Below are 127,853 nucleotides of genomic sequence, written 5' to 3' on the forward strand. Positions count from 1 at the left end.
TACTTTGTTTTAACTCAGTGAATGACCCAAGTGAAACTCTTTGAGAAAGTCAGCCATCAGCACGCACCTTTTGGTTATCCTGAGGCTGCTGTCACCATGCTGATCTTTAGTACATAGCGTATTTCAAACTGCTAGGCAGCCAAGCCTGGGTACTAAAGGCCGTTGCATGGGTAAATGCTGCATGATTTTAATCAAATATGCTTACATAATAACTTCAAATAGCTAGCTATGGGTGAAACCAGCAGCTGCTTCTAGTCTAACATTGCTACACCAAAACCCCTTGAGGGATTTGACTCTTCCTCTCCACCATGCACTGCTCTGCTTCCCCCCTCTACCTCTCACCCTGTTCCATGGGAAAATTCCCAAAGACCTCTGTTCCCCTGTTCATGATTTTCTCCAGAGGGCACCTGCCAGTTGTTAGCAGCAAACAAGGATTCATTTGCCAACCAGTGAACCTTTCTTTCACCAGCCACGATGCACGGCTTGTTCCGGAACACAAGTGGCAACTGAAGTGATTCAGCAGGTGAACAAAAATATAAAAAAATAGGCACAAGTACCTCCATGTGAAAGGCTGACACCTTGCAAATGGAGCCACCAGAAGAAACAGCCACCTTCTCCACTTCCCTAACTGGCCATGCCGGACCTGCCAACTGGGCTGTACAAAGCCCTGCACCCAAGGCACAGGAAATCTCTACAGTGCTGTACTTGGTTAAGGAAAGGGACCTCCCGTGTGATTATTACTCCAACTCTGCTCTGCAAACTTTGCTGAGTGGGAGTAGTGAGACAGAGCAGAAAGCTGGCTTAGCTCCTGAAAGTGCCAGATGGGCACTGGAGAGAAGGCTAGCCATAAGCTGGAAGCCACAGAGAACCAACTTTCCAGCAAGGGAAAGTCCCAGAAACTACCAGCAGGAAAAAAGCCTGTGGGAAAAACAAGACACAGTCTTCTCCAACTAAAGTTGGCCTCACTTGAGTTATCATTGAACATTAATTCTCTCGTTCCCCTGAAACATTGAAGGGAATGACCAAGTGCCAGACACAGAAGGAGGAAGCTAAGCAGCTTACTGTTGTCCAAAACCTGTGTCATCTCTGGATGAAGTGCCTCTCCTTCATGTTCATGCCAAACATCTTCTAAAGGAATTCTCTTAGCACTCTAGGGTGTACACAAACCATCTGCTATTGGTACAAGACATCAGTCTCTCTATTTGTTGTAGCAGGGCTGCAGTGATTTTCAAGCCCTTTCAGACAAGAAAACACACCTGATGATGACAGCTATTTAAAGGAACACCACACAGCTTTTACACAGTAACCAGCACAAGCAGATTCCTCGTGGTGCACGGAGACAAAAGAAAACCTACCACAGCAAGGCCACTTCCATTTTCTTTGCTGCCAAGTCAGTATCATACTTGCCTTTTGACTGACCCCTGAGAAACTTCTATTTGCAACACCACATTTTGCTGTTTTCCCATTACTTCCCCCTCGACACCTGGAGGGTAGCACAGAATGGTGCAAGGAATGGTCCAGGCCGTGGCTGCACTTGCAAGATACCTGAAGGGATTCAGTTTCTCTTGTGCTACAGACTCCCCCTGAACAGTACTGGGCAGCTTGGCTCAGCTCTGCGCTCAGTCCAATACAAGGCCAATTTATTTTTCACAGGAGCACAGTAAGGTAATTCTATCAAGCCCTGTGCTGTCAGAGTCATTCAGGTGCCATCAAACAACCGTAACATTTTGTGTGCAACCTTTTGCATGCTCTTCAAGAAGACAGGCTGGGTGGGGGGCAGAGGGGTTCTCCAGGGTCGGAGACCGAGCGGTAACATTTAGTTTTCGATAATTACTAACCTCGCCTTGACCTGTGAGTTTCAGAGAATGCATGCGGCGCCTTTATCATCCTTGTTACCTATTGCCTCTCACTTGCAGAGGATGTGGGTACTGTGGGCTACCAGAAAGTGTTAGTAGAGTATGTTCCTCTTGCTTGAGAGCACATATCACTGTGAAACTAACCGTTCATGAATAATTCCATACAACAGCCTCGGACCTTGTTCGTATCCGGACGGGAGGGATTGAGCGAGCCAAAATGCGGGCGCAACGTAGGGACCTGCACGGGAGCACTCCTGTCTCTGAGTCACCCTCCTCTCAGGGACCATGTGCTGAAAACACTGTCCTACTGCCCCGTGAAGGAGAGAGAGCATGTCAGGGATCTTCAGTCAGTTTTGGTAAATGTAGGCTGTAAAGGTCAGCACGGTGGTCAAATTCAAAGTGTGGGTTATGGATTCCTGACAGTACAGATTCTAACTGCATCCAATTCTAGTTGAAATCAACTTGTAACAAAACTTAAATTGCATTTCAATTTCATTCATAACTTTCTTCTCTAGCTGGTTGGATCCCATTGTTGAGTACAGTAAATATAATTTGTCGTTCTCCTGTATATTTTCCCAAACTTTAGATCCCTTTCAAATGTGCTAGGCAGCTCCTAAATTTATACAATTAATTTACCTTCCTGCATATTTGCAATATTGTGAAAACCAGTGAAAACTGGGTTATCGAGTGTCCCAAGTTGTCTCCATCAAATTAACTTTTCTAATAATGGAAGATAAGAAAAGGAATGGTTTAGAAAGGGAACTGTATGAGCCCTACAAATAAAAAAACAAAGATCTACAGTTCTTAGTGGAGGGAAAAACCTCTCTGTGAAAACCATGTGGGATTATACCAAACAGCCAGGAAAGATCCATGGTCAGACAACCAGTAGAGATGCACTGATTTCAGTTCAAGGGGTTTTTATGTTTTATATCCCATCGATGTATGGAGCTTTTGGGCTTCTCACAAAGGAAATAAGTATTATATAAGTGAAGGGCAAAATGGCTACCTCCCCTTTGCTGAGTTAGTTATAAGTATTTAGCAACTAATTCTACTTTGGAACAAAATAAGAATGCTGTGCTTTACTGCAGGCCTTATATTCGAGCCTTTTATCACTCTGTGAATACATGCTTTTCATATCAGCACATGCATACATACATGGATTCAGTGACTGAAAGAAAAAGGTCGGAGAAACCGAAGGCCAATGTGACTGGAGATGTACTGGTTTTACTCTTCCATACTAGCTAATCAGAGACTTAGATCTGAATAAGCTGTGCCTTGCACACCACTGAAGCCATGAGGAGAGCAAAGGTGCCTTCTGTAACATCTGTACCATACCCAGTCCCTTAATTACTTGGGGGGAGAGGGGGAGGGGAATGGGTGGGATAACGACAGCATGTAATGGTTTTCCTGGAGCTGATACACCAGAGGGGATTTTTTTTTCACATGCTTCTAAAGAAAAGGTTTTCAAGGGTCTAGTGGAGACTTCCCTTGATGGGGAAAATCCATCGCTTCTCTTTCATAGCAACTTTCCATCCAGGTCGGAAAGGGACTGCAGTAGCCCCTACCTATGAGACCCCTGTCTTTAAGTTGAACAAACTACATGAAGTTCAAGGAAAAGCTCTCTTAGCACGCTGCATCTGTGCAAAAAACCCCACCTAAAAAAAAAAACCAACAAAAAACCCACAAATGGCAGCACACCAGTACCCTGGTATTCAATGTCTGATGTGGCTCTGAAGTCAAGGCTCAATTTCTTATGGCAAGTACAGAAGTGATTGGCAGAAATCCAGTTTGTCTAAGATGTGAAGCATCCGTGATAAGCTCTAACTTCATGCAAAACATCCTCGGCAGACTTTGTCCTAGTAACAGTCACAAGTAAGTTGAACTGAAGAAATGTCAAAAAGAGAGGAAATCATACTGGTTTCATTTTTTTTTAAATGACCATTAGCAGATTTGCTATAAGATAGGGCTGGTTCTTAATAAATGGACATCTTGGCTTTTTGGTACAATTTTTTTAAAATTTGGTTTCAAAATAAATACTAGAATTTTATTTTAGGCTTCATCCCATGCTTTATCCCCACAAACACTTCTAGATTTCCTCCAATCATGAACTAATTTCTCAACAGATGGGCTTTTTTAGCTTTTCCCCTCTCAGAAGCAGTGGGACAAGAAGGTGGTGGTCACTTCATTTCAGACAGCACAATGTAGCAGTTCACATTTCTGAGGTAAAATTACGGTTCTCAGCATTTTCTTAGAAAGTCAACAATACAAGTTGACAAAACTAGGACACAAGGCTAGCTACTGATGAAGAGACCACCTCAGAGGGGAGGCAACCAGCAGGGCAACAGCAGTAGTTGCTTCCACCACCCTTATGTTGCCCGAAAAGCATATGAAATCTCTCCTAAGCTCTACCATATCTCACCTCCCAGTTATTCCACCTTTATCTACCTCTACCTGGCTATGGCATCTTTGAGAAAGTACTGGCACTGGACTGTCTAACGTGCTGCCTCAGTAATTCACAGTAGTGAACACTGTGACACTACCCACATGTGAGAAGTTCTGAACCACCACCAAGGGAAGAGTTTTCTGAACAGGCATGGAAATGAAACAACATCCAGTTGCAGAACACAAGGAAATGAAGGCTTAAAGAGCTCCTGGAGAAAGGGAGGCCCACAGGCTAGATGGTACTTTCATTACTCATACTGTAGTTTCACTATGCATGTGGTCCCTTTGCTTTTTCTCTCACAACTTCCTCTTCAAAAGCTTGTGCAATACACATACATGCTAAGATGCCACACTACTACTGCACTGGGAACAGTCTCCACGTAGCTGCCAGGCTCCTCTGGACCTGCCCCTTTCTAACCCCGTCACAAGGAATCCAGTATTCTTGTTGTGCGTTCTAAGTGAGCTCCAAGTCTCATCTCTCCTGAACCTTTCAGCCTAACTCTCACCAAGGCAAATATAAAGAAAGTCAAGCAAACTCCAAAGTATGCAGAAGGACTTAAACGCTGCTACAGCAGCCCAACAGAGGAAAAAAAAAGAAGCATGGGACTTTCAAACAACTTCTCCTTTTTCACAAGGCCTTCCTGTGAGGGCTTTTACAGGCCAGCACAGTACAGCAAGTAGCTGCAGTCTCAGGCTGCCATCTGAGACAATTAACTACACAGGATTTTCAGACTCGTGGGGCTCAGTATTAAGCTGGGTACTTCCAAAGGCTTGGTGCAGTAGGCATTTTTTCCCCCCAGTATTTATGGGGAAGAGACACTATACATCCCTGCTGAGCTCAACTCCTTTGCAACTCCTTCTCCATAAAAGCAATGTATGACAGAGGTTCAAAATATCTTGGGTTTATTTGTTTTGTAATGGAGACTACTACCAGGAGTCCTGATATTATTTACTGGGAATATTAAACTAGCATGTCCAATGGATCAAATCTCGCAGCATCAGGTACCGAAGAGGTGTGTCCGCTGAAGCTCTGTCACTAGGTTCACGTTAGATTTACTGACCATGGAGGTTCAAATCCCAACAAAATCAGCTTCAATTAGAAAGACGAGATACAGATGTGAGGTGCTCTCTGGCCTAATTTCCAAGAAAGAGTTTTGGAATACAGACACTGAAATATAACTTCATTAAAAACTGGGATAAAAATGTTTTGGCTTCCCTTCTACGGGGGAAGCGTCTATGATTGCAGCTGTGCTTAGACTGTCCGCAGTAATTATGTACACTGTTGCAGAGCTATTTTAATTAATGCTGTATGATGACTTCCGATATTGAATAAACTGCCAGTAAAACTGAATATTTCCATGTCTGTAACAAAAACAGTACCTGAACTATGTACATTGCCTGAGTAAACACACGCCATTAAACAGTAAAAGCTGACAAGTGCTTAAACCTTGTACCCCACCCATGTTAAGGGGAAGCTAAGATTCATGCTCAGGTCAGGGTGAGCCCTTCTGTTGACAAAACAACGATTTCATTTCTTATCAATAGTACAGATTTACATCTCACTCACGGTCTTAGTTTCATTCAAGTTACTTGGCTTAGATTCTGGGTCTTAATGAAGTCTTCTTCTTGGTTTTCATGCCTACGTTTCAGCTGTTTTCCTGTCAGTCCTGCATTGTCTCTGAAGGCAGCGAAGGTTGCTTTATCCAGAGTTTTGGGTGGATGGGGAAATAAAGGCTCGCTTTCTCTCTTCTTTCATGGCTGCATGAAATGGCCTGCTTACAATCATTATTCTCCACACACTCATGGTGTAAGAACCCAAATTATTAGTAAGATTGGCATGTAATATTGTATGATCTTGGGATCCAAGGACAAACAGAATTAGTCTTTAAAGCCCAAAGCCCAAACTCTCATGTGCTGCAGTTTAACCCGTGGCTCTATACACCTCTAACCCCAGGAGAAGCCAGAGGAAACCTTCCCAAGTAGTGTCCCTCACACATGGCAGCATCACTATGACTGTTGTGATTTCTGCTGGATGTTACTGTCTCTCAGCCATCTTCTCCTCTATGTAGCAGGCCTGTCTGTACCCCAGAGTGGAGGGGTTATATATATATTGTGTAATACACTTTTCAAGCTAAACACAGCCATCCCCAGTGAGTTCTGCTGTGGGCAAGGAAAAAGTTATGTGTGTCCGACATCTGACTAGACCACTGCCATTTCTTTCTCATTAGATATTCCCCAAGCCTCTCAGCAGGGTTTTAGGGGAGGGTGAACAGTAGGTGACACTACGTGATGATAATGATATGGATGGAGAGAATTTGTCAGCAAGGTGCTAGCAGAGTCAGATCCTGGAGACAGGCATGCAGTCCCACATTTGTTACGAACAATATAAATGGTGTTTTCATCTTTTATATGAATTCTCATGTGTAATTGTAAGCAGGCAGTTTTCCAAGACACAAGTTTATTGTGGAACTGGGAAAGTGAAAAATCTATGCTATAGGATACACAAAGGACTATTAAGAGGCAGTTCTTCTCCAGAGACCTTTCAACACAGTGAAAGAACGATTTTAGGTTTTATACTGCTCCAGGGTGGTATGTCAAGCAAGGAGGGGTGGGATATGGTAATCAAAGTGAAATAGAAATTTGTCTTAAAGAACAATACTTTCCAAAAGCAATGTCACGAAGAGAGGACAGTAGCATTAGCAACTCAAGTATCAACTCATGTCAGAAAACATAAGAGGAGCTTGCGGGTTGTTACCTGCCAAGTGCAGGCACACAAAGAAACGAGTCACTACATCACAAGGGATGGAACCTAGCGAAGGCTGCGGGCCTTGCGTTCACACCGCCTTCCCTCAAGGCATGCCCCAGCACACGTAAGGCTCAGCAAGACCCTGGCGCGCGTCCAGCAGGCCTGAAAACAGTGCTGTGCTTCAGAGCCTACTGCCTGAGAGCATGGTTTGACTACACGTCCCTGCAGCGTAACCACCGACACCTAGAAGGTTACACGAGCAGTTCAGTGTTTGTCCTATCCTCTTTATTAGAGCAACAGGCAGAGGAAACCCAGTGTGATCTGTATCCCGTTGTACTGGGTACTTGACATTATGCAGGTCTGCCTGTGCTGATAGAGCTAAAGTAAGAAGTCCTGCCATGGAATGTAGGTGTTTGAAGGACAGCAGTGTAGACATGTTTGGTCTACTGCCAATGGGTTTCTGACAAATCCACTAGGGCTGTGTGGCCCCTTGGCACCCCTCGCCTTTTTCAAGATAGACATCCAAAACCAAGACAAATGACCCCATATTAAATGAATATTATCTCCTTCTCGGGAGATACTCAAAACCCATCTGGATGCAATCCCACGCAACCTGCTGTAAGTGATCCTGGTTTAGCAGAGGTGTTGGACTAGATGATCTCCAGAGGTCCCTTCCAACCCTTACCCTCCTGTGGTTCTGTGAATCTGTGAATGAACACTCAAAATAAGAGTCTACACAACCTTCCCCTGGCCAAAAAGATTGCCAGTGGCAGAGATTAAGTTTTCTTGCTTCCCAATCCAGCACATATTTCCCTGACTGTTCTGTCTCTAAACCAAAATAATTTTCTGTAATTGTATTTACTACCACAAACTTTAATGCACAATTTTCTGGGTAAAATTCTGCACCCATAGCTGTAGCTAGAGAGGTAGGAAAAAAAAAAAGAAAAAGAAATACATCTTACTACACTATCTTCCCAGAAAGGGAAACTGGGGGGGGGAGGGGCTCTGTTACCGATCAGAGCAATTACAAGAGGGAAAACAAAAACAATAAAAGCACCATGAGGTCTCCTTATCCAAAAAATGTATGGAGATTCCTTTAGGTTGAGTGTTTGAATTCACAGGGAGAGGAGAGGGACAGGGAAAAAGAGAAGGAAAAGCTCATCTCTTTACATTTTCCCCTTGGGGTTTTGTTGTCAGCTTTGGCTGCTGTGGAGCAACCACTACATTGCTCTTCAGGTTGAGCCCCTGAACCACAGCAATTTATTCCAGAACAAATTATTTGGGCTTGCGAGGTGGTGTGACGCAGGATGGTAAATGACAACAGGCCACAGAAAAGGTCATAAGAAACAAGGGGGGGGAAGCAATGCACATGTTGAGCGCTGCGAGAGCTGTGCTGAGTCGCTGCACGGATAACTGAGTTTGGGGGATTTCTCAGCTCTGCTCATTGCTCTTGGGGTTTGTACTACTGCAGGTAGCAAAGAAAAAAGGGGGGAGGGGAAGGGGCCGGGCAGCACAGATGTACAGTAAGGAAGTAATTCTGAAATGTGACAGCGCTGCTGCAGCGGCGGTGGATCTGCACGACCAGTTACAGCGCTTCAGGGAAGAAAGTTTGTGCTCTGCCCGTGCTTTTTGTGTGGGAGGTCTGGGTGCAAACGGGGATACCCCACAGCAGCCTGAAGAGAAAAAAAAAGCAAAAAAGCTAAAAGTATGCCTGTAGCTATCTGATTAATACCACTTCGTCCATGGGACAGATCTCTCTGAACCACACACTACGTCTTTGCCAGCTATGTCATGGAGATCATGCGTAGAAGCAGGCTGAAGTAACAGGGCAGGCTGAGGTGACTTTAGTGCATGTTACTGCTACAAACGTAATCAATAGTTCTCAAACCAGAACTCTCAAGGAGTGAACGGCACATGCAAATCACTGACCTAACAACAACCTGCATGAATGTGTGGTTTTACATCACCGTTCGGTGCCTCCGCTCTGCCGTTCGCCAGGACCTGGGACTGCTGGGCCTGTAAGACCGCCACATCCCGCCCTGCAAGGCCGGTCGCCGAGCCAGGCCCTGCAGACAGGCTGCAATGGCACCCCGCTCTGTGGGCATCCCCTTCTCCTTTCCACACACAGGTGGGAGGCAGATACAGGCTGCAGTCACGTTTCAGCCACAATTACCTGTTCACACCTCTGAGGACTGCAGTCCTGAGAGGTAGGTAGATAATGGTAACTCTCCTGTCCTGCAAAGCTTAAAATATATTTATTATTATTAAAGCTTGTATTTATCTGAGTGCATCAAAACAGTGAGCATTACAGGACTCCTTCAGGTGGGAGCAGCCCACAACAGCACCTGGGCCCTAACCGGGCTGAGGCTGGGAAACAAGCAGCCATTTTCGGGAGGGGGGGGAGGGGAGGTGATAACTGAACTCTGGCTGCCCATCAGGAAAGCCCCTTTGCTGGCTTCAGCCTGCATGGGGGCAGTTACCAGAGAGGAGCTGACATGGACATAGATCCAGGCACAGACTCATCTTGTGGGGTTCGGGAGGCAGAGGGCCATGGAAAAACAGATTACCTGCAGCTAGGCAGCAGCAGGATAAGAAGAGTATTATCAGGAATATGTCGTGATATGAACACAAGAGCAAGTAATATCAGGAATATGCCTCGAAGCAAGACTGCAGCCTGGTGGCTGGCTGCGTTAGTGCAGAGAGAAGTTTAGACCCCAGCTCTGGCTCCAGGGACCATCCCTGCATTTTACACTACACAATTATTACCTAAAACATTCCCAGGCAACTCCTAAATTAGAAAGTTTGCTCAAGGTGAATTTTAAGCATAACAGATTGCCCAGGGGAGCTGTTTAGATAGCTGAAATTGTGCACAGTGGCAGATGTAGCTATAACTTTTGCTGAGGCTCTCCCTTAGCCTCTAAGCCTCAGTTTGCCTGTCCATCAAATCGAAATTATTCCTCTTTCTTTGTACCAAGCACTGTGACCACAGCATCCGTCCTCTGAGTGAACTGTTAAATGTACAGGCACTGTAAACTCCAGATACCTACACTCTTTGCCTGACATCCCAAGCAGGGACGGAGGAGGTGGCAGGGCAGACACTCAGCAGAATCCCGCAGAAATGAAGCAGTGGAAAAGGAGGCACGAAATAAATTCGAGAGACGGGACGCACACCCACGCACATAGAGCACCCGGCAAACACAGGTGCGACTTGGACTAATTCCCTATTTGTTTCGCAGCTCCACGGAGACCCGAGGAAAGACGCCGGTGTGCGGATGGATCGGCAGCCCGGCCTGCATCACGGATATGAAGGCGTTTCACGGGGCCGTTCTCGGCTCTCCAGCACCCTCCTCTGGGCTTTGGCCAGGCAAGCGCCGTCCTCCCTTGCCTACTGCTCTCCACTGCCTGAATTGTTTTCGTTTCAGCGCGCTAAAGGCAATGAAAGGTTTCTTTGCTCCTGCTGAAGCCTCGGAGAGCCTTTGCGTTGCAGAAATTCAGAGGAGCTTCCCCCCAGAACGATGTCCCCGGCAGCACTGTTCCTCTGAGCACAGGCTAAGTACCGGGACCGGTTTTGCAGCTGATCGCCACTGACTTGCTCGTTATTTCCAACGTCAGGTTGTTCATCCTGAGCCTGGGGTAGGCGACTGTGTGTTAAAACTGGTTTTATTTAGATGGCTTTTTTTGACCTCGATGGTTAGCTTGCAGACCATGGGACGGCGAGTTCATGTACAGGACTGGATCCCTTATTATAGCTTGATCCCAAGTCAGTGGAAGACTCAACATCCCACAGCAAACCTTGCCAGAGTGAGCTCGTGGCACGCTCGTTTTGCTGGCTTTCTCCCCAGGTGGATGGATTGCAGCCACGTGGAGGGGCTTTGTCAGCAGATGTTTCAGACAGGGACTCTGGCATGTAAGGGAAACTGGCAAAAATCCCTTTGGAATGAATGTCTAAGATTAGTTGCCTCTGAAATATGTTATGACATGTATCACTGAGCTCACCAGAAGCAGCACCTTATGGACCTGCTAATGTCTAATGAGACTTTAGCAACTTTAGGGAATTATGTTCATCCCCCACCACAACAGACTTCAGCCAACAGCTGGGCTCCTTTCCAGCCTCACTTTTCAAATCTATAGAAGCTTCAATCTGAATACAAAAACAGAGCATCAACTTGATGTACGACCTTTTCTCCGTAGTAGAAAAATGTAGATCTTACATCTGGGACAGAAAGGAACATTGAAGTGCAATGACTATAGAAACAGGCCTCCCAAGTTTTTCTTTCATCTAAGGGAGAAATTGTTGGCATAGAAAATTTACTTTCTCCCTCCTTCACCTCTCCTCAGAAAAAATAACAAACAACCCACAACCAAACAACCTTTGAAACTCTGTTTGGATCTAGTGTTCAGAATCAAACAGGTAGCGATGTAGAATAACAGCAGATTTTAAAGAACCTTCTCAGAAACCTATGCTCAAATATATTCATGGTTTTTTAATATCACAGCTAAAGCACTGCCACACTCAGTTCAAATGCCCCATAAAGTACTTTCTCCAGGAAATCAAACTCTCTATTAATGACCCCTTTACTCTCTATCAATTACCAGGCAATATTGATTCAACTCTATATTTACATGAGCAATACCACAAGAAGTTGAGGGAGAGTGCAGGCACACCCCACCCCCCCACCTCCCCCCCCCCCCCCCCCCCATTGCCTTTTGCAGTCACAAATGGGGCAAAGAATGACAATTATGCTTGGCAAAGATTCATATTACTCAGATGCAAGGGCGAATGCTAGATCTGCTGTGCTTTATGTGTGACAACTAAGTGTCTAGTCAGATTTCAAATTCCAGCCTGTGTTTGAAGGCAAGACTTACCAATTAAAAGGTGCAGAAGAGATTGCTAATTTACGATCAACAAACTCATGTGTCCCAGAGTTTATACCTGAACAACTAGTGCCCTTACTTCCCCTTGCCTCTGGCAAAAATCTGCTAGCAGAAGCTGCAATTAATTTTTGGAAAGATAAAAGCCTTGAATACATATTTAATGTCTTCTTTTAGCAGTACTAAAAACTCACCATCAGAAGGTTTAAAAACAAGCTAAACAACTGATAAGAATGGTTTCCTATGACACCATCCCTGTTGATGGTTTGGTTTTCATTGTGGTGTATAGAAACATCCCAGAATTGGTAATACCAGAAGTTGCCCTTTTCCATTTCTGTTACTCGCTACCAGACGGAGCAAACGAGAAGAAAAACAGGTCACAGTGAGGGGCTGTTAGTCACACAGTCCTCCTGCTTCCTTCCTTCCTGTTGCATTAGCCCACAGATTCTTCTGCTTGAGGAGGCCGATATGAGGATGCCTGTTATCTTTACGACCTAACAAAAGAAGCCTTGGGAAAACTACAGTGTTGTTGTGACACCTCTAGGGGTAGAGCCTGATGCAAAGATGCTTTCTGTCAGATACAGCTTCCCAAATTCTCTTTGCCCTTCCTTTCCCGTGCAGAGCCTCAGTACTGGCTGGTTAGAACTGGTCTCCCATGGGCCATGCTCTCTGCCATCCTCACTGAAAACTACTATCAAATAGGATTTCTTTTATGACACTGAGCGATTCATGTTGGTTTTATTTACCGCCTATTATCAAGGTGACAAAGGCTCCTGAAACACTTCCTCTAGGACAGACCATGCATTTAAGATTAAAAAACTCCTCACATAATGAACTCTTGTGCTAGAGGGCACAGCAGGTATCCTTATTTTAAAACCTTAATATCCCACTCCAGAGACTGAACACTGTGTACAAGAAACTTGGTATTAACCCTAGGAAAAGGCATGAAGAAAGCTCAACTGGTTCCTGCACAGTTATGGCCTAATTAATTTCTTTTCTAAGATAGACGACTGTCCCTTGCACCTTAACCCACACTTTGTATGAGGAAAATGTGCACTCTCACACACAAATACAATACCAGCATTTCCACATTAATATATACAACAGGTATTAAGGATCACAAAATTGTGTGCAGCGTCATCTGAAAAAGTGGGGGGGACACAAAACCAAAATGCTAACCTAGTTCAGTTGCTGAAGGAACCAATGACCTTAAGTGCTGCCTGTGTTTGTACTATACACCAGCATCTAGAATGCTTTTGATTGTGTGGATGATGGATGCAACCCATTGATGGTTTGGAGCAACAAACCCCATTACTGCAGAGTAGTTTAGTTCTTGAACGTGAGTCGTATTGTAACATCCAACAATGTATTCTCAGGATGCTGATTTTAAAGTTAGTTCAAGAATGGACGTAACTAGAAGGCAATAAAATGTGTTAGCTACTTCCTCTCTCTCAGATGTATTTGAAATGCAAGACAATATTTGAAATGCAATAACAATTTTTGAAATGCAATAACAATTTTTCTCCTATGAGCAACTCAAAAATTTTATTCCACTGCTTGCAAGATATTAGAAGGGAATGTAAATGAAAGTACTTAGCTGGTTTTAGGTATGCAGATACTCTGGGTTTTACTCTTTTTACAAGTTGTTTTTTTTTTTCCCTAATGGGATGCTAGTATAAGAAGTGTTATTCAGACATGTCTCGGGAATTAAGGTCGTCTTCTGCTCACAAAGTAGTATGATGCATGAAGTAGCACTGCAGGTGTCTCTGCATCACTGGACCAGCATATCCCAGCTTTGACCCAGAATACCTATTTAATTTCAAAGAGTGATTTGAAATGAGCCCGCTCATGGCTCTACCTCATTCTGTAATCCCTTATGTCATTACACTTGCACCACCACATGATCTTCCAAAAGCAATGGCAGTGCTTCCATGTCATGTCACTGATCAAAGGGACCACTATGGGCTCAGGAAGTCTAGCTCTTTGAAAGCACAGCCACTGAGAAGTATTTCAGGTCACTGAGCTGGTTCTCTCTGGTTCCTGCCTGAGTTAAAGACACCTTGTGATCATGGACATTTTTTGTTACTAAACTCAGTAACTTCAGAGCAATAGTAAGAGTAGATATTTGTTACTGAAAATAAAATCTGAAGGCTTCTTGGCAAAACAGAGAGGCTTTTAAAAGTACTTCGAAGAAAATGGAGCTTTGTTTGCATGGAGAATGTGACCGAGTGGCTAAAAATCTGTGATTCCTCAGGAGACTTCACCGGTAACAGTTCAAGAAAGTATTAATGGGATCATTAAGGATAACAGGTGGTTTCAAAGATGCATAAAATACTTCAGAACAATATAAGCTGCAGATAGAAATGTGCTTGGCTTCTGGAATACCATTTGGCAGTCCAAAGCTCTCCAAACAGACATCCTAGCTGGCAACTAGTGAAGGAAGAAGAGGGAAAGAGCTTGCAGACAGCGTGACCCTACATCTCAGCATAGGAAAGGAAAGGCAGAAGTTAGTGGAATTTGCCTCCATCCTGGGGTACTGAGGAAGAGAGTCAGGAACCAACTTCTGATGAGAAGGTTTATATGAATGACTCTCTCCCTTTTGTAGTTATATGTCCTTTCAAATTTTGCAAGATACTTAATTTCACTGGGGTATAGAACCAAGCCATCAAACGTGCCCTCTTGCTAGCTAGATTTTCTTGGTCGGTACTTGGCAAGGTTTTGCCTTGGAAAATCGCCTCAGGCCACATTAAGCTCTTGATTTCCATTTTGCTACTCATCTCCCTGTAATTGATCATCATTCTGCTAGAGGTACTTTGCTGCCTTCCTCATACTTCCCATTTTCTTGCGTGCTTTGTTTTCCTTTATTTTTCATATCTTAGTCTTGCTTTTTCACATAAGGGTTATTCATCTGACTGAACTCCAAGCCTACAGAAGACATCCAATATTCCACAGGAAGCATAGCAATAGAATAATCTGGCCTGGGAGCTAAAACAGATCTCAAAAAGAAAGGGGAAAAGGTAAGGCTAATATCCAATGAAAATTCCTAAATTTCCCTTGCTTGAGATTTCCAGGTGCAGTCTCTTAGGTTTCAGTTTAAATGTTTACCTTGACATGAACTGCCGTTTCCTACTTAGGAGAATTTCTCTTTTGCTTTCCCTTAATGCTGACTGTGCTTCCTTGCAGTAGGAATGAACGAGTCCTCAGGGGGAATTGTGACAAAACAACTAATCAACTAATTCTCCTTCTAGTCCACACATTTAATTAAAAAAAGATTTTAAAAAAAGGAAAAAAAAAAAAACCCAACACATAAAAATCACATAAATGTCAGTTAGGCAAAAATGAGCTCCTGCTGCCTTTAAAACTATCACCTGGTTGATGCCTACCCTTGGGTAAAGAGAGCGTGTGTTTTTCTTTCACAGTGGAGTAGGAGCTGTGCACGCACCTAACTGCTGCTGCATGCTAAAGTGGGTTTTTTTAATGCTTGACACAAGGACTGGAGTCTTCATTGTTCCAGGGTCATCCCAGTGCCATGGCAACAAAATCATACCCAAATTTTCTTTTCCTTTACCAAAACCCAGAATACTTTTCTACAGTGGAAAACCTTCATCAGGAACTGCTGATGTGCCCACTCAAGAATAGCCCCCGGTTTGATGCGGGGGTCACAGTCTTTAAGGAGTGTTTGGTTTCCCTCAGGCTGAAGACGGAATTAAATCCAGCTTTTGGACTTCCTGAGTCAGCAAATACTGCAACTATATGAAATTAAAAAAGTAATTTAAAAAAAGTTGTCTCTGCCATCCTCAACTATGTGCCCAACCTTCCAACACAGTAAAATCAACAGGAAAATTTAATTCTTGATTAATTTTTCAGAGGAAAAAAAAAAAAGCTTAAGATAAGTATCTTCACTGGAGGGTTTGGAGCTGTAAGTCAAGAGTAAAGGTATTTTAGATAATGGTAGAGAAGTGTATCTAGAATATATCTAAAGGACAGTATTCAAGCTACCAACTTGTGCCAGATTCCTCCTACAGGCAAGTAATTCACTGCACACGAGGGTTGTTTCTAACCTACATAGGAACAAAGCACAGTGTTCTGGGGGCTGCTCGGGAGGCCAAGCAATTAAAAGTTATTTTTAGTCTCTTTGAATCTTAAGAGATGCTTCTGGGAGAGAAACCAACCAACCTGGCCTCGCATTTATAATAAAAGTCTCTGAGCTGACTGCCACCACACAGGAGTAACGTGTCGTTCTGACGGGTAATTCCACACAGGCATCAGCTCAACACTGAGTAGCACTCAAAAAAAAGCAAGTTTCACAGTGGGAGCTATTAGGACCACAGAGCAGAAAATCATTATACCACTGGGTAAATCCAGGGTGCATCCCTACTGTGAGTACTACATGTAGATCAGGCTCCTTCGCATCAAGAAATGGTACAGCAGAACTGGAGAAGGGCAGAGAGGGGCACTAGGAAGGACTGGAAGTACAGAGAAGTTTCTGAACAAAGAAACCCCTGAAGAAGACTCTTCAGTCCAGAAAAAGAGGTGAATCAAGAGGCACACATGGCAGGCCCACAAAATCACCAACAGAGAGAAGGGGTGAGCAGGGACGGATTCTTCACTGTCACCCCCAGTACAGGAACTAAGGGGCATCAAATGAAGCTGTTAGGAACCAGATGAAAAGCCAAATAAGAAAAGAAGTGTTTGTTACTCAAGCAGCAGGAGCTGAGTCTCTAGAAGTCCTTGCCAAGGACACTGCACATTAAGGGACTGGCACGGATTCACTGGGAGACTAAGAAAGAACCAGAGAGGTAAATTGGAGGTTACTACATAAGCAAACCACAAGATGCCCGGGCCTGAGCTGAAGGCAGCTGCAGGCTGAGAGCAGGGGGGTCAGTATCATACTCTTTGATCTGCTCTTACTCTTCCCTAAGCACCTACTTGGGAGCAGGGTTGGTGGACAGGGTACTGGGTTGAACGCCTCCTTGGTCTGAATCACTACCATGATTTTCATTTCCTTAGGTCTTGTGTTGTAGAGATAAGCAGTCCATGTCAATCAAAAGCAAGAGAAACCTCCTATTAAGTATGGCTCACTCTGTCAGTGCTCATGAATGGCTGACAGCAACAGAAGAATCTTCTCCCAGTTTAGCCACAGCTACATTTTTTCATTAATTAACAATTAAGTCCTTTGGCAGAAAAAATACTAATGGGAAATAAAAGCAAAACCAAATGCTTTTTTGTTGCAAAGGATGACTAGAGAGAGAGATACCAAATGCAGTAGGGGGGAGGGGAGGAACCAAAGAAAAACCCACAAACCAAACCCAGAGAATAAGAAACATTCCCAACCTGCAAAATTAACATCTCAGAGCATGTTTGAGCTACTGCAACGCTTCCTTGAGTGATAATTAACTTTGAAGGATGCAGGGGAAGCAGGAGATGGAGAAGGAGGCTACAAGGGACTTCACTTGGTCCCATACAGCTGTCCAAACAGCAAAAACTTCCTAAAACTATGAAATTAGAGTTTCACAAAGAAGTCTTTGAAGAGCTCTGAAAAACTGCTATGAATGTGGCTGATGAAATCCTTATAGTGGGCCTTGGCCAAAGACAAACATCAAAGGGTTTTTTTTTTTAATTTTATAAAATTATTAGACATCATTCCAACAATATTTAAGAGAAAGGTACTCTAGGATATATTAGGAATTAACACAGAAACTAATCCTGTAAACTTTTACAACCTTACTCGAAATGGGAGGCGGGAAGGAGGGCTGCCACATCTACAGTGAAATCACTGCTGCTAGTCTTACAGGGAGAAATTTTAATCATTTTATGCTCTTCAAATTCATAAACTCCTCAAGGCTGAGACTACAGCCTTCATCTGTCTAGAATTACAACACACACCTACAGCGCTGTTGTTTCCAATTTTAAAAAAATTATTGTTTACCTGTAGTAAAATAAAACAGGAATAAAAATAGGAATATATTGAGTATATTATAAAATCTACAATATTTAAACATAGGTGCCTACCTGTCTGAGGCATCATTCATGTGTCCTATGAAGCCCTTCCTCTGCAAAATACACTCTCTTTCCTATGCTGTTTTTATACACAGGTAGACCTTTTCAAATGTTGTTAACATTGATAATAGATGCACATTGGGGAGGCCAAAAATATTTTGCGTTCAAGGAGAAAAATCAGCCTTTTACTTTATAGGCATTATCCTCACCCTTTACATTAAACCTCCAAAGGAGACAAAGATAATTCTGAGTCCAGGAACTACATGAGAACCCAGGTGGGAATCCAGGTGTGCTCCTGATACCCCATGTCAGGATAAGATGGAGCATGCGTTGGCTGCCACCCAGCCCAGAGAAAGCTTTAGACACACAGGCAAGGCAACAGCCACTGTTTGCTCTGACCAGGCTCCAGCTAACAGGAGATAAGAGTAGGAGGGGAAACAGGACCCCAGAGGAGGGCACAGGCCAGCAGAGACCCCAGCAATGCCCAGGTGATGCCCAGGCAGAAACAATTTCCAGTGCAGGTTGCATGCTGAGGAAGAAAGCAGGAACAGGGAAACAAAACCCCCACAAAAACAACAACAACAAAAACCAACCAACCAACCAACAAATTACCCACCACAAAAAATTAAGACCCACCCCTTGGATATATTCTAATACTCATCAAGCTTTGAACAGGAATGGTGTCATTGTTAGTTTCTGAGAGGTATCATATCAGATAGTGCCAGATAATACTATCTCAGTACAGTACATACACCAGCATTTTCCCTTTAGGTTCCTGTGTCGTACCTGATAGACCTGATAGACCTGATGCATGAAGGAAAAAAACCTGAAGGAAAACACATACTTTGGCTTAGTCATTCAAGATGCTAGAAGAAACAACTCTAATAAAACCACAATAAAAATCTTCGGTCTATGTCCATTTCAGTTTCATTCCTAGTTTTGGCCAGTCGCCAGGAAAGTGAACTCTACCTGCTAGCAGTGTACAAATACCTACAGCCCTTCATCATGTAAACCCTGAGAGTTTTACCAGAAGGTCTTATTGTTTCTGTCACCAAAATGGATGAAAAGAAAAAAAGGAAAGGGCATCCTACCTGAGGGGAAGTAAACTTTAACTCGCATCCAGGTTTCTTGGTGTCCCAGCCCATTTCTTTACCATGCTGTTTCACATATAACCAGGAGAGTGTGGCCAAGCAGAATTTGAACTTGTGTTTTATACTCAACATATGTTGGTGAGGGACAGCTGTAGCTTTGGTTTCTGACGCTGTTGCTGCTCATTTCCAACCAGGGTGCTATGGCAAAGTCTCACAGAATCACAGAACATTAGGAGTTGGAAGGGACCTGGAAAGATCATCTAGTCCAACTGCCCTGCCAGAGCAGGATCACCTAGACTAAATCACACAGAAACACATCCAGGATGGTTTTGAATGTCTCCAGAGAAGGAGACTCTACAACCTCTCTGGGCAGCCTGTGCCAGTGCTCTGTCACCCTTGCAGTGAAAAAGTTTTTCCTTATATTCACATGGAACTACCTATGCTCCAGCTTGCACCCATTGCCCCTTGTCCTATCGCTGGCCAGCACTGAGAAGAGCCTGGCTCCATCCTCCCAACTTTCACCATTTACATATTTATAAACATTATAAGGTCACCCCTCAGTCTCCTCGTCTCCAAGCTAAACAGGCCCAGCTCCCTCAGCCTTTCCTCATAAGGAAGGTGTTCTACTGCCTTAATCATCTTGGTGGCCCTGCACTGGACTCTTTCAAGGAGTTTGATGTCCTCTTGAACTGAGGGGCCTAGAATCAGATGCAGCACGTAATTTAAACTAAGACAATTGCTGCTGAAGATGTCCATTGTGTAGCCCTAGTACTTTAGCGCTAATGCTTATCTAAGCAACACATGTGATTGTCAAAAAAGAAGAAGCGGAACTGAAATATTGTTAGTTTGACCAACAAACCTTGAAGAACCACTGAAGGCTGCCGAAGAAGAAGGAAGCTAGGGGAGAGGTTATTCCAACAGGGGCAGATCACGACCACCCACCCACGGACCACCCACCCGAATTTAAAAGAAAGAACAATTAGGCATGTGCACTAATTTATGTAAGAGGTTTTTAACCAATCACGTAATGATAAATAATACATACATAGTAGACACATGAATACGTTGTGTATAAACAACCACTGATTTGCAGCCTCAGTGCACTGCCTTGGGACAGGAGCCCCGTCTCCATAAATAAGCAGTAAAACGCCTCTGCTCTGCATGTACACTGGCATATTGCACAGGGCATAAATGAACCCCCAGATCTGGGACAACAAGGGCCATCCCAGTGCCCACAGTACTATGTGTGTCACCATCTCTCTGGGAAGCTGGTGAGATAGCTATGGGGTGGGCATCTCTCCTGACAGCACAGAATCACAGAGTGTTGGGGGTTGGAAGGGACCTGGAAAGTTCACCTAGTCCCACCCCCCTGCCAGAGCAGGATCACCTAGATTAGGTCACACAGGAACACATCCAGGATGGTTTTGAATGTCTCCAGAGCAGGAGAGTACACCGCCTCGCTGGGCAGCCTGTGCCAGTGCTCTGCCACCCTCACAGTGAAAATGTTTCTCCGTGTATTCACATGGAGCTTCCTATGCTCCAGCTTGCACCCACTGCCCCTTGTCCTGTCATCGGCCACCCCTGGGATGAGCCTGGCTCCATCCTCCCGACACAGAAGCAGCGCAGATGATGCAATGTTTGCAGAGACGCAGCCTGGTCACCCCACTGCAAGAGGAGGCAGCTCTACCGTTCGTTGCCCAGAGCTCTGACCCGGTCGCTTCATTCCTGCCTCGGATTCTCCACGTGAAACCCACGGCTGACGGTACCTGGCCCCTGGTAGACGGGTGAGGGCTCACCGGACGCTTCAAAGGCACGGAGGGGTGAGCACCCCTCAATAAGCCGCCCCGGTTCCCCCCTGGCGGCACCCCGAGAGGAGCAGCGCCGTTACAAAGAAAGGCTGGGGTGTGACACCGTAAGCGTTAATAACAGTTACCGCCTTTAGCAGCAGCAGCAGGTGACGCGCACCCAACGGGAGCGGCGCCTCTAACGGAGCCGCAGCAGCGAGCGGCTCCAAGCCCGCCCCCGCCCCGCCCCGGCGCAGCCCCCGGGGCCGGGCCGGGCCGGGCGGACGGCGGGGCCGCCGGGAGGGCCGCTCCAGGCCCCGCTGCAGGGCTACGACGGGCCTCGGTCAGCAGGTAAAAGCCCCCCGGGCCGCAACGGGTCCACGGCGAGCGTTGGGCTACGGGGCGGCGCCGGGATCCCCGAACGGGGGTGGGAGGAGGCGGGAGGCGTTTCGAAGCCGGTGTGAGGAGGGCAGCAGGAACAACAGGAGCATCGCCCCGCGCTTTCTCGGGGGAGGCTGCGGCGGTGCATCGGCTTCGGCCCCTGGGCGAAGCAGGGGAAGGGAGCCGGCGGCGCGGAGGCTCGGTACGAAGCTCGGCTCGGTACGGCCGGCCCAGAGCGAGAAGGAAGCCGGGCGTGAGGCGGCGTGCGGGGCTCAGCCTCTCCCGCCGGCCCCGGGGCGTGCAGCTGTAGCGGGGATGTATATACACGCGTCCGTATGCGCAGGCGGGCGTGCGGGCACGTATGCTGGCTCGTCGGCACTCACCCAGTGTTTCCCCCTCGCTTCCCCGCAGTAAGGCAGCGCTCCGGAGCAGCGGCAGCAGAGCGGGGGTTTTCCTTTTCCACCTTTTCCCGATGTTTCTCACGTAAGCGAATTTGTCATTTGAGTTCACAGCCCGTATCGGAGTCTCTCTCTCTCCTGAGAGAAGCTACTCGGTGCTTCCAGAAAATGGCAGGTAAGGATAAATACTGGTAAAGCCGCTGTTCGCTTCAGGCTGGCGTGTGGCACATCTGTCACGTTTAGTTGGGATACTGAGGTGATTCTTCCTCGAATGGCCGAAATGAACAAAGCCTTTGAGAACGAACTTCAGTCTCTCCAAGGACTGTGTCCAAGTGCCCTCAGCTCCACCAAAAAGGAAGCAAACCTGTGGCTTGCGAAGTTAATCACATCACCCCGGTGAGCTCGTGCCATCTCCAGCCGCCGAAATACCTGTTGGCTGGGAGTTATCAGGGACAGCAGAGCGGTACCTGCTGTTTGAAGTGCCAGAACAAGTTACAGAGCAGGGGTTTATCTAGCTTATACACGTGATAAATTCACAATAGCATCTGACTTCTACATGCTGTCTTTTGGCAAAGCTGTTGTTTTGCGGACACTGTGCACCCTGGAGAAATAATCACCCCTTATAATTTAAGTTAAAAATGAGGTATTGTTTCTTCAAGCCTTTGGCTCTGGTTCTATTAATTATCTCTGACACCTTAAACTCAGCCATCACCCAGGTGGGGCTCTGGGCTATACAGCTTCTGTGTCCCCTGCAGAAACTGAACTCAGGAGACACCAGAGCTTTTGTGTTGACATCTGGGAGCCAAAAGCTGTGTGTTTCGCAGATCCAGTCATTTTCAGTAATTCCTGGAAATTTCCTTTTCAGCAGTGTTTATGTATAAATAACTACTACCCATAAAAATATATCACCTTTCTCTTGTGTTCAGTGATGCATGATTTTTTTTAGAGAATGATTATAATTGAATGGCCTATGTGCAATAACATTTTGAATGAGTATGCTCTGATATACCTTGTTACATCAGTTTAAGAAGCTCCATCCCAACATACCTATCTTGACACTCAGCTTACCTTGAATCCACCCTGTCAGCAGTTTGAGATACACTCTGGCATCTAAGGAAAAAAAAATCACATTGCTTTCTATTGAAGTAGCTGCAATGATGCTGAAGTGGGATAGTGGCACCTTAAGCATCTACTCAGATGAGATCACCTGTGCAGCACTGAACTGGAAGGTGAGGGGATCCCACATTGCAGTAGGAAAATGGTTCGAGCTTGCAGGACTTGATTCCAGAACAGTTTGAGGGCATCTCAGCTGGCACTGATTTGATCCCAGCCCACCCCTCACAGTTGGGCTGTAGCTTGTCTGACCCAGCTCACAGAACTAAACCACCAGACAGCATTTTTCCCCACCCCTACTGTTGTTGGGTGAGGGTTTTTTTTGGGGGGTAGGAGGAATCAGGTGAACACAGGTGTTGATTCAGGATGGGAGGCTGGATTGTGCTGACATAGGGTGGTGTGACCCACTGTGGAAACACACCACCCACTGTCCTCCCAAGTTCCACCTAGGAAAGCCCAGTGTAGCACAAAATTTCTGGGTGAGGGGTGTTTACTGATTACTTCCTCATGAGTCACTTGCTGCTGCTGCTCTTGAGTCAAACGGTACCGCTGTATTCTGTTGCCACTAGTTTTGTGCTGCTTGGAAAACACGCTACAGAAGAATAAAAGGCCCAGGCCCCACAAACAGGTTTGTATCTGCCTCCTATACTCGAAGGTATATTCTGGTTTTCTTTCTGCCTCCAGGGAGAAAAGTCTTGATAGTCTACGCACACCAAGAGCCCAAGTCCTTGAATGGATCTCTGAAGAGAGTTGCTGTGGAAGAACTGAGCAAGCAGGGCTGCAGTGTCACAGTGTCTGATTTGTACGCAATGCGGTTCGAGCCCAGAGCAACACGGAATGACATTGTCGGTGAGATTAGCCAAAATATCCTCTTTTTAATGATAACCAGGAGATGAACTTTTGCTGGTTTTAACCCTGCTGCATTAACAATCCAGAACCACGCTGTTAGGTGCACTCTGAAAAATAGTTGTTACATTCTTGTACAAATATCCCTCAACTACTAAGAACCAGCTGCTTCTTTTCTAGTAGTGCTCACTAAGAAATGTCAGTGTAGGAACCCAACACATCTCATCTCTATTTAAATGAATCTGATCACTAGAAATGGCTGCTCTGTCAGAAAAATGAACTATCTGCATAGTGCAGATTTGTAGAACAGTATTTGCCTTCAGACTACTGTAAAAAGAGTATTTTCCCTCACTCACCTTATTTGCAATCAACTGCAGAGACATTCTAAGAGCAACCTTCTCTTAATGAAGAAGATGACAAATGCTTTCTGTAAGTTAGCTCCAGCCACTTAAGTGCTTGGGCTTTTGAGTTGTCTTGGCACCTCCTGACTCCCTGAATTATAGAATCACAGAATCTCCTGAGCTGGAAGGGACCAATAAGGATCATCAAGTCCAACTCCTGTCTCCACACAGGGCCAGCCAAGTCAGAGCACGTGACTGAGTGCAGTGTCTAGTAGTTTCTGGAACTCAGCCAAGCTCAGTGCTGTGACCACTTCCCTGGGGAGCTGGTTCCAGCGCCCAACCACCCTCTCAGTAAAGAACCTCTTCCTAACATCCAACCTAAACCTCTCCTGTCGCAGCTTCATGCTGTTCCCTCAGGTTCCAGCACTCATCACCAAAGATTGGAGATCGGCACCTGCCTCTTTGCTCCCCCTCATCAGGAAGCCACATAGTACAAGGAGGTCTCCCCTCAGCCTCCTTTCGTCCAGGCTGAACAAACTAAAGCACTTCAGCCTCCCCTCATATGACTTCCCCTCCAGACCTTTCACCATCCTCGCTGCCCTCCTCTGGACACTCTTCAATAGTTTTGTGTCCCTCTTGTACTGTGGCACCCAAACCTGCATGCAGGACTTGAGGTGAGGCCACACCAGTGCAGTGTAGAGCGGGAGTAGTATATGATTACTAAAGATCACTAGATTATATGGTTAAGGCTTGAGAAAAGCAGTGATGCTCTTATTAGGCATATGGAATATTTTCAGTGTGCTCTTAATAGCATTTAGCCCCCATATTTTTCTAGGAAACACAAAGCCATAGCAATCTGCAAAACAGCTGAAACACTCTCTTTACAACAAGGGTCAGAAAGAAATAGCACAAACAGGTCCAGTATTAGCACTAGCAAAAGCAAGAAGAAACTTACGAATGACCAGACAAGTGTTTCTAAAAGTGCACTCCTGAACATGAACCTTGGCTCACAGTGACACTGCTGAGAGGGAAAGATGCATTAGTGTGTGTACACAGTCAGTCTCTGATGGCCGCTTCTTTCAGGTGAGAAATGCCTTCAGATGCTGATCTGTGACTCACTGAAGTTTAGTCCTCTCCTCTGCTAGACACTGATGATCTACTAGTTGGATCGACAAAAGGAATGTGTATGTCTGATTTGGACATAGTTGAACCAGCTCACCCAGCTGCAGTGGATTCAGCAGAGGAGGCTGGTACAGCTTCCACAGCCCCTGCGGAGTTTCCCAGTTACGGAGGCTGAAAAGCAGCCGCACAGTGCTTGTGACTGCCTGGTGGTTCAGAGATCCCTAATGCAGAGGCAGAACAGTTAGCAAAATTCTCTGAACTCCTCTTAAATCATCTACTTGCGTCCCCAGAGTCTAGAAGTAAGCTTAGGTCCACTTACTGCACTTTGTATGTTGCTACAGAAAGGTGAAAGCTTTAGCACTCTCTCCAGTTTAAAACCAAATCACCATCAGTTCGCATAGTGCTGAATATCCACAACCAAAAAAAAAAAAAAAGAGCAGGGAAAAATGGAAGGCAGTCATTGAATTTGGAATTTACAACTGTAGATTGCACCATGTATTTAATTCCTACTTGGCTACAGTGCTAGAGAGAGGGCAAGGAATGACTGTTCCCTTCTACCCACAGGTTGCTTGATCAACTCAGAAGAGTTCAATTACGGTATGGAGACACGGGAAGCTTACAAGAGAGGAGATTTGTCCAGTGATCTGGTTGAAGAGCAGAAGAAGGTGCAGGAAGCAGACTTACTGATTTTTCAGGTAATTCATTTTAAATTGATTTAAAATTACTTCAGTTGTACGAAATTGAACAAAAGAAAAGCAATAGTGAGGAGACTATAGATTTCATTAGCAAGATTGAGTCTAGCCAGAGTAAAAAGTAGCAGCAGCTCTGCCATTAACATAAAACAGTCTGTATCCAGCATAGCAATTTCAAGGTGTCTGTTTTTTCTGATGTGATGTGGATTTTAGAAAATACCAAGCACACCAGGTCACGCATGAGCATTACTCAGTATGAGTTTTCCACACCAGTAATGGCTGTGTCTATACCGGTGTATTTGAAGAATAGGAAGGCTTCTGAAGTTGGAACCTTAAAATACATTCATGGAAATGCTTCACTTAATGTTCAAATGAGTGCATAGATTTTGTGAAAACTGGTCCTCATACTACCTGCACTCCAGATGGACTGCATTGAGCCACTCAGACCAGGAAGTATTGGCTGCAAAGTAATCCAATAATTCTCAACACAAGAACCGTGCCATGTTATCAGGCAGCCCAATTCTATTTGTTTAGCTTGGAGCTCACACAAAGCAAACACAAATCTACACAGAGAAACGTGTGTGAGGGCTTAAGGCAGCCCTGACGAGTTAGGGATTTGAGATACGGTAACAGACACCAGACCAACAGCTGTAGGAATAAACACTCTAAGCAATGGTACAGTAACAAACACAAATCAGTAGTACTGTTGTCTGGATCATTACAACAGCGAATCTAGTAATTTGCCCACAGTTGGCCAAACTTAATACCTGGTCACACAGAGACAATGTGACTACAGATGGCAGGCAGGCTGGCAGAAAGCAGGGCAAGGCTCGCTTTCTGGGCAAGCAGCTGGGAGCAGCCAGCAGGCTTGAGGAATTCGGACCTGACTGTCCCAGACCTGACTGTCCTCATTCATTGCCAAGTTGCAGAAGCACTATCTGGACTTGCCAATGGTTCACTACACCTTGTCTCCTTTTCCCACTGTGCCTGCAAGTCCCAGAAGTAGTGTGCAGCAATATTAGCCTTTGCATTTATTGGTGTCACTGTTGACCTTAGGTGTAGCCTGCATATATTCCACTGTCCAATTCTAGATGTAATTTAGGCTGTAATGGTATCTCAGGGATTTCTCTGTAAGTCTTCATCATTTTTACATTATTGCTCCTGTGATGAGTATAGGAAAACTTCCCCTGAAAGGAAGTGGTTGCCTTCTACTTTCTGTCTGCAGAATGCTATGAAGAGTTGAGTATGTTCTGCTGAGGGTGGGGGGAATTTAAAAAAAAGAAAGAAGAAAAAAAGCCTCTGAAAGACACCATAAAGTAATTTAAAGTTTACTACAAACTACACTCACCACTTCTAGAGTGACTGCCCAGTGTTTGCATTGTTTCCATCTGGAATTAAGCCACACACAAATAAGCTTGTACAGAATTTCTTCTTCTGTACCACCATGTGTACAGAGGTTTAGGGACAGTGGTGCATCCCAGAATAAGAGTCCACAAAGCATTCAAGATAATGCAATAATGAGACATCATAGCTTCAGGCTGTAGTCCCATGGGCTGACTAGAAGCAGAGGGTCTTGCTGTTAAAAGAAGTTTTCTCCTCAGTAAAGTGATTCAGGGTCACCGTGTTAGCAGGCTGTGAAAATAAATCTTTGTTAAGATCCCATAGCATTTATCAGCAGACTGTCAGATCAGAACTGATCACCAGACCTGGCAGTAAGGCTCTCTGTCTGCATTTTTGCCACATTCTCCATTAGATCGTATGTTTCTTTTGCATTTTAGCAACCAGAGACACGATTCTCTACAGTCTTAAGTTTGAATTAAGTGGCATCCCCTTTCTTCATCACATCCCAACTTTAATTTGTGTGGAACCCTTACGTTCACCGTGGTGTTAAGCCTGCTGTAGAGGCTCAGATATACATATATGAGACTACTACAGACAGAAAGCGCTTCAGGTACTTTTACCAAGCGTGGTTACTGCCTCTCCTGACAGAGAGCTGGAAGAAGGGACATACAAGATCCAAAGAGATTAAGAGAATAGAATTGGGCCTGTAAACCAGGCCTACGGGCAGCCCGGACTCTCTGTGCTAACAAGGTAATTTCCTTTTTGCCTAGTTCCCCTTGTATTGGTTCAGCATGCCAGCAATTATGAAGGGCTGGATGGACAGAGTCCTGGTCCAAGGATTTGCTCATGAATTTCCGAACTGTTACGATTCTGGTTTGCTCAAGGTATGTTTTTGGGATCGGTGTAGTAAGATCAAGATCTGTGCAATGCCCTCGAGGGTATGGCTCGCTCTTTTCCATCATGTCTAAAGCTCTCACTTCATGTTCTCAGGGAAGAACGCTTTGGTAACACACTGAGTAACTGTCTGGCTTGCTAGAACTGTCTGAAAGGTGGTACTGTAAGGAGAACGCAGTGGTTCCTAAAGACTTAAGCAATCTCCTAGGGATATTTAATTGGCCTACAAAATGGGCTTAATAATTCGGTAGGTGTGTCAGCGTGCACAGGGGTGGGCATACAGCTTGCAAACAGCATAAATTAGTCTGTTCCCTAAAACTGTAGTCTGTCATTCTTCCCGCCTTCGGAGGACTGCACAGATCTGTAATGAGTGGCACCCTGGAACAGGTGACAAGATCCTGGTCCAGGATTACATGTCAAAGATTGGAATTAAACTATAAAACTTAATCAGAAGCCTGAAATACCCAGCACATGAGCCTCTGTCCCAATGATCTCCATTCAATCTTTAAACCCAATAAATTAGGCAAGATCAGTATCTCTAGATGACAATTCATAATCTTTTAGTTTTCTGCAGAACTGGGAACATCCCTGCAAAGTTTTGGCCCACTGTCTGATGAATTTTACTTGGCAAAAACTGCAGCATCCAGAAACAATCAGTGTTAGTTTCACATGTGTGTTTGCTGCACATTAATCTCTACAATTTCTGGTCTTCTGAACAATTCCAAACATTTCAGTTTGCTTAAATTTCAGAAGTAGCTGCCTCACTGAGATGAACAGGAACAATCCCCAAAGCAGGCTCGAGGCAGTTTAGATATGGCACTGGAAACATGTTATTTCAATTACAGAAGTGAGAAGCGAGAGGGTAGAAGCTGAGCACAAGCCCGTGGCTAATAGTTGCAGAAACAGAAGAAACACAGGGGTTTCGAACACCCAAGGAATAAATTATTCTCCAATTATTCCTTGGCAAGTGGCAAGCAAGCCAAGGGGTACAGTAACATTCAATTTCTGCATTCAGGATGGAGGGGAATAAAGATACTCTCAGTAAGAGTGCTTTCCAGCCACAGCTTTCCAAACACTGCATAGGTGAGAGCAAGGCTCTCCCCTGCTTCACACAAGGGTGTCAGATGTGTAATTCCTTTTCTTTTTAGCCTGTCCCTGCCCAAAGCCCTGACACAAAACCTGCTGTCTAGTTGTATGTCATTAATCTTTGACTCAGAGCTGCCATGGTACACAAGGTCTGGAAAAGAAGAGGACATCACCTCCTCTAGAAATTAATGCTGTCCAGGTTTCCCCAAATATCTCTTGAACTATTCATCCACTCTTCTCTGAACATGCCTAACTCGGGTGCTGCTTTCTTAATTCTAGAACAAACTAGCCCTGTTTTCTTTCACCACTGGAGGAAGCAAAGAGATGTATGAAAAAGGAGCTGTCAGTGGTGATATTCGCTATCTCCTGTGGCCCATGCAGGTACAGTATGTGAATATTTGGCTGTTGTTTGCCTTTATTATTCAATTTTTTTAACAGGTATATTATAAGAAAAGAATTTCTATAAGAAAGAATTAAGTTGTCAGTGACAAGCATCTGCAGGTTATAAATTGGGCCCTAAAATCCTGAGACTAAAGTCCATAGAGTTTTAAAGTTGGTTTGCACCACTTCCTCCAGGTTGGAACCAGGAGAAGGCTCATACTGTCACCACTTCTAGTTTCTCTGGTGTCACAGGATTTCCTTTAGCCCTATGGTGCAAGATTTCTTTTCCCTGTAGCTACCCAATTCACGCAGGATGCGGGGTGGGAGTCCCTCATTATCCTGGTGTTTTCTTGCTGCTACCCTTTTATCGGGAGTGGCAACGTGCTTTGAGAAATGTAGGTGGTGAGGCAAATTGTGCTAGCTACTTCTTGATGAAATACAATGATTGTGCTAAAATTCTTTGGTCTCCTACCCATTGCAATTACTGTCTGCCCACCCTGTGAGGCTACCCAGCTTGTAGAGCTGGCAAGTCAACCCAACAAAGGGCCTGAAGCGCAACCATGAGTTCAGAAATACATGGAGGGAAAACGGCGAGTTGAGCCAATTTGGAAGGTGTCAGCCTCTGTTTGGGATCACATGTCTAAGCCAGAGGCAAAAGGTTGAAAAGATACCTTGAAGTAGATGAGAACTACACTGTAGTTTGGGAACAGTCTGTGGAGATTCAAACAGTACCACGGGCTTTAGGCTGTCTCTGATCCTTGCAAATCAAATAATGTACAGCAGCTAAAGAGAACAGTTCTGTGGGCTTAATAGCACTTGAAAATAAATTTCACTGAGCAGAATGAAGTTGACCTTAATTTTAAGCATATCATACGTCATTCTGCTTAATACTTAGCCTTTGATAATGACTGCTAGGACAGGTAAGGAGTTTTTGCAGTTTATTTCCCTTCTCCTGCGAAATGCACAGGTTTAGAAAACCTGCCTTATGTCAGGTCTGAGAAACAGTTTCAGTTTTGAATCTTCCCCGTTCTTGAATTGAAAGTGAAAGACTAGCTGTCTCCTGAGGGATTTATTTCTTTGCTTTGGGCCCAGCATGGAATCATGCACTTTTGTGGTGTCAGAGTCCTTGAACCTCACATCTGCTTTGCTCCGGAGTATGTCTCAGAAGAGAAGAGGAAGGAGATGCTGATTGCCTGGGCCCAGCGCCTGAAGACTCTTTGGAACGAAGAGCCCATCAATTGCTCTCCTGAGTGGTATTTCAAGTAGAGTTCAAGTACAAGACTACAGAGAGAATATATATTTTTTTTTTACCTCCCTTCTTTTTGATGCTTTATCTTGGTACCTGAATGTTAATTTCCTTATTCAGATGTATTATAAGTATCTTAAGTTGTACAGCAAGCGGCTTAACTGACAGTATAGCATTTGTCTTCGCTGATTCCTGAGGGATTCTCTGCAATGATGGGAGCCGAACTTTGCGAGGAATTATCCTTACTCATACAAACAGTGACATCCTGCCTACAAGTGATTGATAACACAAGCAGTATTTAATTGCAGGTTATACCAGTGCTACTAATGAAACAGTGAAGTATGTTTCCAAGTCTATTTTAACACATTTTGCACTAGCTGACACTTATTTTTCCCCCACTTTTTTTTTATTTGCCAAGGAACATGCTGCCCATACTCAACCTTGTTACAGCCAATCCCATTTTTCTAAATGAGAACTCTACACTTGTGCCTTTGAGCTATGAAGCCAGATCATAAAAATGCAAAAGGATGTGCAGCTGCACAGGGTCTTAGCGGGAAAGCCTTGGGCTGTTCCATGTATTTACAAAGCAACGTTATAGCTGTAACAGATACCAGACCGGGGGAAAAAAATAAAATACAGATGATATACAGCAGTATATGCATGTATTGGCTTACTTTATAGAATGTAGCTTTCATTTGTAAAGTATGTAGTTCCCCAAAATCTAAGGGAGGCTCTCTTTTTGTTACCCTGAGAGAGACAAAAAGGAATCCTATCTGTTCTGTGCCCCTTCCCACCTTTGGGTCAGGAGGGCTGGGTGCACCCCCTCCAGCTCAGTGTATGTGGGCTTCCTTGAAGATCTCCAGCACCAGGAGATCTCTTTACCCTTTAGGGTGGGTTTCTCGCATAGCTACACAATTCCTTGTTTTGATCAGCTTACTTTACAGTTGGCTTTACACACTGATATTAAAAGAATGTGGCCTCAATAAGAAAGAGTCTTCTGAGTCACTGTCAAATGACCCTCAGGCCTCTGCAAACAGCATGCATCTGCTAAATGTTCTTTGTGGCAGTCTTGTTGTGCCCCACCCTGATGTTTTTTAAGGGGCTGTTCGGATAATAAACGTGCTGAGCCCAGATTCTCGAGTGGCAAGGTAAGCCCATACACCAGGCTGGGAACTGCTGCCACAGGGAAAGAGTTGTATGTTCTTGTTTTCACGATATGAGAGCCACCTCTAGCAGACCCAGACCCCTGGAAACAGTGCTGCCCTAAGCTGTTGCAAATATCTGCTTCAGTCTGTATGAGTCAAAGCCTTCAGGTTACACAAGCAAGAAGTTTGCTTTGGCTCAACGACTCTTGCATATGAAAAAGAAAGTGAAAGGGAATAAAAAGGAAAACACTATACAGTAAGCTGTGGGAGAAGCCCATTCCTCCCTGAAAGACTTGAGGAAAATAACCTGAATTTGCCTGAAGGGAAACTGAAGGACAAATGCAGGTATTAAAATTGTATAGAAGAGGAGGTAATCCTTATGGTTCACTGTGCTCGGTTACCAGAGCATTCAAGAAAGAAAGAAATGGATATGAAACCAGAAGCTGCAACTGCCAGACCAACCCTTACTGTATCAGATCGGTCCCAGCGCTCAGCAGGTTTAACCCTTTAGATGAGGAATCTCAGGCTGACCTAATGTGATGAAGCTACACTTCTCAGCACTATTTGGAGATGTGTGCCAGCTCCCACACACGGTAGCATTAAGTGTCTGTATTAGACCGGTTATCTATAATGAAAGCAAACAAGAGTAGCTGTGCTAGGTCAGAACAAGGAGGGTTTTTTTCCTCCACAGTGGCTATAGGCCAGGAAGAACAAGCACTTCCCCTGAATACTGCCCTGGACTCCAACTATATTTAGTTTGAGGGGGGTTTCTGAGCTATATATGTTTGCTCTATATTTACCGAGCCACATGGCAAAGCCTCTGCTCTGAATTTTGTCCAGTCTTCTCCCAAGTTCAGGCTAACTCGAAGCAGCAAATACTTTGTTGGCAAAATTCAGGCCATAGGCTTTTTCTTTGTGTCCTGGTTTCACCTGGTGTAGAGTTAATTTTCCCCCTAGTAGTGGATATAATGCTGTGTTTTGGATTTAGGATGAGAATGCTACTGACATTTTGGTGGTGGTTGCTAGGCCATATTTACTTTAAATCAGTGACTTCTCAGCTTCTCATACTGGCTTACTAGCAAGGAGGTTGAGGGCGCACAAGAAACGTAGGGAACACAGCCAGAACCAGCTGCCCCAGACTGGCCAAAGGAATATCCCATACCATATGATGTCATGCTTGGTATGTAAATTGGGGTTGGAACTGCAGCTCAGGAACTAGCTGGGGATCGATCATCTGCAGCTATTGAGAAAATGTGCTGTGCACCACTTGTTAGGTATATTCTTTTATTATTATTCTCTTCCTTTTCTGTCATTTTAAGCTCTCTTTATCTCAAACTTTACCTTCCCCCCATCCCATGTGTCCCCCTCCCATCCCATGGGGCGGGTGTGGGCAAACAAACAGCTGTGTGGTTGTTTTAGCTGCCTGAGGTGTTAAGCCACAATACTTTGCATGAAACATTGGCATGGGGAGAGATCCCAAGGAAGGTGAAGCACCTAGTTCCCAGTAGCTTTGTTTGATTCCTTCCAGTCAAAAGCAAGTTATCGCTCCCATCTATTCTATTACACAGCACCCAGAGTTTAGTAGATGTGCATCACCTCCCCTCCTGAATAATCTCATTCCCAGGCCATGGAGTCCTGTCCTGCTCAGTTGTTCTTCCAAGAGAGAAGGCATTGGCCTTTGGTCTGCCTTGTTGCTCTTCTCTCAACTCCTGCAGCTTCACTATCACCTTATTACTGAGGAGAGGGGACCAGAAGAACATGCGGAGTCAACTCTGCAACTCTTGGATTCCTGCTTTCTCTGCTCCTTCCTAATAATTCACTTGCTGTCACTGCTCGTGCTTGGGAAGCCAATCAGCTGCGCAGCGACCGCAGGTGCTGAGCCAAGCGGGAGCTCGTGTCCTTGTCCAGACACGCTTTCGGGGCCTGCTGCACGGCACACGGTGCAGGGGCACATACGTGTTCTGGCACATGCCTTCCAGAAGCTTAAGGGAGAACGCCTGGAGCATTTCCCCTGTGAGGAAAGGCTGAATGAACTGGGGCTGTTCAGCCTTGAGAAAAGGCAACTCAGAGGGGATCTGATCAATGTTTATAAATATCTGAAGTGTGGGACACAAGGGGAGATAGCCAGCCCCTTTTCAGTGGTCTGTGGAGACAGGACAAGGGGCAATGGCCTCAAGTTGGAGCACAGGAAGTTCCGCACCAACATGTGGAAGAGCTTTTTCACAGTGAGGGTGACAGAGCCCTGGGACAGGCTGCCCAGGGAGGTGGTGGAGTCTCCATCTCTGGAGATATTCAAGACCCGTCTGGACGCCTGTCTGTGCAATCTGTCCTAGGGAGCTGCTTTGGCAGGGGGCAGTTGGGCTCAGTGATCTCTGGAGGTCCCTTCCAACCCCTACAGTTCTGTGATTCTGTGAATTTGAACCATGTAGAAAACCAACAGAGCAGTCTGTGGTTAATAAGGAAAGGGAAAGGAAGCTGCAGGATTAATTTCTTAGTAGTTCTGGAAGAGTTGGAGTCATTTTGATCTAAAGAATGGTTGTTGCCCTGCTAAGTCACATTATACTGAAAGTCAAATGTAGTCCTGTCAAACCAACACTGATTTTATCTAAAATTTCATCTAACTCCAGAATTAGGTAACCTGTAGCTGCATTTCAGGACGGGTAGAGGTGTATGAGGGCAATGTGCTTTCCTCTTCCATTTAGTCTGGGGATTTGTTTTCTGTTGTTGGCAGTCCTCCTCTCCCACACACCTCAGGCAACGCTTTGGTCTCTTTTCCCCAACAGTTTGTTCCAAAAAGTCATAACTGAATTTCTTTCCTTTGGTGTTCTGAAATGGAAAGTGAAACATGCTTGTGGCTTCAGAAAAATACAGGGAGACAAATAGATCCTCACCTGAACTACGTTATCAAGAAGCCCCACAGCCTAGAGAAACCAAGGCTAATTTCTTGCAGAAAGTTGCTTTTAATCCAGCTTTCAAAGAGTTAACTTTTAAAATCAGGCATAGATATTACTTTCTTTGGTTAATATTTGCTTTCTGGAACAGGATCACTGAAGTTAGCTGCCTGCTTGCAGAGGACTATCCTTTGCAATAGACAAGTTGATAGAAGGTTGCACCAAAGAGAGGAAGAGCCAGTAATAAACACCACACATAATTCACATACAACTTGTGTAAAATTTAAGAAAAAAATAAAATCCTATAATGTTGGTAGATAGCCTAAAGTGCCTACTATCCACAAGAGAGATGCAAGAAATTTAAGCTTAGGGCACTCTCAAGTTTTAGTGCCAAGGGTATTAAAATGCCTACTGTACCCATCCATGAAGCTCCAAGACCCTCCACGTTACTCTTTAAAATGGGTGAGTCACTACAAAGAGTAGCCAAGGAAGATATTCCAGCCTCCACTTCATAGCTCAAGTTAAAAATTAGAAAAGAGTCTTTGACTAAAACTGTTTGGGGAAGCAGAGGGCTTAGTTGGGAGCAGCAGCCTTGCATTTTGGTGGCCTCATTTTGCATCCTTTAACAGAGTAGCAGTAAGGGATCATTGTACAAACAAGTCAGAGAAACATCTGTTCCTGCAACACTCTTGTTGCTTCCATCTTACTCTGCCAGTATTCATATATTTATAGGAACACTCTGCACAGAACAAAATACCAAGGAAACTCCTACTGACGAACGCGTGTCACAGCGCTCGGTGCAAACTGATGTAAAAACAGCAAAGAAAATTATAAATACTGGTGACATTCTGTTAAACAGGAAAATTTAGTGAACCAATGTTTCACAAACAGTTGTGTCCAGTCATCCTACGGCATTTTAAAACTCCTCTAGACTCAGCAGTATTGGTTTAATGCTGTTTGAATCCACAGGAATCCTGATCTCATTGGAAAAATATCATTAAGGAGGCAGAAGACTGGTTTCTTCCTTAAGATTGCCCAGCCAAAATACCCCATAGCTGTTTCTGGATTACCAGTTGCCCTTGATGAAATGAGAAAGCATTTTGCTAACAACAGAACGAACCAAGACCTAGCCAGCTTGTACAATCAACAGACCGTCACAGAGCATCGCCATGCCTGTGAGCGCCTGTACTCAATCTGCTGAGATGTGTGGAGCAAAGGCAGGGCCTCTACTGCAGCTTCATATGAAGCGAAGGGGAAACAGAATCCTCTCAATGTACCCTACATGTCTACCCTCGTATTTCTGTCCTTTGTGGCTAGGCCACACCTCCACATCTAGGGACACCTCAAGTGTTTTTACTGTGAGCTTAGCTGCAGCAAAAGATTGTGGCTGCAGACAGTCACAGTGGTGGTTCCCAAGTCTCTTGGGACATCCTATAGTACATTTGGAATCCCCAGGGGAATACAGCCCTGCTCCCCATGTGTCGACACTGGTGGTTGCACAGTGTTGCAGTTTCTCCCGCCTCAGCCCTCTGGGGGCTTGGACAATTGTAATAGATTTTTTGTTGCATCGATGAGCCAAAGCTACCCAAAATCATGGCTTCTTGTCATAAGATCAGCTGTACAATGTAATATCTTGACAGCTGTTAGGAGCAGGTGATACTTTTGCTTCAGATTCAGGAACGTTACAGACAAGTATCTCCTCGGGGGTTTGCCCACCAGTGATCCCCCTCCCCAGAGTTCTGGGCAGGGTGCTGAGCCCAGAGTGAGCGTTTCAGCACTGACTCATCTCCAGGGCTGGGAACCTCCCATGCGAGGAAACACGCATCCCCGCTGGTCCCAGTGGAGCCTTTCGCTGGGGACAACCACAGCATCATCACGCTGGGGTCCCTACAGAGCTCGCAATCCCTGCAAGACATGGAGAGGGAAAAGCCTCTCAAGAGATAACCTGGCAGCAAACCGCAGCTGGAGAGGAAGGTGTAGGAAAACATAAACATCTGTAGTCAGAGCGTAGTACAATGCAGGCTTTCAGGATAATACCAGGGATATACCCCAGTGTGAATTCACTTTCCCCTTACGGAATGAGCTTATTGCCATTTGATTTTGGTTTTTAGGCAGCCTTGGTGGGACTTCTGACACTTCTTTACTTAACATCCCCTAGTTTTTTCCAGCAGTGCAATGGAACCCGCAGATTCCACGCACACGGTTTTCCTAATAGAAAGAACAAGCTTCATTAGTTACAGAGGCTTGTTTGCCGTCAGGACAACGACAGGCGACATCGAACCTGCCAGAGGTGCCCCAGCCGCACCTGACCTCTGCCAGGGGTTGGACCGGGCAGCCCACGGTGGCCCCTTCAGGGGACGTGTTCCTGCAGCTATCCCCAGGGCTGTGACGGCGCAGTCATCCTGCTGACAGACGGTAAATCCTGCCGCCGCCCTTGCCCATCGCAAACCCGCCCTTTCGGCGCGGAAACCGCAACCGGCGCAGCGCGTTTCCACCGGCACCGAACCCCCAGCGCTGGCGGCGCGGCCAAGGTGCTCTCGTAGCCTGCGGCGCCCGCGGGGTGCCTTTGCGGGCAGACTCGGGTCCAGCGCCGGCGGCTCCGCGGCGGGCGGAGGGAGCCGTCGTGCCGGGTGCAGTGCCCGCCCGGCTCGGCTCGGCTCACGCCCCTCTTTCCCGGTGGAGGCGGTACATGACGTCGAGCAGACCGAGTCACTTCTCGGTCCCGGGAGCAGCTGCTCGGCACCCTGAGGGGGAACCGCGCCGTTTCCTCCGCTTCCGAGCAGGCGCGGCGATGGGGCGGGCCCGGTCCTCCTCCTCCCGCCGCCGCGGGGCCGGGGCGCTCCGCAGGGGGCGGTGAGGGCGCACCCGCACGCCGCCGGGCCCTCCCGACGGAGGCGGCAGGACGGAGGAAAGCGGCCCGTAGTCACGGTAAGGCACCGCGGACCGGGGGTGGGAGGGGGACCCGGGCTGCCCCCCGCCGAAACCGAAAGCGCCGCGCCGCCCACCGTGTTGTGCGAAGGCGGCGCCGCTGCGGGGGCCGGGCCCGGGCCGGCGGACTAGGTAACCTGGACCGGGGTTAGGGCGCATCCCACCGCACACCTTCCCCCCCCCGGCGGCAGCGCTGGGGAGACTCGGCCTGCCACGAAGGAACCCCCCGGGGCGCTCCGACGGGAAGCGGCGCGGCGGGGAAAGCGGTGTGTGTGCAAGGCGAGGCGGCAGGAAGCCGCAGGGAGGAGGAGAAGGAGGACGACGACATGTCAAGTCGGCCAACGAGGAACTAGGCCACAGCAAACCCGCGTTAGAGCGTCCCAGCCCCCCCGTCTCCCGCCGGCATCACGGCGAGCGGATGCATTTGGCGGGGCCTCCCTGGGAGGGCCCGGAACCGGCGCGCACCTTCCCCCGGCAGCCAGGGTAGGGCGAGGTGTCCCCGCCGGTACAGCTCCTTTTGACACCCGGACTAGAATACACATTTCTGTGAGCCCTAAACCAGCCGGGATGGTGGCACAGCCGCACTGGTGCCAGCCGCTGCACAGACATCACCTCCTCTCCTCACCCCCTTCTGCTCGGGCCCTACGAAGCACCTTTGGTTCTTCCTTGCATTCCCACAGGATCCCTTCCATGACCCGCTGCTGATCTGACACAGGTGTTGTCTTTGCTATTTCCCAAAGGGAAAAAAATCCACAAACAGCAAGCATTTCCCTGCGAATGGGTGCGCCAGCTGGAAAACCTGAGCAGAAGGGAAGGGTTTAGATGGAGCAGGCTGTGCAAGTTACAGCAGTAGGGTTGAGATGCGCCGGCAGCTTTTGAACCATCCTCCACAAATGTGGTATTTTGGTTTCCAGCTGCAGGGACCCTTCCACTTCTCTCCTCTTACCCGCACCGGCGATACCAGCCGTAGATCCTGTCGCTCCCTTCCAATCCCTGACAGCTCGGCAGCCGCCAGTTTTGGCGCTTGCGGACTTGTTCACTTTCCCCAGTCATACCTCCCAACTCTGCTCCAGAGCTGAGGACCGACAGGCCAGGCAGGGCTGCAGTCACCGCGTCTCCGACTTTCGTGTTCGGGTGCTGACGCGCCCAGCAGCCCCCCTCAGCCGCGCAGGCCGCACGAGGCCTACAGCACGACAGTGACAAGCCAGGAGAACAGAGCAAAGCGCTTCCGACTGACGATCAGGCCTGATAGGACCTAACAGCCAGGTCACGATTCTCGGGAGTTTGTGTGCCCTTTGGGGGGTCAGAGGGGAGAACACAACCCTGGTGTTAAGTGAGGTTTGTGGCTTTTTTTCCTCTTCATTATTACACTTTTAGCTCTCTCCAAAGAGAACCCAGGCATACCGGTAGGTAAAAATCCCTCTTCTTTTAGCGGCCTGCGTTCAAAATTCTCACAATACATGTTGGTACTTGTTAAATATGAACCCACCCTAACACAGGTGTTCAGACTAGCCTGTTAGAAAGAAGTGCTTTGCAATCAACCAATTATACAGATGAGGATTACGTCAGAGAACACAAGTTAACCCTCAGAAGCCCGCTCAGCTTCTGTAACGTTAGGCTAAACAAAGGACAAAGTTTCTGTTCTCTTAACCACAGAAACACAAGTCTGCACTGCCACAGTAGCACAGGTACTGATACATTTGACTCACAGTGTATCCCAGTAAAAAGTAGTAAGCTTGGAATGAACTTGAACCTTTGAGCTTCCCTCCTTGATTTCCCTATCATCCCTTATTTTCAAGAAGCCAGTACATCATATTAAATAGTACACAGAATCAGGTAGTCTTTGTTAAAAGCCCTGGGTATGGAGTGCCTGCCTTCCTACAAAAAACTTTGCCTTTTAAGTCAGTCTTGAGATCAAAGAGCTTTTTCTCAGAGGACACCTCACTAAATAACACACACAAAAGTCATATCATCCTAATAATAGCATGGGCAAGGAGGAGGGTTCCCTCCCTTAACTGCTGAAATGAACTGGGTAACAGTCATCTCATGATTTCAGAAATAATTACTTCTTCTGAATTTCCAAGCCCTCTGGTTACAGCAATGACATGCTGCTTGGTAGGAACAGGTATCAACAATGTAAATAGAAACAAGGGCCTATCCTGTTGTGGTTCAAAGCAGTACTGCTTTCCATCAAGTTACATGGCATTGAATGGCAGCCCTGAGCTATCAACAACATTAATGCAGCTTTAGAGGTTCAGCATTCCAAAACGCTCATCTGTGTTGTACTGACAAGAAGAGCACGTGCATTTCCTACAAGAACAACCACTACTTTGATGCATGATTACCGTGAGCATGGAAAAGTTACCATAGGTACGTGACTTTGGGAAAGGGAGACCCCCAGGTAAAGAAGCAAGGTGCTAGTTCATACCATGTTAAAGCCTCATGACTGAATTCACTCACGCCACCCACCCCATCTGCTCAGCAGTCAGTACACCACCTCAAGAAAGCCAGACAACCATCACTGGAAACTGCCAGGGAGATGAAAGGTCACCTATGAGAGCAGCAGCAGGTATTCTTTGTGCTGCTGTGTGTGTTACTCAGCTGTTTGATTGACTACAAAGGAATTAAAAAAAAAACAAACAACAACAACAAACAAAACACAACAATCTCTCCCCTAACAGCTACCAAGCACAGCAGAGCTTACCTTCTGGATGAATGAATGCAGCTGTATCTTCAGTCCTCTGATCATAATACAGGCTAGCACTCCAGTGAAACAAAACCTGCAGCCTTTCGGGTCCAGGAAAGCCAAAGCAGAAAACCGAAGAGATCCCAGTATTCCAGATGTAGAGAGGATATTCCCAGTTTGCGCAACAGGAGCCCACAGACTCTACATACACACGTTGGGAAGAGGAAGCTCTTGCTTTCTCTCTTCTGCAGGCACAACTTTTTTTTTTTTCTTTTTTTTTAAATTAAATGTACTCTTCCTTATTTTGACTTGTCAGCCCTGAACCGACCAGACAGTTTCCAAATCAGCACAAAAGCACATCTCTCCCCTCAGACACCTACTTTCCACAGACACATTCTCTTCCTCCTCAGTTCCCAGGCTCTGGAGCCAGGCTGTGGCAGTTGGGCTGCAGCTGATATTCATAACAACATTAAGCAAGTTTTTCGATTAGAGATTTGATGATACAGGTGCTCATCAGTTTACAAGAGTCAGCAGTATACTCAGCCTGAAAAATTTGGGAATCCCTTTGCTACACTATTTAGAGCTCCTTATTACCCAAATGCACTAATTTGCTCTGCTGCTGCTAGTGACACTCTGAAATGGTGCATTTCTCCCAGCTCTGTAATCTGTGTCACCGTCACCCAAGAGGAATGGAAACCAGGCAGCCCTGCCAGCTTCTTGGACTTTGTGTTTCCTCAGCAAACTCTTCCCTTAACTTGACGTAAGGTGCTCAAGGTAAAAGTCCAGTGAGGAAGAAAACAGGGCTTGTGGCTATGCCAGCAACACAGCCCGCTGGTACATGCCCAAGGTACTGGAGCCTGTTAAGGTTTCACCTCCTGAGAGGCGCGTTAGGCACCACAGCTTTATCAAAGGCTTAAAATTATTCTGGCATCCATGGTGGTTTAATTATCTACCCATTTTGCAGGGTGCCCCGAGCTCTCCTTTTCTCTCATTGCACTTAGGAGATACCACAAATCTTCACAATGTCTTTGTTCCTCTTCTTTTTGAGGGGCAGGGGAGAAGTTGCCTTGCATCCCCACCATGGTGCTTCCTAGCACTTATCTCCTTAAATTCAGACAGCTGTGGAAGTAAGTTTCCCACAGAAGCTGGGTTCCTTGTTTCACCCTCCTGAGAAACTTTTGGTTTGTTTGAGGCTTCAAGCAAACCCTTTAGAGCTGGATTTGCAAAGATGCCTGAAAGGTAGTTGGGAGTTATACAGCTATCTGGGCACCTGACAGGCATTCGTTCAGTCAATGTAGCAAATGAGATACCTACCAGAATTACCAGGCCTTTGGGACTGTGGCCCTGGATTTTACTGGGTTTCAGTTTTTCAGGTGTGAATGCAGGGACAGTACTTATCTGCTGCATATTATGTGGATAAAAACTATCTATTTAACAGTACTTTGAGATCTGCAGGTGAAAAAATGGTTTTACATTGATCCAATATGACTCTAACGAGTTGACAGGATAAATCGTGGTGATCTTTAGGTGTGATCCGGTGAGAACCATGGCATCTTTGGTTTCCCGCCGAGGCCCTTCATTCGCAAGGGCCATGAGTGTCCCTCTCCTTATGTAGATGCTTAGTGGAGCAGCTAAATACTTGACAATGACACTTTCTTTTCCTACTAACAGGTCCAGAAGCACCAGGGTTCTTGATTTTGTTTTAATTGCTAAGCCACAAAGACTGCAAACATGTCGCTGGAAGACATCCACATGCGCACCCAGGATTTGCTGGAAAGAAAGCAATTGGATGCTGGAGGATTTGGAACAATTTCTTTATGCTTTCACAAGAAACATGGATATGTTGTATTAAAAAAAGTGTACACGGGACCCCAGCGCAATGAGTAAGTTACAGATCTTATTTCTGACTTTTATCTTTTAGTTAAGTTTAAGGCATCCTCTAGACTCCATGGAGCTAAATCTAAATAAAGTGTAATAATTTTAGATCTTTGGATCTTGGAGATGCTGTATGCAGAGAAAATACTCTAACACAACACTAGCAGTTGGGGTACAATACTGACACAGCTGTAAATTTTCCTTTCTACCCTCATGAGCCAATTTTTTTAGTTTTAACTCATTGGTCCAGTGAAGTTCCTGTTTCCTCTTGCAAGGTGAGCACTAGTGTGAATTGTTAAGAACTGAGGGTGAAACCTCGGAAAGCTGGAGTCAAACCTCACTGGCCTTGGTGACAATGAAGCAGGTATCCTTCATTGCAGTGTCGGGCACACAGGGGATCGATCGCTCCTCTGAATGTGTGCACCCACTAAAGCCAAATTTCTCATATTGATACAGATTAACTATACATATTCATTATAATTTCTAAGAAAAAGCAGGGTTATGCAAATTATTTCCAGGAAATAATTTATATTAATTCCTCCCAGATAGAGCATGCTCAGTGACACTCAAGGGGGTCTTCTGGTGGTCTTCAGGGATGAAGGCTGAACATCTTCCTCTCTCTGGGCACACGCTCTTTACAGTTTTCTCCACAGTCTCAAAACCACATTCCTGCATAAACTAGTTAGGAACCCCTTTTAGCTGAACACAAGATATACTCTGTCTCGTAATTGGTTGTTGGTTTCATAATTTATTACTCCCCTATTTTCACTTTCTTTATTGTCAAGGCTGTTCCACTGTTAGGGGTAAATTCTGTAGCTGCTCTAACAAAACAGCTCACACAGCTACAGCCATATTCTACTACAATCCAAAACACGCAAATACTGTCTATTCTCAAAGCATGCAACTTCTCCTTATATGAAAACTATATTAATCAATTGTCTCTTAAGCTACATCACTGAATCAGGGGACTCTTGCACACTTAAGGAAATGTAGAAACTCAGTGGGCACATGCTGTTTTCAAGCTTGCAGATCATTTTTCAATACAGGTGTCCAACTGTATGTGTCTAGTAGGAGCTAAACATTCATGAGCTTTCAGCAGGATTCCAATGCCACATGTATAACACCAAGAACGTGACCCTCTCTCCCTTGAGAAAAGCAGAGCAAGCCACGGCTGCTGATTCAATTCAAGGATTGAATTAGATGTTGATTTTACTGATTACAGGTCACGTTGCATCTCTGTTACCTCACAGCCACAACAATCGTAAGCCTCTCCCATGAGTCATATGTTACAGAGGGACAAAAGCCACATGCTCTTCTAGTTTGGGTTGTGATAAATAAATTAGCTGAGTTATTTTGCCAGAGAAAAGCAAGTTATGAGATTCTAGTAGTTTGCCTTGTTTATTTTTGTGTTTGTGTTTTTACTTTCCCACTACACACTCCTTAAGGTCTTGAGCAAATTTATAAGCAAGCTTAATGCAAACAAAACAAACATTTTCTTCTCTAGTACTACAGAGGAACACAGATGGAGGAAGCAGTTTCCTTTTAAGCAACCAGGTAAAAGCACTAGCAAGCAACATAGTCTCCAGATTTTCATACACCCTTTTGCCTAATGACCTGAACAGGAACAACAGAATCACAGAATTGTGGGGGTTGGACAGGACCTCAAGAGATCATTGAGTCACATTTTTACTGTTTAATAGAAGGGTACCATCCCTCTTCGTTAGTGAGCTCCCGGTTGTGTACCTGTAACTACTGATGGGTTGTACTGAGCCTGGGTACTGAGTTAGGCTTTTAATTCATCCTAAACCAGGAATCACTAGTAAATGTTATCATCATCCAGTAGGTGGGTGTATTCTCTGTAACAAATCCATTTTGAACATGAATACCAGCCCTTTGGGAAAGAGACCCGTAGAGTCTGCTGCACAAAAGGTAGAGGAGTGTGTCTTGATCCTCCTTGTCCAAAGGCTCTTTTCAGCCCTGCCCTGATAAGACCCTGGCTCAGAGGTTTGGACATGCACAATCAGCAGTGCACCTGCAGAAAGAATGCTTATGCACCTGCTGAAAAGCAGGCAGCCTTAACATCAGGCTGTGCAGGCAGACTGTGCAAGGCATGTGAGCAGAGATGTAGAAAACACAACCTGGCATGAACAAAGCTGTATCAACTCAAAACCAGCTGATGGTGTGGTTCATCTTACAGTGGCTCTAGGGATGTTGATGTTTTTGGCCATTGTTTTCATTATGACTCAACAGCATTTTCATCCCCATGTTCTTCCTAGCCTGGCACCTAAAAGTTCAGTGTAATGTCTGTTTTGCAGATACAACGATTCCCTCCTTGAAGAAGGCAAGATAATGCGCAGGCTGCAGCACGACCGCGTGGTTAAACTACTAGGTATAATTTTGGAAGATGGAAACTACTCACTTGTGATGGAGTATGTGGACCGGGGGAACATGATGAAAGTGCTACAGCAAGTGAGCAGTGAATTCCTTCCTCCCTTGCCCGCTCCTTAGGGTTGATAAGATGCTTGAAAGGGACAAGATGTTCCTGCATCTCCAGAGATCAGAGTCTTCAGTTTCTCCTTTGTGTATTAGAGACCCAGTGGAAGCCCTGACTCTTCTAGAGGCAGCAGAGGACAACTATAGTTTTCCCACACACCACAGAGGAACAGACCACAGTTATAAGTTCAGAGTTACAGGAGTATTTGTATAGATACATGGAGAATTTGCTGAAGAAGAATGCTTTTGTAAACATGGAGTGACTCTAGAATTACTTTAATGCAAAAATTTAGATCCAAGAAGGACCTTTGTTCTTTTTTACCATGGCTTGAGCAGAGGTATTTTTGGGACTGAAAGAGAAGCTTTTTTTTAAAAAAAACCTGTTTTTTAATTTGGTTGTGGTTGCAGCATTTTCTAATAGCTGGTGCTTCTTGTTCTTTGTTTTAGCTCACACTGCCTTTGTCAGTGAAAGGGCGTTTCGTGCTGGAGATCACAGAAGGAATGCTTTATCTGCACGAACAGGGCTTCGTCCACAAAGACCTGAAACCGGAAAACATCCTTGTGGACAAAGACTTCCACATTAAGGTACTTACTAGAAGGAAAATGGAGAAAGCTGGTGATTTGGGCTGAAGAACCCAGTTCAGCTGCGTTGGTTAGCATTTCTGATTGGTAGATTAACTCCTATGTAGCCTAGAGAGCTATGGCTAAGGGAATGTTAAGCAATGGATCGCTGAAGTGTGGTGGCCTGTGCAATCTCTCAGCCCAAGGTTTGCATGATCTTCCCCCAGCTGCAGGAAAAAATAAATCACTGGGGTATTACAAATTAATAATATTGTTGAGAATTAATGAACTACAAATAACAAAACAGGTAGAAGGAAAACACCCTTAACACGTAGAGATTGAAATAAAATAGAATGTCATATGGATCATGTCTTTTGTTACTGTAATTTTTCCTCCTGTCTTTATCTCCTCCTTTTTACTCCTTTCCTTCTTTTGCCTATTATCTTTTCTTCTTTTGTCTCCCTCTTTTTCCCTTAGTCATCATTTCTAAACGATAACCGGCAGCTACAAAAAAAAAAAAAAACAGCAGGAGACTACTTCAAAGAATGATTTATAAACCTGTTCCAAAGCCTTCCTATTAACTCTAGTGGGGTTTTGGATCAAGACACATAGATATAGAGCCTACTGCTGAATAAACCCAGGTAGAATTTGCAGCAGTCCTCATCAAATGTCCTGTCTCTAGTCAAGGTGAGTTGCTGAAAGTCACCTCATTACAGTTTGAAACTACAGAATAAATTCCTGCTAAGAGAGTTTTGTCATTTGGTATTTTTCACACATAAATTAGTAAGATGTTGTTTGATGAGGTTAATATAACAGCAAGTCCTAGTGCACTATGAGCAGCTTGCAGATAAGAAGTATAAACTTGTGGTTTGGTGGGGTTTTTTCCCCTAAAAAATTAATTATTATTTGTTTAAGTGTAAATTTGATGATTTTTGGTTTTGTTTCTGCTTGCTTACATGGATAGGATCAAGTTAGGCTATCATCACATTGTAGAACAAACTGAACTGGAACCCAGGATGAAATTCAGAATCAGATCAGACTGCTTCAAGGAGCTTGATCAAAAGTGTATTTAAAGGCAGCTGTTGTATTATCGATCTACCTGAATGTATCTAACATTGCCAGTATTTATAAAGGGTTGTTCTAGAAAACTGCAAATATATGAAGATTTATAGTACATCTTCTTCTGTCATAGTAGACCTCCTCTCATTTGTAGACTTGAACTTGTACTCCAACCTCCTCAGCCAGATACCACTTAGATTTTCCTCTTCCTCTGAATACATGACCTCTAAATTTAGCCCAAAGCTTTAGAAACTCAGCAGGAACAAAAGGCAGCAAGAAAGAAAAGCGAGTTAGAAGTGAGTCACTTTGGTTTTATCTGAAGCGGTTAGGTTACACAACTCAGTTCGGCCACAGGCAGCTGTCATCAGAGACAGTCCCATTTTCTTCCATTTTTCCTTTCCTGTTGACCTCTTGTTCCCTTGCATTAGCCCTGGTGCTAATGTGACCACCCTTCCCCTGATTTAGGAAGCCAAACCAGCGTATTGCTATTTACCTTGTTGGCAGTGCTACCTTTCTGTTGGGAAGAACCTGGTTCAGCAAGCTGGTTGAGTGCCCTACACACTAGGTCTTCCCAGCAACAGATAAGCATCAGTGCTGGAACAGGAGGAGCAGAGAGAGCATGTAACAGGAGGCTGTGAGGGAAGGATTGAGTGCTTTCTTCATCAGCTGTTAGTCTGGCTGTAAAACTTCACCCTATGGTTTTGGTAGGGTCCCTCTGTCGAGCTTGAAGTATCTAGGCATCCCTGCTTTAACTTATCCCATGCTCTCCTTTCCCGTGTCTCTTTGCCATACGCATCACGTCATTTGAGATCCTCTTCCCCCTTTCTGTAGGAAGATCTAAAGAAGTTGAGTTAGATGGAATCTGTACAGAAAGGACAGTGAGAGAGGAAGGATATCTGCCCATCTCAAATTACTTCTGGATTTGAGTCTTAGCTTCTTCTCGTATGGATCTTCTGTCCTGCCCTGACCACCGCAAACAGACCTTGAACATGAATGTCAATATGAGCAAAACCAAACAACTTCTCTTTACTTCAGGCAATTGTTCCAAGTGGAGTTAAGTTAATAACGAAGGTTCATTCTAGTGGTTCCCAGTTTGCAGTGATACTTTGTTTAGGGAAAAAAAAGAAAACAAACAAGACGGCAAATAGTTTGTTTCCTATTTGTAGTTGCTTGCAGTGTTTCATTTCTAGGCAAGTTACTACTAGCTGTTCATTATAATGAGCAGTGCATGAAACTCTTCTTTATCTCCCCTCCATCACAGCACTAGCTCTGATGTGTCTCATTTTCCAGATCGCGGATCTCGGTGTTGCCTCCTTTAAGAACTGGAGCCGCCTGACCCAGGAAGAGACTGTCCGACAGAAGCAAAGCAAGAGCGCCTGCCAGAACAACGCTGGGACTCTCTTCTACATGGCCCCAGAGCACTTACAGTCTGTTAATGTAAAGCCTGTGGAGAAATCAGATGTCTACAGCTTTGGCATAGTGATCTGGGCAATTTTTGCTAACAAAGAACCATATGAACGTAAGTTACCTAGTAAGACTCGGGTTAGAGAGAGCTGGATCTGCCACCCTTACTCCCACTGGGCAGGTCTTATGTATAGAAATAAAACCATTAATCTTAAAACAAGTCTCTAGCCTGTGGGATTTGAATCCACTCCCCTCACACCACCTGCTGTGAGAGATCTGTAGCTGAAACTCGGACATATTTTAAGTCGTCTTTTACCTGTCCCCAAACACACAGGGAGCTGCTTCACTATCTCTTTCTCCTGCAGAGAGGCAGCAAAGCTTGTGATCGGGATCTGATGGCAAGCTTTATTTTTCAGACGGTATTAACGAAACCCAGATTTGCTTTGCCATCATCAATGGAAACAGACCAGACATAAAGGAGATTTCTGATAAGTGCCCACAGGAAATTACTGACTTAATGAAACAATGCTGGGAGCAAGAGCCAGAGAAACGTCCCACCTTTGCAGGTAAGGCACTGGTTTTTTTACATGTCCATCGATAGTTTGTAATGCAGCAAAATAAACTGAGTGTTTTCCTCTCAAAATAATAATTTTTTGCTTTGAAAATGGAAATATCAATTCAAATGCCCAGTAAAGCAGGCTTTCTGTACCCTGACTAAAAATGGGATCTGGTCCAACATGTACAGATTTGAGAAATACTAGTGAGTGGAAAGAGCTAAGACACTTTACGTATGATGATAATTTGTCTTCAACATAGTATATATAATAGGTTGGAATTTACAGAAAAGCTACCATCAAGGGACATAGTACATCTTTGATGTGACTGAGAAAATACTCTTATCAAAACTAGCTTCAAAAGCTGTCCCAGTTTTGCCTTCCAGGAGCAATGCCACAGCCCTTGACTAGCTAACAATCCTTTGGTACGGTCAGATCCCAAAACACTTGCAGTCAGTAAAAGTCTTGACTGAACAGTCTGGGAAGGAGACCAAGAACATTCAGCAAATAGGACAAATTTCTTTATCTCCTCTTGTCTCTTCTTTCTGCCTCAATATGTAATGCCAGGAAAAAAAAAAGGCCAAAAAACAACCAACCCAAATAACCAACAATCAGCAAAAAACCCCAACCACAAAAACAACCCCTACATATAACAGGAAATGGAGGTTTGGATTAAGACAGTGGCATCAAGAGCTTCATATACAACAGGCATATACTTAAATGCTCAGGGGAAATGGGTATATCCGGAGGAAGCTATCTATTATTTCCATATTTAACATGCATAGTCTACTGCTAATAAATGGAGTTTATGGTTACACTGCATCTTAGCTTCTAAATTTTCCATAAGCAAAATACTGCTATTTACCACATTTGAAGGTGATTTTAGTAATTCTGTCTTTAGCAGGCACAGGACAGTTGCTCATCGAATAGCTGAATGCAGTGAATGCATCTCATTTCTTAAAACATGGCAACCAATCTTTTGGCTACTTAAGGCAAGGCAAGTTGCTGTCAGCCACAGCTCGTAGACAGGGCAGTTTCACCCTAAAAAGCAATATGGCAACTGTGGAAAAAAATCCCTAGAAATTGTCATCATCTCATTACTGTATTAAGGCTGAACAAGCCATGCTAACAGATTCCAAACATACTTACGATTTTCCCATTGCTGACTTCATACAAGTCTCTATTGAGTCATCCATCAGAATTGTTAACAATATAAATCACTTGTTTTCCATTGAAAACCACTTTCACTTAGGTCTTTTCTTTTTGCAGAAATTAGTCAAAAATACAAGCCATTTTACCATCAAAACTTAGGAAAAAATATCGACGATGATCTGAAGAAGTTAAAAGTGAGTAACTTTTAAGTACTTTAAAATGTCAGTTCCCCACATTCCCTCTCCCCAACCCCAGTCACAGGCAGATTCTGCTACTGTGAGACTGATGATGCTTGACCAACCTGATTTCCTTCTGTGATAAAACAGCTGGGTTTATGAATGAGGGGAGGGAGAGCTCTGTTTACCTCAGTTTCAGGAAGATTTTCAACACTCTCCTAAAACATTCTCATATCCAAGTTTGAGCGTTACCCTCTGGCTGGGCATACAAATCCAGGTTGGATGGTGAGTCTCGGGGTAGCAGTTAATGGGCCCTGTTTCACCAGGAGGCCAGTAACAGCTGTGGTATTACAGGAGTCTGCAGTGCTGGGACCCCTCCTGGTTAACCCCTTTGTCAGCGACATGAGAGAGGTGATGGAGCATATGACACACACAAGGTGTGCAGGTGACACCAAACTAGGAGGACCAGTTCAGTACAGTCAGAAGGACAAGGCTGCTAAGCTGGAGGAACGTGGTGACAGACATAGTCTGAAATTCAGAAAGGACAAATGCAACATGCTACTCCTGGAATGATCCCTGGCTTCAGTGCCAGCTGGGGCTGCCTGGTGAGAAGCAGCGCTGCTGAGGACCTGGGGTGGTGGTGAGCAGTGACCTGGCACCAGCCACAGCCTGCCTGGCAGCCAGGAAGGCCAGCAGCATCATGGGCCATACCAGTGGTGTCACAGACAGCAGACTGAGCAGATCTGCTCAGCACTTGTTACTACTGCCATACAAGATGGGAGTGAGGGACCAGGACTATTTCAGGGCTATGCAGTGGCTTTGGTGGGGCAAAAATAGCAGCACATCCCTAAGCTATGAGGAGTTGATTGAGAACATAGAGCCAAGCTCTTCACAGCTGTGCATAGTAGGAGGATGAGAGACAAACTAAAATGAGAGCAAGTCAAACTGGATGTAAGGGGAACAGAAGGAAAAAACAAACAAAACACACCACCAAAACTAAAACTCCCCCAGTTTTCCCCATGAAGACAGCCAAGCAATTACCTAAGGAGACTGACCAGTCACCATCACTGGAGCCTTTCAGCAATCAACTGCACAAAGCTCTGAGCTACCAACTCTGATCCCATAAGGGACCATTTTGAGCAGGAAGGGGGCCCGAGGTTCTCCCAAGGCCTGTTCCCACCTGAGTGATGCTCTGATTCTATAATACTTCACAAAAACTCCTCATATATCCACTTAGTCTCATTCATGAAATAAAATGTAAAAGTGTCAGTACCTGATTGAGAGTGACTCTGTAAATTATGGGTAGTTTTTGTCCTGCGTTCAGGCAGTGTCAACGGGTCCTGGCCTGCTTGAGACAAGGAAGCTATGCCACAGCAATAACAACAGGGAGAATTTTATATCAGGTGTTTTTTCTGGACTTGGTTTCTCTCAATTTATAAACCTAAAGCCAGAAAAGTATGATACAAGTCATTACTTCCTGACTGGAAATATGAGGACGAGAACTTCTTGAACAGTTGGGCTGATCATGGAGCCTTTTTATTACAGGTTGTATCCATTTACTCACTTGAGTAGTACTGGCAGCTGTCTGTGAGAACTCATGGCATTAGGATTTTACACTTTGCAGTGTAGTGAAGCTCAAAGAATACATAATCAGCTATTTTAGCTAAGGGAAAACACAAGCAAACAAACACACACCCCAAACAGTATGCAGCTTCCTTTGTGAAGCCATTCATTTAGTTTTCTTTAAAGCACTTCCTTCTGTCACCAAGTCTGCAATTGTGGAAATGAAAGTTTCAGGCTTAGAGGCCATGTGATATTTATGAATCGCCAGTGACTGCTCAGAAAAGCAGCAGAGTTTTGCAAAATCAAACTGATGGCACAAATTCCCTGGACTGATTTGACCAAACTAAATCACCACATGAAAGCTATCCCTTTAATTTGTGACAGCAGCTCCAAATCAGGATCATGGCCAATTACAGTAACTGTGTTAGGTCTCTGCAAACACACCTCAAATCACAGGGCCCAAAAGACTATTCAGAAGATGAGCCATGAGTCTGTGACCCTCTCAGAAAGGAAAGCCTCCCCTCTGACCCACGTGCAGGATGCGAATTCAGCATTCAAGGGATTCAGTATGGTGAAGTACAGCTTCAGTAGCAGCATCAGTTCAAGGGTTCAGGCATAGCCTTTCCCCCCACGCACACACACCACCACCCCCCACTAGCAATTGTGAAAGCAGAGTCCACAGCCTCCTAACTAAAAGGAACACAATATGGTTGACATTGGAACAGACCTCTTAAGGTCATCTGGTCCAGCCTCCCTGCTCAAGCAGTTCAGTTACTCAAGCAGACTCCTAGGACCTAAGGCTCTAATGTGCTTTAGAACATCATCTTTTGCTTTTGAAAGGAAGTAGATGTTTTGGGAAGATAACAGTTGCTGATTTTTAATCTGTGAAAGTACTTCTTGGCCTCAATTAGAAAGAAAGCCCCTACTTTTAGAAACTGTTGTACAAGTAAGAAGCACTGGGGGAAATTGAGAAATAATTTACCCAAGTAATTTTTTTTTCTTTCCATTTCCAGTGAAGTCTGAATAATGGGAGCATCAAAAGAACAGAACAGGGATGGATTTTCTCTTTGCTCTAGTGGAGTGAGGCTGAGGGTTTACAGAAAGAAAATTGCACTTCATCTTTCTGAAGATTTGCTCTGAATTCCTTGTTCCTAATACTCTTCCTAAAAATCAGTGTGGCCATACCTGAATGTAAATCTTCCTCACCTCTTCCCTGTCAATAAACGTACTTTCTAAATATAGAGCCACAAACCAGGATGCGTGTTTGCTACCTGTACCTCTGGCAACATCCTCTCACCAACACTGCTAGCAGAAAGCCAGCCTAGCTTTTACATACATGAAAAACAGTCCAAAACCACTCTCTGGATTAAGCTCATGTAGGCAGGGGTACTGTGTGGCCAACTCAGGACGTTATATACCTCAGCTGCATTGCGGTCCTCCCTTCAGTGAAGGAAAGGTTTTGCCCATCTCTAGCAAAGCAATGGGTAGTTCCCCTCAGGCAGTGCTCTCTGAGAGCATGGGACCTCTTCCCACAGGTGCACAGAATCACTTCATCCAGGGAACTTCATGGGAAGCCACGCTGTTTCCTATTCTGGTTAAGCTTTTGCCTGTAACTGGATCATTTGTTCTCTCTTACGTACAGAAAAGGTGTCCCGAGTCAACCGAACTGCTGAATAGGATGCAGTCCCTGCAAATAGATGCTGTAGCAGAAGATACCAGTAATGTTCAAATAGGTAAGTCACCTACTAGCACATCACCATCATGGCTGTTCTGCCAAAGATAAGGGTACTTTGCACACATACACAACTTTATCATTAAGGCATTATGAAGAGATTTAATTATTCAGCACTTCAGAAGGAACTGTAAACAATGAAAATACTAAATTTACTCCGGGGCTTCCGAAAGTAATACTTATTTTTCACGTTTTCCATAATCTACAGTTTGAACCTATTTCATTTTACACAACTCCATGGTCTCCTCCCATGCTGAATTTTTTTTTTAACATTAGACTTTTCAGTGGTTACTTTGATAATTACTTTTCCTGCTTGATCTTTCTTCCCATCCTTTTAATCACCCCAACTGTGTAGTCTGTAGGCTTTGATTTCATGAAGGCTTTCCTTTTTTCCCCCCTCACTCCAGCCTTTCTTATAAATGCTCTGAGTATGAGCATTTCTTGGTTTATGATTCTTGCTCTGTATGGAATCTGAGGTGCACTAACAGATGAATTTTATTTCCTCTCATATTTTCTATCACATCTTGGATGAGTTGCATGTTTCATGATTTTACAGAGCTGTCTCGCTAATACTTGATGATACAGTTACAGTTTTGTAGAGGTGTATCTGGAATTCTTTTACTAAAGTTTCTTAATGGCAAAGGATATAGGATCATATTTGCAACAATGGTTTACAAGCAACAGTATCAAATTCAGTAGAAATATAATCCTGCTATGTTTTCTCATACCATTTTAAAAACATTATTACATGAATAATGTTAAACTGTAACAAGCAACAGATGAATCTTCCTCAAAGCTGGGTTTGCTGTCACTGTTCTTCAGTAGAACCGATGGCTTTAATGGGGCTGCCCCACTGCTGTATTTTAAAATTAGCATAGTTACATTTCCCTAACAGAAATAATCATGTATGACTGCAGCAGATTCCAGATGCTCTTGTGCTTTAAGTATGAAAGGCTTTATTGTGAATCTATGCTGCCAAAAGACACTATCTTGAAAGCCTGTCAATCAAAGTCTTTTTTTTTTTTTTCCCCCTCCAATCAATGGGCATTACTCAGGCAGGGATAGTGAAAGTTATGCCACAGGATCTATTCATACACATCAAGCTTGTCCTGGAGAATGGACACCATGTAGTTTATGCCAATGCTGATTTGCTAACAGCCGTCACTTTTGATGAGGTTGTTTCTGTGTTAGCTTATTCCTCCCACTCTTCCTCTAGCAGCAATAACAGAAGCAGAGCAGGTCAGACTGCAGGTGTACTAACAGGCTTCAAAAGGAACTAGTTTTGCTCTTGCCTAATATGGACTGAATTAATGGAATTTGGGGAAAAACACTGGCCTTATCTGAGCTAAATAGAAGCACATACATACTTTTTGTCCCAGTTCTACAGTGGTCTGTAAGAGCAATATACAGTGCTTTCTAGAAAACTGTGCAGCTTTCAGAACGTCAGGAACACATCTGTAGTCCTACCCTTAAAAACACAAGAACAAATAATAACAAGCAGATTTTTGCAGTCTCAGAATGCTGCAGCATGATCCAGATCACAACTCGATATAGTTCAAGACTGAAGTAGAGGTTCCTTTGATAGTGAGAATTAGTTTGAAGGACATAGATGACATAGACTGTTTTATCTGGTAGGTGTTACTTGTAAAAATATATTCTTTGGGACTACGAAGAACAAACTAGACATATAGGATTCATCACAAATACCCAGACGGGACATTTTACATCATCGTTCACAAACATGACTTTAATGACCAGTTATCCGTGCTTTACAAAGCAACACTTATTACAGTGATGTTATTTTTCCATCCTGTTACTCTCCAACTTGGCACTGATTAAACTCCAGTTAATGCCAGTGGAGACATGCCAATAAATCAGACCCTGCCAATACCTCCAGGAACTGATGTAGTAGTTTAGAACTTGATGTCAATATAACCAGAGTATGTAGTGAATTCTGACATGGCTTGAAAGATTTTGACACAGATAGCTTAAGCAAACGTGTGCTTCCTGGATAAAAACATGCAACACCTGTCAGGATTGGCCTTCTATAAAACAAAACACATCTTATGCTTATCTTATTACAAAAATAGATTATTAGATTCCAGTGCCATCACAACAAGTTATACACTTGCATTTGGACGTATTTCAAATATTTAAATTTCCTCCCTTTCAGATCAGCCCAACTCTCTACACAGCTCTCAAGGTCCCATGAACAGTCAGATTAATGAAGACCTGTTTGCTGCCATGCCCCAGAACCAGCCTGTGGAAAGCTGCGAGACCTCATTTACACCTCCTGATAACCTGGAAAGAAAACTTCAGCAGGAATACAACTACCACGCATTTGGGAGCCGGATGGATAAAGCATTTCCACCTGTAGTATACACCCCTGAGATGAGAGAGGAAGAAAAGCGACGAAGAGTTTCCTATGATCCGTTTGCAAAGCTGTCTCCTATTCCTCAATGGAATGAACTGTATCCGAGAGCTGAAAAAACAGGATCAAACACTAATCCATATTTTTGGCCATTACCAAACCAGGGAAAGGTAGATATTTTTTACAGGCCAAACCCTAGTAGTCTTCCAGCGGGCAGTACAGAAGATGTCTATGGGTTGTGTTCAGCCAGTACCTTTAGCCTAAGTAAACCTCCTGTGCCTGAGTCTGGCCCAAACCTGCAGCCACAGACCAACATAAACTGGTATCCAAAGAATGCAGACATAGATACAGGTGAGATTCCTCCTCCCTCAACACCTATGTTTCTGAAAACATGCTTGCTCTCTAAAAATGAAGTGCTCAAGTGTTTTATGGCTTATGTAACAACCACCTGCTTATTGCTAACAGCTGATCTGTAATATAGCGAAGGTGAATTTATTTCAGTAAGCTTATTTTATCTTTGTGAGTTTATTTTATCTTTGTTTACTTGAAGTTACTTCAGCTTGCTAAAACGCTCTAGCTTTAACTTTATTATGCTGCTTTCACTGTTAATTCCAAGTTTTGGGATGTTAATTTCAAGCTAACCATTTGTAAAGCATTAGTGTAGTAGAAGAGCATCAGAGCCAATGCCTAAAGTCTTCAGCTACCAACCAAGCAATAGCAGATGGCAGATACTGCTACAGCAGCTACCAAAACCCAATCTCATTCTAGGGAAGCAAAGGAGAACAACTGATTTTCAAATAAAGTAACATTTATACCATGAGCAATGCTTGTGCAGAAACAACTTTTGCAGCATTTCAGAAAAACAGATGGGTAGTTTTAGCTTGATTTGCAGCAAGGTATGAAACTCCTGAGCTCAGGGGGCCAACAAGGAGCTAAAGCTTGTAACTGGTTTCTCCAGAGAGCTCTGCCTGGTACCAATGGGGAGATTCTGTCAGTATTTGCTAGTGAGCTGTGGAATAGAAAGGTATGGAGAGGGAAGAGAGCACTGAGTGTTGCCAAATAGTATAAATAAGTGGCAGCTAGAGACTTCTAAGTTGTCACTTCTGAGAAGTAGAGACAACATGAGATGCTAGCTGGCTCCTACTAAATATTGGATATTTTTAGTGTGGCATTCTTGTCCAGGTAGTCTCAAGAAAATCAAGGATGCCTAGCTGCTTACAGGCAGAATGCCACAGAGGTGTTATTCTGTTAAATTATTTATGCAGAGGCTGTGATTAGTTGTTTTTGTGAGTTTACTGAAATGAATCTGAGACTTGTCATGTCTGAAGACAGGGATTAGAACTGTCAACATCACTAATAAACTGAAATCTTCTGTTTGAAATAAGAAAACTGTTATAACAGGGAAGCTGTGTGGAGAGTGCAGCAGGTATCAGACCAAGAAGCAGAATAGCTTCATTGCAGCTCTTCCACTGACTTGCTGAGTGACCGTAACCCAGCCACTCTTACTGCCCCACGATGAGCTGCAGAGCTCATCTGTGGGCATCCAAACCCATTACTGCCCTGGGTAGGAAGTTACACCTCTGCTGGATGTTACTGCCCCCAGCAGAAGATGCAGTGGTGTCACACACCTTGCCTAAAGCCCGTTGTCACAAGCAGCGACCACTCCCAGCAGCGGGCAGTCAGAGCACACTCAGGAGTGTTGAATTTTCCAATCTGAACACCTGATATGAGGCAGCTCAGTCTGTAACTGTGGTGCACTGTGACCCCAACATTGCCACCTACTAGCCAGGCACTCAGACACCCACAGAGAAGCCTACTGTCCTCACTGGAATTTAGGGGTGGTTTAAGGCTATTAGTCACTGAGCAAAACTATGACAAGGTCATTGCTTTAACAGGAGTTATTCAAGGAGATACAAGCCTGTTAATTAAAAAGCATCTCTTTTCTCTGTATTTAAGAGCATAAACTATGTACTCCTATTGTTCCAAATAGGGCAGTCATTTTTAAGTACACTTGCTTTTTAAGTGCATAATGTATCTTGATTTTTTGTGTTTTGTTTTCCCCTCTTTGTTTAGGTAATCAGGCTTCCAGTACTTTCACAAGGGGAACTTTTGCATACTATCCTACTACACCCAGAGTAAGCACAGGTGAGTGCTGAAGCCTTCATCTGCCCTGGTAGCCAACAGGCTATGCACAGCACCCTGATTGGCAGAGCAAAAACATTTGAGATTTCAAAATAATTTATGATATTGCTTAATACCTTTAACCATAGAAGAAGTTATCAGTACTGGTATGTAAAGTTAGTCCCAAGCTCTAGCAGGACCTGTGCATGTCATTAAATGTCTATTTGATGGATCAAAGACAGGATCTTCTAGTATGTAAAATAGCTTTTAAAAACATGAAGGCAGTGTAAGATCTCTTGTACACCTGAACAAGTAATTTTCTTAAAGATCAAGTTGCCCTACCCAACTCCTGAACCACACATACCTTTGGGACACCTGTCCTTTCTTGCTCTGGATTAATATAAATCTCTAGCTGGAGACTTTGTGTCAATGAGTCTTCCTTGGAGCAGAGGTCTCTTGTTCAACCACCTTAAACCCCTGAAATTCTGTCCTGTCCTTCAAGGGTTGTTAATATAAGCTCCTTTGAAGTTCTGTTGCTTGGGTCACCCTGAATTCTTTAATTAACCCTTTCAAGGCTTGTCCAGTTTGTGAGTGACTTACACTTTCAGAAAGAAAACTTAAAACAGAAAGCTTCCATCTTCTTCACTATGCACCCCTTAGAGTCTTTAGATGGTGACCCAAATGTGACAAGCAAGCAAAGTGCAGAGGCTTGGGAAAGGAGATTTATAAGCACAGTAACTTCTACTGTTACTATCAACAAAGCATTTGTACATGTTTTCATATCTTGTGCTGGATTTGTTTTGTTCCTAGATAAGAAAATAGCAAATGTATTAGAGATTTCTTAATTTTTCAACTAAAGTTATGTTGCTATTTCCTGGGTTCTTCACCTCAAAGAAAAAAACAAAGGGTACAGACATAATATATTGAGACACGATAAAACACATTCCTTTTCTGCAACATCTAGAAACTAACCACGCATACATATAAGTATTTCCAACTAGCATCTACAGGTTAAGAAACATTAAATGCATTTAATCAGATTTTCACATGTAACCAGAGATTTCCACACTTCACGTTGCAACTGAGTGTGTGACAATGATGTCTGTAAACCTCACCGTCACTTGGGATGATGCCATACAGAGCTTGGTCTATCATTTTAAGTATCTGTTCTTAAATTTTAGACTTAGGTTGTGATACTCACCATTTAAACCAAAGTTTGAATGTTTAATAGATGATTAGCCAAACGGAGTTCAGAAAATACTGTCAAGAGAATAGAAAACTGATGCCACCCAAGAGGACTAGAACAGTAATTTAGTTTTGTGGTAGGTGTGAAAATTGGACAACTGCAAGCAAAAGACACCAAACTCAGTGTTTCGCTAATCACATACAAGCAAGCCACAGATCCAACCTCCCAGAGGTGCACGCAATTCAGCTGTGCAGTCAGTGTACATGGATGTTCACTTTTATTGCTGCAGATTCAGGCCTTTATTAAAACAGAGCAACTTGGTAAGGTGTTCTAGTCTTGCCTAAGAACCAAAAGAAGGGATCAGAGGCAAAAATGTGTGGGTTTTATTGTTTGTTTTTTTTTTAAAAAAGAAATGTTGTCGACACAAACACTGGGCAAGCAATGCACTGTGATTCACTCTGAAAATAGATACAACTGAAAAATATACTCCTAGAGAGCAGGGATGAAATACGTTGTGAAACAGAGAGATGGCATCACGACGGATGAGTATAAGATAGAGTACAGAAACCTCACGGGCAACTAGAAGCAGTTTTCTGTAGCCTCACAGAGCTTTGAAGTCTTAACTGTAAACCTGAACTTAACATCTATGAAAAATAAAGCTGAAACGCAGAAGTAGGGCTTTTAAGATTTCAGTGAAAAACACTTTCAAGTAAAGAGTGTCCCAAAGCTGTTAACTAACAAAAAGCGAGGCTGGTACTACACATCCCTGCAGCGCAGGGAGCATTACTCACAGCCTAGAAACCACCACCAGGTCAGGCTTGGCTGTGACACTGTGACATAGAGTAGAATTGGATGGACTTTCACTGAAGTACATCTGTGTCACACATCACTCTGAAGATACGCTTATAGTTGCCAGTAAACGCAACTCCCCCATTTCTACGTGACATGCCATAAAAGCATTTATCCCTTCCCCTGTCAGCAGAACCTTCTTCCTCCCCATGTTACTTCTTGACGTTTTGCACCATACACAGTGGTTTATACAATTGTATTAAATCCCCCTATACAGATGATTCAATCAAGTACAACATAAGTAACAGTTCTGGAATTCAAATTGGATCCTATAATCACATGAAGATTGAAGAGCAAAATCAACACGTCAGCACTTCCCCAGGCGCTACGGAAGCAACTTACATGCATTATGAAGCAATGGGCATATTTGGTAAGAGAAATATCTCCCCAGCTTTGATGCCTTCTCCCCATATATGTATCTGAGAATCATTTGGTTTAGAATGTGTAAAACATCAGAGGTTGCTCCCTCTGATACTTGAGAAATAACCGTTTGGGTCCTACATACTCAAGGGCGCATAAAACAAGTGAGGGTTTGTACTAATGCTGCTTATAATGTCCCTCGTGTGTCGTGTATCTTCATGACCGCTTTGAGATGCCAGATACAAGCACAGATGCCTAAAAACAAGGGGAAGAGCAACACTCAAATTGGTAGAAGCAAGGTTAGGATTGGTGGTCCTCACCTGACTTACAGTTTAAATCCTAGAATATCCTGAGTTGGAACGGACCCATAAAGATCATTGAATCCAGCACCCGATACCACTCAGGGAAACCTAAAAGTTGAAGTATCTGTCTGAGAATATTAGCAAACATTTTTCAAATGAAAAATGACAGGCTTGGGTCCATGACCACTTCATTCAGCTAGAAACTGGGAGATTTTAAAGTTTAATTTATTTTCACTGGGCAATGCTGAATTCAGCTTTCCCTGTGTGTTAAATAAACAAGTTAATGAAGTCCCCAAATACAAAACACATCGTAGAGACATTAGTGGGCTATATAAGAGTTCTGGGAAGGAGCTCTTCCGTTTTGCAGGTTTAAGTGACAGACTGCAATAGCCTCAGATGAAAACGCTAGTCCAGCACCTGACCTGTTAATACATGGGTTCTGACCCAGAGTTTCTTTTCCTGGCATCATCAGGTAATACAGCCTCTGTCTCTGTGAGGCCCACTTCTGACCCTACCACTAAAATTTGGTCTCCAGACACTACCAATAAATAGTTGGGGGAGGACAGATGAGATAGCAAAAGGAGCAGCATAAAGGTTAAATGATGCCATCTTCTCATACTCTTCTCCTTTTTTTTTGCAGATAATACTACTGTCCTGACCGAGAAACACCTGAATCTAGTGAGAGAGAAGCTGGCTAAGCAGTGGAAGCACTGTGCTCGTAAGCTGGGCTTCTGCGATCCTGAGATTGATGAAATCGATCACGACTATGAACGAGATGGACTAAAAGAAAAAGTTTACCAAATGCTGCTCAAGTGGGTAATGAGGGAAGGCTCCAAAGGCGCTACAGTTGGAAAGCTTGCCAAAGCCCTCTTCGGCTGCCGAAGACTGGATCTCCTTACTAGTTTGATGCAGATCAACGAGGAATAAGTTGACGGAGAACTGGGGGGAAATGAGGGTGTTTTTACATGAAGAGCTTCCAATAACAATTAATAATTCTGAACAGTCTTTCTGGAGCTGTCCTTTTTGCACAGACTTTTTGGAACACATTTTTTCTGCCAAGCAGTTTTTGGTGAATACCTCCAGTAAATCAAAAAGATTTTGTCAAGATAATTGATCTTCCAGAGGATAACAGAAAGCAACCATCCTCCTCGTGAATAAAGTGATTGTCCAAAGAGAATAACAGCCAAATGGAATAGGAATGTCTATTCAAGGAAGAGGTGTTACACAAAATTCCTAAATCCTGTCTTGAAACACGTTGATACCCTTGTTCAGTTCTGAACAAAAGCGTGTCATTTCAACAAAGTCAATGCATCGGTAATAACATGTGAGAGGCTGACTCATCACTTCTTGAAAGACTTGGACAGAAAATAAAATCAACGCTTAAGTTTTGCCAGAAGTGCCAATACTTGCAAGGGTACTATGCCAGATTGCTCTAAATCAATACGCTATTTTTTAAAAAAAAACAACTTTATATAATTTTTTATTAAATACAGATGTCTAAAATTATGCTGAAAAGCAATTTTAATAAAGGCATAAGTGATTTTTTTTTCTTTAAAAGTATATAGTTGATAAAATACTCTTTTTTTCACAGGTTACCATTGCATTAGATTTTTACATTGTTTGCTAGAGAAGATTTTATGTTATAAGCTTCTCATATGCTTTATGATATAGTTAAAAAAGAAATTAATTCGTTATGCAATCCAAAGTAAAAATTTGGGAATATGAGCGCTTTGGGAAGAGGAAAGTGCCTTGTTATCACATGACAGAAGACACGTTCTATTCACTCTGAGGGCTCAGAGCATTACCAGTGTGTGAATCTCTGAGGCTGCACTTACACCCGCAAATTAAATGTGGCTGGGAGTGTTCCTGGGTGATGAGGTTAACTGGCATGCTGCAGCCTGTTGCCAGAATAGCAAACTCTTTAAGCCTTGGAAATACTGTGCAAGGGGTATTTCATGGAGCTGAAGATGTGTCGGAACACTGAACAGCTCTGTAGCGTAGCTGACTGTATCCCAGTGCCTGGGAATGTTTACTGCCACTCTTACTTACCAGAACTGGCATAATCTCAGCGTGCAAGGGCTGCAAAAGAAGAATTGCTGAGCTGTACATTTTTATTCCCTAAAAATAATTAGGCCAGGCTTTTCCTATGAAGGATGATACACCCTAATTCCATCAAATCTATCAATATTTCCAGCAGGTGTTTTTGGGACCAGGATGTTCTTTATGCTGTAGACTAATCAGTAAGTGTTTACTAGCCTCCAGTTATTGTCAAAAAAGCTAACAATTTAATAAAAGTGCAGTTAGAATGGATTTCTGCTCTTTGATACAGCCACCAGCATTTCAGCAGAAACAAAAAAAGAACTGGAATCATAGCAATCAAGATATTTGTCATCTTTAAACTTACTTGGCACAAGGCAATAGTGAAAATGCTCCCCAAAATGGAGAATTTAGCAGAAATCAATACAAAGAGTGTGTCATCCACCCAAATACTGGAGTATTGTCATGGTTTTACCCCGTCTGAGAGCCGGGATCCACGCAGCTGCCTGCTCTTTAAAGGAAAAGAGCAGGGGTAGAAAGGGGTGAGGGGGGTGTAAGGGAAGGGAATGGAAAAGGAAGGGGCAAATAATAACCCAAAACCAAGAAACCGAAAGCCCATGGGTTGGGATAAGGATAGTTTACTAGAATAGCAGAAAGATACAATATAACAATGCAAACGGGACTTTAGAGCAAAAAATATATGAAACTGTTGATACACAATGCAGTTTCTCACTGAACCCACAACTCAGGCCGTGCCACCCAGAGCCGTCCCGGAACCCGACCATCCCCCAAAAACCACACGTCCTGGAGCTGCCCCTGCTCCTCCTCCCATCAGCCCCCCTTTACACTGAGCAGGACGTAATTGGCATGGAATACTCTCTTTGACCAGTTTGGGTCACCTGTCCTGGCTTCATCCCCTCCTTTCTCATGAATAGAGAAATATGAAGAACTGAAAAAGCCCTTGACTGCTTGACCACAACTAAAAACATCAGGGTGTTACCAGCACTGCTTCCATTTTCACGCCCAGACACAGCATTCCATCCGCTGCTACAAAAGAAGTTAACTCCATCCTGACCGAAACCAGGACAAGCATCAATCTATTAATGTATGCAAAACCCCATACTTTCCATTGAGGCTAGCCTGGAGTGTATCAGTATATACCATAGACATTTATCTTTTCAATTCCTCAGAAATTATTGCACTGCCTGTTTTGATTTAGCAACGTTATTTTTTCTTAGAAACTCTTGAGTATTATAGATAGATAAAAGACATCACTCGCTAGTACAATGAGCATTCACTTTCCAGAAATGATAATTTACTCTTCTTGAAGCAGATGAAGAAATACATGTGGCAAACTGGAGTCTTCTCCATGTCAGTCCACAGATGTACAACCAGCAGCTATTATGTTATTTCACAAAACAGATTCCCGAACAGACTTCTCCAAAGTCCACTTATATTCCAGTAAAGTTAGTTTTACTGTATTGCTGCATCAATTCCCAACTCCTCATTTGCTTTTAAGTCTCACATGCCTATAGTCTTTACGCAACGTGCTATTTTTCCCTCATAAGATCCTTGTCTTATTTGGTGCACAGAATTAATTATGATCCTTTATTGGGCATACATTAAATGCTTTGTTTTCTCTTTAATAAAAGAAAGCAAGCCTAGGCCTTACCTTCCAAACCAACAACAAAGATGGAAAGCACAAGCAGCAAGCATCTCAGAGAAAAACTTAAGCACAGGGCAGTCCTAGAACTTTAAATTATAAAACAAGAAATTAAGGTCATTTTAGCTTTAGTTCTGTCAACTCCAGTTCTCATAGTTCATTGTAGATGGCACAGAAAACAACCACAGAACTGAAAACTAGAGACAATCTCTTTCAGAACAACTCTTACAGAAGTCAGTCACAGAGAATAAGATTCAGCTTCCTGGGCAGAAAATAGAAAGTACTACAAGTTCTTTAGCATATTGTGGAAAACCACATAACAAGACCCAATGCCTAGAAGCTGCAGCCAGGCATGCCAAAATTAGAATACATATTTAATAAGGATGATTAACTACTGGAATAAGCTACCTAGGGAGCCTGAGGATCCTCTTGATATATTTTAATTAAGACTGGTCTTGCTTCTTAAGATAAATGTAGTCAAAACTAAAGATATAGGTCTCAATACAGGGTTAACTAGGTGAAATGTGAAAGCTAATGGGGCACAAGAGGTCCAAAGAAAAGAGTTAGTGCTTTCTCTGACCTAAATATTTTCAGAGATGTTAACTATGGCAGCAAAAGATCAGTTAATATTAACTTACTGGGTTGCTCATCTTACCTACTACACCACCAACCCCACAATAAAAAAAAATTAAAAAAATCAAGGTTAGATAGTATTTTTGAAAAGCAACCTATCAGGAAAATAACAAGGGCAAGGAATATATATATGTGTGTGTACATCAGATACCTTTCATGTCAAAAGAAAGAAAAGGAAGGACAGAACAGTCATTTCACAAGGGCAGAGGTGGCAGTAATGCAACAGCCTTACAAGGGATTGTTCATAAGATGAACCAGGCACAAACCAAGAAGAAAAAGGCTGTGGGTTGCAACAGCAGGCCTCCTCCTCACCGCGTCTCCTCAAGGAACTTACACAGCAGGTGAACTAGCCCACTTTACACACAAGGATGTGTGGTGGTTTGACCCTGGCTGGAGGCCAGACACCCACCAAAGCCACTCTATCTATCCTTTTCATCTGGACAGGGGAGAAAATATATATTGAGAGGCTCAAGAGTTGAGATAAGGACAGGGGGAGATCATTCCGCAATCAGCATCACAGGCAAAACAGACTCAGCACAGAATAAAGGGAAAGAAACTCTCTAATTTATGACACTGCACACACAGTGACACCAGAATCGGATAAAGAAAAGTGTGACCAGATCTTAAAGCACCTTCCCCCACCCCTCTCCCCTGCTGCAGCGTGGGTCACTTCTATGGGGTGCAGTCATAAATCATAGTCATAAATCTCTTAATCTCTCAAGCCAGACTGCTCCAGCCTGGTCCTCCAGAGAGCCAGGCCCCAGCACCCCCAGCAAACCTGCTCCTGGATGGGTCTCTCTCTCTCTTATCTGTATGTCTGTCTCTCTCCACCGGCTGCAAGTGCTGGCAGGGGCTTGCTCCAAAGCGTGTCACAGCATCTCCTGTATGTCTCCACCTGCTCCAGCGTGGGGCCTCTCTCCCCAGGCTGCAGGTGGGGTCTCGGCCTTTTCCATGGGCTGCGGGGGACACACCCACTCCACCATGGGGTTTCTCCAAGGGCTGCAGGGACATCTTTCTCTCCGGCACCTGGAGTGCCTCCTTTTCCCCACTCTTCCCTGCCCCTGGTGCCTGCACAGCTCCTTACATCTTCCCACTCCCTTCTCTGGTGCAAAAAGCAGCTGTTTGCATTTTTTTTTCTTCTTAAATGTGATTCCCAGACTGACTGTCACTGATGGGCTCGGCCTTGGTCAGCAGTGACTCCGGCCTTGAGCCGGCTGGTATTTGCCCTGTGGGGCCTGCAGAGAGCTTCTGGCTGCTTCTTGCAGGAGCCATCCCTGCAGCCCCCCCTTCTCCACCAGAACCCAGCCACACAAAACTACAACAGGATGTTATGTTTTCCAATTTTAAGAGTATAAGAGTTTTGAGACTTTAGGTTGTGGTTTTATTGCTAGTTGAGTTCTGCTCACAGAATGCAGTAATTTAAGATATTAAAGAGTTCTCTTCCTAGAATCCTTGCATTCCCTGGTATCACTTGCTTTTGCTTTCTCCCTTACTCTAGGCAACAAGCCTTGGAACTTCATTTGCAGAGGCAAAGCTAGAACACAGTTTAATAGCAAATAATCAAACACCATTCAAGTACTGACTCCACCCCAGAGCTTACAGTGATCATTACACAGCAGCCAATCTGTGCCGAAATTCTGAAAGCCAGAGAAGATTTGAGCCCAAGTAATTCAGACCAATTTATTTGGTTTAGTTTTGTTACTACACCTTCACTAACAGCGTTCGAGCAGCTAAGAATTTGGGGGAATTTTTACTGCTTCCAAAAATAGTTGCTAAATAACACTGATTAATAATAGTGAACAAGAACCTCAGAGAGAACACTGTTGCAAGTATTTGATATGTGAACTTTGAACTGAGCTGGCAATACACAGCCCCTCTTCCTCAAAGACCAGTTTCCAGGAACAGGCAATACTAAAGAATCTAGCCTCTGATAAAGCAGCTTTAAATAAACTATATCACTCTTCTCCAATGTTTGGGTTGGAGCTTTTTTTGTCATTATACTATGATAAATGGAAACCTTATTTCAGCCTTGGGCGTACATGGAAAATAGAGTAAGAATCTGTGCCTTTGAAACATGCCCAGCCTTGTACATGGTGAAAAGGAGCTACAGGGAAACAAGGTTGGAAGTATTATCCCATACAAGCAGGGCCACATTGGAGATAGCTAGGTTTGGGAGGGTTTCCTTCCCTAGATCCTAGTGCCCTCTAGGCATTTTTCCACTCCTTCCTTATCCCAGTCTCTACAGACTACAGGAAGCGCTCCTTTCAGCAAGCCGGCTTTCCTTCCTAGCATACCAATGAGCACCAGGAGTCAGCTGACTGATGCTCATTTGTTCCTCACCACAAAACAGCAGCTAAGGAAAGTGAAGCTCTCACAATTTATCCTTAATACAGTCCCTGGGTAGAAGGCGACGGGGCAAGGTGGGGAGGGAAATGGGAAGTTAGGATCAGAACAGGGACTAGGCTGCAGAGCCTAGAAGCTATCTTTGTGCTGGAGGAAGTATTCCTCAGAGTGAACCCATATAGACCAGTCTCCTGACACTGGATTTCCCTCTGCTCTCCCACTCCTCCTCTACGACTCTTAAGTAGGTCACTTCCTTTCCCTTTAGCAGTTTCCTCATCTCTTTGGTACAGACACTAACTTCTGCTTCAGCTAAGATGTGATCAGATAATAAGCATTAAAGCTTAGAGAGACACTTGATGAGAGCTGTGGGAGATAAGAATCCCCACTAATCACCTTAACAAACCAATAATACTGCTTGGAATTTTGAATGATGGGTTACAAGTCCCGTGTGTCCCACACACATCTTAAGTCAAGAGAACTAAAGGCAGTACCAGAAGGGACGTCTGGGTCACCAAGCTCACTAAAACAGATTCATACAACCCCTTCCAAAACATATCAAGAACCATCTTCCAAATGCTACTCTTACCCTCTCCAAAGGAGAAGCTGTTTCTGCTTTTACACCAGAGTACCTGGAGACATTTCAGGTATCTGAATTTAAAATGCCCGGAATTAGAACAAAAGCTGTACTGAGACTCTGCTTGGATTTACAGGATGCAGATGATATTCAACTTTGAAATTATGAGACCGCCTCACATCAACACATCCGCACTTGGGATTTATAATGCAGCTATTCATGAACATATAAAAGGTACACAGGCACTACTTAAGCTGACAGGCAACTACCTCTCACCAGCATAAGAAAAATACAGGCAAACACAAAGAAAACAATTATTAAATACATGTCTGTATCTTAGTGTCTTCATCAGTCTGAAACGATCTTTGAGCCAAGGTATCCAGGATCTTTTTCTACCAGATAGTCTTACGACAAAGCATCCTTTTCTTTGTGATATAAGCCCAGTTCTCAACTTGGCTATTATTCCAGCTGAGTATGTCTAATGATACAAAACCACATGCTGCCACTCTCCACAGCTTCAAAAACCATTCCATGTCTACGCAGTCTTTCTTTTTTCGAAGGTCAATACCAAATCACAGAGCCATAAGCATTTTCACACCTTTGTTCTCAATTCAGCAATTCACCACTACCCAAATCTTACCTCTTTGTGAAGCAACGAGCTTTTGTCCCAAGATTAAAATTCTGTCTGCTCTAACACAGAGCATCCAAGAGGCAGAAAAGCCCAAATATCAAAACAGGCACTAAAACAGTGGGATATTTCACTTCCTAGAAGTGGCTAAATTAAAAGAGGCAAAAAGCGTCAGTCAGCATGTACGCACACTCAAGAAACTCAAGAAACAAAGTCTACAGCAGTACCAGGATCACTAGGGACCCCAGCCAAACATAGATGTGGCTGTAACACAGCAGAAACTGAGACAGACCAGCAACCCTGCACTGAGCTGAACTGAGGCTCCTGGGCCTGTGAGCAGTGGTGAGGTGAGGGAAGAGACCTCAGCTGAGGCTGATCATGCCCATTAAAGCCTATTAGTATCCCAAGAGCCCCAACAAATAAGCTGCTCCTTGAAAGGTCCAGACTTATAGCCCCACTCATGGTGATGTTTATAGTGTCTAGTATGGAATCACTGCTCCTGACAGAAGAATCCCACACATGAATTAAATTAATGCCTCTAGAGACCCGAAATCAGTCTTTTTGCCTGATGTTCCAGGGTGTTTCAAGAGACCCACTGTATCTATAACTGACTAGGGCTTCCTTATATTTTCTACAACCTGAGAAGTGAAAAAAAATATATAGATACTTATTTTCTATCCAACTGGGAATCAGAAGGTTATCCTGTCTGAGCAATTTAAAAGGCATATTGAGAAATCTAACTGTTCTGTGGTTATGTCCTTCATGAGAAATTTGGAAAAATATTTGTGGGCTGGGAAATGGCATTTGAATCACCCTTTTCACTGCTCTTCAGTGCTATAAAGAACAAACCCATGCAGCACCAACAGTGCAGCCCAGCTGCAAGGACTGCAAGGGTTCATCACAGGTGACAAAGTTTCTCTCTGTAGAGATGACCGTACTGGCAAGATGGGGCAATGCCAAAGAGGCCAATAAAAATGACAGGGTAGTTATGAGAGAGAGGGAACTCTGTATTCAGAGACACATCACCAGCAGAGCAGTGTTTTTTCTTTCATTTTATTCTTTTATTTTTCTTTTCCATGCAATGACCAGAAACAGCTCATTCCCACAACCTCAACCTTCAGCAGTAACCAAACAAGAACATTTTACAGGAGTGGACAACTACTGCCCCAGTTATTCTCAACTTTTTCCACAGGCTATGTCAAAGTAAGCCTGAGTCTAGCTTGCTCAAAGCATGTTCTCTCCTTTCAGCCATTAATTTATGAGAATATTTTTGAGCAAATGGTTGAGCTGAAATTTTTAATCCTCCCAGCTACCCATCATTATGTCCAAATCTGCTTTACTGCCAAGACTGGTGAACTGAGTAGGGTGAACACGATTTGAGCCTGTGAGTTTACACTCCTTTTGTCCCCGGATCATTCACCACCTGCAGCCAGCCTCAGCAGGGTCCTGCTTCCACAAGTGCATCTGGGGTCATTGCCTTGTGGGCCCAGATAGCAACTCTCTCCTCAAGAGCTTTCATGTCTCTCCTCACAGAGATGGTCATCTTCCCCACACACAAATAAAAGGGGGTTTTGCCAGTGCCATTTTTGCCCCAGCTGTCATGTTAGTTTTGTTTCCCTGGGCCAAAGGCAGCAGTTTATTGCCTGTGAGAGGAGCTGCATGGCCCAAGCGCTTGGGAGAGGAATGGCCCCTTACAGGTCTCATGGTCCGCAGAGCTGTGATTACAGGCCTGTAGATGACACATGGTGCAGCAGCTCGACTGAGAGCCATTTCTGTAAAAAGACCCCTCAGCTTTTACCACACTGACAGTGGGATAAGAGAAGGATGGGGTAGGTCCAGATGGGTACACGTGCCTCCTTACCTCCCTTTTCTCTCACCTGTCTGGCAAGGGCTTCTCTTTTCTTCACCTACATTGTATGATGAACCCGTTCTACCCCTCAGTTCTTCAGCATGCGTTCTGAGAAGTTGTTACATCTCCTTCAGTCATAGTAGGTAGAGATTATGTAGGAAGATCAGAAGGAGAAGCATTTTTAACAAGAATGAAATTGGATACAAAAAGTTTGAGGCCTTTCTGAGGCTCACAGTGAACCATGAAAGAGCTCCTTTTGATTTGTGGCAATTGTGGAATTCAGAGGAAGTAAATCGGTTTGTGCAGAAGACCAAGCTAACTCTATTCCCCTAAATGCAGAATAGTTGTCACCTCCAGTCATTTTCCATCAGAAAGAAATGTAGATGGTGATATTCACAAGAAAAACGAGCCACTGAAAGTAGCCTAAGCACCAAGGAAACTCTAGGGTCTTGTAGATGTCACTGGGCAACAGTGAAGGCAGCTTGTCCTGATGATGGATTGCTTGTAATTAGCCATACTAAAGACCTTAATCTTAAATGGTTTGATCTGCTCAGGGGATAAACTGAACCAGTATGCTCACAGTTGAGTTAATCTCTTTATGAGCTGGGATTTATTATGACTGTGATTCACCTCTAAGACTTGTTAGTGCCATGCAAACAAATGGCAATGGAGTGGGAGAGCTGATAGCTATTCACTCTCTGGGCAGCCAGTGAACTCCTGCTGAGCTGGAATAAGTATGTAACACTAACCTGTCTTGAGAAAATCCCTCTCATAGAGGTACAAGGAGACCTTGTTTCCTGGGTCTGTTTCAAACCTGGTAGCAGCTCTACAGCTTTCTGCTGTTTTCCTCACTACCTTCACAGCCCTCTACACCGCTGGCCTGGGCAGGCCATGACTCAGGCTGGCCGTTCTCCTCCACGCTTGAAAAGCAGACACTGGGGTAAGCAGTCAGTCTCCTTGGTGCTTTATGAGCAACCTGTGAGGGGATCCAAAGGAAAGTGATCCCAATGTGCTGTGCTGAACAAAGGCAATCAGGCCACTCTAAAGGTACTGGGCCCGGAGTGGCACGGGCACTTGCCAGTCCAAAGCCTTCAGACAAGGGATGAGTACCCTTCCCACATGCAGGTGCTACAAAAAGCACTGGTTAGTATTAATAATTCTTGTCTTAGGGAGGCTGCAGTCCCAAGAGACACCCTCACTATCCCAACTGCCTACAGCTTTGAGCTTTTCTCCAGGCAGACCTGAAGTCACAGATAACCACCTCTCTCTTCTTTCTTGGAGCTTCCCGCACCACGGGCAAAGCGTGAGGTACAGTTCACGACCCTGTCCCTTGTATTACCATGGGCAGGGATCTTTGCTGCTGGCAGACACCTCAGGCAGAGGGTGGAGGCGCTTACAGAGCCTTAGTCCCGGACATTACCGGCTGCAAGCGCAGCTGGGCACCGCTCTTCCTCTCCTGCGGCACCAGGCAAAAAAAACCCCTAGGACCCCCGAACACCCACCTTCTACCTTCCCGCCTACGTGTGGGGACAACGGCTCACGGCGAGAGACCCAGCAACAAACGCTCCCACCCCGGAACTCCCTCACCGGGAGCGGGAACCACCCTCCCTCAAACTCTTGCTCCCGTTAAGCCTCCAAACCCTCCCCCCCAGGCACCGCCGCCCTGCCCTGAGTGACACCGGCGCCCATCAATGGGAGTGCGGCCAAGCAGGCAGGCGGTACCGCCTATCGCCCTTCCCAACCGAGACCTCTCAGAGGTGGGGCGGGTTTGTCTCTCCTGCCTCCCGGGGAATGGGCTCTGGCGGCCTGAGGGTGGCCAAGACGCCCAGTGCTCCGGTGGTTGCCCTTAGTCTTAGCGCCGACCGGGCAGGGCGGCAGCCCTCTCCGGCGGGGAGGGGAGGAGAAAGGAGGGGAGGCGGGGTTCCCCGCCTCCCCTCCTTTCTCCTCCCCTCCCCGCCGGAGCTGCCTCGGTGGGCGAAATGGCGTGGCGGAGCGTGGGCCGGGCCCTTCGGGTGCTGCTGCTACAACCGCCCGCCGGGGCTAAATCCCTCACGGCCCGAGGACCGGCTGCCTCCTACGGGTAAAACTCAGAGCCGCTTCCTTCCCCTGCTCACTCGCCCCTCCCCTCCTCCCGGGCTTTGCGGAAGGAGGCGTTTGACAGGCCCGGGTGGGCGTCACGGGGGGGGGGGGAGGGGGGTTGGACGGGAAATGTTTTAGTAGAGTGTGGACACAGTAGATTTCGGGGGCGTGTGGGGGTTGTGTGTGACAAGGTGGGGACAAGGTAAGGGGCTGAAGGTGCCTGTTTCTGCGGTTAGGTGCGGGGAGGTTCGTCTGGCTGCAGGTAGAAGAAGAGCTCTTTCCCCAGCCGCTCTTCCAGTGCGGCAAGGCTGGGTGCTGGCAAGGCTCCACAACCCCTTCCCATCGGTTGCCTGTCATCCTCCCCTCTGCGACCCCCTTTCCCCCCAGAAAGGCAGGACGTGCTGCTGACTGCCCTCCTGCTCTGCCGCCTGCCCATCAAGGGGTTTGCTGGAGGTCGCTGAGGTTGCAAAGAGAATACATCCATGTATTTTATATATATATATATATATATATATAAAATACTGCTTATTCTGCAAATCCTATTAAGGAAAATCAGACATAATACCATTATTCTTTCCCCCCCACACACACACAGATAAAGGCTAGGTTGTATTGTAGCCCAGCTGGAACAGAAAGGCAGTTCCCAGGTTAAGCTCAGTCCTACAGAGTATGAGGTGAAGTGTGGCCTCCCACAGCATCTTTTGCATCTCCCACAAGGCCCCGTACAGTAGGAGACCTGCCCACTCTGCACCTGTACTGTCTTGGCAAACACAGGCAGTACGTATCCAGTGCTGCTCGCAGAGCTATAATAAGCCTTACTGCTGCTAACTCAGTCACAAAATAATGGGGTGGGGGTGTTTTAACATGGCTCCTGCTCTCACCATCCAGTGGGAAATGCAGTTTTGATGAAAACTTCGCAGAAGTAAAGTCGTCGTGCTGACAAAAGTACTGAAGTGATTTCAGACTCATGGAGACTTGGTGTGGGAAAGACCAAATCTGTCTTAGGCCTTGCCAGTTTCAGTACAGTTTCTCAGCACATTAAGAAAACCCCCACAACTAGTCATTTGTTCTTAGTCCAGAAAGTACTAAAAATACTCTCGTTGTGAAATTCCTGAATTTCTTTGGACTTTACACTGAGGAGCAATCCCAGCACAGAAAGGCATCGCAAACTCAGCAAAGTTCTCAAGCCCCTGATGTTAATAATTAATCCTAAAAAAGTAGAACTGCCTTAGAAAACCCAAACCTAACACCTGGATCAGAAAAGCAGAATATACATCCCTTTAAATAAAATAAATTAGTTTGGTGGAAAGATGTCTTGCAACAATTATGGCATAGATTTGCATGGGAGAACTGGCACGATGGTTTATACCGTTAGGAAGTTACCTTCAATCTGTGCTACTTCTGCTTTCTTGCTAGGTATCTAGGTATCTCAGATTACCTGTTTGCATTTACACACGTGTCTTGCTTTATACTCAGTGTTGTAGGGGTTTAAGGGCCAGGGCTGGGAGGTGCCCTGTGCGGTCGATTTCTGTGGTACTTCTTTTGTGAGTGGGTTTTTTGGTCATGTGGTACTTTCCAATTAAGCATTCTCCAGCTGAGATTACACTGACAGAAATATCATCACATTCATCTTTTCCACCCTCATCTCAATGCAGTGGTTTTCATTGTAGATGCTGTAGTTCACGAGGAACTGTAACAATAGATTGTGGTCTCTTTGTGAAATGAATAGGCTTAGTTTAGTAATTACAAGGTGAACACCAGATGTTTTGAAAGTTATGCTGTGACAGAATGAGGTTTCTCCTCTCCAACACATTTCTTTCCACACATTTCTATAGCCACATAAAACTGCTTTTCTGTTACCCTTGTTGTACTGTCAAGACTTTTTTTTTTTGCTTCCCCTTTAACTTAAGTAATTCAAAAAGCTGTATAGGGGTCGCAACTGAATGTTTCTCTGGTCCTGACAAGGTTCTATTTAGTCTTCTGTGCACCCAAGAAATGGCAAGTGACCCATTTAAATCTCACTGTATTGTTCTTCATCTCTAAAAAAAGTAATTGCTGTGTATTACTTGAATGACTATCTAGTAATGAGGATTACCTGAATGTTTTACTTTTTCTCTCCCCTTCCCCCATCTCTAGGACTTCAATAACATCTGCCAAAATCCAAGTGAATGGAGTCCATCTGCATTATCAGCAGACAGGAGAAGGAAGCCATGCAGTTCTTCTGCTTCCTGGAATGCTGGGTCTGAAGATTTTGTCTTCTCTTTGTAGAGCAACCACCTCTTTTGCCACCAAGTCTTGAGCTAGAATGCCCAAAACTATCTTGTAATTTATTTAGGGCCTGATTATGGAAGGTTGTCATTAAAAAAAGAAAAAAAGCTACACATATATATGAAAAGACAGACTTCTTGCAATCAGTTAGCTTTCAAATATTTCATTTATCTCACCAGGGATATCTTACACAATTTCTTGGCTTGTGTAGTCACTTGCACTTTGGGTGTCCAGCAAAGTTGGCACATAGCAGCACAAGCTACAAAATAAGGGGGTGGAGAAATCAGGTCACCTATATTTGTTAGGCAGACTGAATTATGCATTATTTTAGAAACTAGGCGTGTTCCAGTTGAATTAGTAGACATAATGCAGCACTTGCAGCTTATCTTCATAGTGAAAAAGGCACGTTTGGAACTTGCTTCTTGATTAAAAATGTATTTTCGTGATTTGGTTGTGCAGGGAGGCATTGTTAAGTTTCTCAGTAGCTTTTTGAGATGGACAACAGGTTTTGCTAAGTACACGATACCTGTCCACAGAGATCACTGGTTTGGATAACAAACTTTTAAAAATTAACACGGGCTTTTTTCTGGGATCTTGCAGTCCTAAAGAACCACTCAGGCTTACTAGCAGTTCATTGGAGGCTGTCAGTAGGACCATCACTATGCTCAGAGTTGAGTTTGTGCTTAACTGAATTGCTGGATCGGGATGATAGAATGTCAAGAGCTGAAAAGCAGATGACATTTGTTCTTCTTGGCAGCAACATTTTCAACTCTTTGTGAAGTGGTTCTTAATTGCAAAGAATTCTCAAGGGGAAGGTGGAAAAAGTTAATGCTAGGGGTGCTTCAGTAGTCATATGTTTTAACCTGTCCATTCTAAACAGCTTTTATAACTATTAGTCCTGTTGCCAATGCTAACTCTTTAAATAGAGAGAATGTACTTCTTAAGTTGTGAGTAATGTTACTATTAGGTGTACATGGCTGGTTTTCAGTTAGCATTACTACGAACAGTATCAGGCCTAGTATCTTCACCTTTCTTAAATTTATGTTCAGTATTTCTGGGTGAGCTTTACATTCTGCCATGTACTTCTTCCCTTTGTACTGCTACTAAGTTTTCAATATTACTGTATACTACTTAGAGTATTAACAGGCTAATAATGTGTCATGGAAACCATGTAAGTGCTTTTAGCTTAAAAGAATTAATTAGTCTCTAGACTATTTGTAAACCACATTAAAACAAAACTAATGTTTCTCTTTCTGACTAGAGAAGCATTGGGAAAACACAGCAATCAGATAGGCTTTCAGCCTGGTGGATTTGTTCAAGTTACAAAAGATGTAACGAGGGTATGAACGATAGCACAGGGATTCACACAAGCCTGTGCAAGAATATGTGATAAATATTAATTGGGTTGCGTCAGGATTTTTCAAACAACCTGATATTCTTCTTCGGACTCTAGATATTCATTGGTGATGCGAGAGAGAAGAGATCATGCCAGGCTGTAGTCAGCCCATCATGGCAGGTTATAAACAGCCTCTTTTATCATTTAGAAGAGTTGATGGTGTAAGAGGAGGTATCTGAGGACATATTTCTCCAAGTACACAGGAAAAAACAATCTTAAATGCCCTTAAATAACCTTTTTAATACAACAATGGCTAGCCAGTCTGATATTTAATTTACACCATTTGAATATGTTAGATCTGGACAGACTAATCGAGTAGCCCGCGATGCTGTTACCACATGACCATAACGCAGAGGAGAAACAAATTGCAGTCTCACCTTCATGCTGGTGTTCATAGCTTTGTGCAATAGACCAGAATACTTTGGGTTTTAAAGGTCTGAGCCATCAACATAAGAAACTGTTCTGCATCAGAAAAATTGCTGTATTCGGCTTATTTTGCGTATTAGAAAAAAATCAGAAGTTACGGTTTTACGCTACTGTGTCACCACTGTGCCCGCAGGCAATGAAGTATTTTGAGCTCAGCTTTAGGCACCCATATTCTCATCATCAGAACAACTGTCTCACACAGTGCTCTTCACCCTGTAGCTACAGTCAGTACATCCCTTCCCTTCCAGTTTCATCTGTGCTGACCAGATAAACAGCAGTGACTGACCATGGTAGTGCTTTAAATCCGTGCAAGCTAAATCCCTGCCAGAAATGCTTTGCTCTGAGCCTGTTGCAGATAGTTCTGGAAAATTTTATTGTGATACTTTCAGTCTGAGGGTTGCAATGGTCAGTTACAATTAGAGACAGAACATACTGCAGTTGATGGATAATCCCTTTTTTTTTTTTTAGAATTTAGATATGTTTCCCCAGGTTTCCATTTAGAGTATGTGTACTTACTGTGTATCTATTATGGTGATTACTATAATTGAAAAATTATGATGTTTCAGGGAGTGGTCAAACTGATTTTGGACCACAGCTTAAGTCCATGAATAAGCAGCTTTTCACAGTTGTTGCGTGGGATCCTCGGGGATATGGAGAGTCCATTCCTCCATCGCGAGACTTTCCTCCAGACTTCTTTGAGAGGGATGCAAAAGATGCTGTGGATCTTATGCAGGTAAATCTATGATGAAATGTTATTATTTTCAATAAATATATATATATATTTAAAAGCTGTTTTCCATAAATTTTGAGAAGGGGGAAGAGTAATGTTAAGCAGGTTGTTTCCAGCTAACAGCAAGTTATGCAAAAGAGAGTGAAAATGAAGGCTTAAAACTGTGCAGATGTGCAGTATTCTGGAAAATATTTTCTTCTTCCATCTCTTCTGCCATATACGTGAGGTTCAGCAGCAGGAATTAATTCTAAAGCACTATGCTTTATTCCAAGACCCAGCCCTTAGAGGCCTGCAGCCAAGAACGATGTAAGTTTAGGTAAAGTATTTATGAAAAACAAAGCCTATGGTAAGTGTTTTAACTGAAGGGATTGCAGTAGTGAAAGGTTCTTAGAAAATTCTCTAGCTAATACAGTCTTGGCATTTTGCCTTGAGCAGGCCCTTTTGAGAAACATTTGATTCTGAAAATTAAACTTGACACTTTGTACTTTACAGCATACTACTGAAATATTTTTTGTGGCAAATCGAAGGGTTCCTGTGATCATACCGGATCTTAATAGTTACTACAGTTACTGTGATTATAAAGAATGGGATGCAAAGCTGTTATTACTCCACTCTGCAGAATTTTTTATTTCAAATCTGTGTTTCTGTGTTCTTCTTTTATTCTATCCTACAAGTGCTAGCACTATTTTTGGGTTTAGTTTTAACTAATATTTTGGCTCTGTTCTATTAAGCTATACAGCCTCTTTGGCCATGTTAAGGAAGTTGGCAGAGCGTTAAAATTCCACAAATATGAGACAAGAGTCGTCAGACAGTCAGTCCAAGTGTGTTTCTGTAATAAGCAGTAACCTTGCAGAAACCCATCTGAAACTGGAAACGCAGCCTTCCTCGAGCATTCTGCGTAGCAACACAAAATAAGTCTGACAGCAGAACCAGGATTAAGATGCAGTTTTGCCCTCTAGCCATAAAAGCAATCTCTCTCTGCCCCATAAATCACCAACTTCTTCTGCTACGCTAACAAAGAAAATAAATATGCTGCCAGAGATAGGTGATGGACTTTGGGTTGAAGTGGTTGTAACCCCCTTTCCTGCCTCTGCCCAAATACTAATAAATGCAAAATAGAAGAGAGGGCTGTCCCCAAAAAGAATATAACCATGCAGCATCCAGTCAAACAGGACATCACCCTACCAATCTCTAAAGCTGCCAAAACAAATGAGGCCTCATATCCTGTTTTTTTTGAGGATGATTATTGATAGAAGCATATAATAACAAATTACTGAAATCCTCCCATGCCTGGTAACTTGCTTCTGTTTTAGCATAATGTATACAAGATAGCACAATCCCAAAGAATCATCCCAATTAGGATTCCCAATATAACCCAAAGTCATAACTCCTGCAGAAGGCTTTATGGTATGTATGGCTTGCCCACACTCAGCCAGAAAACCCATCCCTATAGGGGAGCCCTCAGAACCTTTTTGTCTTGGTGTCTCTGCTGGACCTGCGAGTGCTGAGAGGTTTCTGCCAAATAACAAAACCTGAAATTCTGCTGTGCATTTAGCACCTTGATGCAGGTGCCAGTGCTCTGGGTCACTGTATGTGTTCCATGAAGGAGTTTGCATGAGATAAAAGGAGCATAAGGCAAATGTCTAACAGTATCAAAGGCCTGTAGCATTAAAACAATCATGGAAATAATTAGCGTTGACATTTAAGAGGTTCTTGCTCTTCAGAGCTACTGTCCTAATGAAAGGATGGGCATGGACTTCTCCAGGTTTCTGTAGATCAACTCAGCCCTTACTTGTGGTGTACTCCCTGGGACCCAATGGAAGCACACACTACAGAGTACTGTTGTATCGCAGCTCACAGTTACCTCTGTCACAGCCTACGTGATCATTTGATTGCCTTTCACACAGGCCTGGATGGAGGAGGTGATTTCAAAAGAGATTTTGTTCACTTGCAGGGCAAGGCCAGCCCAAAGTCACCCCCAGAACTGAGCTGTGCAACCAGCCCCCAGGTTATTGCTAGTGCTAGGTGGAGACCTGTACTGTAACTAGTTCAAGATTAAGGCAAGCACACATGCATGCCATATCCAACACCTCTGTTACATCACTGTGTTTTGGAAGGCTGCAAGAGATAAATTAAATTCCTCCCGCTGGAAAGGCATCCTGAGACAACCCAAAGAATGCATCAGGATAATAGCTGGTAAACAAGAGATGGACCTGGGGCAAATAGGTCTCAGCTGAAGCACTGCCAAATAAACTGGCATGAAGAACAGAAACTTCAGTCAGCTATTCCACCCATCAGCCAACTTTCAGATCCCTAGTTTGCTCTTGGCAGTAGGGGAACAGCAGCAACAAAAACTGAAGCTTTACAAGCACCGCTGCCAACTCCTGAATCTTGCCAAGACACCAGTAACCCCTTCAGCAGCACGATACTGAAGGCTGGTCACAGGTGACTATACTTCCAGCAAGCCAGGGCCAACTCACCATCAGCTGCTGTAATTCAAGGCTCTCTTCTCTTGCTCACATGTCTTACCTCACATGTTCTTTTTCCCTTACCTTATTTTTACTTCAGGATTAGCCAAGTGAAATCTAACATTGAGCAACACTACAGTAAGCCTGATACCAAGGAAGAAGCCAAAACTAGAAAAGCCTGATAGCGGTAGAACTTTGCTAGGTATCGAGCTGACTAGTAAAGTTATGCTGCACCTGAGCATCACGTTTATAAGCAGAAGTGAGTTTCCAGATTAGAAACTGCTTTTTTCTCTCATTGCCTGCATTTTTGCTTTCAAAGAAAGCAGGCCTGGACTTCCAACAACCACCACCAAGCCCTAAACCAATTCATTCAACTAACTTGCTCTTTTTCCTCCAGGAGTACAATATGTTCCTTAATTGCATCTGAAAGGCTGCAATTTCTGGGGAAAAAAAAAGAAACCCCCTTTGAAACCTTTATGCTTGTTGCAAAAGAGTTCACAAACTGAGGCTTCTGCATGCAAAACTGCAAATACCTCTTAACCACTGAATATCTTCCCTATACAACCTCAGATGCCTTTGCTCCTGAGAGCCTTTACCTCTCTCGTGTCCCTACTGGAACCCCCACAACAGATTGTGGTATTTGAGGAAACAAGAGTTTCAAATTCTAGTGGAAATTGTGCCAGTCAGAATGAATTAAGGTCTTGGTTGACATATTTTTTTGCCTTCAGCCTTCCTTTCTGAGGAGAAATTTCATTAGTAATGTTTTGAATTGCATTTCACCATTTTGAATTGCATTTCACTATAAAGTAGCATTTAAAATGTACACTTAAAAGCTTCAAAAATGTCAATCGGGCACTAAAATTTGATACAATTCTGTAGCAAATACTTTAAGCATTTCTTGATTGTTACAGAGCAGGGTTTTTTGGGGTTTTTTTAGATCAGCCAGGATCAGTAAATTAGATCACTGGGTTCCATTCTTCCAGCCTTAAACTTTTCTTAAGTTAATCTTTGTTTTGAATTACCTACCAGCTAGTCTTTTCCAACTTTATACCAAGAGAATCCACAGATTCTTAGTACCATCAGGCACTCTGGAAAGGTCTTTGCTGTCTGTTGTAAATAAGCATTTCTTAATTTCAAGAGGGTTTTTTTAAAATGCAGCAAGAATGTAATATGACTGCTGCCTGTTTCGTTAAATAGTCCTAGAAAAATGAAAGGGTGGGTATAATTTGTTTTCTGAACATTTGACCTCTTCTTAAGTATTTTTGCATATAGCAGGATACTTACATTTTCTAATTAGGAAAGCTAACTATAGTTCAACTATACAGTGCTGTGTACACTACTGTGCTGTTTGTTTTCAAGAAGCATTTGATACTTGCTTGTAAAACCAAGTGATGAATTGCATGTAACTTTCTTGTACAAATGAAGGCACTGAAATTTAAGAAGTTCTCTTTGCTGGGGTGGAGCGATGGTGGAATTACGGCACTCATTGCAGCCGCAAAGTATCCAGCTCTTATCCACAAGTTGGTTGTCTGGGGAGCAAATGTCAGCGTTACTCAAGAGGACGTGAGAATTTATAACGGTATGTACGAGCTGAACATCATATCCTATAAAATTGGTTTTCCTTCCTTCTTGACCTAAGGTTCTTAGTCATGTAGCAGCTAAGTGGAGACAGAGCTGAGGACACAACAAACCTAAAGGAGCAGGACACAAAATTCACCAAGTTGTTGAGTACAAGGACAGATTGAAGTCACAGCGAGAAGCTCACTAACTATTACTCCAATTGCTAATACAATGGGATTTTTAAAAAGTCCTTACAGCTGCTGAAAAGCGTAAGTTATAAGAGCTTCCTAATAGTTTTCAGAAAGTAAAATATTTCTTCCTGTAACAAGCTCCTAAAAGCAAATTGCAAATATTACTACTGATCCCAGGCTTGATTTCCTTTCTCACATCTCATACAACCTTTAGATAAGGTCCACAGAAAAATCACTGGTCTAGCACACAACAAGTTTTTGCCTCTAGGGTCTATATAATACATAAACAGTAAGAAAACCAGCTCATAACTTACCCTTTGCACTCGGGAAGCAAATGAATCATTGAAGTAAAAGTCCTGGGATGCCTTTCTAATTTGTATTCCTTTCAAGTTAATTACTGTGGTTACAAAACCTTTGCGGAGTAAGGAAACATGGGATTTCTGATCCTTATTCCACTCACATGAAATAGAATCTGGCCATTTGTCACTTTAAAGGAAAATAGCAAACGCTGCTAGTGAACTCATAAAGAGACCTTATTTCCTTTCCAAATGAGAAATTTGAAGAGCTAACCACTCAGACTCTCAGTAAATGTAACCTAGTATAGTTTCAGTTAAGTGACTGGCTTATACCAGCTGTGAAATCTCTCCTTCAGCTAAATTAGAAGTGTATGCACTGCACATGTGCACTTACCTCACCTAAAGCACTTTCAGGAGGTGGTGGTAGTAGTAGTCTGGCTTTTAGTTCAGCAAGCAAAAGGCTTTTCAGCTCTGGAAAAGTGCTCCTTTATGCCTTTACATCTTTTTATATGTATGAAGTTTTTATTGTATAAGTATGAAGCGCATATCAGTATCAGCCAACAGGCTAGAATGTAAAAAGACCCACCCCAAAGTCTTACTTTACATAGAGCACCCACAGCGATACTGGCCTTTGGCCTCTTCATGGACTGGTGTGTCAACATCTCTCTCTGGGTGATGGAGCTCGGATTGCAGCAGCATAAGTCTCCCACAACTGGCCCATCAGTGCATCTCAGCTGCTGTTGAGGGTTTAATATGAGAGAAAGGTGTTTATTTGGTAATTGTGTCCTTTCAGTACTGGTTTCCTGCCCTATGCCCCTGCCTTTTTTTTTAAAAGCAAGGCCAGCCACAAGGATAAAACAGTAGTCTGAAAGGGAAATGACTGTTCAGTAACAGCTAGCCTGGGGTGAGCAAACTCATTCCAATCAGATGCTGCTATAAAATACTTCTGGTCAGTACTGCCTTGCTCGTTTGGGTGGACAGGTTCTGTTTGTTAATTAACAACTCGCTGCTTTCTTCCCTTAATTCCCATTTGAAACCAATTAAAAGCTTTGCTAGTAGCATATATTTCTGCTTGATTAATCAATATTTTTCAGGTTTCTTTCAGGTTCTCTGCTACACCAACGGGGTTTTTTTTTGAGCTTTATCGATAGAAAGCTGCACAGCTGAAATAGAGTTTAGGGAAAATCACCCTTGTGGGTATCTGGTCCTGAAAACTTTAGAGGGGAAATAGGTAAATCTGATAAATAAATAATATGAATGTCAGATTATTTGTACAGCTTTAGCCACCCTGCCATGAGTCACAGGACTCTACTGAGAGTTGCTTGTTTTTCTGTAAGACTATGGTAAATGTACCGTGATGTCAGCCTGCTGGAATGCCTTAGTAAGAGCTTCCTTCCTCTGAATACTGGTAGGAGCCATGGAAGAACTTCCATCCATGAGCCAAAACAAAAAGCTGAAGAATATAAAAAAGAATTGCCAGCTCTGGCCCACTGTTGTAAAACAGTCTCCTTTTTATATGTAAGGTATCTCCTTGAGCTCCTCTTCTGCAGGGCCTCCAAAAATATGTATCAGAAGTTTTAGGACTGAGTCCTTTGATTATTTTTTTCCCCCTGTTATTCCTTATGACCATAATAACAAGAGAGTCTTCTGTGACTCAGAAAAGACTCCAGCAGAGATTGTAAAACTGCCTTTTCCATGTCCTTTCCATACTGTGAATGATTTGAAGCCTTTCAGTGCAGTTTCAAGTTTGCAAGAACGCATCGCAGTTTGGTTGGAAAACGTACTCGTATCAGGTGTTGACAGTACTGGCTTGTATCTTGCTGCTGGAAAGGACTGAAGATGTTTCAATGGTGTTTTACACAGGCATCCGTGATGTCTCAAAGTGGAGTGAAAAGGTCAAGAAGCCACTGGAAGAGATGTACGGGCACACCTACTTTGCAAAAACCTGTGAGGCTTGGGTAGATGGAATCTGTCGGTTTGCTGAGAAATCAGATGGTAAGGTTTCTGCAGAGCTAAACTGAAGAAATTGAAGTAACAGACAGTTCTGGATTTAAAAAAAAAAAAAAAAGTCTAACAGCCCTCCTAGCAGCCAGTGAGGGAAGGACTCTGCATATGGCATTAAAAGTTGGGTCTGACTCACACTCGTGAATAAAGCAATTACTGTGTAGATGATTCACAGAACCAGCAAGGTACAGGAGGAAAACACATTTATAGGAAGCATTAGCTGATGAGTCTCTCCTCTTGTTCCAAACCACATTATTAAATCATTGCTTTTGTGTGGACTGAAGGGAAAGGATTCTGCTGAAGTTTTTTTCCCCCTCTTCTCTCTGTGTTGAAGGATTACCTCTTGGGGATATTGTTAAGATATCCCAGAAATGAGGTACATTCATTCCAATTTTTCCAAACAGGAGCTGAAGCACTCTCTCAAGCCTAGGATCATTTAAGTTAAAAAATAAGGAAGTTCAGATTGTGAGAACTCTGAATTAAAAAAACACATTTAAAAAACACTATTGCCACAGCTTAGCTGTTTAAAACTCAAAAAAAAAAAGAATAGTTAAATTAGACAATATAATTATTAAACATTTATTGCTGAAGATTTCTGCAATTATTCTGCATAGACTTTGCAGACAAGGATACTGTGAATAGTAACTTGCAGTTTTAATTCAGAGGAAAAGTGTTTTTAATTTGCCTGGAGCAGAAATACATAAAAATAAGGTGTCTGTATTTCTCTTACAGACATTTTCCTGTAGCTGTCATAATGAAAGACAGGAGGTGACATAGCTTAACAGGTAGCAGGTACTACTACTATTTTTTCCATGGTTTGGCACAGGATTATCAGCACGGTACCAGCATTTATCCCAGCAGAGTGATGCACAAAATGAAGATCTGAATTTATTTGACCCTTTCTAGAACACATCTGCTTAATGTTAGTTTATTCTCAAGTCCAAGGCTCAGGCTGGTGAAACTCTGGCTGTGACATCCTTTTACTGCCTGCACATGCCACAAACATTATTGGGATGGAGTGACTGAAACAGAAGCCACCTGGAAACACATAACAAGGAGCTGAATTACCCAGACTCCGTAACTGGGTCAGATTTAGGGAGAAGCTTAACATTTGCTACAAAATGTGAGCAGTCATCAGACTGCAGGGTTTTTTCCAGGTGTAGCTTGGGGATGGTCTACAAGCAGGCCTCCTTGCAATTGAAGTCAAGATACACTATGCTAAAGGTGCAGATATGGCAAATACAAGGAGGATTAATAACACCCTTCAGAGAGGAGTAGGCAGCAAGGCCTTTTTTGGTCAAAAACTCAGCTCAGGCTCTTTTAAAAAATCGACTATTTGCCCTAAATGGGACACCTTTTTGTGTGAAATGCCATAAAAATTCAACTTTTAGAAGCTGCCCATTCTTAAGGAAAATGAATGTGTTGCGTAAAGCTGCAAAATTCAAGGTGACTCTTGCAGTTCTGTATTTTTGGAGTAAATATAATCTAGTGGTTATAGTGCAAAACAGTTTTAGGACTGGAAACTAGGACATAATTGTTTGACTGCCAACTATGTCCTTAGGTAAATAACCTCAATTTGCTTGTTACTTATCCTGAAAAACAGTCAACATTTGTGCAGGTGTTTGAAGACTGTGGGTGAAATGTTCTAAATGGAAATACTTAACTGGTAGAACTGCAAACCAAGACTGTGTAAATACCCAAACAACTGGAAAAGCAGCCTATGCTTTAGAGCCAAAAAATCACCTCCAACAAGAGCCCCCCTCATGAAAACAAATCTTTATCACCACTATAACTGTAGCCCAACCCTTTATCATCCTAGCATTTTCTGCAACAGAACTAACATTTCCTTTGAGCACACTTATATCAGCATTATTCATACAGCTGCTGGTAGCTGCAGGGAGACAACTACAAATAGGAAAAAGTTAGCTCAAATATAAACGGAACATGAAATTTGAGTATGTTTTGCCCAAAGATTCTCTTGCAAGAGCATGAGGAGTTAGGCAACAGGTTTGGAAACTAGGTTGGCTAAGGGATGAGGAAAAAAAAGGGAAAAGAAAAAAAAAAAAAGTGCCTTTAAGGAAAAGCATGAAAATTGCTTCTAGTGAGATTAAAGACTTGTAAGTATAAAATTATTCTTGAGGTTCTGTAAGATGAATGGGCAGGAAGAATAACCTTTGAATAGTTGTAGCACAATTTGCATTAAATGTTTGTATGATGCAGACAGGGAAGGGTCTGGATGGTGGAACAGGCAGGAGTACAACCTCAGTTAACTTGCTGATAAAAGTAGCAAATCCTGTCATGGGAAGAGATGTAACAAAATGTGGTATTAACATGAAGATTGGGAGACTCCCAGGCTGGAAAGAGCAGAGCCAAGGAAGGGAGCGCTTGCTTTCAAGTCAGAGAACGCCTTGGGAAATGTGGGACAGAAGCACTTCTCTCACTCTATCTGTTCTTGCTGGTACCCATTAGTGAAGCGAATTTCACTGAAGTAACATTTTGGAGAAATAAGTGTTAATTATAGTCCTGATTACATAGTTCTGCCAATTAATTGCACGGCCTCCACAAGGAGAGGCGATAGCTAGAACCCAGTGGAGTTCATGATGCTTCACAGAAGCAGCTTCAGTCTTTCAGACTATTTTAAAACAAAGTGTGACCTTCATTTTATTTTCTCCCTAGGTAATATCTGCCAAGAGTTGCTGCCAGATATTAAGTGTCCCACATTTATAATTCATGGCGAGAAAGACCCTTTGGTTCCACAGGCTCACGCAGAATACATTCATAAGCACATCAAAGGCTCTCGGTAAGTTATGTGATGGAGTATTTATAAGCTGTTGTTGAAGAAATGAAGGAGTTCAGACCCACAAACTATAAAAGAAGAAGTATTTGGGCAAGTTGTCTCTGTCACAGACAGACCATTCCAAACTTCCCTGGCAAGTTACAATGCAAACACTGTAGCTAGACCCCTCTTGCTATATAAACCAAAATATTTTAATAAATTCTTTCCTAAACTCCTCTAAGAGAAACGAAATAAGATCCTTTTCCTCTTCCACCGCAGAACCACTCCCTACTATTTACTGACATGAGAAAATTTCTTCTCTATGTCCATTGCATTCCTTTTGCTGCAAGAGTCCTTCCTCATTCTGTCCCATTCAGTAAAACAGTGAACTTGCATGCTATGAACAGAGAGATTCCCAGTTGTTAGAGAGAAACACAGGATACAGTATTTTCTCTGCCTTGTTGATGTGAACAACCCCCTCAAATTTTGTTTTTCTAACTGTCCCATGAATTTTCAGTGGTTTTGAGAAAAGCAGGAAGAAAAAAAAAAAGTACAACTCAGAGATATAGACAAGAAAAATCTCAGGGCACTGCCTGCTTCATTTGAAAATTCCAGACATCGTAAATTTGAAAGAGCTTTTGCTGATTGTAGTGCAGATACCATTGCTTATTTCTCTCATGAGAAGAGAGCATGCCATCATTCAGTATTTGTGTAGTACAGCTAGAGTAAGGTGGCATTACAGCAGCAGCTAATAGCATGCACAGTGCTACAGCCTTGTGCATCTGTGTGCTGCTTGGTCTTCAAAGAGAGAGACTTGATGAAATCAGGACAGAAGTGCTGGAAGAGCTGGCCGTGTTCACACACTGTGACTCTTTTCCCCAAGACAAGGCAGCACTTGTCATCACCAGAAGAAGAAAGATCTCCTTGCTGTAGTGGGGCTTAGATGTCACAAAGGCAATATAGTCAAGTGTCATGGTTTAACCCCAGCCTGAAGCTAAGCCCCACGCAGCCACTCCCTCACTCTCCCCATGGCAAGATGGAGAACCAGGAAAGGGGGGAAAACTTGTGACAGTTTAATAAGCAAAGCAGAAGCAGTGCACATAATCAAAGCAAGACAAGGAATGCCTCCACTGCTGCCCCCAGGCAGGCAGGCATTCAGCCATTCCCAGGAAAGCAGGGGTCTACCATGCGTAACGGTGACTTGTGAAAACAAATGCCATCACTCAATGTTGTGTGGTCCCCCCCCTTCCTCCTCCTTCCCTCAGCTTTATATGCCGAGCATGACATCGCATGGTATGGAATACGCCCTTGGTCAGCTGTCCCAGCTGTGTCCCCTCCCATCTCCTTGTGTAGCCTCAGCCCACTCACTGGTGGGGCCCTGTGAGAAGCAGAAAGGCCTCTGCTCTCTGAGCCCTGCTCAGCAGTAACACAAACATCTGTTATCAACAGTGTTCTGATCACAAACCCAAACCATAGCCCAGTCCTAGTTACTGTGAAGAAAATTAACTCTATCCCAGCCAAAACCAGCACACAAAGTATCAGTCAAGATAGCTCTAGCCTTTTTAAAACTACTTAGTATGTGGTAGGATAAAATAATTTCCCAACCCTGTGTAAAGAGGTAGAAGTAGACACTTGATGTTATAATTTTTCCCAGATAGAAAGGAAGGGTAAGTAGTATTTTTGGCTCTTCACACATATCAGTAAGACAAAGATTTAACTTTTCACAGATTTGAAGCTTTTGTTACAGTTGAAGATGTACGGATATACCTTTTTATTTTAATAAATTAGTGGTGTTAGTTTTTAATTGCCTTTTTGGAGAAAGGTTAGACAAAATTCAAACACATAAGTTAGGTGGTGGCAAGAAACCTACATTTCTTAGTGATCTCTTACCTGTGTTCTCAGCCCACTGTAACCGCTGTTCTCTGAAAGAGGCAAAACTGCTCAGGTACTTCACAATCCTTTCAGAAAGGTGCATCCTGGTCATGTAAGTTTTGGAATGTCATCTTCTTTGCAGACCACCAAAGAAGTCCCTAGAAACTGAGTCTAGGACACAAGAATTTGCTTTAAGCTCGGTTTGTCTTCCCCAAAGTGGGGCGAATGGTACACCTGTTCTCCAGTTGTTGCTGTTGCTCACATTGAACGGCATACATGGGGATAGTACTTAGTTACATCAGCTCTGTACTAGGGTAGCCAAAAGCAAGGAAAAGGCAACATTTTGATTACCTACAGTCACTGAATATAACATATATTCACCATTTGATTGTTTTTTTCTTTCTTAAGGCTGTTTCTGATGCCAGAAGGAAAGCATAATCTACACCTGCGCTTTGCAGAGGACTTCAACAGACAAGTGGAAGATTTCCTACAATGATACAAACTGTAAAACAAGTTAGAGGTATTTGTCCTTGCCTTCTTTAGGGATTTCAGTTAGCTTTCCCTTTCTATTCAAGCTACAGGTAGGTTTGGATCCTGTAAGGAAAAAACATGAGAGGTATTTGCATGAGCCATATGCATTTCGAGACTCCGCAAGACTCAGTGGATCAGAGCACACCACGGTGCTGCAAGGGTTCTGAACATGCCTTTCAATTTACATCTTGCCACACTGGCTAAATGGCTGTTCTGTGTCCTACAGGGTGGGGAGGGGGGTCAAGAAAGACAGAAAACATGATGTACAATACATGCCTTTATGTGCTCTTAACATTAAAGGACCAAAAACATCGTAATAACTGGGATTCAGAACTGTTACACTGAGAAACCTGTCAAGAGTTACAAGTGCTGAGAGGATAATTGGGTACACAGTTTCTAAAGAACATGCTTCACCACCACTATCAGAAGTCATTCCCTTCGCATGCCTGCTTTACAGAAGTTCCTTTGATACCAGGGGACTTAAGCTTCGTCCTCCTCTCCTTCCTCTTCAAACTCCCCCTGCTCATCTGCAGTGGCATCCTGGTATTGCTGGTACTCGGAGACCAGGTCATTCATGTTGCTTTCGGCCTCCGTGAACTCCATCTCATCCATTCCCTCGCCAGTGTACCAGTGCAGGAAGGCCTTGCGCCGGAACATGGCCGTGAACTGCTCCGAGATCCTCTTGAAGAGCTCCTGGATAGCGGTGCTGTTGCCGATGAAGGTGGCGGACATCTTGAGGCCGCGCGGGGGGATGTCGCAGACGGCTGTCTTCACGTTGTTGGGGATCCACTCCACAAAGTAGCTGCTGTTCTTGTTCTGCACGTTGAGCATCTGCTCGTCCACCTCCTTCATGGACATGCGGCCCCGGAAGATGGCGGCCACCGTCAGGTAGCGGCCGTGGCGGGGGTCGCAGGCGGCCATCATGTTCTTGGAGTCGAACATCTGCTGCGTCAGCTCGGGCACCGTCAGGGCTCGGTACTGCTGGCTGCCGCGGCTGGTGAGAGGGGCGAAGCCCGGCATGAAGAAGTGCAGCCGGGGGAAAGGCACCATGTTGACCGCCAGCTTGCGCAGGTCGGCGTTCAGCTGGCCGGGGAAGCGAAGGCAGGTGGTCACGCCGCTCATGGTGGCCGACACCAGGTGGTTGAGGTCCCCGTACGTGGGAGTGGTCAGCTTCAGGGTGCGGAAGCAAATGTCGTACAGGGCCTCGTTGTCAATGCAGTAGGTCTCGTCCGTGTTCTCCACCAGCTGGTGCACAGAGAGGGTGGCATTGTAGGGCTCCACCACCGTGTCCGACACCTTGGGGGAGGGCATGACGCTGAAGGTGTTCATGATGCGGTCGGGGTACTCCTCGCGGATCTTGCTGATCAGGAGGGTGCCCATCCCAGAGCCCGTCCCGCCGCCCAGCGAGTGGGTCAACTGGAAGCCCTGGAGGCAGTCGCAGCTCTCCGACTCCTTCCTCACCACATCCAGGACAGAGTCCACCAGCTCGGCACCTTCCGTGTAGTGCCCCTTGGCCCAGTTGTTGCCAGCCCCGCTCTGACCTACAGGGCAGACCAGAAGCAAGGTGCCACGTCAGTGCCCCAGGCAGGAGCAGGCACGATGCTGCTTCTCTTGCCCCAGGGGCTTCACCCCTCGTTGCCACCCCCATGTCCCCACTAGGATTCCGGTCCCCTAGATCACCAGCACGCTCGCTCTGAGCCTCTTCTGACCACAGAGCTCCCGCTGCAGGACACCTCCACCCCACTCTCACTCACCAAAGACAAAGTTGTCTGGACGGAAGATCTGCCCGAAGGGGCCGGAGCGCACGGAGTCCATTGTGCCGGGCTCCAGGTCCACCAGGATGGCACGGGGGACATACTTGTTACCTGCAGGAGGAACCAGCACCAGTGTTACAGCCCTGCAGCCTGGGGCACAGCAGCCCTGATGCACTCCCTTCCACCTCCCCATACTTCACTGGAGAGACACTGTCTCAGTGAAGACTACCATGTTATCAGAGCCATTCTGAGAACAAAGCTCTCTGAGGCATCGCTGGCAGATGACAGCGCTTGCTCAGGGATTTTTTCCAGCCTCAATGAGCTGGCATGACTGCCCCACTTAAGGGCACCCGAGGAAGCACACACACTTACCAGCAGCTTCATTGTAGTAGACATTGATCCTCTCCAGCTGCAGGTCACTGTCCCCGTGGTAGCTGCCCGTGGGGTCGATGCCGTGCTCATCGCTGATGACCTCCCAGAACTAGAAAAACAATGTTCCAAAAAGGACAACGGTTACCCACAGCTGGCCAGTGCCAGTCACCAGCACGGCCTGTGCATACCACAGCCCTGACCACTCCCTCGCATGGCAGAGCAGCTGCCTGCGAGGAAGGTGAACCAGTGTAGAAGGGCTCCCCGGTGGCAGCAGCTGAATGAGCAGAGAGCAGACAGGCAGCTGGAGCAGCAACGTGCAGCAGCTTAATTATTTTACAGCTTCTATCAATAGGATGGCAGCCCTCGGGTACCTCAGCTTGGGGGGGTCTCCCATTGTCTAGCAGTGGCTGAGGACCCTCTAGCCTCTACAAGAAGATGGCAGCACCTCCGACACCCTCGGGGGTCCGCCCGTGGCACTGGAACACGTCTCCTTCCCTCCTTCGGGAGCCATGGCTGCAGAGGGGCGCGGCAGCGGGGGGCTCGCCGCGGCTGGCTGCGGGAAGGCAGGGCAGCCACGGACCAGCGCCTAGCCCCGCAGCGGCTCAGAGCGGAGGAGCAGGACCCGCGATGCCCGAGCCAGCCCCGGGTGGCTTTTAATCTAGGGACGGGGCTGCGCGCCACCCGCGGGGCGCGCCCCTGGAACCCCGCACCGCCTCTCCCAGGGAGCGGCCCCCGCCGGCCCCGTACCTTGGCGCCGATCTGGTTGCCGCACTGCCCGGCCTGGATGTGCACGATCTCACGCATGGTGCCGGTGCCCAACGCTGCCCTGTAGCCCTCGCTGATACCGCCCGGTCGCGCACTCGCCGCTGCAGCGGCCGCGCCCCGCGCCGCGCCTTAAATCGGGCGCCGCGCCCCGCCCCCGCCGGTGACGTCATGCGGGAACGGCGCGGGCCCAATGGGCGCGCGGCGGCGGGGCGGGGCTGCGGCATTGTCTCCCGCAGCGGGGGGCTCAGCCCGGGCCCGCGCCCAGGGGCGCTGGGTCCCTCGGCAGGCTGAGCGCGGCCGGCTTGGGCCGCTGGGGAAGGCCGGGCTCGGCCAAGGCCGGGCGCGTCTCGGGCTGAAAGGGTGGAGAGGGGGAACAACCCCCCGCCGACCCCCCGTAGCCCTCCGTGCGCACCTGCTGGAGCTCGGCCCCGCAGCAGGCGATGCTGCCTCGAACCTGTGTTTCCAGGTCACGCCTGCTTAAATCGATACGTTTTCGGCACAAGCATCATCCTGCCGCAGCTCCGGCACCTGAAACAATGGGGAACTGAGGGGTGGTGGTATAGCACCCGTGGCCCCTTCCACGAAGCACGTCCCTCCTTCCTTCAGGTAGTGCTGCCAAACCCTTGTACATGGGGCTCTGATTTCGGGGACACAGGACACCGGCATGGAACACTGCTGCTACCTAACGCATGGGTTTTTCTGAGGGTGGTCTAGTGGTGATAGCAGTTTGAGCACCCAGAGGAACGGGACATCCTTTTATTCTGTAAGTGAAGTCATGTTCTGTCTCACCAGACACCTGCCACACACCTTGTTTCAGAAGATTTTTGGATGTTCCTCCTAGGATCTCTGTTCCCTCACAGAAATGAACTGAGCTAAGTACACTGAAGGAGGAGGGGCAGTTCCAGAATGACAGTGAGAACCATGTATTTGAGCCTGCTGAGATTCACACCTGTACCTGTGCTTCTGCTGTGGACAAGATCCAAAATAAATTTCATCAGGGCCTGAAACGGATCATGCGGAAACTGCTGAACTTGACTGTAAAATATCAGAGAATCACAGAATGGCATGGGTTGGAAGGGACCCCAAGGATCATAGAGCTCCAACCCCCCTGCCACAGGCAGGGCCACCAACCTCAGGCCTGGATCTACACAAGGTTGCCCAGAGTCCCATCCAACCTGGCCTTGAAGACCTCCAGGGACGGGGCATCCATCACCTCTCTGGGCAGCCTGTGCTAGCACCTCACCACTCTCTCTGTAAAAAACTTCCCCCTGATACCTAATCTAAACCTTCCCTCCTTTAGCTTTAGTCCATTCCCCCTTGTCTTGCCACTGTCTACCCTTTTAAACAAGTTGATTCCCCTCCTGCTTGTAAGCTCCCTGCAGGTACTGGAAGGCTGCAATGAGGTCCCCCCACATCAATCAGTTCAGAGCTGTATGTGGTTTTCAGTAGTAAGGGTTTCTTTGCCCCACAGCTGGCCAGCTGAGAGAGGACAGCTTTACGCTAGGACCAGGGGAAGGAGATGCCAACCCACATCAAACAAGGAAGTGGTGGAGCAGGCTGGCAAAGAGGATGAGAAACAATGTACCTTGTATTTAGAACAGTGGAGCAGGAGGGTGTCCACCTCCCAAATAATATGGAAGCATTGAGGGGACAGCATGGCAGGGCAAGCTCTTGCACATTTTCTGGGGTATCTGCAGGTTTGGGTGTTTCTCTGAATTGCCTCGACACTAGTGCATGCAGCACAGGCTGTAAAAACAAAGTTAGAGATCTCTGCAGAGTTGGAGGGCTGTGGTCTCCCTGGGATCACAGACACATGATGGGATAGCTCACACAGCTAGAGTGCTGCAATGGAGGGATGCAGGTGTTTTAGGAAGGACAGGCTGGGGAGGGAAATTGTCCTTTGTGTGAGAGAGCAACAGACATGCACAGAGCTCTGCCTGGAGGTGGGTAAGAAGCCATCTGAGATTGAAATGGTTAGGATTAGTGGGCAAGCTTATGTGTGCTGTGTGGTGGTGGGTGTCTGCTAAACATGCCATGATCAGGAAGATAGGTAGGTAAGACCTTCAGACAATTGGAAGAAATTTTGCATTCACAGGCCCTAGTCCTTAAGAGGGACTTCAACCTCCCTAATACCTGCTGCAGGGGCAACACAGCAGGGTAAAAGCAATCCAGGAGTTTTGTAGAGTGCATTGGTGATAATCTCCTGACACAGATGATCAAGTAGTCCAAAAGAGAGGCACTCTGCTGGACCTGATACTTACAAGCAAGGGGTAAGGGTTGTGAAGGCTCAGGACAGCCCTGGCTACAGTGACCATAAGATGGTGGAATTCAAGATCCTGGTGGAAAGCAACAAGGCAGATTGCAGGATCACAGTGCCCTGGTCTTCAGGAGAGCTGACTTTAGCCTCTCCAGGTATCAGTTTGGAATAATCCTATGGGAGATGATCCTGTAAAGAGGACTCCAGGAGAGCTGGTTGACTTCCAGGGATCACCTCCTCCAGCCTCCAGAATGGTCCACGCCAATAAGCAGGGCATCAAGAAAGGTGGCAGGAGGCCTGTCTGGATGAAAAATGAGCTTTTGAGTAAACACAAATATAAAGAAGAAGCATTCAGGAGGTAGAAGTAGAGTCAGGTGATCCAGGAGCAACATAGAGTCACTGTGCAGGGTGAGGAAAGGGTTAGTGAAGTCAAAGTGACTTCTGCAGGTCCATCTGCAGCAAAAGGGAGTGTGGACACAAAGTTGAAACCAAGTCGAAATGTGCTCTTGCAGTAAGGGTATCCAGCAGCATACAGAGCTGTGTTGGGAAGAGCATTACCAGCAGGTCAAGGAAGGGGATCAGGGGTGATGAGACACATCTGACATTTTGCATCTGATTCTGGGCTCCTCGGTACAAGACAGAGCTGGACATACTGGAGCAGGTCCAATGAAAAGCCCAAAGCTGGTTAAGGAACTGGAGCATCTGTCATATGAGGAGACACTGAGAGCTGGGACAGATTGTCCTGGAGAAGGCTCAGGGGACTCTTATCAGCATATATAAATACTTAATGGGAAGGAGGAAAGAAGATGGAGTGAGGCTCTTCTCAATGGTGCCCCGTGACAGGGGGAGAGACGACGGGCACAAACCAAAACACAAGAAATTCCACCTAAGCATAAGAAAATAACGTGTTTGCCCTGGCACGGGTTGACCAGAGGATGGCCATTCTTGAAGATATTCAAAACCTGAGTGGACACAACCTTGATCAACCTGCACTAGCTCTAGCTGACCCTCCCAGGCTGAGTAAAGACCTCCAGAGGTTCTGTCTAACCCCAACAATTCTGTGATTCTGTGAAAAGGAGGAAAGGAGTGGGAGGCTGAGTGTGACCAGCAACACCAGCTCGACTGTTTACTGATCTTTGTGCCATGCTATTACATTTGACTGTAATTATAACAGCTAGAAAACAAGCAGAATTCTGCAAAGCTGAGGTAAACTTTGCCCAGCATATGGCTGCCATGAACTTAGAAGTATATTGTGGTGGTGTTTGCCAAAGAGGCTCTCAGTCTGCTCCCCTGAACTGACTTTGTGTATGAACTGTGGCTCTTCCTCTGCCCTGGTGCAGAAAGCTCAGCTGCCAGGAAATGTCACGAGCACGGCCTGGGTCAGGCTTTGCAATGCATGGAATTACATAGGTCATTATTACACCTGCTTTTTACAATCACAGAATACCCAGAATTGTGCTGGCACTGAGATCTTTTCACCAACTTCTCTTGAGTTTTGTGTTCTTCAAATCTTGTCCCTTGTCAGTATTTCCCTTTGACGTGTTTCTGCCATACTTAGTCGCAGGCAGGCCTGTTACTGCTCACATAACCTGTGCACACACATTTTTCTACACGGTATAGGCATAACCCACCCTTTTGGGCAGCAGCAGGCGGTTACATTTTCTTGCTACTGGCAGAACTGCAACAAAACTGCACCGCTGTGGGATCCACCCAGGCACAGAAGAGCTTTTTGGGTGCCAAAGTATTCCTGGCAGTCTATAAAGGACCAGCTTGAAGCTTTCTGATTCCTATCCTGAAGGCACCTGGACACTCCCTGAGATGTCTTCTTCCCACGTGCACTCAGTGGTCTCCCCGGGCTTTATAGCTATTCCAGAAAGGATTCTGAGTTTTTATGAAGAAACTAGTTCTTAGATGCTATGGCACTGGTCTCTTTATAGGTCCCCACTGGGTTTTTGGGGCATGTAGCTCCAGGTTTTAAACCCAAGTATCTAAAGGGAGGTCCATGTGTATTTGTGCAAGTTCCCTCACCTACAGCAATGCCGAGCATCCAGAGAAGCGAATGGAAAGCCAATTACTCTCACGTCAGTTCAGAACCCTCCATTTTGGCAAACCCTTTAAAGGATCAGCGCCACCAACGCTACTTAAACAGCTGTGGGAGTTCCCCGTTGTATTCCCTAACGCAGCTCCCTACATTCCAAGCGTTCAGAATTGCAACTGAGAGTCAAAACTCCCCCGCTCATACAACGGCAACGCGTGCGCCCAGGGACGCCCGTGTGCCCCTCCGCAGCTGAAACTACTCCGGCAGCGCCGCAGCCTGCTCCAAGCCTGCATCAGACCCTACCTTCCCAGTTTCCAAGGCAACGGCAGAGCCCAGGCGATGGATGCACCAGGGAGGCGACAGGGACCTCGCAACATTTTCACGTCTGTCCGTAATTTCCCATTGTTTGCAGTGGAAGCGCGAATGTGGGAACGTGAGAGCTGCTCAAGCCCATGAAATGCCTGACTATGGCTTTATTCTCCCTTCCATGCCACGGGTGATGTCATGTATCGCTCAGGCACGTATACCAGAGGCTACATGACTTTTTTGAGTCATGCTGTTGGTACTCGAAAGAGCAGGCTCTGTTCCTTAGCTTATTGTTTGCCTTCTACCCAGTAACTGCGGTATTTCCACCTGATGAGGACTTTTGGAGTTGAGATAGAAGCACATTTCTGCCAGCAAGAGGGTGGAATAATCATGAAGGTATCTTTAATTCTAGTAATAAAATACCAAAAAGGAAAATCTATTTTTATTTCAAAATTACAACCCACTGCAGGCACTAGAAGTGATTAAATACTACAACACTGAGCATTTTATGAATGAGCAAAAGCAGCTTCACCATGGAGTCCTCTGTACTTGTATTTATTGTACCTTGGGGAGGGGAGGTGGGTGTGTTTGGCCAAGAACAAAAGAGGTGAGAGGATGAGAGAACATCAAGTTATGGAACAATTAAGGGCACTATTAATTCTAAAAGGACCCATATTCCTTTTGAGGGAATAATTGTTTCTCTGTGAACACAGTATTTATTCCAGATCCTATGGTTTCTCTTGTGAACTTAGATGATAACCTCTTAAGAGTCAGAAATTTCTGTGAATTTGGTTGTAGAGGACACAGCAAGCAGAATCCCACTTGTCTGGCTTCCAAGTCTACCATAATAAACACATTCACATGTTGCAAAATGACTCCAGAAAGGGAAAAATATGTTGATCATCATCAGGCAGCAATTTACTGAGAAGAAAGGCAAAACAATGCAGCCTCTCATTATTTCTGCTTGGCACACCAGATGTGACGGGTAGCAGCCAGATGGCTCCTGCCCCCATCCAGGCATCCACCTTTTTAAGATCGCTTGCTAGATGAAATACATCTGCCATCTCTACAAACTGGGTCCTCCAGTCAAGAGATGACTAAGATTCCAGCACCAACAGAAATGAAATGCTGACATCACATTTTCCAGGGTAGCTTATTTCCCGCGCATCATCAAGAACAAGGCACAGATAGTGACTTTGATCTGCTAGTCACGGTTTCTTTTGTTCCTTAGCAGCCTCGCTTTATCTTGCAATATGATAGTTTCTTGTAACTCAAACTGACACAGAGAAAACTCTAAACTTCATCTTGTGATGCCTGCTAAGAGATGCGGTGGTTTCTGTGGTGGGATCCAATCTACGTTGCTTAAAATAGCCCAGGGTTCCCCGTGGGAGACTTCAGGGTGCTCTAGGCAGCTGAACCATCTGAAAGGCTTGCTCTGCTCTCTCCTGCTTCCAGTGACCTTTTCCTGCCTTTTCCTCCCCCTCTGCACCACATCTCCCTCCGGCCCACTCCTTAACCCAAGAAAAAGCTGCTTCTCCATCACCAGTTTTCTGTCCTTAAGTGTGGAGTTTAGGGCACTGAACTGACTGGTAGAGGGGGGTCAGACAGGCTCTGGAGGTAACTCCTGAAGCAGGGCAGGGGGAATGGGACCATCCTTTTTAGCAGCTGGAGCATATTGGATCAGCCCAGCCCACAGAGCTACCCACTTCTGCAAGCAGCAGCTTTCTCAATGGCCCCCAAAAACTCTAACCCAAGCTTGCTTTCTCTCACTGCCTGCTAGGGTGGAGCTGGAGTTTATTAAAAAAAAACCAAACAAACAAAAAACAAAAACCCAAAAGCCACAGTGAACCAACCATACAATTAATTTATTAATTATAAGACCAGCATTATGCTGGATGCAGAGCAGCAGACTGTAAGAAGTCAGTGCTTGGATTTCATTTAATGTTTGTCAAGCTCATTGTGAGCCCATTTGAATTCTGCTTGAAAACCTTGTTTAATTATTCACTAAGGCAGCAGGTGGTATCTTTCTTCTACATCCACCGAAAACATGGGAACATTTTTCAGTGCAAAACAAGAGATAACTGTTTACTGTACAAGCTACACCACCTCTGCCAGGGTAGCCATTCCGTTCTCTGGAGCAAGTGTTTCCACTTTCTGCTTACACTGGATTATCATCAACATTTCTGTCTGCAATGATAAGAGGCATTCTTGACAAAGAGAAAAGAAAACATGCCTTGGAATTACCAAGGAAGCCAAGTGAGACTGGTAACCTGATTATAGAAGATGACATATGGATAATTTCAGACCAGTTAGAAAATCTCCACCACACAAGAATCAAATGTTAACAAACAAGAATTGAAGAAAGCTAACTTGATTTCCTCCCTTACGAGTGGAATTCTGCCGTAAGGGAAAATGTGACTTTGAGTAAGGAGGAAGGAATGACCTGTTCTTAAATGATTTCTCTTTTGCTTTGGTACTGTAAATAGCCTTCTTATATGCACACTTCAGAGAGACATTTTTGTCATTCTAACAGATTCACAAATGAAATACTTGATATAGGGCCGAAGCTAGGAGCCAGGAAAAGATTTTCCTTCTTGTTGAACTGCTCAGGGAGAAGAAAGAGTTGTCACCTGCACTGTCCTTAGCCAGCAGAACGGCTGGGGAAGGGCAGGCTTTCACAGCTCTCCCCAGTACCCTCCCCATGCCTCAAATTCAAATGCTCAGTGGGCTCCAGCTGGACAAGTGTCTGGAGTCAGGGCCAAGAAATGTCTTTTTCCAAAATGTACCATGGCCTCAGGCACTTTCCTGTGACCAAATGCTTCCATTTTGAATTGTCATGTTGGAGAGCTAAAGATAACCATATAAAATGGTTCCTATAATCTGCTCTTTCCCATCCTAATAAATAAGAAATGGACCAGGACAGATGATGGTTGGAGTACCAAAAGATAGGGGCTTAGCATGAATGAATGCTGGATTGGAAGTGGAAAACAATCAAAAAAGCCTTTTTTTTTTTTTAAGTGACATAGAAGATCAGTTCCTAATACTTGTTTATAAAGGTTTACTCTGAGTTGAAGGGAGGAGGCAAAAAAATAACCTTACTTGGATTACCTCAGGCACATATAACACATCAAGGGAGTCACAAGCTTGGTTCTGTGGAAACATAAAAGCAGCTGAAAAATACATGGGACAATTAAGAAGGGGTTTATTTGTAAATGAGAAGAAAATGCCTCCCCTACAACACGCAGATTCGGGGTAACCGCGTTACCTATAGCTTCCAGGCAGGCTGCCACATCTGAACAGTCCCTGTAAGTATACATTTAATATGCTTTAACATGGAGCAGAAAAGTAGAATAACATCCCTTAGGAGAAAGGGTACCTACCAGACATAGGGGGATAGTCACACGATGTCTCCAGAGAGGACTTTTATCTCCTCATAGCTTCAGCAAGCAAAAATGTTAGGGCTCATTAAACAGAAAGCACTAATTCATGCATGGCCCACCACAAAGCAGGATTTAATGTAGCTTAACACCACTGCTTTAAGAATAAAACCACACAGTCAGTCAGCGAGGTGTGGTTTGTTTTGTTTGAAAGTTATTTTAGTGGAACAACCATAAAACTCTCCCTTCTCGAAGCCATGGATCATCCTGATGTTACAGATTACTTTGCCATGGGGCTTACAGGGAGGGACAAAAGATGAAGGAAGCCAGGGGAGAACTCTTTCTGACACAGAGAGTGTTGTTACAGGCCCCAGCTCTTTCTGGTGAGGTAAGAAAACATGTCCCTCTTGCACCACTCTGCAAGAGGCCTGTGTTTCACAGGAGTCCCATAAGGGCTGCCAGTCCAGCACAGTTTCTTTGAGCACATCCCATTTGCACACATACCTAGAAATACCCAAGTGTGCTGTGCTCTTCTAAAGTACATAGATCTCATCAGTGAGCAGATTTCCCTACACAGGGATTAGCTCCATTTTTGCAGAGAATTGGCTGGAGAAGACCCAAGATGTGGATTCCTTCCTTTCTTCAGATTCTAAATCCTTTTGCTACTTTGTTTTACTGTTTCCTTAATCACATGGTTTCTGGAAAGATACACTTGTCCACAGGGTGGGCCTCAGGTTTGATTCTTAGATTATTACATCACTGGGGCCACTGTACATTTACTACAACCTCATTTCTGATGTATATAGGCAGCTCACACATCAGTAAGAAGAGAAACTTTATCCTTCCCATTGACAGATCAGAAAACATCTTTTGACAACAGATGTAGTTCTGTGTTCTCAACAGATACTTAAGAGCTTTAAAGAACCAGGCCACATACTGGACTATCCTTCCACAACACTGATGGTACAATGTCTTAGACTGAGGCCCTAGAATTTAACAGGGGAGGGAAATTAGGAGACATGGCATCTCTGTGCTGCCACACCTCATTCCATTTCTATTTAAATTAATCCTACATAATATCTTGCTGCTTTTGCATCCTTATGTAGCTATGCCATCTTGCTTTACCAACCAGTGGACAAAGGTTGAGCTGTTTGCCTTGGTCAAGACATTCTGTTAGTGTGCTTAGTGCAACACATCAAACAAAGGGAACCAACAAAAAACAACATTGTTCCCTTCCCCAACACCATCAGCTCTGATTGTCAGAGGAGAATGCTTCCCTGCACCACTGATGCAATGAAACAAAAATATATTGCTTGGCATTTATTAACTTCTATCTCAACACAAATGAGTCACTATAAATAGCATAAGGCACACAGCACTAAGCCTGTACTATCTATCCTCAGGATAGGATGCCTCCTGCAAGACCTTTAGCCTTAAAGATGCTGCTCATCACATGGACAAATACAAATCAACACCTGACAGACTTCAAGGCAGTTAGATTGCCTAATCTGAAATCCTTTCAGTGGTTCTGCTTTCTCTGTGAATCAGAAAAAGTGTAACCATGAGCACTTGCTAGGACATCTGCCCATTGCTTGGCACAGAGCAATCAGTCTCTGATTTTTTTAGTGAATGGTCTCCTCAGCAATGGATACAGCTAAAGCTCAGAGATCCATCAGAAAAAAAAACCTGTTACTACAACCCCCAGGCCCAGGGTGAGACTCATTCTCCCTTATTGACTCCTAATGAGGAGTTTTCAACCTCCCCTCTAAATCTCCCTGTATCCCCTATTCCCCAACTACCAAAATGGTTTGATTTTCTTTTTTACACGATTATGACTGGCAAATCAGCTGTGTAGGATTTATGAAAGGGCATGTTTCTGCCTAGACTCTCTATTTATGGTTTCCCTTCCTCTAGGAGAAAACCAGAATACAAACAATAGCAAGCACCGTAGGATGGTGCCCTACTTTCTAGTGAGGGAGTTGTACTGAAACGTGTCACTTGGGTAGCTATATTTAAGGGTTCGCTAGAGACAAAGTGTAATTACACTAAGAATTAGAAGCTAGACATGCTGAACACTAGTGAGACCTGCTACAGCCCCATGGCAGCAGAAAGCAAGATCTTTACTATGCTAGACTGGATTCTCATCTTTTAGTTAAACTCTGTTGAAATTCATCTGCTGGCTCTCCCCCCCCCCCCTCCCCCCCCATCTCAGCTTTGCAAACAAAGCTAGATGGTAAACAACTTCAAGTGCAACCCAGCCAGGTAATTTCAAGGGAAGGTTACTTTGACAACCAGATAAAAGCTGTTATTTCCCCAAGGGGCCTGGGGCAGTGTGTAGTAACTCAGTTACTAAAACAGCCTCGATTTATTTAATGCTTAATCCTAGAACTGCACATGCTGTTTATTTGTTTACCAACAGTCCAGGCACTTTAAGTGCATCTCACCCCTCTTTGCAGGGTGCACACCAGAAACAAAGCATATAGATAAGAGAAAAGCTGTACATGTCCTGTGCACCAGGGTAGATCTCACCTGGGATGACAAGCCCAGCAAAGGAACACTCTGGGCAGTGTCTGTAAGCACTGGTCAATTAACAGAGCTTAAATGGGCAAGATATTAGTCATGCACAGTAGCTCCCTGTTAAGTTTTTCTTCCACTGATGCCTCCCAAGCGTTTCATTAAAGGACTACAAAAGAGGTTGTGCACACGTGAATAGCAGCTCTTTGAGCAGCAGGGACCACAGTAATTGTAGGACTGATAGCAGCAGTTCAAGGCAACGCTTTTTTTTAAGTACAGGAGCACTCCCTGTAGTGGTGCCTGGGAGAACTAAGGTCTGAGTGTGTATTTTGGGTAGCTACTGTGCTCTGGGCAGGGATTTTACTCATCTTGTAGGAGTAATAAAAGCCTCATTAGACTTCAGAAACTCTGGATTCTTACATCCTTTAAGCATACAGCTTTCACACACACACACTCACACCCCACTGTAAGGAAGCCACACTTACCTTTGCAAAGATGCACAACAGGGTGCTGCTGCGCATCTCTCACCTGCCTGGGTAGAGGTCTGTTTCCTGCTGCAGGGACCAAGAACTTCAAACAGCCCTGTAAATGCATAACTGGGAGGTGGAAGATCATTACCATCAGGGTATCTACCTGACTGCTCCAAGATTGTATACATGCTCTGGGCAGTCTTTCGAGCTGTGCTACCTAGAAGTCTGCCCATTGCCTCTTACCTCCTAAAAGGAGTCAAAGCCTTTACAACAAATAGCAGCTTAGTGGCTTTTTTCTGGAGGGGTGGGCAGGGGAACAATCAAGAATTTCATACCTGAAGAGAAAATTCAGGTTCTTAATCAAGTCATCTCCTAGGAGAAACCCATGATTCTCTGCATGAACTTTTCATATTTAGAGAGAAGGACTGGGGGGGAGACAGGACAGCTGAGGACCAAGTCAAATCCCAGGCAGCCACCCATGCACATGTGCTATAGGCCACAGAATGACTTCACTAAGAGCTGCTGAAGAGCAGGGGGGAAACTTGCTGCTAATCTGTCAGATTGCTTTTGACAGCTTGTAATGTGGAACCCAATACCTTCTCACTGACCTCACTACCATGTATGCCCATAAATAGGAGTTGCAGGATTCTCAAGCACAGTGTCTTGTTGCTATTAGTTAAGGCAGCTTTATCCCCAAAAATAGATCAGCTGTAGGACTCAGAATCTACTAGTGAACCCCCCGTTTCCATAAGTTAGCTACCACCTTAAGCTGAGCAACAGCAGTTTACTCATGATGCCAAATTCATGGCCCAAGAAAACTTGTTTTATTGATCTTAACCTTTCGCTGAGGCTTAGGATTAAACTGAGAAGTGAAGGTACAGAAAGCTATGCAAGAGTTATTTTCTTAATCTAGAGAGAAATAAGGCAGAGGAGACAGATTAGGACACAAAAAGCCTTTATGTTTGAGAAGTTAACCATTTCAACAGAAGACTCTGAAGTATTTTTGCAACTACTGTTACATTGGACAGTCAAGGATACAAAACTGCTGACAGAAGCAACAGTGGAGAGCACCAAATTAAAAAATGCATGCTTCAGCACAACTGCACAGATTCCTCCTTCAATGAACACTTGCCTGCTCAGACTATACTTAACTCCTACCCATTGAAACTCTACGCCTCATCCTCCTCTCCTTCCTCTTCAAACTCCCCCTGCTCATCTGCAGTGGCATCCTGGTACTGCTGGTACTCGGAGACCAGGTCATTCATGTTGCTTTCGGCCTCTGTGAACTCCATCTCATCCATTCCCTCGCCAGTGTACCAGTGCAGGAAGGCCTTGCGCCGGAACATGGCCGTGAACTGCTCCGAGATCCTCTTGAAGAGCTCCTGGATAGCGGTGCTGTTGCCGATGAAGGTGGCGGACATCTTGAGGCCGCGCGGGGGGATGTCGCAGACGGCTGTCTTCACGTTGTTGGGGATCCACTCCACAAAGTAGCTGCTGTTCTTGTTCTGCACGTTGAGCATCTGCTCGTCCACCTCCTTCATGGACATGCGGCCCCGGAAGATGGCGGCCACCGTCAGGTAGCGGCCGTGGCGGGGGTCGCAGGCGGCCATCATGTTCTTGGAGTCGAACATCTGCTGCGTCAGCTCGGGCACCGTCAGGGCTCGGTACTGCTGGCTGCCGCGGCTGGTGAGAGGGGCGAAGCCCGGCATGAAGAAGTGCAGCCGGGGGAAAGGCACCATGTTGACCGCCAGCTTGCGCAGGTCGGCGTTCAGCTGGCCGGGGAAGCGAAGGCAGGTGGTCACGCCGCTCATGGTGGCCGACACCAGGTGGTTGAGGTCCCCGTACGTGGGAGTGGTCAGCTTCAGGGTGCGGAAGCAAATGTCGTACAGGGCCTCGTTGTCAATGCAGTAGGTCTCGTCCGTGTTCTCCACCAGCTGGTGCACAGAGAGGGTGGCATTGTAGGGCTCCACCACCGTGTCCGACACCTTGGGGGAGGGCATGACGCTGAAGGTGTTCATGATGCGGTCGGGGTACTCCTCGCGGATCTTGCTGATCAGGAGGGTGCCCATCCCAGAGCCTGTCCCGCCACCCAACGAGTGGGTCAACTGGAAGCCCTGGAGGCAGTCGCAGCTCTCCGACTCCTTCCTCACCACATCCAGGACAGAGTCCACCAGCTCGGCACCTTCCGTGTAGTGCCCCTTGGCCCAGTTGTTGCCAGCCCCGCTCTGACCTACAGGGCAGACCAGAAGCAAGGTGCCACGTCAGTGCCCCAGGCAGGAGCAGGCACGATGCCGCTTCTCTTGCCCCAGGGGCTTCACCCCTTGTTGCCACCCCCATATCCCCCCTAGGATTCCAGTCCCCTAGATCACCAGCACGCTCGCTCTGAGCCTCTTCTGACCACAGAGCTCCCGCTCCAGGACATTTCCACCCCACTCTCACTCACCAAAGACAAAGTTGTCTGGACGGAAGATCTGCCCGAAGGGGCCGGAGCGCACAGAGTCCATTGTGCCGGGCTCCAGGTCCACCAGGATGGCACGGGGGACATACTTGTTACCTGCAGGAGGAACCAGCACCAGCGTTACAGCCCTGCAGCCTGGGGCACAGCAGCCCTGATGCGCTCCCTTCCACCCCCCTCCAATTTGCTGCCACAGACAGTGAGTGTGACAGCACTTGCGCAGAGGTAGTTGAGGATAGGGGCACAAAGTAGCTGTAACAGCTATGGCAGGATGTCACCCGCTGCAGGGCAGGCTGGGGCACAGCTGCCCTGGGAGGACCAGGAACACCCTGCCTGCTCCCCCTCCCTCCTGTGACCCCAGGGGGCTCGTTACGCAGTGCCATTACCGGTGGCTTCATTGTAGTAGACGTTGATCCTCTCCAGCTGCAGGTCGCTGTCCCCGTGGTAGCTGCCCGTGGGGTCGATGCCGTGCTCATCGCTGATGACCTCCCAGAACTGCGGGGACCCGGGGGTGGGGGGGGTGCAAAGGGGTGTCAGTGCTGCCACGCCTAGCCCGCGCCCCCCGATCAAAGCCCCGCGACGTGGCGCGCGGGGATTCGCCACGCGTGGGGGCGGGACCCAGCTAAACGCGACCGCTACCGCGCCCCTCACCGCAAACCCCCCCACACCGACGTGAGGGGTGTGGCACCGGCTCGGCGCCCCTTCCCTCCGCCCGGGACCCCTGCCGCCTGCCGGGAGCGGGTGGACATCAGTGCGAATACACACACACACCCAGAGCCCCACACCCCTCCGGGGCGCACCGTGCTCACGCCGCGGGAGCTCCGCGTTTTCCCGGGAGTCGCCCCGCACAGACCCCCGCGCTGCGCAGCGAGCCCAGCGGTGCTCCCGAGCGCGAAGGCGACCCCTCCCCGGCAGCGCTCATCGCTGGACGCGACAGACCCGGCTGAGAGGGCACCGCCCCGCGCCCAGCATCGCCGCGGACGACCCCCTCCCCCCCGCCCCGACCAGGCAGACAGCCGAGGCGCCCCCGCCGGCCCCGTACCTTGGCGCCGATCTGGTTGCCGCACTGCCCGGCCTGGATGTGCACGATCTCACGCATGGTGCCGGTACCCGACGCTGCCCTGTAGCCGCCGCTGACGCCGCCTGCTCCCCCCGGTCCCGCACTCGCCGCTGCGGCGGCCGCGCCCCGCGCCGCGCCTTAAATCGGGCGCCGCGCCCCGCCCCCGCCGGTGACGTCATGCGGGAACGGCGCGGGCCCAATGGGCGCGCGGCGGCGGGGCGGGGCTGCGGCATTGTCTCCCGCAGCGGGGGCGGGGCGAGGCGCCGGGGGCGGGGCGCGGGGCGGGGCCGTCTGGGTGCGGCCGCCGCGCACCGGTGCCGCCGCCCGCCGCCCGCCGCCGCCGCCCCGGTTCGTCTCTAAGAGCGGGGACAAAGGCACGGAGCGCGGCCGTGGGGCGGCCGCCCTGGGCCGGGGGACCAGCTCGGTGGGGGGGAGGAGGGAGGTGGGGGGCGCTTCTTTCCCCGGCCTGGGACCACCCCAACGCCTCGGCGCTTTGTTGGCCGCCCATGTGTGAACCGGCCCCGCCGCTGCGCAGCTGGCGGCCGCCGTCCCTCCGCCCTCCCGCGGCCGCCGCAGCCTTTTGTTCCCCGAGACGAGCAGCTTTCCCTGCCGCAGCAGCGGGCGTTGCCGCGGGGGGCGGGGGGAGAGCCCGGCGGCACCCCCGCCTGTGCCTCCGTGCACACGGCGCCGGCGGGAGACTCCCGTCCCCGTGGGGGCACCGCTCACACCCCCACCCCACCCCCCGGCACCGCCGAGCGCCGGTGACTGGCCCCGCTCTGCCCGCACATCCCCGCGGCGGCGGTCAGGAGCCCCGCGCCCTGACCCGGCTGGTTCGGTTACCCCCGGCCGGACGCGGGTGGGCTTCCCCCCCCAGCGCGGGCTGTAGCCTCTCGTCCGTCCGCCCTGCCCTGTATCCCACCGTCCCCCGAGGGATCCCTCCTTGCCGATCTCCCGGTACCGAGCTCAGCTTTTCTTTTTCCGCCTAGGAAAGCCGGGTTTGGTTCCCGGGGCTGAGCCAGGAGCGATATACATGATCGGCTTCAGGAGACGCTCTCTAGGAAAGCGACCGGCTCCGTGCTGCCCCTCGCCCAGCGACCCTCAGCCAGACAATAGACAAAGCGGGTGCTGCTGCACAGGGCCCGGGGGCTTTGGGGGGGGGTGTGTGTGTGCATTTTCCGTGAGCTCTGCAGCAATCGGGTCTTGCAGGCTCGCAGGACTTTGTCGTTTCGTTGAGGGCTGACATGCGGTGCGGGATGGAGTAAGGCGAAGAGCTGATAAAGGCGGCGGGGGGGGGGGGGGAAGAGGGGGAGCGGGGGGCGTAGTAAGGGAGGGCTGCACATGTGCGCCCCAGAGATGATTTCCCCGGTTAATTTTCCAGCAGCCCGGTATGGCACCGCGGTGATTACAAGGGCCGCAGAGGCGGCGGGCAGGGCACTTGCCCAGACCGCCGGCGGCGGAGGAGGAGGAGGAGGTCCGGGGGAGGAAGAGCGCGGAAGGGAGACACGGTCCGCGCCACGCCCGGAGCCCTTTGGTGCGGTCAGCGCGGCGTGTCGGCTCCTCGTCTGTATCGCTGCTTCACACCACGGTGTGTGTGTGTGTGTGTGTGCGGTGATGCGGGGTGCGGCTCCCCCGGGGACCTGCCCGCAACCGCAAGCGCAGGTAGGCTTCCCGCAGCCGGCACCCCACTAAACCTGGGTTCAGCGACCCACTGTTTTAAGGCTGCAGCTGTTCCAGAGGCACATATTAAAAGTTCATCACCATTTCCAGCACGTATTTCTTCAGTGCACTCTTCCCTTTGTTCTGCCCATGTGCCCGTCCTCCTAATCTTTCTAACCTCGTTTAGGAGGATCGATAACCCTGCCCGTGGATCACGCTGGGTCCGATTTTACATTCTTCCACGGCAATCTGCAGAACAACCCAGTTTCTCCTGATTGATATGCTCAAGCATCCACACCTTTCTTTTGTTCACCTTACAGGGAGAAGGCATCCCGGCTCCGAAAGGGGATGCTGGAAAATAACACTCTCAGGTTTGTCTCTTCGGAAGCGATTTTTGAGGGGGAAAAAAAATCCCAACCTGATCACTTGCAATCCCTGTAAAATCTCTTCTTACCGGTCTAAGACAGGAGCACTTTTAATTATTTGGTTGGCTATGCTTCGCAAACGATGTGTGGCTTTAATTTCAAGCGTGTGTGGCGGGTTTTTATTGTTGGGTTCTTTTTTTTTTTTTTGGTGGCATGTTAACTGCATAATCAACATCCTCTTCTACAATTACTTGTTTAAATATAACTTGTAGATCAGCAACTCCAGCAGACTGCTGACCCGCCTCAGGTAAGGACTCCGAGCCACGCCAGGCTCCCCACGGCTGCTTGCGGCGGGTGTGCTCCCGCAACCCCTGTTGCAGCGACACTGGGTTACAGCAGCGCTGGTGCGAAACGCAGGTACCGTGCCTGCTCGCCACCACGGTCCCCACGTAGCCCCGCACACCGTACCGCGTGTAGCAGGCACTTACTTAGGAATTATTGACAGCACAAAAGGGAGTAGCTGGTTTTACACATGCTCCATGCCTACGTTAAGCTCATTCCTAACAGCTTGGAGCTTCAAAGGAAGCCATTTTAAAATCCAATTCAAGGAAACCAGATTACCAGCACTGAGGGAGAGAAACCCACCCCAACTACTTAATCGTAAAATAAATTAATTCACGATTTTCGGAGGGGGTGGGGTGGAGGGGGGAGGGGAGGAGGGGCAGGTTCAAGTACATCTTCTCTATAGAACCTGTTGAGACTGAAAGGAAAAAAAAAAAACAAGCCAACAAAACAAACCAAAACCAAACAACACGAAATGCTGACTTCTAAAATAATCAGCTGCATTACTGGGGGGTAAGAGGGGAAATCCAGGTCTAGCTTGTCTGCAGCCCCTGGACAAGACCCTTTGGAGGAGGACAGCAGCCATGCAGACAACTTCAAGAGGCTCCAGCCAAGGTCCAGCTTAATCCGAAGGTAAGCATTTGAAACGGAGGGTTTCCCAGTGTAGCTTATTGCAAACGTCTTGCTGGTAAACGAACTGTTCAGCTGCTAGGTGCCGGTGCCTCTCCCTCTCCCCCTCTCTCCCCTCTCTGTATTTGCCTCACATCGATGTGTCTGTCAGCGCAGCCCCTGCCCTAGCCCCGGGGCCGGCCCTGGCTGGATTCCTCCATCCCCGGTCTCCCCGGCAACCGCCCCCCCCCCACACCTCCCCGGCAGAAAAGAGCTGCATAAAAAAGAAAGGCACACAAAAACCCCTAAACCCAACCCTGCGACATTTTCGCTTGCCCGGCTGATTTCCCAGGGTGTAAGAGCAGGGCGGCTGTGGGAGCGCGGCGGGGCTGGTGAAATGCCGGCTGAGGGGGCTCCTCCGCAGCCGTCCCCACCGGGCAGACATGCCAGAGGAGGAGTAACATTCCCTCAGTCAAGAGTTTGTTTAACGAAGCTCAGAGGATCAACCCAGTTGATCCAGTGTGTGACCCAGTTAGCCAGTGTGTCCTCCCCCACCCCCACTTTTGTGGCTCCCGTCTTCCCAGCTACAAGGTTGGGTGTGATCAGCGCCACAGCCTCTGCCTTGCGCTACTGAAGTGGTCACTGATGAAAGTCCCAACTCCCTTGAAGGCTGTAGGAGTTTGCCAGAGCCACCTAACAGAAGCCCAAGGGAAGGACTCGGTTATTTTACTTTATAATAGGAAATATGTGGATTTGTGTGCTGTAGTGGGGTGCAGTTTGTGGGTCATTAGAAGGGTTTTCCTAAAGGGAAACTCACTTTACTTTTCAGAAAACATGCATCCATCCCATGGCTCAACATCCCATTTCATGAGTCCTATCCTTGTCTGTTGCTCCTCCTCTCAGAAGGATGTGAATGACTTGAAGACCTTGATGGTATGCTCAACCCCCCAAGAGCGTCACCTAAGCTTTCCCTATCTAGACTGATGGGTTGTTGTAGTGTAGAAAAACAAAATGACAAAACAAACCAAAAAATTTGCAACTCTTGCCAAGTTGAGTTCCTACACCCCAGGCCAGGCTAGACAGCAGATGACCTGTGTCTAGGGAAGCTCACTTGGGTCATTTAGGGCAAACCTGACATGTTGCTCCTCAGCATGCACCACTGTAACTCAGAGGAGGGGCAGGCTGGGAAGACCCTGGGTACATTTGGGAGGAATTCAGGGTGGTGCCTGAATATTTTGTTCCTATGCAAACAAATTTTGGGTTGGGTTTTTTTGTGGGTTTTTTTTTTTAATTTTTATTTTGGAGTGGGTGGGGCATCTCCATTTCTGTGTGTCGCCCTGTTTTTTGCATATGGCTTGCTTGGAGGTGATACCAGTGGCTGGGCCAACCCGTGCCAGCTGGTGGGAAAGGACAAAAAGCAGACAAGGCTGGTAGCAGCCATGATTGTGTGCTAACCACAACCCTCAGCAGCCTTGCCCCCAACAAAAGTCCTGGCTCTAACATGTCCCAGTTGCTTCAGAAAATTGCTACACTGTCGGAAAGCCATCAGCACAGAACCATGCACGATAAGAAAAGGTACAACTGCAGGCAGGAATATAGGAATGTGATCATCCATAGCTCAAGGACAGAGGAGGATCAACATCAGCACAGAAAGCTGTGAGATCCTAAGGGAAGAAAGCAGGGAGGTGGCAGAAAACTGCAGCACATCAACACTGAGGACACATTCGTGGGAGCAGCAAAGGCCAGCCTGCCTGACGCTGCCCACACCTGCCCTGCCAGCACACCAGAGGCTGTCTCTGCCTGCCAGAGCTCATCGAAGCCAAGCTGTGATACCCAGGATCCATGGTGGTGTGTGCCCGCTGGGATGCACAGGCAGGGCCGGGTGCCCACACCATTGGCTGCAGTCCCACACCAGCCCAGCTGCTGGGCGGGCGCTGGTCACCCAACACGCCCTGGGTGGGTGAGGCCTGGGCCGTGGCTGTGCCATACCAGCAGCCTCCAGGCCCAGCTGGGCAGCACCCCAGGGGAGCGAGGGTACTCCTCCGGCACTGCCATGCTCTCTGGAGGTCTCTGGGGGCAGGGCTGCTGCCTCACAGCCCCTAGTGCTGCTGTCCATCTTGGGGCATCCCTGACACCAGCAGGGGTGAAGCCAGCGGCGGATGCGACGCATCCTCCCCGCAACCGGCTTCAACCAGATCACAGGATTATTTTTTTCTCATTTACTGCAGCCACAAACCACCATTTCTATTAACCAGTCAAAAAATGTGCGAACAGCGTTCCCATTTTGCTGAGAGCGCTGTCTGCACCTACCTGCTCACCAGTTCCTTCTTGTTAGACAAGGTAAGGACTGAAACAAAAGGTGGGGCTTTTCCCTCTGGGAAAGGAAAGGAAACCCCCCACCCTCAGATTGAGGACCCTCGCTTTGGCACCTCGTCAGCAAAAATTACAGCAGTAAGAGGTCCCAAAGGAAGCTCTGAGGGTCACACTGGCACCACACGACACCTTTCCCGCGCACAGCACCATGTGTTGTGACCTTGGGGGGTGTGTCTCCCCACCAGCACATGCTGGACCCCTCTCAGCATCATTTCTTGTTTCCTCTCACCCACACAAGGTTTACGGGTGCGCCCTTACGCGGGCAAACACTCCTCATTCAGGTGTCTAATAACGTCCCCGGCTGTATTTAACAGATGAGAATATAAACCACAGAAGTGCAAGAGAGAGGTGAAAAATGGTCTCCTTAATTAGGAAATTATTGAACGGTGAGAAGCAAAGAGCAGGTAGGAGGTGAGGGGCAGCTGTCCTGTGATCGGGTGAGAGCGCTGATGAGGAATTGATCCGCTCTCTAATAAATCTGCTTGCCTGGCCACCGCACAGGGTAAGGTGCCGTATGGATGCTGGGGTCCTCGAACCAACGACAGGAAGGCATTTTGATTCCTGTGTGCTCTGCTCTCTGGGCATAAATATTAACAAGGTTCCAGCCTCGGTGCTGGTGCTGATGCAGCTGTTTCTACATTCATGTGGAACAAATTCAGTAAATGCAAAAGAGCAAGGCATGAAAGGAAATATTCACTCGCTCGTCTGAGTTATTCTTAAAATCCGGTCGTGGTCCTTTCTTTCCTAAGCAGGATTTGTGTGTGAGAGAGTGTGTGTGTGTGTGTGTGTGTGTGTGAGTGAGTGTGTGTTCAGGCTGAACTGAGATCCAGCAAATTTGCATCCTTTTAGGATCTGGTTGCAAATACCAGTGTCAGAGAGTAAAGCCATTTGTGTCAGGGAGTAAAACTCACTTGTGGTCGTCAGGTCAGAATCTGGGACCTCAGCGATACAGCAGCCACATCCCAGGCACACACTCCATTATTTTTGCTTGGAGCCCACTCAGTTAAACGTTTTTTAATGCCTTTCCCCCCCCTCAAGGACTCATCCTTGAAACGCTGATAGCGACACACTGCCCTGCATCATTACCAAGTCAAGCTTCTGCTGAATCCATCGCTTTGCTCGCCCAGCTAGGATTTGGTATATTAAGGACGAGGGAGTTTTTGTAACCGGATTGAACAAAGCCTTTTTTTTTTTTTTTTACTCTCTTCTTTTTTTTTTTTTCTTTCCCCTCCCCTCCTTTTTTCTTTTTCAAGGTCTTCTGCCACCACCCTGCTCTCTCCTCCCTGCAGCAACATTGCGGCTGGCAGCGCTGCTCGCTGCAAGGAAGAGAGCGCTTGTCAATCCGTTAACACTTCCTTTTTTTCCCCCCCTTTGCAGAACTGGAGGTTGGTTGTGGAAATGAATTGTAAAGATCTTATCAGGCAGGTGCTCTGGCTGCTCCCTGGCACCACATGCTGCTGATACGCATCTCTCAGAAGAAAAAAAAAATATAATAAAGAATTTTTAAGGCTGAGAATACAAAATAACATGGCTCCAGATCACTCCTATGTATATTAAATCTCTGGCTCACTGGGAAAGAAAATGACTGTTTGGAAAGGTTTCTCCCTCCCTGGCATCAGTTGCCCTCCTGCAGTTGGGCTGGAGGGGGGTGATGTGGGTGCCAAGAGCTGAGAGAAGAGGGGTTTGGGGGAGTGGCTCAGGGCTCTGGTGTGCTGTCAGTACAGCGATATAACCCCTCTCCTGATGGCAGGGTTTACACAAAGGCTTTGATCATCCGGCTTATTAAAGCTGGAAGCGTCCTCGACAAGCTCGAACCAGCGGCAGAGATGAAACCGCTGGTTTTCCAACCCTTCCTTGCAGCGTAAGGAATCCCCGTGGCTGGGACTGCGGCGGTGGGGAACAGGTAGCAAGGCTGGGGCAGGTGGGTCACTGGCGAAGGGCTGTCATGCCGGTGCTGACATCATCAATCGGGGTGAGCAGGGTAGGTGGGCGCTGGGTGCTTGTAGGGGGGCGAGTTAACCCGGGCACGCAGAGCTGCGCGGGCTTTACAGGCCGCATGAAGCTTCATCTTCACGTGGGCGGGGATGCAGGTACGTGAACACACCACCCAGCAGTAACTCAGGAGCCCAAATTGCAGTGTTTTGGGTAACTGCCAAGCAAAGTTCATCATGACAAGAGTTACCTTCAGCTCATGGGAACCAGCAGGTGTTTTTTTCAATTGATTTCTGTAGAGGCCGGCTTGGATCCTCAATCTGTTGCAGAAAGGAATCACTCCCAGATGCTGTGAATTCCTTTCCTCTTTCCTCCTATTTTCCCGCTTGTGGCTCTTTATGGGATTTAGGGATGATTTTCACCTGATTTAAGTTTGCCTTATGAGAAACACATCACAAACATCCCATCATCTCATCCCTTTATGGGACATCAAGCATGCATGTGCCTTTCAGTCCTGGGGAAGGCCACCATCCATCCCAGGACTCTGTAACAGCAGAAACTACAGCACTGGCACCAGCTCTTTCAAACACCAAGCAGAAAAGGGGGATGATGTCTCTTGCTTTCCAAGGGGCAGCAGGGCAGGATATTTTTCAGCTGCTGTTCACAGTCGGGGCACAGACTTCTTTAAGATGCAGCTTCAGCCTGTTGGGATCCTATTTCACTTTGAAAATACAGTAAAGGAACTCTGATAACACACCACCCTGGGAAGAAGTTATGACAGCATAACTACTCTGTCTCTTCTGTTGTCAAGCAACTAGGCAACACACCCATCTTTTGAAACTAGTGCTAAGCATTTTTTTAACTTCAGAGATTGGAGACGGATCACTGAAAGCTGTGTTTGGTGTAATCATCAGTAACATCAGACACACTGATTGGGCGGCAGCAGCAACTGTTTGACGTACTTCTGCTAGGAAATCAGATGCATCCCTGATCTACATCATGCTGCACTGCACAGGACTGTACTAGAAACTTGGAGAGCGTGGCTGGAACAGCCATACCCCTCATGGCTCAGACAGCGTTGGGCTGCTCTCTAGTAATGCACAGGTACTAAGCTACTGTTTGGGATATTTAGTCTTTCTGCTGAACCGTGGTATCCAACAGAGCAGGAAGGAAAAGCCAAGAGAGAAGGCTGGCTTGAGCTAAGCCACCTCTGAGGGAACACTTGAGGGCTGCCAAGGGACAATGCCAGTCCTGTTAGCTTCACCCCGTGTCCAGGGAGGAGGAAGCAAAGTAATCAAAGCTGATTTTGTCTGGCTAGATTTGCTTGCAAATGGAAAAATTAAAAAGGCCACAGCATTACTTTAAAAAGAAATGAAAGAGAGTGGCTGTTTGGAGAACCAGTCTGAGAGGCAGGCGCTTGCTGGCATGCTTGAGAAAGGGAGAAACTGTGCGCAGGCATGTCCTGTCAGACCCACGGGCTAAGGGACTTGCTGACAGCAACTACTAAGTCTAAGGCCTGGCCTAAGGAGGAACAGAAGATTCATGGGAATTCTGGCATCAGCAAAAGCAGAGTACCCAGAGGGATGGAGAAGGGACCAAAAGCACAGCAAGTCCCATAGCCATGACAGCAGCAAACTATCTTTCAAAAAACCAAAACCCCAAACAAACCCCAAACCAGCCCCAAAACTCAACAGACCAAACCCAACTTCGTTCCCCTCCCAAAGCAACCTGAACCTCAGTCAACCCTTAGTTTACATGGCTGCCAGCACTGCACATTGAATCCCTGATTTCCACGGCTGGAAACATAACCCTGAGTGGACAAGCCAGCCCGTGAGCCGGCAGCAGGCCAGCATCCTCCCTGCTCCAGGCACATGGCATGCCCCATGCACATTACATACCCCAGCCTTGTGTCCTGCGAGGCGACCCACGCACAGAAACGTGACCGGATCCATCAGGTGTGTCGTACATCCTGTGGGACCCAGGCACTGAACTGAGCGATATAAGGGAAAGCATTTCTCAGTACTATGGCTATTTTTTTTTCCTCTCCCCTTCTCAGCCTTTCAAAAGCTTTATTTCCACTAGGCTTTCACACCTGTTCCCTTCCCTGTCAGGTCACAGGTATGTAATAGCCCACTGCACCTGCAGATCTCACTACAGCTGCTGGCTTTTACGCATCTGAGTCAGAGTCTGTGAGCTGCTTTGGGATTCTCTACCGTGCAGTGGTCTATCTGCATATGAAATATGATTTCCAGCCGACTGCGTAAACCTTTTCTTGTCCCCGAGGGGAGCGGTGAGTCACTCCCTGTTAGTGCTTCCTATCCAGCAGCTACAAACCCACGTGCCTCGAATGCTCCGGCAGACCTGAGACAAGCTCCCACAATGACTCATATAACAACAAAAGGAAAACGTCTTATTTGATAAGAGCAGAAATTTAGCCTGTGTTCAAGGAGGCCCTTGAAGGCCGTGTGCTAGGCAGACTTTCCTTCCGCTGCAGGGAGGCAGGCAAGGGTTATTGTGCTCTTCCAGCCTGCAGAGGAGTGAAATAAATCAGAGTAGAAGGTCACAGTACTAATCAGGCACAGAACCTAGCAGGCCCGACTCCTAGTCCAGCATGCGGCACGCTGCATCACAGCAAGCTGCCTGTCAGAGAATCCCCGTGCCATATGCGTCCCAGGCCTCATCCCACCTGGGCAGGGAAATCCCAACAGCTGAGGATACAAACCCCACAAAAAAGAAGGTTTTCCTGCAAGGAAAAGATGGTATCTTAATTCTTGTGGAAATCAGGAGCTGGGTTTCCTCAAAGCTATGCCTGCCTAGGGACTGATAAATGCACTGAGGAGTGGTTACCTGCCAGCACCATCATATTGCAGATGTGGAATTGCTTACACACACCTACATTTTCCATTTGCTTAGGGGTGTTTTTTCAAAGATGACTTTTTTTTTGGAGTGGGGGTGGAGGTGGAGCTTGCCTTTATGTTACTTCGGATCATGAGATTTGTAGCATGAATTTGGTGTGGTCTCCTTGTATGAAAGAATCACAGTTTGAGATCTGCAAGTTCACCAGTCCAATTTCCCCATTTTCTGCACCTCTTTCAATTGAAAAATTTCCAGCCTGGATTCTCTTCCCATCTCTTCCAATCAGACTGATCGAAACAGGACAGTGTTTTGAGCCCTTGGGTTAAGAAAGTGCTGTGGCCACAGTTAGATGTTTCGGGAGCAGTCTCCTACCACAGCTAAACAGACATCCCATCCCAGGAATAGCTTCTGACCAGTTTGGTTCCCCAAACCGGCTCATCATCATATAAGATGAGTGCTAGAAAGCATCACTGGGGCAGCCCCACCTAAAATTGGTTTAGGTGGCCACGGCATCACAGACAGGGTGACTGTGCAGCGTAAGCAGAGACACTTCTCCCTTTCTTGCTTGCCCACGCCTGCCTGGCGCTGCCCTCCATGCTGCCAGCATGATCCTTCGAGCAGCATCAGTGTGCTAGACTGACCCAGCCCAGATAAATGATCAATAATGACAAATAAAAGGGAAGCATATTCTCAGCTCCCCATGTGCCCCGATGGCACAGGGAGAGAAGCTTCTTCCTTTCAGCCACCAGTGTCACTGAGGGAAGTTTACATGCAATGAGCCTCCAAGTCTCAGCAGCAAGCGGGCCCCTGACAGCCTGGAGCTGTGGCACAGCCACTGCTGCTGCAGCCTGGTACCACAAAGTGGCTCAGAGGCTCCATTTGGTTAATCAAGTGGTCATTTACTCCTCTGCTAAAGGACAACAAATCAAGAAGACTGGCACATCTGGAAGCAGTGACAGAGGGTTCGTGGACACACACACTAATGGTCAAGTCACATTTTATCCACATAGGAGCAAAAGCTTAAAGTGCATTTGGGAGTCAGAAAACATTTTCTTCTCTCGGTGGCATCCCAGTTCATAACTATGTACTCCACATCTCTTAGCTCCTCAGTTACTGGGATGAAGATTTACTCCTGGCTTGAAACTACTGCAGGGGAGAGGATGGGTGTTTAGGATCTGGTAATTCTTGTGGGCAACCTAACTTTTGGAAAAGAAACACATACCTTTAAGCCACATTTCATGGGGCTTGGATTTCATCCGACACACACACAGACACACACAATGTGCTTTTGCTACAGTTACCTTTGCTTTATCATTAGTTTGCTACTGGGTGTCTCACCGCAGCTGAGGCTCATCCTAGCCTCATACCTGACAAATAAGGGGGAACAACAAGCACTACTTTTATGGCCACAGAAAATAGAAAGGAAAAGAGGGAAGACAAGAGGTTCTGTAGGCTGCTGGAGTGCTTTCCCCTCTCATTTTGCAGGGGTGATGGCCTCATAACGCTGTAATTAGGGAATTCATTTCACACTTGATGCTCTGGTTCTGCACAGCTCCACTCACCCTTCACACCTGCACTGCAAATAAAAATGTTGACCCAGCATTTTCTTTGCTAGATAAACAGTTTCCTCTTTGGAGCTTCAAACAAGGATTTAGTGCAGTTTACAGATGGCAGCTGTGTTTCACAGAGAAGCATTAAACACATACATAGTGCTGCTTATGTACAGAGGGACACTGTGACTTGCCTTCAGAGGTCTGCAGGGCTCAGGATCCTAAGGAAAGTTACAAGCACTTTAGAAAATACTCCTGATGAGAAGAGGAACAGCTCAGATCATCATGTAATAGGAGCTTAGGGAGAAGCAAGCCTGTGGACAGCCTTAGAAACAATGCAAGGAACTTGCATTTTCTGTGGAAAGACTAGGGAAGAAAAGAGAATATCCTGACTTCAGTCCAGCAGATCACTGAAATGTAGGTTTAGCTCACAAGGAGGCCTCAGCTTCTACTTGGTGGGAAGAGACACTCCGGGCTGGAACTTTGTTAGAGTAGATCCTCCACTGTGACTCCACTACAGAAGGCAGCTCCATCCCAGGATAACAGAGAAACTGGCTCTGAAAGCTTAAAGAAGGATTTGCCTACATGAATAAATCTGCCTGCAAAGCTGAGCATGTCTTACCTTTCACCCCAACCTCCTTGGACTCAATGAAAACCGGTCAGGAGAGGACACTCCTCACCCAAGAGAAAGATCTAAACCGGCTCAGAGGAACCCTGCCAGAAAAGTTCCTGCTTCTCCCCCTGATCAAGCAAGCCTGGGGCAAATCTCCTCCATCACCCACCAGTATCTCATCACAAAAATCTCCTCACCCCCACCTGCACAGCTCCCAGCAGGTATTTTATCCCATGCCGAGACTCTTATTCCTGCAATGCTCCTGGCCTGTGATAGATTTTGCTGGTTTAGCTGGTGGCCTTGGCCCTCTGTCCTCACAGAGACAGAGGAGAGCAGCATTTGGTGCGCACAGCCAGTGCTTGCCCCCTTCCAAGGTGACCTCTGTCACCCGTTTGCCTGCCTGATCTCCACAGCTACCACAGTTACGGGTGGGTTTGCAGCAGGTTGCTGGGGCAGGCTGGTTTTTGAGCCCCGACACAAGCCCCCAAAGCCACACATACTGACACTGAGGGAGCAAAGGGTTGGGATGGGCTGCGGAGTGGGGACGCTGGGGACCAGTGCAAGCCTGACATCCCCTCAGCAGCGAGGTGGGGGACAGGTGTAGCTGGACTCTGCCACTGTATCACCCAGAACGCTTTGTGCAAGCAGCAAGGGACAAATGTAGGGCAAAGGAGGTAGCCTGCAACACGCCTCCCCCCCTGCCCCCCCGCCCCGAGCTGATCCTGTGCCATGGGATGTGGGGGTATGGCAGCTGAGCTGGGCTTAGCAGCCTCCCAGGATTTAGCGGCGATGCGGCAGCACGGGCAGAAATTAGCAGGGCTGAGGATTTTGTCTTTCGGCAGATGCCGGAAGGACCGGAGCAGCTTAGGGCAGAAAAGTGATGAACGGTTCCTTTGTTTCCTCCCTGTTTCTTCAACGGGAAAAACGAAGCTTTAGAGTTTGGAAATGCTGCTTCCCAGAGGCACGCGTGAAATCGGAGGCAGGGGAGATACGGATTCAAAGCTCAACCTGTGCCATTGACTCTCTTTTTCTTTAGGCAGAGATGATCGCTCTGCCCGTGGCGCGGAGATACGCGTTCCCAACCGCAAAGGGCTCACTTAAGGCAAATCCTTTCCAGGGATGCCCAGCTTTAGCTGTGCTCCGGTGAGAGAGCAGCGGGCGCAGCCTCCACGGGCTTTTAATTCGGCCCCTGAGCTCGGGCGGTCCGACCCGCTCCTCCGCAGGCTGGAACCCTGAAAACCTCCTGCGCTGAAGGAAGCCAAGGGCACCGCGACCTCCCTCCTCCCCTTCCCCGGGGGAGGCACCCGGCAGCCCCCTGCCCGCCGTGTGAAGCCCCGGGGCTCTTCCCGGGTGACTGACGGAGCCGCCCGGCCCCGGTTCCACTGGCGGCGGCTCCGCAGACAGAGCTTCACCTGCCACCTAGCGGGGCTCCTCCGTCCCTGCGCCTGCCCCCGCCTCGGCCCCGCGGCACCGGCCCCGGGCGCTGCGGCTGTGCGCGGGCAGGGGGGATGCGTGCGCGGTCCGGGGCAGGGTGTGAGTCCCTGGGCGGGGGGTGCCAGCCCCCGGGGGACCCGCGCTTGGAAGGAGAACGCACCGACCCCGGGGGGGAATTTGTGTGCGCGCACAAGGGGTGCGCACCGGGGAGGGGGAATGCGCGGGAGGGGGTGCGCACCCGGGCAGCGGGGGGGACCCCATGTGAGTGGCCCAGGGCTGAGCGTGCGTGCTGGTGGGGGTCTGTTCAGGGAGGAGGTGTGCCCCGGGGAGAGGCCGTGCACGGAGGGAGGTGTGTGCACCCATCCCCTGGGTGTGCAGCCAGTGGGAGAGGGGAGCCCTTGGCGGGCGCTGCGCGTACACCCGGAGGAAACGCACACCCATCGGGTGCCCGGGGCGGGCGGCTGCGCAGGGCCGGTACCGGGCGCGGCAGCGTCTGTGGCGGGGCGGGCGCGGCGGAGCACCGCCTCCCCGGGCAGCGGGGCGGGCCGCCCGCTCGGGCCTTGCTTGCCGAGGCCTGGCCGCGCCGGTTGAAGGGCCGATGGAGGCGGCGGGCAACGGGGGGACGGCGGCGGCGGCAGCCGGCGGCATCGCCCTGCACGACTTCAGCGGGCGGCTGGGCGAGCAGCTGGTGCACTTCCACGCCATGCGGCTGCGGGACTCGCTCTTCCTCTGGGTGGGCGCCGCGCCTGCCCTCGCCAGTCTGGCCGTCGCCATGTGCAGCCCCCGTGTGAGTGTCCCCCCGCCTCTCCAGGGCTGCCGGGGCCCTGCGGGAGCCCAGCGGGCGGCTGGCGGAGCCCCGCAGCCTTGCCCCTGGGTATCCCCCCCCCGGCGCTGCCGGGGGCTAAGCCATTCTGCCTTCTGCTGTGCTTCGCTTGCAGGACAGCGTCCCGGTGGCCGCCTCGCTCCTGGGGGACCCCTCCGACACCGCCTCCGCCTGCCTGGCCCAGCGCTTGGGTAGGTGCGGGAGCGGCGGCTGCGCGGCCCCGCGGCGCGGGGGGTGGTGGGGGAACCGAATCCGGGGCGGCGGGCGGAGCCGGGCGGGGATGCTGCCTTCCGCGGCGGCGGTGGGAAGACGCGGGGCGGGCCCCCGGCACGGCGGTGCAATCAGAGCTGCCCCCGTCCCGGGCTGGGTGGGCGCAGGGGGATGCGGCGCTCGCTCCCCCGGCCGAGCGGCAGCCGGTGGCCTCTGGGTTCTTCCCCGGGGGTGCGGGCTGCCGGTGGTCTCCGCCGTTCGGCCTTGCCAGCAGCATGTGCGAGGCTGCCTCGCCTCAGCTGGCGGCGGCTCTGCCTCAGCCCGAGCCTGGCTCTGGGGGTGAGGCAGGGGCATCTCCGCCGGTTCCGCGGGGTTTCCGGCAGTCCCCGACTCATCCCGTGCTGTAGGGTGGGATGGCCGCCGTGCCAGCCGCCTGCCCTTCGCCTGAAGGTCAGCGAGGGGCCACGAAAATGATCGGGGGTCTGGAGCCCCTGCCGAGAGAGGCTGGGGGAGCTGGGCTTGTTCAGCCTGGAGAAGAGAAGGCTGCGGGGGGGAACCTCGTTGCCGCCTTCCAGTACCTGAAGGGAGCAGAGAAACAGGAGGGGAATCAACTTGTAAAAAGGGTAGACAGTGGCAGGACAAGGGGGAATGGATTAAAGCTAAAGGAGGCAAGGTTTAGGTCAGATATTAGGGTGAAGTTTTTTACAGAGAGAGTGGTGAGGTGCTGGCACAGGCTGCCCAGAGAGGGGGTGGATGCCCCATCCCTGGAGGTGTTCAAGGCCAGGTTGGATGGGGTCCTTGGCAACCTTGTGTAGATCCAGGCCTGGAGGTTGGTGGCCCTGCCTGTGGCAGGGGGGTTGGAACTCTGTCATCCTTGGGGTCCCTTCCAACCCAGACCATTCCATTCTGTAAGGTGAAGCCAACCCTCATCACATCTTGCGCTTACTTTAACCCCTAAATTCTGATAATTTATGCCCTGGAATGTCCTGGATCATCTGGAGATGCCATTGTGTGATGCTGTGTGTCCCTGCTGGGCACCTCTTGGGATGTTGCCAGCGTCAGCATGTGTACGAGTGTCCTGCTATACCTACTGCACTGCCGACCTAGCTGGACTTCTGACTCTCGATGCTAACTTTCTGTCCAGGTTCAAGCTGGCCGGTGGCTAAAACAACCACCCAGCTGCTCGCTGAGGTAGGGTGGGGGAGAGAATTGAAAAAAAGAAAGAAAGAAAAAGAGACTTATGGGTTGAGATAAAGATAGTTTGATAGGACAGAAAAGGAAGATTCATAATAATAACTTAATATGCAAAACAAGTGAGGAACAGCACAGTTTCTCACCATCCAGAGCTGATGCTAAGGTAGTTCCTGCGTTGTCCTGCCTCCTGGCCACACCCCAGTTGTATATGGAGTGTGATGTCCTAGGTATGGAATAGCCCCTTTGGCCAGTTTGGGCCACCTGTGCTGGCTGAGTCCCCTCCCAGTTTCTTGGGTGCCCCCCACCTTCTCACGGCAGAGCAGTGTGAGAAGCTGAAAAGTCTTTGACTGCTTGGCAACAGCTAAAACATCAGCATGTTACCAGCACTGTTCTCTCCCTAAATCCAAAACATGGCCTTACGCCAGCTGCTAGGCAGAAAAGTAACTGCTGAAACCAGGACCCTTCCCAGCTCCTGCATCTCTAAAAATTACTTGGCCTAGTGCATCTGAGCACCTTCATAGTTCCGACAGTTGCATCACGCTGGTCACCACCTGGCAGTGGCTGACACAGCGCCAACTGCTCAAGTACCTGTTACAGGGTTTGAAATGCAAGATGCTGTGCTGCTCAAGCTCATCTTCTTTTCCAGTGAGAAAGGCCACATAATTCTTAATCATTTGTGTTCTTCATTATGGGCAGTGTGTCCTGAGTTTGTGTTGTCAGGCAGTTTCACAAGTCTACACCTACTTACTTTCTGAGGCTGTTAACACACACACACACACACATATATATATATATATATAATATTGGTCACAAGTCTGATCTTTGAAAAGCAGTCCTAGTGACCTTTCTTCATCATGGTGAGTTAGCTTTTCATAACCTCTCTGTTGTAGTCTCTCCTGGTGGCACCTCTTTCTCTACATACTGGGTTTGGTTGTTTTTGTAAGTAATCATTCCCTGGGGTACTGTATAACATGATTTCTTTACCTGTAATTAGCACATTGTCCATAAGTCAGTCAGTAAATATATAGTCAGGGTTTGCTTTGGATAAAGTGTAACAGTTTTATTGCCTTTTTGGTCTCCTGATTACTCATTTCTTCTGAATCTTGCCCTAAGCTTCTGTGCAGCGTTGGAAGCCCAGCTAACAGCTCAAAGTTGTCTCAGTGATTCCTGCCCTCTCCTGTCTTTTATTTTCAGTTTGTGTGCTATCCTCAGTCTTAAAGATTTATTACAGATTTCATAGCTAGAGTTGGTAATAACTTGTCATGTCATCTTACATCATTAGTTCTTTAGTGTTTTAGGCCAGAGGCTGTCCACATCACTGGATTTTTCTCCTAGTAAGGGGTCTGTTTTGCAGCTCTTTCCCCACCCCCTCGCTTCCTTCCAAGTTCCTTCTCATTTACATTGCTAATTTCACAAATTTTGTTACTGAGAGCTGATACTGTTGCTTGGTACTGGGATATATGTTACCCTTTATCCTCTGAGCATAACACACCTTCCTTTTTTCTGTTTGTGCTATAAGTGTCTTTCATTATTTTACCTTGAGCTTTCTGTGCCAGCTGTGTCCCAGCTGGGCTGCTGGGCAGTATTCCTCCATACTTGTGCCATCTAACCTCTGGGTTGCAGTTTTTCTGGCTGGTCAGTCCCTTTTATATTCATTATAGGAAGAATTCTGATGTTTTCCTGCTTAAGGTGTACTGTCTTGAGGGAGGCCTGTAGACCTTTTCTATTTTTGGTTGGAAAGAGAAAGCCAACAATAGCCTTCTGGCATTGAATTATTACATGCTGCCTCTTCACCTGATGGTAACAGTGTGTTGAGATAAGAAATAAATTTTTTCTTTGAAATGCTACAGGCTTTTAGGCTTCCTTTTGTCAGTCCAGCAGTTTAAGTCAGCCCATGGTCACTTACTCCAGAATTCTTTATTCTCCTGAAACCAGGGGATCTGTGAGATCGTTGTTTTCTGCATCTTCTTTGTTTCACAGAGTGCTCAGTAAGGACATCTGTGTTCTGCCCTGACAAGAAATACCAAGCCTTCCTGTTACTTCTAAGTTTTACTCTGGGAAATTAAAACCTTCTTACTCCTACAAATTCTGTAACAACAGAGATACTATTTACTTATGGCTGTACTTCCAAGATGGCTTTTTTAACCATCCTGCCAGAGGGTAATCTTCAGGCAGGGAGTAGGTACATTTTTTTCCACCTATACTGTCACCATTGTTTCCATTCTGGTCTTCACAGGCACCAAGTACACAACAATGCCATCTGAACTTATGCCTCCCAGTCACATTCCATCACCTGCCTTTTGTTCTTGCAATGGCAGGTTCCTTGCCCTGGAGTAAAGTTTCAGAAGCATACGTGTTCTCCTGCTGTTTTCTGTATAGCCCCCCTGCTTGGGGTCTTTGCCAGAACAGCTGCATTTGGTGTGGTGGCTCTTATCTTCTCCATTATTTCAGGTTGGGTCTTTTTGTGGTGGTGGTGGTGGGGTTTTGCTGAAGACAAGTGCTACGTTCCTGTTCCTCTATCTCTGTATCTGTTTGTATTAGGTCCAGGGACTGTTTCCCACCACCCTACCTAATTGCTCAGGCATGAGATGTGTCCCTGTAGTCAAAGGGACCAGCAGACTCTTGGTGAAGATCACCCCAACTTCTTCTTCGAGCCTTTCCCAGCTGGGGGCAGTTCCCCTCTGCCACTTCTTTTCCAGCACACCCTCTACAAACGTCTACTCCCTTCTCCTGTTCCCACTGGGCTCCTCTTCAGGCTGAGATTTGGGCCTTGGACCTGTCCATGAGGTGAGGGAGCAGGTCCGTGCTGCCATACTGCCTCTCATCACTCTGCACACCCTGGACAATGGACTGCCAAGGAAGGTTCCCCCCACCAACTTTGAGAGGCTGGTGGAACAGGGGTTAGTAGCCAGGCTGCATGGGAAGCAGCCCTGCTGGAGGGTTTTTTTTCATGTAAGCCTGTTTTTTCCTTGCAGTTCTCTGCTTTAATCTGAAATTGCAGATGGTCTCCCATGGAGGCGCAAGATCTTCCCTCTAATGCCCTTCTCACAAGAGGCCACGTGTCCGGATGAGTCTGCAGGGAAGTGGGGACAGAAGAGGTCCCCCTGGGAGCAGAGCTGCTCTGTGCAGGCAGCCCTCAGGGATTCACAGCCTTCCTGGGAACTGGAACAGCAATCATTTCTTATGTAAACATAATTAAGAAGTTGAGTTTTGATGCTGCAGTGCACGATGTAGCTTTGTTAGCCAGGATAATGGTATTAATTAGTTCAGAATTAGCATTGCCTTCATTTAGGGCACGATAACGAAGCGCTAGTGCTTGCAAAACATGCTGCTGTATACCACAAAATCTGGTGCCAAGCAGTAATTTTTCTGCAGTCAGAGCAACACGGTGCATTGTATCAGCATCTTGTAGTGCCAGGTCTTAAAAGGCGAGCGAGCCTGTGCGTTTCGGAAGCGGCTCCACTCACTGACCCAGGAAGCTGGTAACCTGTTAGAACAGAAAGTGAGAATTAATTGCTTTGCATAATGAAAATACCTCAAAGGTGCTGTTTTATATGTATATATAGGTTTCCTGTAGTTAACTTTCCCATTTAAAAAGGATTGAGGTATCAGGAATTCTGATGTCTTTATTGTCGATTTTAAAAATTTGGATGGTACTTTTGAATTCAGCAGAACTCCCTGATTTCTCCCTGGGATTGTCAGCTCCCAGCTAATTCCCTGCCAGAATATCTCACTGCCCAAATACCATGTTTTGGTCTTCTATTTTAACACAACCCAATTTAAATTTGCTGCCTATTTTTCTTCTATAGCGCTCACATTCTTCACAAAGTTTGTCTTTGGCAGCGTCTGGAGAGAGTTACAAATTTGGTGTATTACTATGGCAAAAATCTAAGCAGGATTCCAATTTATATACAAAACACTTCTTGGTGGTCTCTCTTCTACTCTGATGGTGAAGTCTTCCTGCCCCGGTGGGCATTGTTTTTGTCACTGTTAATTAGTTCTGCCATGGAAGGCAGCTCTTAATTTTATAGCACCTCTGTCTAGCTATTTGTCATGACAGCAGCCTGGAACTCGAGCTTGGCTCCATCACCTTCAGCTCAGGCTCTTCAGCCACCTCTAGTGTTCGTGGGCACTGGATGAATAAAGGAAACCCAATTCTTGGGAGCAGGCTTAGGCAAGAGTGGTGCATGCTAGTGGGGGCCTTTCTAGGGGCTCGTGATGAGACAGAAATTTGTTAATTGGGACCTGGTCACTTTCTCAGGCGTTTTCCCTCCACAAGTGGTTTTTCACAGTGTACCAGCTCATAAAACTAGATGTTACTGCTGAGAGCCTAGCAGAGTCTGTGGTTTCACCTGAACTGTGCTCTATTTAAGCAGCATTCAGAGCCCCACTGAAAGCACCGTCGGGCTTTGAGGGGCCAGTGGCTTTTTGCATCAGGCCAAACACAGCTGCTGGGCTCCCAGGCCAGTATCACCCTTTCCAGTGCTGTGCATAGTTCTGCCAAACGTGCTAAAGCTGAGGCACTCATATGGCTGTTCCTGCAGCAGGGCGGGGGAATGTTGTCTTAAACCTGCGTGGCACAGCTTTCTGAAAGGCTTGTTTGACTACAATCATCACTTTAATGAGAGCAGTGAACTATGGCTGACTACTCTCTTTTGTGTTTTAGCCAGCAAGACCAAAAAACAGATTTTTGTCAGCTACAATCTCCAAAACACAGACAGCAATTTCACCTTACTCATAGAAAACAGGATCAAAGAAGAAATGATGGCTTTTCCGGAGAAGTTCTGACTTTGCATCGAAGTAAAATAACCAGCCTTTTTGTTTCAGAAAGACTGATCACCATTTTCACACTGACATTAAGTTCATTTATTTGTTTTGTATTGTTTTGATTGAATTTGCAGTTGTTATTAAATATATAGCTGGACCTAAATACAGTTTGACCCGGAAGATGATTTTTTTCCCTTTTCAAATGATCCCTGTTAAGCCACAGGGCAGCTGAGTAGAGCAGAAAATATCCTGCAGCGTGAGCATGTCAGTGTAAAAGCACGTGTGGTGTGCACTGTGCACACAGTGTGGGGACCTGCTGGGAAATCAGTTCCAAATTCCACCTGTAGCATTAATCTACTATGTAGTAGAACTGAATATAGAGTTGCAGTTTTCAGTGTTCAGATAACACAAACCCTGGGGTTTTTGTATGGGGAGCCTGTGACATATAACAAGCACTCCCTCAGTCTCTCCTCTTAGCCCCTGTGGGTTGTAGGGGTAGCTACACTACCAGACACTGGATTTCCTCCCGTCTCTCAGGGGCCAAGAACACTAGAAGGGTTTCATAAAGGACTTTTTGTACATTCCCGAGGGATAAGTAGAAGGAAAAGGCACAGTTTGAATTTTGGAGCAAGAGATAAATCTGCTGGGCTGCTAAAAGAGCATCATGTGTGTAAATTAAGCATACTCGTTAGAAAACTGAGCGGGCACCCACCACCACCAATGCAAAGCATCCTGCTCCACGTCTCTGGGCTCGCTTTTGGGTCAGGCAGCTGTCCCTTCAAAGGCAGGTGCAGGGGCTCATTTGTTCAACAAGGTGGGCAGCTGAAAGTAAAATATAGAGAAACACCTGACCCCAAACTAACCGCAGAGCCAATGGTGTGGTGACTACTCGCAGCCACAGAACACCACCTCTTAGTCCCAGCAATTTGGAGGAACACCGAGCGTAGCAACCCGATGAGTGAGTCCAGGTTATTTCTCATGCCTTGCAAGTTGAATCCTAATGGGCATAAGCTTCTGATACTGCCAAAAAAATTAAAATACTACTAGTGGTGCTGCTGGACAACTGTCCTTACAGCCTACAGACAACATGAACTTACCTTGCTTGTTTTTAATTGCAATTGGTAATTAAAAACTGTAACCGAGAGGTTGCTGATGTAGAAGACACTGCCCCTGACAAATCTCTTGTCCAAAGGAGTCTGAGCACCCAGTGGCATCGACCTGGCAGGTCTGATGTGGGCACCAAAGACCCTTCCTTACCTGGTGGGAGCAGGCGCTGGTCCTTGACCGCGGTTCAAGATCAGAATACACGGGAGAGTGTTTTCTTTGAAATGTAACAAGAGTCAACTGTTCTTCTGTGACTGAAAGTGAAAGGTAATTAATTGCAAATCAGCGCTCTG

General features: G+C 46.4%; 6 protein-coding genes across 8 annotated transcripts; 4 read left to right on the plus strand and 2 right to left on the minus strand.

Moving 5' to 3' along the window:
- Positions 1-474: 474 nt before the first annotated feature.
- Positions 475-30,843, plus strand: NQO2 (N-ribosyldihydronicotinamide:quinone dehydrogenase 2; the record flags this gene model as incomplete). The annotated part of the gene is made up of 7 exons (XM_084260634.1): positions 475-502; positions 2,027-2,086; positions 23,368-23,532; positions 25,557-25,687; positions 27,796-27,909; positions 29,285-29,386; positions 30,479-30,843. The coding sequence occupies 7 exons, from the start codon at positions 475-477 to the stop codon at positions 30,650-30,652; spliced, it is 774 nt and encodes a 257-aa protein (XP_084116760.1). The 3' UTR covers positions 30,653-30,843.
- Positions 30,844-42,013: 11,170 nt separating this feature from the next.
- On the plus strand, positions 42,014-61,008 carry RIPK1 (receptor interacting serine/threonine kinase 1; the record flags this gene model as incomplete). 3 transcript variants are annotated; one of them, XM_084279866.1, is made up of 11 exons in its annotated part: positions 42,014-42,165; positions 44,473-44,626; positions 45,098-45,235; positions 47,561-47,789; positions 48,091-48,240; positions 49,498-49,574; positions 52,762-52,852; positions 55,025-55,573; positions 57,296-57,367; positions 59,584-59,748; positions 60,681-61,008. In XM_084279866.1, 11 exons carry the CDS (start codon positions 42,014-42,016, stop codon positions 60,965-60,967), a joined length of 2,064 nt encoding a protein of 687 aa, XP_084135992.1. In that variant the 3' UTR covers positions 60,968-61,008. The 3 variants fall into 3 exon arrangements, with proteins under 3 accessions (XP_084135992.1, XP_084135993.1, XP_084135994.1); XM_084279867.1 differs by having other exon boundaries at positions 59,596-59,748; XM_084279868.1 differs by lacking the exon at positions 57,296-57,367 and having other exon boundaries at positions 59,596-59,748.
- A 10,726-nt stretch (positions 61,009-71,734) lies between these two features.
- Positions 71,735-88,684, plus strand: BPHL (biphenyl hydrolase like). The gene is made up of 7 exons (XM_084260141.1): positions 71,735-71,847; positions 73,983-74,086; positions 76,503-76,669; positions 80,560-80,713; positions 83,045-83,176; positions 85,862-85,985; positions 88,242-88,684. The coding sequence occupies exons 1-7, from the start codon at positions 71,747-71,749 to the stop codon at positions 88,327-88,329; spliced, it is 870 nt and encodes a 289-aa protein (XP_084116267.1). The 5' UTR covers positions 71,735-71,746; the 3' UTR covers positions 88,330-88,684.
- Positions 88,629-91,348, minus strand: LOC311188672 (tubulin beta-1 chain). Its single transcript, XM_084260140.1, has 4 exons — positions 91,238-91,348; positions 90,491-90,599; positions 90,119-90,229; positions 88,629-89,905 (listed from the first exon to the last, which is right to left on the minus strand). The coding sequence occupies exons 1-4, from the start codon at positions 91,292-91,294 to the stop codon at positions 88,845-88,847; spliced, it is 1,338 nt and encodes a 445-aa protein (XP_084116266.1). The 5' UTR covers positions 91,295-91,348; the 3' UTR covers positions 88,629-88,844.
- An 11,819-nt stretch (positions 91,349-103,167) lies between these two features.
- Positions 103,168-105,771, minus strand: LOC311188949 (tubulin beta-2 chain; the record flags this gene model as incomplete). Its single annotated transcript, XM_084260522.1, has 4 exons — positions 103,168-104,447; positions 104,661-104,771; positions 105,059-105,167; positions 105,715-105,771. The coding sequence occupies 4 exons, from the start codon at positions 105,769-105,771 to the stop codon at positions 103,387-103,389; spliced, it is 1,338 nt and encodes a 445-aa protein (XP_084116648.1). The 3' UTR covers positions 103,168-103,386.
- A 14,270-nt stretch (positions 105,772-120,041) lies between these two features.
- On the plus strand, positions 120,042-126,613 carry PSMG4 (proteasome assembly chaperone 4). The gene is made up of 3 exons (XM_084260096.1): positions 120,042-120,249; positions 120,401-120,476; positions 126,356-126,613. Exons 1-3 carry the CDS (start codon positions 120,061-120,063, stop codon positions 126,475-126,477), a joined length of 387 nt encoding a protein of 128 aa, XP_084116222.1. The 5' UTR covers positions 120,042-120,060; the 3' UTR covers positions 126,478-126,613.
- The last annotated feature ends 1,240 nt before the right edge of the window (positions 126,614-127,853 follow it).

This window comes from Gallinula chloropus, assembly GCF_964237585.1.
Source record: "Gallinula chloropus genome assembly, chromosome: 2".
Lineage (NCBI taxonomy): Eukaryota > Metazoa > Chordata > Aves > Gruiformes > Rallidae > Gallinula > Gallinula chloropus.

Excerpts from the sequence above, each read along its gene's own strand:
- PSMG4 (XM_084260096.1), top strand. The coding sequence starts at position 120,061 with ATGGAGGCGGCGGGCAACGGGGGGACGGCGGCGGCGGCAGCCGGCGGC. Across the intron at positions 120,250-120,400 it reads TCGCCATGTGCAGCCCCCGT|GACAGCGTCCCGGTGGCCGC; the intron begins GTGAGTGTCCCC and ends CTTCGCTTGCAG. Across the intron at positions 120,477-126,355 it reads CTGCCTGGCCCAGCGCTTGG|CCAGCAAGACCAAAAAACAG; the intron begins GTAGGTGCGGGA and ends TTTGTGTTTTAG.
- BPHL (XM_084260141.1), top strand. The coding sequence starts at position 71,747 with ATGGCGTGGCGGAGCGTGGGCCGGGCCCTTCGGGTGCTGCTGCTACAA. Across the intron at positions 76,670-80,559 it reads ATGCTGTGGATCTTATGCAG|GCACTGAAATTTAAGAAGTT; the intron begins GTAAATCTATGA and ends GTACAAATGAAG. Across the intron at positions 80,714-83,044 it reads GGACGTGAGAATTTATAACG|GCATCCGTGATGTCTCAAAG; the intron begins GTATGTACGAGC and ends TGTTTTACACAG.
- LOC311188672 (XM_084260140.1), bottom strand. The coding sequence starts at position 91,294 with ATGCGTGAGATCGTGCACATCCAGGCCGGGCAGTGCGGCAACCAGATC. Across the intron at positions 90,600-91,237 it reads GCAACCAGATCGGCGCCAAG|TTCTGGGAGGTCATCAGCGA; the intron begins GTACGGGGCCGG and ends TTGTTTTTCTAG. Across the intron at positions 89,906-90,118 it reads TCCAGACAACTTTGTCTTTG|GTCAGAGCGGGGCTGGCAAC; the intron begins GTGAGTGAGAGT and ends TCTGCCCTGTAG.